At 35.5% G+C, this 144179-nt stretch overlaps 1 protein-coding gene across 2 annotated transcripts; it reads left to right on the top strand.

Moving 5' to 3' along the window:
* The first annotated feature begins 26309 nt into the window (after positions 1 to 26309).
* Positions 26310 to 129967, top strand: LOC145994943 (uncharacterized). 2 transcript variants are annotated; one of them, XM_083131457.1, is made up of 24 exons: positions 26310 to 27063; positions 44143 to 44244; positions 60577 to 60709; positions 64321 to 64484; positions 64964 to 65119; positions 66140 to 66268; positions 66901 to 67098; positions 67861 to 68157; positions 69033 to 69230; positions 69998 to 70144; positions 82287 to 82436; positions 82873 to 83013; positions 84674 to 84829; positions 86446 to 86544; positions 87707 to 87904; positions 90069 to 90252; positions 94770 to 94862; positions 103252 to 103383; positions 106066 to 106186; positions 106767 to 106811; positions 114438 to 114455; positions 118431 to 118655; positions 121039 to 121199; positions 124610 to 129967. In XM_083131457.1, the coding sequence occupies exons 1-24, from the start codon at positions 26893 to 26895 to the stop codon at positions 124918 to 124920; spliced, it is 3729 nt and encodes a 1242-aa protein (XP_082987583.1). In that variant the 5' UTR covers positions 26310 to 26892; the 3' UTR covers positions 124921 to 129967. The 2 variants fall into 2 exon arrangements, with proteins under 2 accessions (XP_082987583.1, XP_082987584.1); XM_083131458.1 differs by lacking the exon at positions 94770 to 94862 and having other exon boundaries at positions 26311 to 27063.
* The last annotated feature ends 14212 nt before the right edge of the window (positions 129968 to 144179 follow it).

Here is a 144179-nt window from a genome sequence, read left to right as displayed (position 1 = left end):
AATCATTAATTGCAATAAAAAATATATGACTTGCACAGAAGTATGCAAGTAGAAATGACGAATTGCAATAAAGCGTTATAGATCTAAATTTATAATGAAACGAAGCCTGGCTTCCTTGCCTTAGGCCCTTAGGAGATTCCTTGAAAATCTTTTCACTTAACATCCAGAGAAGAAACATAGTTGGAGAAAGAGGTAGGTACAGTTAGAATTAGACAAAGAAGTAACTGTTTCTTGTAACACTGATTCTCATTGTCGGATTTAGCTTAAAGAGGCAGAAAAGATACACGAAATATGAAAAATGTCAAAAATGTGAAATTTCTGTTCATGCCGAGTGTTTTTCATGCATAAACAACTCTGAAATGAACGCCTCTTATGCATAAGTATCTTCAGGCGAGCAGGGTGGAGTAAAGACGACGGGGATATGTTGCTGATCTCGCCACCTCTACTATGGCTATCAAGAACATGCAGAGCCCAATGCAACCCTTCATGGTACGATGCAATGTTCAATGGATATCGCTACTTCACTTTGTTACTCCTTGTGTCCGTACCCGATGATGAATCCACTCACGACCGTACTACGGAAGAATATAGTTCGAGTCCTGGCCTGGAAGCAGGTCCTTCCTAGGAGTTCCTTCGTCATTTTCGTCTTACGCGTATCCTCATAGTTGGAACCTGAGCAGCCAGACTTGGCTATTACCTAATTCTCATTGTAATACAAAAAGATAAGTAGGTTAGTTTTTGTACGATAAATTTACACTTTTTTATTTCATCTGGGCGTTGATTGAATAACATATTCAGATGTCGGACACATCTGGTACTGCCCTCTGGCCAGGCCCGTAGCCAGGCAGGAACTGCCGTCAGCCCCCCTTGGCACTGTCTTCAGCCCCCTTGACATTAGGCAAAACTATTTTGTGTAATTTGTTCGCAGTGAAGAGTGAAAATGTAGACAGCAGATATTATTTTGCTCACAACTTTGGTGAAGGATAAATTCACAGAACTTGAACAACACCTAACACATTACATCATCTTATTTGTAAGAAGAAGCATAAGTAGCGGCAAGAATTTAGAAGATTCACTTCTCTAGACTCTGGAAGGTTCTTTCACAGGGCAGCTTCTTTATCTTTCGCTGCCCCTGTTGCGACCTCCCACTTAAGACAGAAATCTGTGACTTTGATGACATCATGCAAATTCCCTCCGCATCTGTGTCAAAGGTCAACATCTCCCAAGTTTACGGAACGAAGATGAGTTTCATTGCTTCCGCCGGGGGTGGAATGTACTGTAGGCACTATGATTGAATATTGTGCATTTTTCTTCTGTGATATAAATATCTGTTTCATCAAAAGTAGTATTGAGTGTGCAGTAAGGGATGATTTCAGTAGCAATCAATATTTAAAAAAAACGATGTTTTAAAAGATATAGGAAAAATGTAGTATTTGTATGATATTTCTAAATTTCATATAACTTAATGACCTCCCCCCCCCTACATAATTCACCTTCATATAATACTGTTAAACTTTTGAAAATTGGACTTCGTTTACAAAACCCCCGTGAGGCCCCCCCCCCCGAGATCAATTCTAGCTACGGGCCTGCCTCTGACACGACCAATGTTGCCAGTACACCTCTTATTTTTTTTTAAAAAAGCATACTTTTTAATGAATATGTCATAATTGACCCCATAAATCGTCTGTAATGCATAAAATGCCCACATACCATCGATACACGTCGAAAATTATTACAAGCGACTTCATACCTGTCTTTTATTCATGTTTGGTTTTACTTCATACAAAAACTATTTTACACCTTTATAACTTTTTCCACATACTGAACGTTTATTTTTTTTTATTTTTTCAAAAATAACCACATAGACAAAGTTAATACCCAATGTAAGATTCATGTCTCTATCGCTTTTTGTACAAAAGCAACGTACGATCAAACTCTCCGTTGCGTTTCTTTTTGGACACCCTGTATCTTATTGTAAGACAGTGTCCTGAGGCCTGTAGCGGATAAAGTGGTCCGAACCTAACTAGGTTCGCTGTTTGCCAAGTCTTATGTCCTTGGGGAAGAACCGTTGCCCTAGTAATGCAAGCAACACGAGCGCTTTGGTAAATTAATCGCCGACCCAACCTGACAGCCAGGTAAACATAGATACAAGGATGGTCCAATTACGGGTGGGCGGCTGACCACGTCCACAAACGTCCGGAATCACGTATTTCTCGTTGACGGAAAAGCGCGTCAGTTTGACCTTCTCCCGTTCCAAATGAACACAGCTTGTTTCTTGCTGATATGGCCTGTATTTTTTTATACTTGTTCTCCTGAGTGACGTAAGGGCCGATGGTGATCGCTATTAGCGGACGAATTTAGAACCTCGGATATTTTCCAAACTTTTTAAAGTTTTGTAAGTAAATAATGAATTCTCTATTATGGCAAGAACTACATTGAGTGCTATTATTATTTTTTCTAAAATATCGACAGAAAGTATTATTTTTCCTTAAATATACCCGAGAGACGCGGTAGTCCAGTCAATAATGCGTCTGACTGTCACTCGGGAAACACGGGTTCGATTTCCAGTGTGCTGCTCCCATCACCTCGGCCGACATTGTGCCTTTACGGCATTGTGCAGTGTGTAGTGTGCCTTTGCCTTTTTTATATATCCAAGTGTAATGTTTGAAAAAAATTATCTAGTGAGGTGTGTGTGAGTGATTTCAGTAACTTTCCTTAAAGTAATATTATATCCTGGCCAAAAGTTAGCAACCAGAGAGGTGGATGCAAGTACCAGAAGGAAGAATTCTCCCCTCATCCCCCTTCAAACACCACCCTCGACATACCCACTATGCTTTTTTTACGTACCTTTTCTGCCTTTTTTGGCTAATTGCGACGATGATATTGGTGATAAAATGAAATAAATGAAGCACGAATCACACACATGAGCGCCGGCCTCCGTGGTGGAGTGGTTAGCACAGCGCGCTAGGATGTCAGGGGTCCTGGGTTGGAATCGCAGCTTAGGCATGGATGTTCTTTGTGAGCCTTCATCATATCATCACTCATCCTCATCTTCGCAATTAGTCAAAAGAGGCAGTAATGCGAAGTAAAATAAATCAATCAATCTATCAATATACACGCTCAAAAGACAGGGCACAATATTTACATAGGATTATACTCGTTATGGATAAAGACGCCGGAGTGCCCAATATCTGCAGACAGGTGGGTTTGTCTGCGGTCATATCCAGCGTGTAGCAAGTCGGGAAAATCTGTTACTAAACCATGCTGATAGAACCAAACATAACCCTCCCAACCAATTTGCATGCATTTGTTAGGTTAGGAGTCCAGATTTATGGGTCGTAGCAACCGATTTCGCGACGTGTTACGCGCTAGATGTGCCTGAAGACAACCACCAGACAGGGAAGCCTGCAGGGTGGGTATAATTGCACAGAGCGTGCCATTAAAATTGGGGGGGGGGGGGGGACGATTTTTCCATTTGTTTCAACATATATTTTTCCACAATATATATAAAGTAAAGTTTACACCCTGGCGCCATGCTTCAATACGAGCAATGAGATGGTGGGGGGAAGGGGGAATAGGAATATATTTCCTAAGTAATTCGTTACTTTAGCTGGTTCGAAGTCATTTTTGCTACTAAGTGACTTGCACGTGACTCTATTTCATGGGTGCACCATATTTAATCCGTTAGATGGAGAAAAGGAAGAATTTAGGGGTTGGGAGTGATCAAGTAAAGTGGTCAGTAATAGGGTAGTAATAGATACGCTGTCATAATTCCATACTTTATGGGGATAATGGCATGATCTGGGGGACGTCCAATTAGTCTTGGGGGGATGGGACTGCAGAAGTGTAGTTTCCACGGTGACGAACTTGCTTAGAAAATATGTTTTGGAAGAACTAAAAGATTCAATAGGCTATATCGTATAAGTGTTCCTCTCCCTTTTTTCCCTAAAGGATGTGTCGCAGGTTGACACCATAAAAAATTGCTCTCGCCCTACCTGGAGCCATCATGCAAGATGCTGCTCGGCGGTCGTGATACAACGTTAAATATTTCCAGTTGACAAACTTTGTGCAGATGGGCACGCAGATTCCCGCACATAGGACTCCAGCATTCTAAAACGAGTTTGTATGTTCCGGATTTATTTATAGTAAGTCCCTGAGAGTGAAGGGAAGAACGCCGAAACGGAATCTCGACCAATGAAGAGCCGCTTTGCATGCCTCTTCGGTCGAAACACCCACTCCCTCGTGCAACCCCGCCAACAGCGATCCTTCAGAGTTCGAAGTTGTATCAATAACCTTTGCGTGGATTCCGTTGGGTGCTCAGCAAGTTACTATGATCCTCGGTGATTCGGTTTGTCTATTGTGAAGTGCTGGAAGGAACAAAGGAACCTGCAGTAGTGAATTTTGTGATGGGGTGTGTGGAAAATAAGAATTTGTGTCGTACTCGTAGGATTAGGTGTAGAGTATTGTAGTGTCAGTTCTTGTGGTGGATATACTTGAGCGTTCGTTGCTTGATTCTTTGTTTTAATACGTATACGTGCAGTGCCCAAACATATTGCGTCGTGGTCCGTTCTTTACAAAGGAGCTTTAGCTGGTTATATGAGTGACTGTCGCTTGATAGAGCTGTTTTTCAACGAAAGGACCGAGATATGTTCAAGAAGAAGTTTCCTTCCTTGTCCAGCCTTGGAGTAAGTATACCAGTGTTTAGAAGTAACGAAATACTTTTAACAGGTACTTTTTCAAGTATCGAGTAACTGTCACTAGTTACATTTTGAAACGACAAACCGTAATCCAGTTGCTTTTTCAAGTAACGAGTAACTAAATTAATACTTACTTTTCCAGTTACTTTTGCACGTTTCAACAGCAGTAACTGGAGCCCAGTTACTTTCAAAATGCAGCTTTCCATAGATATTTGCCTGTTCATTGCAATTGTTTTCTTTTGGTAATGCTTTTAGTATGTGTCATTAACTGTGTTACAACTTTTCTAAGATTATTCCCACAACTTTCACGATTTTTACACAATTCCCAACTCGTCTGGTAAAGGTTTTGCATCAAACTCTACAAGCAAGAGAAATTTAGCGTGAGTGATAGGCAGTGGCGGCTCGTGGTCTGGCTCTATGGGTGTGCACTTTAGTCTCGCATCCAGAAGTGTTATACCACCCCTGTCAAATACTCGCACCCGTTTTTGCGTACATAATGATGCTTAATATATTGGCGACCCAAGTTTTGATCACCTTTCATGATTTTTTTAACACTAATTTTTTACAAATTTCAGATATTTCGGAAATTATCCAGCCAATCACGAGAAGAGCGATGTTGTTGTGCAACATGTAATTCAGCATCGATAATCTGACAAAATCACTCAAAACATAGAAATACCGATCTACAATGTCATTACTATTGTCTATTTGCAAGACATTTCATAAAACTTCCTCCTCTGCTCCGCTGATATTAATGAACAAGGAGAATAATAACATTGGCGTACACCAAAGAAGCCGATCCAACTACCACATGGAGGAAATCAATTGTAATCTATCTAAGTTAGCTGTTGTTTATTTCTAATGACAGACTGGTCGAACCAAGCAAATCAAGCGAAATCAAGAGAATAGTACATCTTAAAGAAAATTTCAGTACTTACTCAGTTCACACTGCCCTGCTTCGTACTTCAGAATTTTTCCTTCCCTTCCGCCGTATCCATATATTGCTGCAGTTGCTACAGGCTTTGTAGCTAACTTCCCTCCAAAAATTCAACAACGTTAAATATGAAGTCTCTGTTTTCGCTATGTAGAGTTTCCCTATTAATCATGAAATCAAACAGTTTGCACTGAAACAGGTACGAGCTTTTGACAGCGCTAAACAATTTTGCAACTCAGTAACAGCCACACACAATTCAAAACAGCTGGCTGATTGATGTACGCTCCCTCCGCGTTGATAATTCGGCTACTGCACCACAGAGACCGTTTATTTTGGCCAAAATGCACTAAGCAAAGGCAATATCAGGCATGTTTACAACACACGTCTCGTTTTCAGTTGCCCTCCTCACCTTCCCCCTATTCTTCCCCTGTCATGCTCGGGGCAGAATCGGAGGGACAATATACCATCACCGATCGCTGCGTTCACGGCATTTCCTAAATGATGCAACCTCCCCTCAAGCCAAAAGACCCAATCAACGTCCTCTACGCGACTGCTGCAACAGCGCCATAGGGAGCGAAACTAACATTGTGTTCAAGCCTCAAGCCCCAAGCCTAGCTCGGTCTACGCGGGTTGATATCAGTGATCGCAGGCTTCTTCTCCACCATCTCTCGTTGTGGAGCGGCGTGGGAACACTTGATGTTTCGAAGGAGATAGAGTTCAATAAATAAGTATATTAATGATTTGAATTACAGATTTATTTGGGTGTGCACTTTCGAATAAGCAGAAGCCGCTACTGGTGATAAGTTGTGAAATAAAAGCAGAAATTCGTACAATTTATACTTTTGGCTGATAACCATGCATGGTATAATTCATTTTTATTTTTATCCTGTATGGGGTATACATTATTAGAGGAAAGTTCCCAAAATCGACATGCATCAATTCCATGCCCACTGATTGATTCATTGATTTGCTTTATTTTACTTCGCTTTCATGTGCCATTTTTGGCTAATTTGCGAAGATGGGTATGAGTGATGATATAATGAAATTGATGAATGGGACCTTTGACCCCTGGCGTTGTAGCGCGATGTGCTAACCACTCTGCCACGGTGGCCTGCTCATGCCCACTGTGTAACAATGTCTATTACTTACAACATTTTGTTTCACAAAATTGTTTTTTTTTGTTGTTTTTTTTCAGGAAAGGTACAATTATGCCATGTGAGGACTTGTTTAAACATGGAATTGAATTACAAAGCAACACAAACAAGTATATGTATTAATATTTTAATGGCTTCTATTATAGAGTAAAGCAATTTCTAAATCATAATTGTTTTTTGGTTTTTATCCTTTGTCTGAGGAAGACCCTGATACAGGGTTGAAACGTTACTTGTTAAGTGTTTTTATTTCTTAATAAATCTGCCTTGGTCAGCAACTTAGTGTTTTTAAATCATGAAAAAAATGAAATTTCTTGGCACTGTTTAGCCCTCAATGTCAAGTCATTTACAGAAAACACTGACGTATAGATCAATGTGCACCAGCAAGGATTGCACATGGTACACATTATCCATTCTTCACCACAGGCATCTTCAGAATAAAGTCCTTCACAGAAATATATTCAGCATCTTGGGCATCTTCATCTGGCGAAACGGTTTAGGGAACGACGCCATCAATGACAATAACCTCAAAAATCTACAAACACCACATCTTCACAACTAAAAGTAATATATGTTCGGAATCGTTATTCTATCTACCGTCACCAACCCTCGTTTCGATGGTTGCACAGTAACTTGGGAATTTAAAGAATAATAAATAATTTTCTACATAATGTGATTAGCAAGATTCACAAAATCTATGTAAAAGATTACATAATAATGCTAAATTTCTCTTGATTGTACTCTCAATGTATACACCTTCAAGTCTTTTTTGCATCTCATATAAATACGGAGTATTGATCGCAGGTGTAATTTACAACTATCAGCTAAGTTAGGGCATGTTATCAAAAATACTATTTCCTCATCTTTTAAACGTGATTGTAGGGTAAAAATATATAATGTTAAATATCAGTTTGGATGAAATACTTCAAAACAATTGCTTGTATATTTAAAGCGAGTTTTACGTTTTAAGAAAATAGACGTTGTCTGTGTTGCAACGTGGTTATAGACAATCCTGAACACGCTACACGAACGCGCCACCTATTGAGACTGCACGTCACCTTGCCGTGATGTTTTTGTTTCAAGAAGCCACATTCAGAACCGTTACGTCTTCCTTAAATAACGCAAGACACGCCTTCCATAAAAGCTTTCACGTTGTTCCCTTCCGTCGCATTCCGACTTCACGCAGGTGTAGTAAGGAAAACATGCGTAAGGTCTTTTACCAAAATACACAAGTTGCGTTTCCAAATGAAGAAGATTCTTGTCTTCCAAAATAGAACCTTATAAATCTTTTTTCTTTCTGGTCTGTGTGCTTCTCCTGTTTTTTGTCGCGTACAAACCGTTACAGCAAGATGCACAGGTAAAGTTTTTATGTGTATACCCTGTTGTACAGTTAGATGCGTAAATATTCTCAAGCAAATTGATGCAGATGCCCAGAGACGTTACGCTTACCGCTCTCTCATATAGGGAGGATCTCACGTATTCCTTAACATACTCACGAATATTAAGCTTATATGACACACGTTGTGGCAGAAATACAGATCTTTAATTAGGAAAATCCCAAAATATTACTTTCTAGGTGAAATCACTACAAATATGTAGAGTCGACTCAGATATGTAAAATAAAAGTTAATATGAGAGTCCAATAGCTCAGTTTGCCAATATTACAGATTTTTATGTGGATAAATAAGTACACTGGGATTGCAAGTAATTACAAAAAATCCAGGATCTACCTAACGAGGCTCTGGTGCCTGGGCCCACAGCCACTGTGGCTCGTGTTGTGTCCTGTTCATTTATGTTTGTGATTGGCCATTCGCCAATTTTATCTTATCACCACCTTCCATCCTCATCTTCGCGATTAGCCAAAAGTGGCAGATGAACAAAGTAAAATGCAGAATATCAATCAGTCAATCAAGTATTATATCGCAGGTGTTCTAGGGGATTGAATCCCAATAAACTATTCTCTCGACGCTCCCTTGCTAAGAAATAACCATTTGAATTAAATTTCATAAGCAGAGTATTTGACACTAAGTCTTCAGTACGTTGATAGCCAACACAAGTGTATAGGGTACCACCACCACACAATGCAGACGGGGTTTGGAAGTCCTTTGTCGTGTATGCGTAACTACCGAGCTACCAAAGGACTAACAGAGCCATCTGTTGACATTACGATAATTGCTGCTATTCCCAGCAGGGAGGAAATTCAGCAGCAACTATCGCATTGTTTACAAAATGCCTTCCAATTTCACGTCGGCGTTCTTGCCAGAGGAGTGTAATTTTACGGAAATCCCCGTGAGGATTCTGACGTCATTGTATGCAATTGACAGGCCTGCGTTTTCCACCGGGCTTATTCTGCGGATGGAGCTGAACGGCCACGATCGTTGGGGCTCACAGGAATCGAAGCGGGGACGGACCTGCGCGAAGGAGCTTGTGCGCTTGTAGCCTGCGGAACCGGTCTTTTGTACCGCAGTGCATTCTGCAGATGACCTTTACAGCGCTAGGGAAACGCTATGCAATAAATTTGGAAGCGTTTATTCGTAATTATCACAAACAATGGAATATCAGCATGGTTAATATGCAAGATACTCCGCTGAAAATTGACATTGTTCATTTCATGAGAAAAGTAAAAACCGTATTACCTTATAATTTAGTACACACACGTAAAATAACAAGGGTCTCATTTATCGCACACCGTATCGAACACCGTCGTCTACTGACGCCAGCGCGGAATGCCTTCGTTTTTAGGGTAGGTCTGTTATGTTTAGTTCTCTTAGCATTAATACACTGCAGTTTTTCGGGCCTTCACCAAAAAGGTATTATTTATGCTGAACTCTAAATCTAACATTAATAACATAAGGAGAACATTTATCGTGACGTCAGTAGATGACGGAAATAACAGAAGCAAAAATTCAGACAAAAGCGGGGTTGGTATCTCAGTTGTCGACAACTCCAAGAGTCCCGGGTTCGAATCCTAACTAAGATGTGGATGTTCGTGTTTGTCTGTCCTGAATGAAAAATTGAGAATTAAGGTAAATTGATATGAAGAGGTATGTAAAAGAGAATGACAGGGGAAACTACCTCTTAGAGGTTTTGCTAAAAAAAAGTTAGTGGAGCAATGGCACTCTATGCCAGAGATCCAGGCTCAAGTTTTGGTCGAGCCCTTATTTTTTACTTAAATTTCTTGTAAAAATCTTAAGTTCTTGATAATAGATGAACGAAATTCCAGTTAATTAGTTGTCGAGCAGACTAACCGAAGTAAACATAGAAGAAGAAGAAAAAACAGCGTAAACAGCAGATGGCAGGCTAGAACTTGTTCTTTTCAAATTGCGCAATTCAATCACCCAAAATAAATGCTTTAGTGAGAGATTATATCTATGTTTTGCGAGTCCCTCGCCTTTTACTCGCATGCTAAATTTTAAGTTGTTATGCTAACATTAGTTTGTGGCGTCACTCAAGAGGAGCATTTGCCCCTTACACCGTAAATACGCCAATGTTTACGACACCCAGTTCGCAAAGACATGCGATCCTCCTCGAATGGCATATTGGTAACGCTGTCGCCATGTAATCAAGCGGTCCCGGGTTCGATCCCGGTGGAAGAACACAGCACAATGATTCGGACCCCTCTTTAAATTGTAGGTTCATTCGCGATTAGCCTATCTCAACATGAAGTGGATTTAAAACAAACTTAGTAGACTTTTTTGACTTTCGAAAAGTCAAGTGTGTACCACTTACAATAAAGTAGTGTTCTTAAAGATGTGAGGTGCTGTTCCCGACCGCAATGTATCTGGTAGGAATAAAATATCACACTTATCACTTGATTACTACGGTCTTTTCTTTTAATTTTGTAATGAACTGCACCAGACAGACACATGAACCCGAGTGCGTTCACGAGTTTCCAGAACGTCCAGTGATAAGCCCAGTGCTTGCTGGTTAATGTGTTCATAATCAGGCTTTCATTATACCTTGGATTCAATGAAACGAACATTAAATTATATGTAAACTGGACTCTGGCACAAAATATATTTTTTGTTGTTGTTGTTGTTTATTTCACGTTATCAGTTACAGTTTCCTATATTCAGAATAGAGTTGCATCGTCAGATAGTTTCTTTGGTCAAATATTTTGAGCTCTTCTTCGGTAAGCTTCAATCTGTAGAGCGTCAGACATCCACGCGTGTGACGCGGCATAATCTCGCATGCGACTTTTCCCAGCGATGTCTGCATAGAACAGTCTGGGATTTCCCCAGCCTCTTATCAATGTGCACCTTGTGGTATACCTGAGGGGTAAAGGCGATCGGAGCGTGGTGCAGATAACATCACCTCCAGAAATTACCCGATAATGTGAAGGGCCCTACCTTTACATCTCTCCTACGCCTTCATGAGACGGTGCAACGAACACGGGTTTTTGCCTCTACTACGGTAGTCATGGCAACTAAGATTCTCCTTCCTTCTTTATCTTTCTTTTTCCATCTCTTTCTTCTTTTGCCAGCCTCTGTGGCAGAGTGGTTAGCACAGCGTGCTACGACACCAGGGGTCCCGGACTTCATTCCCGGCCTGAGAATGGGTGTTCATCAATTTTATCATACCATCACTCATCCTCATCTTCGCGATTAGCCAAAAATGGCAGAAAAGCGAAGTAAAATAAACACAATCAATCAATCTTCTTCTGTTTCTCTATCTCCGTTTTCCTTCTTTTTCCCCCTTTTTTGTTTCCTTATTGCTCAGTTCGGTTCTTCGCGGTTTGCATTTCTCTCTCTCTCTCTTTCTCTCTCTCTCTCTCTCATTTTTTAACATTTTTTTTACTCGTCTCTTTCTCCGTTTCTTGTTTTGGAAGATTCTTGCTCTACCCTAAGTGAGCTTTCAGACCCAAGCGATAGGCGACACGGGTGAAGTGCATCACTAGCCCGTTCACTCTACAAGCAAGCATTCACCGCGCATGCGCTGCCAACACACCGAGAAGACACGGTGCCCTGTCCGAGCGACACTAAAGCGACACGTGTAGCTTTTAACTTTGGTCTGAAAGCTCCCTAAATGATTTTCAAAATACCCCCTCTAGGCTACTTGGGTAACGGTGGTCGAAGCTGCTTTAAGAATATCGTTTGGCTTACACTATGTCTGAGCATTCCGCTTAAAGCAATGTTAAATACAGGAAATGGTCAGTTTTCCGACCAAATGCAGAGATTGTGCTGGACACCCCCCCCCCCCTCCCCTCCGTGGACACAAATATCCTAACAAACAAATGTAAATTTTCATCCCTCCCTTAATTCAAAATATTCACATTAGATTCCGAAGTTTGAATTGCAAAGATATTAACCATGCAAGTAGCTTTTCTTGTCTTCAATATCATCAGCACAAACGTCTGGCTATTGTGAAATTGAAAATTTGTGCTCAGCTTATTGTCCGTAGTCGTCCTAGACTAAAAAGACACTAGTAAATTCAGTACAAGAAATTCATAGGATGGAAAGATATAGTGCTTTTAATACGTATCTGAGTTCAGCATTCAAATATGAGTGTTAAATAATGTTGATGAACATTTCCTAGATATTGTTTTAATAATACTCCAACAAATGTTCATTATATTTAAATGTTAATTCCGTAAATACATTGAAATCCACAGTAGAACGAGGAAATATAGAGAAATATGTAATAACAATGGACAAACATGGGAATTTAATTAAATAGGACAAACTCGAAAAGTCAATATCTAATATAATTCTGTAGTTTATGTAATATTTAAAAAAAACATTTGCCTATATATTATATTACGTATTTATGTATTTTTCCTGCCAAGAAACAAATGAAGTTCAATTTTGTCTTTATTAAGATTATAAAAAAGTTATATCTTGTCTGATTGTGTTCGTCTGGGGAAACAGACGACGTCGACATTTCCAGTTTATTGACACTAGGCTTCGTCGTCTGGTACTTTGGTCTCCAGAACAGAAACTTAATTTCAATTTTCCACTTTACAAATCGAACCACTTCGCATGTTCGCTTAAAACTCGAAAATAACTGTATTCCCCACTGCCGGACCAAGTTAAAAGCTGACGTCATAGCATCCCTGGAGCATGAAAAATCGGATACTTTATTATCGGAAACTTGAAACCTTTCCGTAAAGTTTTAAACCCCCGTTTGGAGCCTGGTCGTCGTCGGCGTCTGTGGAACGAAGGGGGTGTATTGATCCAGGGCCGACAGACCCATATCGCTCAATACAAGGGGCGACCCAACCCGGAAACATCCGAATCAACCCGAATACCTCCAAATCATTCCTGTATACTGCAGTACTGCATTGGGGTGCTGAAGACGTGGGCGCCTAAACACCATCGGGCCCTTTTTGAGGCGACATCCAAGTGAAAAAAAGTAGGGTCTGGGTTCTGGGGCCTTCGCTGCACCGCCGAAGGACACCAACTTTGGTCAGAGGTCACGGAAGGGTCGGATCAACGCGGGTGCAAAATGGTGACGGAAACCACCACTCCGGGTCAGGTAAGGGTGTGACCTTTTGTCAACTTCCTGTGTTCTTTTGACATTTTTGCAAATATCGTGTGGATGCATGCGATGCTGATTTGTGTAACAAAACTGTACAAACCTTATTTTATTTCTTTGATGGCTTTCGGTCTGTAGTAATACAGAAAACATAAAAACGAACAATGTGCAAATGACTTCTGTTAATGTATTATTGGTGCTGTGAGTGTTAATCGCTCAATGCTTTGCAACTCGTATATTTAGTCATCCATATCGTTTCTCTTGCAAGGTCAAGGCTTCGCAAGGAAACATGAAAAAGCATTTCGTAGCCATTAAAAGCTTAAATTGATTGATTCTCATTTGTATCCCTGAATTCCAATGTCAAAATCAGATAAAAATATTACAGAAATGAAAAGTTCATAGAAATGCGAATGTGTTTGCTGTTTCTGCACTAGTAAAGCCAACTTAACAGCCCCAGAAGCCTCACGCTAGCCCCTACACTTCAAATTTGAACCGTAAACTTCTGTAAAAATGGTTATGAATGTAGTTCCAGAACATAATACACAAATAATGATCTGCACGCTCCACAGAGAGCTACTTGAACATAGACGTAAATTTGCGTATTATTTTAATGCACGGACATCTATAATGTGAATATAACATTATTGCATACCTTAATGCCAGCATATCTTTTTATTTTTTATTTTTTTGAAGGAACGCATGGGCCTTGTATTTTATTGGCTAGGTGTGCATTCTTTCCCTTCAGCGGGAGGAAAATAGTTTCACGGTCGGAACCTTAAGTTCCCCCGAAATATACAGAATTCTCACATCGTGTTTGAGGACATGTGCAATTACAGGAGTTTGTATGTCCTTAAGTTAATATGTAGGATTGGAACAGTGGTGTCTGTATCATGCATGATCTTACCCGCTGGAGGTGGTTGGATCCCACTTTAAACTGTAGGCCCAGTCCCGAATAACCTATCTATGCATAAAGTGGACTTAAAAATGAACAACAACTCAACTCAACAATGTAATACTCAAGTCGATGCATAAGTATTGAAAATTATTACAGTAGAATATCGAAAATGAACCATTGGCTTCATTAACTGCCCTAAAAATGGATTCTGATCAATTATTCAGGCAATAACAATAAGACTATAAGAGCCATGTTTGTTTGTGCTTTCCCGATCAAAACGTAAATTATTTACGTCTCCGTGCTTCTAGATACAGTGCCGCCATCTTAGTCTTAAGAATTGCATAATCCATTAAACTCGTTTCAATAGGCATGCTACAGATTTAGCCAGAAATAAGATTTGTTGTGAATACTTTTGTTGCTCAACGTATTTTGATATGTTACTGCAGATTGAGATGTTTTATTGCAGTTGCTTGTGTTAATATAACCGGAAACGCCGCCATCTTGAATCCTTATATTTTATATAATGTAAGAGTTCCTCGTGCATATTCGAGAAGTAGAAATCAAAATGATTTGCAATTGAAATTGTGCGTCTGTATTCCTTCGAAAACTTCATAATATGAATATTCGATATCTGGAATTAGGTGGTGAATATGAGACACATGTTTCACATAACTGATGATAATTGAAAGATCATGAGATTAAAAGAATGAAAAAGGAAAATAGAAGACGAGAGAAAGTAGTTCCGGAATGTTTTCATTTCTTTGACGAGGACTGTTTTTCAGTTTGTTTCTCTGTAATTTTGTACGTCTTGTTAGACATTTCAGGTTCTTAGACATTGAAAAGGAACAAAAAAAAACCCAAAATAACACCCAAATGAAAATGGGAACCTTGGTAGAATAATTTATGAAGAAGCGTTTTCCCCTTTATATGCAAAAGAAATAAACACCTATGAAGGTCAGAATAAGGCAGTATTGCATCAAGTGTTGAATATAAATATAGCACTTTTCAACAAACAGTTTGTCTCCTCAATGGCGCAATGGTAGCGTCGTTGCCTTGCAATCAAGGGTTCCGGGTTCGATACTCGGTGGAGGCACATAGTGGTTCGGATCCCACATTAAACCGTAGGTCCAGTCCCGATTATCCTTACTGTGCATATAGTGGAATTAAAACAACAAATCAATTAATTCAACAAGCAGTTTCATGCTAATCACTACACCAAGGTTTTTAAAAAGTTATTAGCTATGCTTATTCAGAATATTTGATACCGGAAGAGTGTCATTGTGTTGAATTTCTTCTTTGGACAGAACCACGTGTCACGGATGGTCTCAACACAATATGTTCAGGGAAAACAATTTGATAACTGTTTGTCCCTCCTGCCTATATACTTTTTATTCTTCTGTCTGCCCTATACTATTTAGCTCCAGAAAAAACATCACGAGCTAGATCCTGACGCGTGAAACCTAATATCGTTCTGTGAAGCCATAAGCTTTGCGTCGGCGAAAGCGAAACTTAATTTTCTGTTTTACCGTTGAACCATAAAGTTTAGCGAAATGGTCCCTCACATTGTTAGGCGACAGGCGCTTGTAATACAGAGTGACGTCTGACGGAAGCGATTGGAAGGCTTTAGGGGAGACAACCACTTCCATCGACATTCGGCTATGCAGCTCACTTGCTGATCTATGGATTGGTATCGCCAGCCTGAGGGCGACCTGACGCTCGTATTGATTTTCCGAAACATGGAAGAATTGACCATTGTGATGTTGCGTGGAAAGCACGCACTGGCAAGAAGTGCGTGTGTAACAGGAATGGTAACTTTTCCGTGATTATTTGTTGCGTCGTTTCTATGGAATAGTGATGGACTTCTATCTTAGCATTTCTGCTATTCGAAATGGTTTGTTTTACTACTTCTGATATTTATTTAAATTAGGTATGGAAGAAGAAGCATAGAATCAACGAGTACCCGGTCAGAAATTGACAAAAAGGTAGATACAAAATAGGAAAATAATAAGACAATTTTCTTCGAGAAATGTTCAATTTTTGACTATCTTTATCGTACAAATCGTAGTGGAAAGCAAGACGGGGAGAGACAATACAACCCCTCTTAGGGAATTGCTCATCATGTATTTTTTACAGGATATATTTTTTGCTCTCTCTAACAGCGCCGTGTATATGACTTTCGCAAGGGCGGAATTTAATTTTTTTTAATTTGGTTTATTAATATTATTTAAAATATGCTGTTCATATGACCTCGAGATATTCCTTCTTTGTCATCATTTTTTCCATGTTCCACTCTATTTGCCGTTTTTATTTTTTAGGGGACTTGCGATCCCAACCACCACCCTTGGGCACGCCACTGTATTCTTAGGGGCTCTTGGGAAGATTACGTAAACCTTCTAGGAGGACGCTCGTTCCCTGGGAAGCCATTGCCATTGAGGAAGGCGAGGGATGAGAGAAACTTTCCTACCCCCTCCCCTCCACACCGGGGCGTTACTGTTTTCCTGAGAATAATTGGCTAAGATTTTATCGATCCATCACCTCATTTTCAAGTACAGCGTTCACCAATAATTTCCAAACAACGACATTTCAGACTAGGTAACCCAATTTACACAAGGCGTTGGTCTGTTGCATATAAAGTCAGGCGTAGAGTTGCTTAGGTTGTTCATACCCTTCTCGGACAGAGTGCATGGAGGAAAGGAAATGGCGGAAAAAATGGAACTATGTTCATCACGTATGAGAGAGTGTGAGTTTTTTTTAAAGTTTACTCTTCACAATTTTTTGCGTCTTGGCTCAACAGCAAGTAGCAAAATTGCGTTTATATATTACCTTCATACTTTTATATTTAAAACCATATGCGTTTACTATAATTGATTGAAAAATTATGTTAATTTCATGTGGTTTCAGTGGGAAAACATTCTCTTGTAATTCATGCAAGCAACATGTTATACGAGTTCTTCTCTAAAGTAGTCGGAAAAGCAATCTAGTTACTTAAAAAGGCAACGGCAAGTGCTAAGTTACAGTAACTGTAACTTAGTTATGTTCTGAAATGAGTAACGATAACTTAATTACTTTCTCAATACAGTAACTGTCTTAGTTACTTTGTCAAATGAGTAACTGTAACTTAGTTAATTTCTCAACTTGGTAACTGAGTTACTTTGTCCAATAAGTAACTGTAACGTAGTTACTTTTTGCAGCGAAGTAACGGTTTAACTCTATTATTTTTAAATATTAACTTTCGAAATGGTAACTGTTAGGCACTGGCGTATGCAAGATTATTTTTCGTACGGGGTTGAATTGTAAAGTTGGATATTGCATAGCTCCGTTTTAGAGGGGGGATACACTATAAAATATTTCAAATCCCCATTTTTAATCTTAAATTATGTTGAAAGACCAAAATAATGTAATCGGAGGTAATTTTAAGGGAGTGTTTCAGTAATCACTTTGGTTTTCCCCCGAGTTCTTTATTGCTTTCATTTTAAAATTTTGATTTTCTTAAAATTTCGGGCGGGGCTGTAGCCCCATCAGCCCCCCTCTTCTTACGCTAGTGCTGTTAGGCCATTTAGATTGTTAGTTTGTAGGAGTCGCTCAAACGCTACAGATAGGCCTAGCTGTTATTTTCTTTCACCTGCCACTGTGCGTGCACAGCGCATGAACTTTTCCTTTCATCGTAATCCATGAATAGAATCCACCACATCGCATAACGTGACTCGAAACTAGCGCTTGGAAATTCAGTGCATAGTTTCCCGTCTGCTTTTGCTCTTGCGTGAATTAGGTCCACCATCTGGGGAGGGATTCCTCACAGCGTTTTGTTTCCAGAGAAGAATACGAGGGGGAAAAAACAATGGGCAGTAGGGCGAGGGAAGAGACGTGAGGAAACAATGAATTCAATAAAATGGGGGAAATTCCCCCCCCCCCCCCGTCATTGACAGAAACGAATCAAGAATTGGATTAGAAAGTGTTCGTGATTGGGGAAGAGAACGGGCTTGATGGCGTAGCCTTTATTCCACCCCAGTGTTCGATGAACAAAGGGCGAGGCCGTTATCTACATTGCACAGTTTCATCCGAGGTCGTTATGGGAAGGCAATAAATATATCGCCTTAAAATTGCATTCGTTTCATGCATTTTGCATTTTAGTCCCGATAGGGACGTAACCGTGCAATAAAAGGACCGTGTGACTGAATTATTATTGTTGAAGCTGGCCAATTTAATAAATATTGTCTGCTTGAATGATCCGTCCTCGTGAACCTTTCATATATATTACTCGTTTATTGGGGAACATAAAATACTGCACAGAACAGGAGAATGGTGGAAGACAAGTTACCGTCATGACAATTGTGATATCCTCCTGTGTCTGTCCTCCTTGCTGCCAGAGGCAAAAGTTATAGGATTACAATCACACGTTGATTCATCAACGAGCATTGAAAAAACAGTAAAGTTTGTATCAAAATCTATTTTATGAAGCCCTTAGGAATTCCCGGATAATAGTGAGAGGTTAATAAAGTGAATATGGTTCTGCACTCTTAAAAGCAACTGTTTTCTGATAATAACTATAACAATAACACTGTCCATATAGTTAGCTTAATGCGAGCAACGTAGCATAAAGTGCCGGAAAATCGATGTAAAGTAACCAAAATACAATATAATTGCTTCTTCATTTAATTTTATTTACTTTACGCTCAGATAGGTTAACCGGGACTGCATCTACAGCTTAAAATGGAATTAGATTCATTCCACCGGTAATCAAAACCTGGCCCTACCGAATACAACAGCTTTAACCAGGGGTGGGGCGAGATGGATTTTTGCCCCCCCCCCGTACTTTCCACTCTACCATTCCTAACTTTCCACCGTGGTTTTACGGTTTTAAATGAGAAAAATTATAGCATTATTTTTAATAAGTTAAGTATTACTGTTAAAGAATACGTTTATTGTAGGTATGCATTTATTTCATACACATAATGATATCAAAATAACAGTTATCTCAGCTTAAATATTTACATGATTTTCCAATGTACGTATCATATTATGCTATAGTAAATTTTGAAATATTTTACTTGGAGGGATGGTAACTATGAGTTCAAGACCTATTCCTGTTTTACACTGTGCTTCTCATTTTTTTCCACTTTGTTGATTACTTCTTTATGCATACCCAACAATTGACTGTATGCTTTAACTTGTTGAATGATGGAAACCATTTGTTATTTTCCTTTCCATCTATTATATATTTTTTTATACATCGCCTTCGTCTTTTCTACATCTTCCTATCGTATTTTCAATTCCACTAAATCGATACTTATCTCTGAAAATTTATGTCTATTCATTCACCTTGTGCTGCCATCTATGTTTCCTTTCCGAAACTGATTTCTTTTCATCTCGTGTTATTGTTCCAGTACAACTTTTTTTGAAATAAATAGTCACGTTTATGTAATCAAAATTAATGTTTTGGCCCTACTCAAGGAGGACACCCCGGTTTGGCGCTCAGGTTAGTCACCGAGCTTTAAGCCGCCCCTGGCGTTAACTACTACGCTATCAGCAAGTGTCCGATTTAAACATGCGTCCTATCACCTCACTGATATACCATTGATATACCAAAAAAATATTTGCTTCATTCATATCCCCTAGCTCCTAAAATACACACAAATGTGCATAGTTTGGCATAAGCAGGGGTTGAAGAAGGGAGCCGTAGATTGTATACTCTTTGTGGGATGATGAATCGAACGCGCCTTACCTCAATAATCTCCGGTGGTGTTATTTTTAACATGCAGTATTTTAAGCTATATCATGTGCCGACATCCCTGCCTGTTCATCCAATAATTAAAAGCGGTCGATGCCACAAGTATTTAGGTCAACACTCAAACGCACCACTCGTGTATGTTGAAAACTGAAATCGAAGAGTGGAAGTCACTCATTGCGAACGAGTATAGGAGCGGAGCTGCGGGAAGGTTGTAACCGATTGTCTTTTGTTACGTAAAGAATGGGTATTTCTGCTAGCGGCCGACGTCCTCTGATGAGTAGTGTTGGGCAATATATCGTCTAGGCCATATATCGCGATATTGAAAAAATATCGTCCAGGCGATATCAACTACACGATATTTTGGCGATATATATCGTGTCAGCGATATATCGTCACAATATTTGGTGATATTTAACGACATATCGCCGATATCGTGTCGTATCGTCTGTGACGATATTTTCTTGACGATGTATCGCGATATCACATTTCGGATGTCGTCCATCCCTACTGATGAGAGAAGCAGAATCCAACTTACCAGCTGTGTACAGTGATTGTCAGTACATTATTTACGTCCATCGATTAACGTCATCCACCGATACTTACTGGAAGATACTTAGGCATCGGCCATGTTGGAAATATACTCCCTACTAAGGCCACTCAATGACCTTTCCATAAAATTACCCAACTCTTGCTAGTATATGCGAATTATTATCAAAAGTTAAATTTCAATTTTCGTTTCACTTTCCTTGTTCTCTGAAGTTGAAAATGGCATATATTACAAACCCATATTTGGCTTCTTCGGTTGCATTATGACGTAACTTATTAAAGCAAGGCGTTTCTTCGAGATCTTTCCAGCGTTCCACTATTTTGTCTTGCTTTTGTTCATGGACAAAAGGGTCATACACGCACACGCAAGAGGTGTGGTCTGCATTCAAATATGGGACGAATTTGTAAAAATGGGCGGTGACATACTTGTCAGCGTACCTCTTCCCGACACGTATCAGCATGTGCAATCAGAAGCAAAAGTGGATTTGTACATGCAATTGTGCACCTAGGCTGATCAGAACTAAACCTAAGTTTTGACAAATGATTCAAAACTTATTTTGAACCATATCATTATGAGAGATAAATAAGGCTGTAGAATAACTGAAAAATGTTCAACGATTGCCTTTGGAATATTTTTAATATTTGCAATGAACAATGTCAAGAGTTATAGAAACAATATGTTCTAAAATGAATAAATATTTATGTTTGTCAACACTGTACTTTATCGGACATTGATTAAGAAGTTTATATGAAATTTATTTACTTGTACTTATCAGAAATATATTTACTTCTATTGTTGCGGTTGTTGTTATCGAGAATGCCATATCATGCACTTTATTGTACGTGCCATTGTTGTCAGCAGAATTTACATACAAATCTTCTTCAGATGTTGTATGACTAATATACTGAAAATAGGTATTCGAGCCTGAAGTATTAATTTGTTTCGCCGCTATCGTAGCAATGTAGAACTTGATTTTGTTTTCACGAATAGTATTAATTTAATAAGCTTTCTACGTGGCATGCAGTCGAACTCTGCCAGAAGTTACGTAATTGTTATGGTGGTGTTAGGAAATGGTTTGCGTGTCTGTTGACTATGCTTCCGAATCAAGTATGCAATCATCCCCGCTTCTCGGCTCCATTTACCCCTCCCACATTTTACAAATGTGTATTTGAAACGCTGCTGTGCAAATCTCATGGAAACTTTACACAGCATTTTCATCTCTAGATTTATCTACTTTGGCAGCTTCTACCAGGCTGTCCCAGAAGTCCTGTACCATCAGCACACTGAGCTCCAAGAGGTGAAGTTTGCGAGGGTAGGTGGTGCCACCGGTGAAAGGCTGTTGGCAGGCATAGAGGACAGGTTCGTGGGATCAAGTGAAGGCACGCACATCATGTGTAGCTAGTGTTCCCGTGAAGTTAAAGTGGGCACGATGAGTGAGGACCAAATTGCACTTAGTGCAGTGCTACGTTTTTTACGCTAGAAACTACTAACAGCAAAAGCGGCAGCAGAGGAAATTTGTCGTGTGGAGAATGAAGATGTGGTGAATCGATCGACAGCTTCCCGTTGGTTTAAAAAATTAGTTTCAGGTGATCTACGCCTCATGGACAAGCCTCGCACGGAACGACCTCCTATAGACATTGACGAGTCTCTGCAGGATGCTGTGAATGCTACACTACAATCCAGCACACGTGTGTTAGCAAGAGTGGTTGGGGAACCCAAATCGACAGTAACCGTCGCTTGCATGACATGCATTACACCAATAAACAGCCCCGACAAAGTCCGCAAGAGCTGACAGAGGTGCAGGCCCAGCGCAGAGTTGCAATTTGCTAGACATGGTTCCAAAACCTGCATGATCCTCGTTTTTGGAGGAGGATTGTGACAGGAGACGAGAAGTAGGTGTTTCTGAAAACCCTGATACTCGTAAACAGTGAGTGAAAAGAAGACAGGAGGCCATCGCCCATGTGAAACAGGACAGATTTGGGAAAAAGCTCATGCTGAGTGTGTGGTGGAATATGGACGGGATTGTCCATTATGAGCTTGTTCCAGAAGGTCATGCTCTAACAGGTGAACTGTATTCTGAACAATTACGCCGAGTGTATGCCCTTGTGAACGAGAAATACCCGGCAATAACGAGGAGGAAGAGGTTACCGCTGCAAAGTGACAATGCTCCCAGTCACCGGTCTCGAAGAGTGACCAACACCCTGGCTGAGCTTGACGCATTTGAGTTGTTACCTCATCCCGCCTATAGTCCGGACGTTGCACCATCGGATTACGGTTTGTCTCGCTCTCTCTCACATTTTCTGTGTGGTCTGCACTTCAATTCATATGATGAGGTAAATTCTGCCTGTCGTGAGTTTTTCAATTCTAAACCTGCCACCTGGTATCCCCATCAGATTGAACTGTTGTCGCAGAGATGGGTGAAGGTAATTGAACATGGAGGCCTGTACTTTGCTCAATAAAGTCTGTCTTTGTTTCTGATATTTTCTGTTTCATTTTCGCCCATGTATGGTGCAGGACTTCTGGGACAGCCTGGTATGGTGGAGTGGTTAGCACAAACATGTCCGAACTCTGGGTGGTATTTGTCCAATTTCATCAATTCATCATACATCCTGATCATTGCGGTTAACTCAAGGGGTAGAAAGTGACGTAAAACAACAGAAATACAAAGAAAGATAAATTATCGAGACGATGAAGATTGATAATGGATTCCAAAATCGAACCAATGCAATGAACCATACCATACCCAGATACACAAACACTGCTTTGTGTCCCGTTGCTCTAGCCACTGACAGAGGCTGACTCTTGATAGCGGTATAAGTTTTTTCACTGAAAGAGTTATTCAATTGAATTCATGTAATCAGAAGTAATACATACTTTTTTTCTTCTTTACTCTAGCTGTGCAATTTTCTCCCATTACTTCACAAGTTGATGGGAGCAGATATTTGCAGACGTTCGTAGTGAAGGAGAAAACCCTTCGTGTTATTTATTCTACGTTGTGAAATCTTCCGAATGTCAAGGCTGAGTCTTGAATTGCATAATCATTTCCCACAGTGTTGTTTATATTTTCAGTTAGTAACTTCCTCTTTCGGGTGGAGTAATGAAAACTTCCTCGCGCGTGGTGTGAATGTTGCTGGGTCTTTTTATCCCTTGTTCGTGACTTTCAAGGAACTTTGTAATTGTTGAAACTCTCTTTGAGGGAAGTGATGGAGCTCTCGTTAGGACACTACTTTGTGAAAAAAATGTTCGTAACGTAACGGTGATGACACTAAAATCTACTGATGGTTCACCGTGTGTGCATTGTACAGTATTTTCACCGTAAATATGATAAAGTTGAAATCACTGAATCTGACTTATAAATTGCAAATGATGACGACAAATAATTTAAAGTGTACAGACTGTAGAAATGTTGTAAGACGCTTAATGTTATCACACGGGGTGAAAATTGATACTAAAATGTAAAACAATTGACCTAAAAGTACATAAAACGTTCAAATTGAAGTAACAACAAGTTTTCCAGCCACTCGAGAGAATCGCATGCAAACAAATTAGATCGGTATTGCTGCTACAACTATTTTCGTCGTCGTCTTCTTCTAAGAGAACCAAACCCAACAAGCCTAACCTAGCATTCCACATACTCCACAAAGCTACCAGCCAATGGCAATGCTTAAAACAGTTGTAGCAGCAATCACTACCTTTTTAAAGGCGAAAAACATTGAGGTTGAGGCTTTGTTTTCATGTGCTTATGGCGTCGTCGATTACTTTTCTTCTTTTACGGCGGAACTACTGTAATTTTAGTGTGACTGTGACTGCGGCACCTTCATCTAGATCAAGAGGTAAATGTTATCCCCATCGTGTTTCTTCGATTTTATCACAGCTCCCTGGTTCGATACCCGGTGGAGGCACATAGTGGTTCGGATCCCACTTTAAACTGTAGGTCCAGTACCGATTAGCCTTACTGTGCATAAAGTGGAGTTAAAACACCGACTCAATCAATCAATCATCACAGCTCGTTCAAACTTTCGACATCTTGCCACTGGTGTATAGACGTGACAATTCTATATTGACATCACAGTACCTTCAGTAATATTTGGAGTTTGAGACGATAACAAGAATGACACAGAATCTGAACTATTTAGACGAGACGAGTAAATGTATACTCGTATATCAATTTTATTAATTTAATGGAAATGAATTACGCAACCATACATTTATACGTTGAACTCGGGACTACTCAAGCAAAAGAAAGAACATTAGGCTACCAGGGGAATGATCTCAATATTTCGGCTTTCTTACTGTTTGCAGTTATTTTGTTTTCTCTTCCCAGGTGTAACCGTTTACAGCTCTTGTATCAGGTTATCTGATTTGTCGTACCGAAACACAATTAGAAATGAAGAAATATGTGTAAGAGACGATGACAGCGAAGAAGGAACGCGTTTGGCATAAATGCAAAACACCTTTTTCGCTTCTTACTTCTGGCGTTGACTTTCGTGTTGACGGTTACAAAGAACCTTGACATTTAGCATCCTGCAAAACTTTCTGTACGGGAGATCTGTTATGGAACTTTGCCTAATACATCTTACTAACTGCCAAACTTGTGTTTTATTCCTTTTGGATACATATCGAAGGGTATGAGAAGACACGGTTAGGCAAGCGTGGAATTTAAATGCAGTTGAGAATCAGTAGAAGAGCAAGGTTTCTAACTTGTGATTGAGAGGCTACTCTGGCCTAGAAAATGAAGAAGAGACTCTAATGGGAGTCGGTACGTCATGCAACGACAATCTGACTGGCAGACCTTGACCCTCAAAGATAGCTGCCGTATCAGAATATTGGCTTTTCAGCAGAGGAATTTCCACACTTCCTACCAGGTAAAGATCACTTTAATGAGGGCTTTACGAATATTACCACTTTTAGTATTGGCGTAGCCAACCATGGGCTCACCGGGCTAACGCCCCACCCGCAACTTTGCCAAATTACACTGCCTTACAATTCTTAAAGAGAAATAATAGAGAGACCGAGAGAGCACCCCATCTCTGGTCTTCAGTCGCACAAATTTCTTTTAGTTGGTGGTGGAGATAGAACCCACGACAGTCCTGTGATTTCACTACAGATCCGGTGCGCTAACCCACTATGACGCTCCCGGAATTCGTTAAAAGTTTTGCTCCATTTATGCTACTATTTCCAGCCGGAGCGTGTTGTTGACCACATCACTTCCACATATGTAGATGTGTGGGATCTCACCTTTATATCCCACCATATGTTGCGGTATGCAGGGGTAGCTTTACTTTCTTCTTACCTATGCTCAGGTGAGCTAATCGGGATCGGACCTACAGTTTGACGTGGAATCTAAAGTACAGTGTTCGAACTGAGAACTCTTGACTACCAAGTGATAAGATTAACCATTACCAGGTGGAAATGGAGTAAGTAATTCTCATAATAAAGTTCGCAACAACAGCTACGACTACTCGTTTTGGAGAAGTACAGTGTACTTCAATGTTTGCGGAATCTTTGTTTCCCACCCAAGGGAAAGTCAAACCAGTTCTCTTCCTCAGTACGTAATTAATACAGTCACTCATTTAACTCCTCAAATAGGAAGTTCCTACAATTAAGTCTGGGAATTGAAGAGATATACGTACGAGTGCGATCATGTGATAAGAAATGCTAAGGAATCCATGATCGTCGTAAGGATTCTATGCTGGCATTATGTAGAGCGAGGTGTTCACGAGAGAAGAACCCTGCAGTCATGTATGACAAAAGCAGTTTGGGAATCACAATTATTTTTCATTCCAGCGTTACGTAAGCACACGGTTATTAAGCACGTTTTATGGCCGCCTACCTTGACTGACTGACTTACAGCCCGAAGCAAGGATAGTGCCGCGTTGGAACCTTCACGTGGTTGCGGGAATGCGCTTCTGCAGCGTTTGCCGGTGGTGCTGGAGGGTTGCTGGTGGCAGAGTTGAAAGTTCGCTCCGGATGGAGTGATTCCCGGTTACGGTGGATGGCTGATCGTCGGAAGAACGAGCCGGGAGGGGAGGTAACCGTCAAAGAGACTCCCACGCGTTCTACTCGTCACCGTGACTTACACTTAACAGCAGATAGGATCGTAGTCACCTTTTGCAACCTCTAGCTATTACGAGCACTGCTTCGACAGCCACCATTGGAAGAATACCATTAACCCACGGTTCAAGCGACTTGCTTTTGTTTCCGTTCAGTGCGGATATTTTTTTTCAGTTGACCTTCGTGACATCCTATCAGCCGTTAACCAACTCTACCGAAGATAAGATTGGCTGAAAAGATCCTCTTCTGAAATTTTTTCATTGCCCGTGGAGCCAGGATGTTTTTTGAATAGCAAGTCATTCATGTTGGTTCAGTGTTTGTGCGTGCGTGAGTGCTTTTGTGCATCTGGGAAGACTCTACCTTAGTCTTCAGTTCCCCTCGATAATAGTGAGAGGATCAGTTGCAAGGGGCGATGCAGAAAATAACATCGGATTTCATGATGATGGGCCTAACCGCCGGTGTGTTGGTGGCCATAGCCCACGGTGTGATGTGGTACTTGATAAGCTTCATTTTGAAACGAGGTCGATTTAGACCTTTGCCCGTCAAAGGAAATGATGAACGGAAGGATCAAAATAGCATAAAGGTTAGTGTTATTCATACGAACATTTAAGCCGATTATAGTATAGGAGCCACATACTGAAAACTGCATCTATTTCATGTTAACGAGGTTCTGGCAGGTGACTCAGCTTGGCAACAGTTTGCCTTATTTTCATTTTTATTTGCAGTTTTAAAAATTAATCCTGATTAGGTCTCACGTATTTGTTTTTGTTTGTTTGGTTTTAATATAGGCTGGACATCTTGTATTTCATGTATTACAATTGCACCTTTTTATGTCAATGCTTTTTCAAGATCCTCCAACATCGTTTAGAATTTTCGTGGCAGTCCTCTAAAATTTATTGTAATTTTTTCTTTAATACTGAGACTTAAACTTAAGTCTAAGACTGAAAATCTCTGGTATTATGTTACCGAGTTTAATGTTTTAACTTTCTCTTATCTCGTTTGTCCCTTATTATCTTTTGACATACTGCTGGCCCCACTAATATGATTTTAAGCTGACAATTTAACCTCCCTTTGAGAGCTAAGTGCACCAGGAATGTTTTTGTTTAGTGACGCATATTCAACGTCCATCGTCGTCCATCCCTTTTTGTCCTGATTTCTGTCTACACCAGAGCTCACTATTTCAATCAGGTAACTAGGAAGAGATGGGATGTAGTCTTGCTATAATTTATATCCCTTTGGTCAGTCGTGTCTCCCCGATGGCACAACGTTAACTCCGTCGCATTGTAATCAAGGGTCCCTGGGTTCAATTCACGGTGGAAGCACATGGTGGTTCGGGTCCTACTTTAAAATGTAGGTCTAGTCCCGATTAGCCTTACTGTGCATAAACTTTATGCATAAAGTGGACTTAACACACCAACTCAATCAATAAATCTTTGGTCAGGAGTGATAGAATAATTTATTGACTGATGAAATGCGTAATAGAACATCTATAACCCGAGCATTACGTGGAATTAGTGTTGCCCACGAGACGAGATTTTGGCCTGTCTCGTCTCGTGGAGTCTCTTGGAAATGCTGTCTCGTCTCGAAAATATTCGTTTGTCTTATGACACATGGTCAATCTCGTCTCGTCTCGAATTTTTAAAAGCCTGTCCCGTCTCGTCTCATACGTGGAATTAAACCCAGCACCTAGATTCGCAATGAATTATGATAACTTCTACACCACGGAGGTCAGTTTCCTGATATAAGAAGTGCTAGACCATCATTAAAAATATGGATTCGGCAAAAAAAAAAAAAAAAAAAAAAAAAAAAAAAAAAAAATGCTTAAATGTTGGGTCTTTTGGTTAAGAGTGCAAGTGAAAGTCTTCCCGTGACTAAATTAATGCCATATACCTGTTAATTCTTCAAACGGCAAAGATAATGGGGCTATTTTTCGTACGACGAATTTGCATATGTCGACATAAATTGCAGCGTGTCTGTCTGGATCCTTCGGCTGGGATTTGTTTCAGTATTCTAGCTCCATTATCTTTTCCGATAGTAAACTTGGCAACTGTGCAAGTTGTTTGTTTAAAAGTGGCCGGTATTATTGCGTATTGTAACGAGATTGTTTGTCGTGTTTCAACATTGTTGCTGAAACCCACCACAGACACGACCGCAATAATGGTTTAAAAACCAAACTGCAAAGATATAATACCTCCAGCTTTTGTAAAAGCAAGTCATTAAGTTTTTCTTTTAATAGAATCTTGCACTTTGTTTTCCTTGCATCAAGGTCACACAGCACTGAGCTGCTGAAAGAAAATGAAAATTATATTCCTCGTGCTTGTTCACCCGGCAGTTACAACTTCACCAATAGTTGCCAACTCTTGTGGGAGTAGTAACCAACGGATAAACAAACGGGTCAGTTTTCAGAATTTTTTTATAACATAGTAATTCATTATAATAATGATATCTGATGGTACTACAGAAGTTGTACCCTATCTCTACGAAACAAGAGATCCTGGATTCAAATATCAGACGTTCAGTACAGACTGTAGTTAGGATTTTCTTTCTTCTACTTTTATCGATCAGAATTCATTCTCCAAAAATCTAGGAATGGAACCGAAACGAGAAACCCCTTAAAAATTTAGACGACAACGAGACAGATCTGTGTGAAATCGTGACGAAACCGAGAATCTTCCGTGACTGTCGTCTCGTTTTGAAAATTTTGTATAAACATTTTTTTTCTTGTACTGCTTATTCGGACATTCCTGCCCAAATGATTATTTACATACATGCCATATTTTCTTAATCGTAATTTTAAAGTTAATCCATTAGGGGCAGCTGTGAACCTGTACACCATGGTTGCATACATTCAGGATAAAATGCCGACAATAACTTAATTAACTCTACACGCCCAGAATGCTTGTACGTCTCCGGACGAGATTGAGACTGCCATGTCTAATCTCGATACAATCTCTTGTGAGGATGTACCAACACTGCGAGCGACATTTGATCCATTTGGTTTATTTTACTTCGCTTTTCTGCCACTTTTACCTAATTGCGAAGATGGGATGAGTGATTTCATCAAATTGATGAATGTACATTCGGAAACACAGATGGCCAGGCCGGGATTCGAACCTGGGATCCCCTGGCGTGTCAGCGCGATGTGCTAACCACTCCGCCATGGGGGTCGGCGAATTACATTTGAGAACGAGTCGAGAGAGATTACGTGAACTTTCCTCATTACCGCTGAGAATTTTAGCCATCATTTCATGACAGTATTAAAACTAACCATACGTGAGCCTAGGATATTCCTTGTGTTGGAGATCGACTTTCTATCTTGCGTCCAAAGTTTCCATGTTCGAGTCCCGCCCTGGGTGCCCCTTCATCAATTTCATCTAATCATCACTCTTTATCATCGTCGCGATTAGCCAAAAGTGACAGAAAAACGACGCTAAATAAAAATAGAAATGATACTCCTATCACAGCCTCTTTCAGCCAGAACAAAAGAAGCTTTCACAAAAGTTTTAGCAAACTTCACAGGGTATTGTTTATTTCCGTCTTTGGAAACGTTTCGTGCAGAAGGCCTGTTTAGAGCATTGTGTGAAACTGATTTCTCATGCCTGTTGTCCTTGACTTTAGTTACGCGAAGTTACATAAAGATAGAAGCCATGTCGTTAATAAGGAAGAGACGGTCAAACGAACATATCCGACTTACTAAAGGTAATGGGCTATTTTTAGACGATATTCATTTCTCCTTCACGCTTGTAGTGGATTTTTTCACATTTCAAGTGCAAAGCAATAAATGGAAATCCGCTGTTTCGAAATGGTTCCGCTAAGTAATATGTTTTTATGATATGTGCTCCATCAATGGCGTGCCCAAGGGAGGGGTTGATTTGTTGTTGGTCATACCCCCCCCCCCCTGCCCCAGCATTAAAATGGAAGAATGCCGCATACAGAAGAAAAATAGAAAATGCAGAACGGACTGCCATTAAAAGCAGGCACCTCTCTTGTTTACGGTTATATCAAATTCTAATGAAATTTCTGGGCAAACCACTGTTCTACATCACTCAATAATAATAATAATAATAATAATATATAATGAATGCATTAACTTCCAAATGTGTGAATATCATATAAAATCAGGGTCGGATCTTAGACCTTAAAATTATTAATAATTAGACCTACCGAAAATATTGTACACGTGTTTGTAAATTTACAAAGGAAAGCACAGTGGTTTTCGGCGATTTCAGTGACTTCTTGTGAAATTTCAGACATACCCTCTCACTCTCTCTGTGGGTTGGTGGGTGTTTATGTGCATACTTGAGCCACACCCAAAAATTCCCATACATGTACAAAACTGAGCACAACATTACCAGATGTGATGGACTTCCTTAGTTATTCAGTTATTTGTGCAAATGTATAATTTTTAAAGTGCCTTCATTGTTTTTTAAAGCAACTCGAATTAGGCGTTTCAGATATTAGGGGCGAACTCGCAAAATACAAGTTCAGGGAATCGGCAGTTTTCCAAACGTCTGGTCAATTGTAAAGTAAATTTCAGAGTATTAGAAGCGAGGCAGACTCCTGTCAGACGTTGAATGAGTTCATATAGTATTCAATGAATATGACACGATAATAATAATTAGATCACCAACAGCTCAAAGGCTGTATCTTACACTCCGTATCTTACATCCGCCTAAACAGTCACCTTTCTGTGATAAGTATCTGAGTAGCGGTAACTTGCTAGCCTTGTATTCAAGGGGTCCCAGGTTCGGTACTTGGTGGAGGCACATATCTAGTGGTTCGGATCTCTCTTCAAACTTTAGTTCCGCCAGCCAATCTGTGCATAAAGTGAACTTTAAACAAAACATTACTTGTCCCCCCCATCACTTTGCTTGTAACGCATGGCAAGAAACACCATCTTGGATTGATTGATTGATTTGGTGTTTTAAGTCCACTTTAATGCACAGTAAGTCTAATCGGGACTGGACCTACAGTTTTTTAAAGTGGAATCAGAACCACCACGTGTCTCCATCGGGTATCGAACCTGGGATCCCTTGATTACAATGCGACGACGCTACCACTGCGCCATCGGGGAAGCCCAACACGGTCTTTGAGTATTAGATATGATACCTTCTTGCTACAAGTGACAACGAAGGATGAGACTCGAGGTAGAAAAGTATGCATAAACAAAGCTGCAGGTGAAACCTCACTTGCCTTCAAGTTCTCATCATTTCTTGTTTGCCTCTTGCAAAGACACCTTTCTTTTACCTATCACCTATTGCAGATGTTACTCGCTCCTGAAGTCAAGGCTGTTCACCGTCACGTATAATGTGACGTAATGAAAGACGTGGGAGGAGCTTTAAGCGAACGGCGTCACTTTTGAGGGAAGATATCGCTTGCTTAAGCTCTGTGAGAGTTTACTTTCACCAAGGTCAATAACAACAACTGCATTGTGAAATCCGTTTTTTTTTTCCTTTCAAAATTCAACCGAGATTAACGTTATTTTGATATTGTATTGTAATATATCCATACATGACAGATATAATTTCCCGAAAGTCGTACTACCATGGATTCGTAGTACTTCTGTTAGTTCAACGTTACATTTACTTACTCGTTCAACTTTTCTTACAATCAGTTTAACAACATCTCAAACCAAGTAGATATAATCAGTTCATATTCGTCTTTTATCACCAACTTAGAAAAAAATGTACATAAGTAATGCGATTGCGAAACTGATTTCTGTTTATCTTGGTACTGTTGTTTTGTTTTGTCTATTTTTGTTTTTTCTTATTTTAGCGCTAGTTTACTGTTTTACTGTTGTTTCTTTCCGGTTTAAAATGGCTTCTGCTGTACTAGAATTTCAATAAACAAATAAAATAAATACGATGATACTAATAAGTCCAGTCCTTTTTTATTAATCAAATACGATTATCGATTTTTTAATAGAATATCACCAATACTAATAGTAGTGTAACCGAAGTAAGATTGAATCCTATGGGTAGGGTATTTTGTTAAATTTTGTAATTAAGCCTGTGTAAAACTTAAACATTTTTCCTGGAAAAGCACTGAAACAGTCAATAGTATTGCCGCTACTCCTTCCAACAGATGAACAGAAAAACATATCTAGGAACTAGGTTTACGGTTTTTAATTTCTGTGTCAGCCGCCACCTTCATCTCTTACCCGCCTCTGAACTTCACTAATGAAAGTGATTTCTTCACCGATCACCACTGACGTCGTTGTATTTACAAGAATTGGCAACATTGTTGTAGTCAACATGCTCAAATAGGCTAATCTAGTCTGTACCTACAGTTAAATGTGGGAACCTAAACACTGAACATGTGCTTGCAGTAGTTGGAATCGAACCTGGGATCCCTTGATTAAAAGGCAGTAGCGTTAGCCACTACGTTAAGGAGGAAACTCATGCTTGTGGTTCATTATAATAATATTGGCTTGGGAGGAACGATATATGTTTCCCTACTGTGGGATATTTTGCCTCTTTCGTCAAGACCAGTATTTACGCTAGTGAGGTTCCAGCCAGTGTCATGTACCGTGAACGTGGTATTCATTTCATATGCACAGCACGTGTTCTTTCTTATTCTAAAATAAGGACAGGGCATACAAAACACTAGAGAGCAACAGTCGGTAGTTCGTGGAAAACAGGTCTACTTGCAAAAGGGTAATAATTGCAAAAATGCATAGTTTATAGCATCGTTTCTTAACCGCCGTGTCGCAAGAGGTTCTGAAATTTGTCATTTTGATTTGCGCAAGAATTTTCAATAACATATAATCTGATTAATTGGACCGCGTGGCTGTCTGATGAAGTTTGAGATCCACTGTTTATAGTACGTATTGGAGTTTTTGTTTTAAGTCCACTGTATGCACAGGTATGCTATTCGGGACTGGACTACAAGTGGGATCCGAATCACAATAATGTCGATCCTGGGACGCCCTGATTACAAGGCAACAAAGTTACCTATTCCATCGGGGGAGGGGTGAGGGCTAGTACGTATGCTCATCGCAGACACGCCATCACTGTTAAGAGTTGCATTTGAATGTGACGAATCTAATAGAATGAAATTCAAGTAAAGCATGTGTGCTAAATTCTCATTTCTCTTTCCAAAGGATACCCCCCCCCCCCAAATCATTTGTCACCTACTAAGAGCTTTCCCACGTAGCACACAATAACTCACAGATATGCAGCAATTGCATGTGAGTAATGTCACTGGAACATGGAAACATTCCAGACGTATGAATGGCACAAATTGTGCTGCATATGTTATTTGGTCAGTGACCATCTTTAATTACACTTGGCATGATATAAAAATAAATTTCCAGCCTCATATGGTTCGTGTTGCTCTACGTACACGTATGAATTCGACTAAACAGCATATTGTGATAATGATACCTTGAAGTCTGCTGAATGCATTTCATGTCTCGTAGATATGCAATGCGTTTCAAAATTAAAATGTAATGTTTATGTGAGTATAATCACAAGTTTTAGAATCACCTCATACGTAGTTATGCCATTTGGTATAATATAAAGATTACTAAATCAGTGTGTAAGGTAATATTTGCTCCAAATTTATTGTAAACTGGTTATGAATTTATTATGCTGTAACGTATGGCACATTTACTCGTTTAACAGTGGTCATAAATGTGAGACAGAGTTGGAGCTAGATATCTGTAAGCAGTACCGTACTCTGATATTTTTTGGGGGGGAAGGGCCAAACCTTAATATATCCCACATGGGAAAGATTAACTTTTTCAGGTACATATTAATTTGGCTTCTTTCCTTCTCCCTCTCCCCCCCTCTCTCTCACACACACTAGATCTAGAATGTGATCCATGTTCTAGAAAGAAAGGTTTGAGCAATGGTGGTGCTCAATGCATAGATTTTTGAAAAATAAATAGAAAGTGTTACTAACTGTGTAGTTATTATTTTTTGGAACTTTCTCCAAGATATTCCTATGTGTAAGTTTCTAAAAACCTTCCAATTTTCTCAGTTTTCTTGCGCTTATGCATTTGGGGGGTTGCAGCCCATTAGCCCTTCCATTCAGTACCTTCTCACCTGTACGCAGGGTGGCGACAGACCTGGAAAACCTGGAAAACCGGGAAAAGTCAGGGAATTTGAGGTGTCAAAAAAAGTCAGGGAAATGTCAGGGAATTTCGTCTTCATTGACTTCGAACACTCTTTTGCCGAAAATTGTTATAACTCGGGCACTATGGGAGCAATCTACTTCGGGTAAGTTTTGTTTTGTAGCTAGAACATCAGCGCATGCAACGGTGTACAATTTACAACACCGGACCGAGGAAGAGGGCTTTGGGGGCACGTCCCCCGAATTTCAATGGAAAAAACAAAAATCTGGAGTTTGCCCCCTCTTCTCCTGCCTATTTTGGGGAGAAGGCGCAAACTTTAGTATTCGTTTCAAATAATGGGCATTTCTCAAGAGAATGAAACATGTTTTATGTTATTGGGTGCCATACAAGTTGAATAATAAGCCAAAATGTGATTTTTTAATTTTTTTTTATGAAAAATAAGTAATTTGCATTTTTGGAGGAAAATTGTTATAACTCGGGTATTATGGGAGCAATCTACTTCGGATAAGTTTTGGTTTGCAGCTAAACCAACATAGCATGCAACCATGTACAATTCAGAACACCGAACCGAAGAAGGGGGGTGGGGGGGGTTGGGGGCGCGACCACTGAATTTCAATGGAAAAAACCTTAAAAATCTGGAGTTTACCTCCTCTTCTCCCGCTATTTTGGGGAGAAGGCGCAAACCTTAGTATTCTCTTCAAAGAATGGACGTTTCCAAAGAGATTGAAACATGGTTCATGTTCTCGGGTGCCATACAAGTTGAATAATAAGCCTAAATGTGATTTTTTTTTTTACGAAAAATAGAAAAATAGGTAATTTGCATTTTTAAAGGAAATTTGTTATAACTAGAGCCCGGAAGTTCAGGCATTTAATTTCGTTAAAATAGGCAGGCAAAAAGGCATTTATAATGTGGAAAATAGGCACTAAAAATGGGAAAAAGGCAAAATAAACTGAAAAAGGCACATTTGAAAGTCACTTACTTTTATCTATAATTTCTGGCAAAATGTTAATGAATCATACATAAAACAAACAAATGTAGCTGGACTCATTTCGATAACAGCATTTTCACCTTTTAGAATATCACAAATTGTTTTCAATTGTTTCAAGTCATAATTTGCACTCACTACCCATTTGCACTTTTCCACAACAGCTGACCCCTTTTCTCCTGACACTTCCATCATCTGCTGCATAGATTCCTCGAAGATTTTCATGGATGCTACAAGAGTCTCACCTCTTTTTTCTAGCTTTGTAATTGTCTCTGGCAATGCACCATAATGTGCAAAAATAAACGACAGTTCATTCTTCAGTTCTGAATAGCACAGGAGTTTTTTCACTTCACGAATTGAAGCCGCTTCATTTTCTGGAAGAGCATCGATCACCTCACTGATTTTTTCAAGGTTGTTAGCATAATATATAGCTGCTGATATCCAGGTTCCCCATCTCGTCAAGACTGGTTGCGGAGGTAAACTAAGCTCAGGTGCAACTTCCTGAAATGTTCGGGTTCGAGAGGGAGATTTCAGAAATATCTTCTTTGTGTTCGAAATCAACCTGTCCACTTCTGGGTGCAACACTCTAACTTTTTCGGCGAATCTGTGCATTGCGTGGGCTACACATGTGATATGAAGCATGTTCGGGAAGAGAATTTTCAATCCTATGGCAGCCTTCTTTATATAGGGAGCTGCATCACTGATAAAAAGTAACATGTCATCATGATGTACACCATCTGGCCAGAGCAGAAGTAGGGAATTTGAGAATAACTGAGCTATTGACGAACCATTGGCTCTCTCTAGTTGTTCTGGCGTGAGAAGAAATGACGAGGATTCTCCGCATGTTGGTTCATAGTTCATATGATGACGTTGGCTATTCAGCGTCCCATAGCGTCAGTACTTTCATGTGTTTAAATCCAAACCTTCTTTCCACCAACTTCAGCACGAATTATTTGCAGAGCTTCTTCGTAGCAGATGCTTAAATATGTTTTCCGCAGCGTAGATTCCGACGGCACCGTTTCTTTAGTGTATTTCTCCAGGAATTTCCTCAGTGACTTGTTTTCCACTTTCCAGAAAGGTATCCCTGCTTCCATGAAAGCTTTGCACAGTTCAAGAGAAAACTGATATTGCCTGTTGGATGAAGTGCCCACTGTTGAAATTAGGGATATCTTCTTCTGTCCAACCTTTTTGGCAACTGCAGATTTATGTTTTGCTGTTGACACATGCTGAGATATAAAGTATTTTTTCTCATGGTTTGAATGTTTTTTCACATATCTTGCAGAGAAGAATAGTACCATCTGTCAAAAATGTGCTTTCACCAAATTCATGCACGTAACCATGTAACTTACCACTTAATAGCACACTCAATTTCGGCATGACGACAACTACACGATCCTTTCCTTCCAAAGTGCAGAACTAAACTAAAGATAGAGAACTTGATTTTGGAATCTATGCAAAGGCCCTTGGGCATTAGTGCTGTTTCTTGTCAATAACCTCCTGACACGGACGCTGGACGTGATGACGTAATTGTGCAGGTGTTCTGCAACAGGTTTTCAGCAGTCAATCATTCACAAGGACATGTTAACGGAAAGGCAATATCTTAACTCAGCATGAAATACTAATTTTTTTTAAACACACTTTTCTCCTTCAGCAATGTTGAAACATACGTGAGTTCAATATTACTTAAGTAAGGCGAAAATTATTCACATAATAAACGGAAGAAAAATAAATGCCAACAACGTTTTTTGGGAGAAAAATAATTTATTTACACATTTTTTTAAAAAAATGTTCAAATTTCATTGAAAAAGGCAAAAAAAGGCATTATAATTAAAAATAGGCAGTGGGGTCCCAAATAGGCAAAATAGGCAAAATGAAAAGGCTTCTAAAACATTCGAAACAACATAAAAAACGTATATCCGGAAAAAAATTATCAATATATGCAGTAGATAAGAAGAGGCATTTTGCCAAACTTCCGGGCTCTAGTTATAACTCTAGCACTAAGGGAGCAATCTTTTTGGATATGTTTTGTTTTGCAGATAAAACATCATAGCATGCGACCGTGTACAATTCAGAATGCCGAACCGAGGAAGGGGGGTTTGGGGTGGTGCGACCTCCGAATTTCAATGGAAAAAAATGTGGAGTTTGCTGCATTCTTTATAAAGAATGGACATTTCTCAAGAGAATGAAACATTTTTCATGTTTTTTACGAATAATAGGTAATTTGAATTTTTGGAGGAAAATTGTTATAACTTGGGCACTACGGGAACAATCTACTTCGGATAAGTTTTGTTTTGCAGCTAAAACATCAGAGCATACAACGGTGTACAATTCAGAACGCCGAACCGAGGAAAGGTGGTTTGGGGGGAGCGACTACCGAATTTCAATGTAAAAAAACATAAAAATCTGGAGTTTACCCTCTCTTCTCCCGCTATTTGGGAAGAAGGTGCGAACTTTAATATTCTTTTCAAAGAATGGACATTTCTCAAGAGAATGAAACATGTTTCATGTTCTTTGGTGTCATAAAAGTTGAATAATGAGCCAAAATGTGAAATAAAACTCTGTTCGGAAATGTGGCATGGATAGTTGCGGAAGGGGGTGGGGGGGAGGTTGGTCATCAATATGAATTTCCCAGGCTTGCTCCAGACCTGTGTCAGAGTTTCCACCCAAACATAAGAGTATGAAGGTCCAAAAAGCACATACATTTCGTAATCAGCACCATGATACCATATGGTATCATCGGGCCAGTACGACCTTACTCTGATGATACCATGTGGTATCATCGGGGGAGTAAAGGTTAAGCCTCTAAATATTACGTGGAAAATGCATTTAATTATCATTTTTTCTTGTCCGTATGGGAGTAGTAATGGTACTTGTCGACAGATGGAGGGGATAAGAGCGGGTGGCGCCGTCCGATAGTTGTCGGACGTCGTAGTAAGGCATTTTGTTGGGCAATCTGAAGGAACATGGAAACAAATATGTTCCATTGATACATACGATTTTTGTCGAATATCACCACCCGACAAAGTATCTCACTACAACATGCGACAGAAATTGCATGGACTGAAACATCCAACAAAAATCGCATGCATAAACAAGAAGAGCTTTAGACTGCAAATATGCTGCTGGAATTTTATTACTCTTCTGGCTCACTTCACCTTATTTAATGTAGCAGTGCTTACGAAGGTTTTCTTTCATCATCCTGACGTATTAGTAGTTTCGCACAAGTTAACATACGTTTACAATGACATTGCAATATTCTTAGATATCAAGAAGAATCCAACCAAACTGGATATATTGAATACTATCACGAAAAAGCGTAACATAAATCTGCATTGGTGAACGTTTTAAAAATTGTCAAGTGAATGCTCCCAACCTCCAATTTACTGCAACACTAGTATTGCAATGAAATTAACGCCACTCTCTGTCCTGTCTGTTTAATCTCGTGAGAGATGGTCTTAAATCTCTCACTGAGTGAAGTTAATGTCCAATATTATGAAATAAAATACTAATAATAAATACGTAAATATTTTTAATATCATATTTACTCGAATCATTCAATCATAACAGCAAATCACTTCCTTCAAGAATTGACTTTTCTCTGCCAGCCCTGTTAAATTTTCACTTTCCATCTACTGATTTATACGAGGGGTGACCAGAAAGTAATTTCCAATTAGTAGGTACATTGATTTTTCGCAAACGCCAAAACCGTGAAAAATGGTAATTGCTGCGAAATTATGTTTAGGAATGTGCAGTGATGTCTGGACACATTTTTCGCCCGTTCGAAATATCGAAATAATGCGAATTTGGCAAAAAATGCGAATTGTAGGCATTTTTAGCGATTTTTTTTAAAAAAATGTCCTAAAACAATGAAAAATTCCATGAAATCCAACATCCTTGTCTTTTCTAGGCCATATTTGTCTACATAGAACATGCAAGTTTTCCAACATTTTACTCAAGAGTAAACTATAGAGTTATACGTACATGGAATAATTCTGACAGCCACATTAAATCATGTATTTCCCACGATTTTTTCAACTTCTATCAAAACCATTTGCATCACAGAGCAAAGTGGCAGGGTTCTAACAGGAGATCGAGTGCGTATCTGCCGTCACACGGGAGCCACATCTTCGTATTTGTCGCACGAGATATGTTTTGAATTACCAAGCTAAGTGCGCACTATCGGCATTTGCCGAGTGAGTAATAATGGAGCTCAGTCGTTAGGGCATCTGACTCCTATGCGAGAGACCCGGGGTCGATATCCTGCGGGGGAGAACTGGGATGTTTTCCACCTATTCAAACTGCTCCTGCGGCCACCCAGCATCATATGAAGCTGGTACGTTGAGGAAACTTTGAGGGATAAAGGTAGCCAGGAGTGTGGTGCTGATCACATCACCCCCACCTTCAGCCGTGATCAAGAAAGTGTGGGGCCCTAACTCCACACCAAAATTCCATTATCTAAAATCTTTACCTTAAAATTAATAAAGGGGTATGGAAAATAACTTTCCCAAAATAACTTTCAAGATATCAAACTCTCGCGAAGAGGCATAAGCCTTGTGACTTACAATTTGAAACAGTAGTTTAAAAACACCATGAAGGTATAATTTCAGATATTTGTCAGAAAATGCGCTAAAATGAAAATGTGAATTTTGGGAAAAATTTTCGGCATAATCACCACCGTTGTTCTGGCATGTGTCGCAGCATGGCACTAAATTTTGTATGCCCATGGTATATGTGTCTGACAGCAAAGACTGGAACTCTCTCTACCGCAATGTAGCTGTCAAATCGTTGCCTTGCCAGAAACCTCTTCAGTTAAACAAAGAGATGAAAGTAGGTACATTCAAGGCCAGGGCTGTACAGGGAGTGGTCTAAGATCTCTCACCTGAAGTGATGCAAAGGGCCCGTGTGTACTCAGCTCTATGGGGTTGTGCACATTCGATTGGCCGTGAATTGTCTGCACCATCGTCTGACCATACTATCACTCACGACGTCCGGTCTGCACAACTCACACGATTGCTGGTGGCTCTGTGCCAAATTCTGAACGTGCAATGTAGGCTACATCGCAGTCGGTGGGAGACTTTATGAGAGCTGCAATCTTTAACCTAGAACTGTCCTAAACCGGCTACATTGCAACTGTACCAGATTACAGCTACATGCCACTTCTTTTTGCCTGTATGTGTGTGTGTCGCTCTCCGACCACTAGTGCTGCGTATAGGCACCATTGGAGCTTTTTCAGGATGCCCCTCGTATATGAACTTTTAGAAGCTTTTATTATTAGTGTGTTCCTGTTTTAATGTGTTGGTTAGCTAAATCAGGTACCTATACAATGCAATTCTATAAATTCCTTGCGTTAAATTTCTAATACTTACATACCCTTTTCGTCAGCATTAATGGTATAACTGCATGTTGTCAGTTTCACAGCACTTCACTTGGATATACTGTTCTGAAGCAGAAATCCCATCGATAATATAAGGAAATATGACACTTTCTTTTGTTTGATTCAGTTGTTTCACTTATATGCAAGAGTTAAGTGGTTTGCTTTACAGAGAAGAGAGAAGTAGCTTTATGCATTGATAAATGAGTCCGCACTCATAGTTTTTGCAAGCAGAGGATTCCAAACCTCAGTGGAAATATGTATACGGAGACTGATAAATTACAAATTGTATTTCTTAATCAATCACTCTTCACTCTTATCTCATTTAGTCGTAACTTTAAAAATAATCAAGTATTTTGTTTTAAACTTACTGCGTATGACAAAATTCCGTAATCAATCCTTCCCTAGCTTGTGAATTGTAATAATTTTCCAAATTCACTATTTTGCAGTTTGAATTCAAATCATAGAGAATAGAGAAATTAAGTCAATTTCATAGAAGATAATATTGGTACTTAACAAATCCATGCCTGAATCTGTATGAGTTTATTATTTCAATTTACAAAAACATCGATTTAGTTTAGTTTGTAATTGTCAGGGAAAAATGTAAATTTTGTCCTGGAAAACCTGGAAAAGTCAGGGAATTTCATTTCTGCTTGTTTGTAGCCACCCTGGTACGTAAATGTTTTGACTGGGCAGTATTTAACCAGATTTTCTGATGTAGCTAGTGGAGCCGCAATGCAGATCTCCTTTAGTACAGCGGCCATTAATTCCCGCGACAGTTATCGATCCTGTTGGACACGACTGAGCAACTTTACGTCTTCCCTCCCCATGATTCACTGTTGCAAAAGACTTTCCCCCTTGGCGTCTGGTAATGAATATAGGTGGCATTATATGGAATCAACATGTTGTTGAGGAGACCAAGGCTTGTTTTGTTCCGTTTTGTCAGTTTCTGAACCTTTCCTATGTGTTCATGACTTGTGTGTTGCTTCGTGCAATTTTTTCTGTTTCAAGTTTCTAGTTTTCGAAACGTTTCCCCACCATTTTCGTTTTTTGTGCAATTCAGACTCTAATTTAACGTATTAGTGTTGGTTTGTGTTTAACAGTGTATTGTTAAATTTCAGCTGTGATCATAAGAATTGGTTGATATGAATTAGTGTATTTCTCAATTTCGATGTTAATATATATTGGAATCCATTGATTTTTATGTTTTTAGAAAGTTATTACTTTTTAAAGTGACAGTTACTTTCCTAATAACATATAACTCGTACAATCACGGACACTTTTGTGTTGTAATGATCCTATTGAAAGTCAGTGGGGTTGTTAAAACCCAGAAGTGTCCGTGACTGTACATGTTTCATTCATGAACTGCACCTACCAACTATAATGAAAATTAAATTATAATTAACCTCATATGTTTAAATATTAAAATTTAGAGGTAACAAAATTCAATTTAAAAGCTCAAATTCTTAAAGAGAAAGTATTTGCTCGTAACGGACGGATATAAACTGAGATATGAAACTTTCTTTCAACTCGAAAACCTAAATAAAAGTAACCACAACGGCAAAAATAATTGTTACATGAAGCAAGTTACTTCCAAAGACTGATATTTATTTATCTCAGATTGTGGTGTTTGAATGCTGTGCTGTTTTATTTAATTGAGGACCAAATAACACAGGAAACCTTTAATTACCGTAAATATAAGATGGCCATGGCTCAAACAAAAATTAAGTGAACGTGAGATGACGGACCTTCCACAATCAGATAAAAAATGCAGCCACAAAATATCGTGTAGTATATCATTCCTTAACATTGCAATTCGCCGATATTTGTCGTTTTTGCTCGGATATATACAAAATGGTGAAAGTACAGCGCCTAGGTGAAAGTAAATGACATAAAAGCCTGGTCGAAGTTTAAAGGGAGTTCTCACGTCCTGCCATAGTGTGATGAACACGAGTTTTGGCATGTCTCAAGGCAAACTTTCATCAATGACCGCTGCAATAGTTCTCGTCCAGCTGCACGGAGACCGCTCTACAGAGACTTTTCAAGGTTTACAATGTTCGTAATAGAATCGGGCTTTAGTTGCTTCAACCTACGACGTGGGGGCTGGCTGGAGAAAACGCAGCGCAAAGCAAAGTTGCCAAGTCATGCGATGGAGCATACTGAGCGGAAAGTTCGTGGCGTGCTTCTCCCTACATTTATTGCACTTGCTCATCGCGTGCAGCGTTACCCCTTCCCCCACCTCGCTCCCCACAAGCGTCTGCGGACAGCAGCAATGCCACAGCATGTATCCCTCCTCCTTCCTCTTTTAACCAGGAAGTGAAAAAAAGCTATTGTCGCACGCTGGAAGAAGAATTACGAAATGAATATTTTTAACAGATTTTTACCACACTGTTGCAATATGCAACAGTTTAGTTGATGCTTAGACTTTTGCACTCTTACACTCAAGTCCAAACTTTATTGAATTTGAAATATGAACATTGCATCATATTGCAGTTTTGAAGCATTCCACAATCTGCGCGATTGTCTCTAGTGGCAGAAAAGTGACGTAAGATAATATAAATACAGATAAATTAAGCAATTCGTTTACAGACATTCGTGGACTGCCAGACGGGTCTATCTCTTGCTTTCTTCCTCCATCCTCTCACTCCCAGTTTCCTTAGATCTCCCTAAGCCTCCTTTAGCCTCCTTCCTGCCCTTCTTCTTCTCTCTGGTCTTTCATACATTCATTTTCGCACACCTCTCTTTCCCTCCATCCTTTCCACATGTCCTAATCATCTTAGTCGCATCCTCTTGATTTCATTCACAATATCTGGCTGCTGATATAGGTCCTCGAGTTCCTTGTTTGTTCTTATACTCCAGAGTCAACTTTCATACGCCATTTAACAGCAATTTTATGTTTAAGTTTTCTTCGTATGCAGTCTTTATTTTGACACAAAAAATTTAACATTCAAGTATAAGTACTTCTACTACTACTACTACTACTACTACTACTACTACTACTACTACTACTACTACTACTCCTGTAACCAACATTTCATCCTTATCATCGCGATTAGTTAAAGGTGTCAGAAAAAACAATGCAAAGTAAGAAATACAAATGATTTAATTATAATCAGTTAGTAATAATTATTAGCTGATGAACTATGCATTTTGTCCATTTAAATATAATTGTGCGCTTGTATTTGTAACTGATGTAAATGAGTAACTTTTTCTTTTCTTTCTTTCTAGTCGGATGGAAACACTGCTTTCCTCCGCGCTGCGAGGGCAGGCAATTTGGAGAAGGTTCTCGAATACCTTAAGTCAAATATCGACATCAACACTTCCAATGCGGTAAGTACATTTCTTTATTTTCCACCTCAAAAGCAGATACTATAGTTCTCTTCGTTTAGGAAGGCGCTTTCGCATTAACCTTGTGGTATTTGCTCTTATTGGTGCAGCCTCTGGGCAAAAATGTCGTCCCTCCCCCTTCCCCTCGCACACTACCAAGCATCGACATTTTATGTGCGTCCTTAGATGGTTTTTTTTTTCTTATGCCATGGTTCGTGATATTTACATTCTACGAATTTTGAAATGAAGAAACAAAGAAAAACTCATTAAGAAAATAATATAGGCTATATTTTATCATTCGTAGTTTACATTTCTGATTTTAAAAAGTTAGCATATTTAAGAATATTTCAATTATGTCTTAGTGCCTGAAGAACATCTTTAAACACGTACTATTACAATTACTTTGGGAAAATATCAGTGTGTTATCAGAACATAAAGCTACAAGTAAAAGAAGACAAAAAGTTAAGAATATTAATTAAAATAAATAATAGTGTGCAGTATGATATCAGTTGAAAAAAAATTGTAATTAAAAATCAATCAATTCTGCTTTAAAAAAATGACATTGTTATAAAGTATGTATTACACATTATTTTAAGTAAAATTTACAGAATATTTATAAAACCCGACTGACATCTCAGAAAGAATACAATTAGAATGTATCTTTTCTTGCTTTCAATTGAAGCAAAATCGTCAAGCGTCCCTTATCTCTGACAAGCGTAAATTCCTCCATTGCATATTCTGACTTTGTTGTTTTAAAACAAACCTTTTAATAGCGCCCTAGGCTTCAGCCACCCTAAGGTACCTCCCGCTACGGGCCTGAATTGGTGAATTTTTTGCCATTCGTTTTGGTACTATTACAAAAGTAATCGAGTGGAGGACTCATCAGATAACAGACAACCAGAAAATGGATAGTGATTTTCAGGTCGCACTCAATTTAGCAAGCGCCTTCCTACGTTACGATTAATACAGTACAAAGTTAAGTATCTTGGCGTGCGAGTCATCTTGAGGATCTACTTCCTCGAAACTGAACTTCTAGTTACGCTAACAAATGAATTTATCTCAATATTCTACTTTTGCACGTTGCGAATTGATAAGCAGCAGCAGCAGACACGACGGAAGGTTCTAACCCACTAAATTTAGGCCTCCCACGCAAAACATGGTATCTTGGTCCTCTTGCACCATCGGCTTCCTACATTTTGTCTTCCGCTTTCAACGTTGGGCGCCGTCCAAAGCCATGTGGTTAGGCAGAAAGCCATCATACTTTGGGCCGGATACTCTTTCTGTCTAAGTAGATCTGAACTTGACATGCTATCGTCGAAACCAGCTGCCATAATTTTCAGGGAAACCCTTCGTGTATTGTTCTCAGCGCAATCCATTTGAAATGTTTTCGTCATAGTGTGCTTTTAGATCTTATCACCTTCCATATATTGAACTTCCAAGTTTGTGCAGAAGGTCGTGGTTGCGAAATGTACACCAGTGGAAATCAAAGGTTGAGTGATGACAAACAAATGAAGAACTATCAGTTAAGAAACTACATGCACGTTGGCTGTCATTTTTCTTGTTGGTATCCTCGTGGGGTAACCTATTGGTTAATGTTCGATATCATGTGAGGCCCCGTTTTTCGATGATGACCCAGTTTTGTGAGAACAATGACAAATACTGGGATAAGAAGTTCCGTACTCCGAGCTGGGCAGTCCATGAAACCATGATGCAACCACTGAAAAGCCAGACGTTTGACCGACCTTAACCTTCCGAGGCAACTGTGTGGAACTTTTTTTTAATGTTAGTTTGTAGAATATACAGAAATTACAACATTCATGACGAAAAATATGCGTTGAGTCTGATAACGTACATTTTCTCCTTTGGTGGGGTTTATTGAACTATCTCCTCCAGTGGCGGAGCCAGATTTTCTGGTGTAGGGGCCGGTGGATGGTTATCAAAATATTTGGGTGGGCCACATCTGCAAATAAAATATATATTTTGAGCATCATCACATTTTCATTTTATTTTATCACGAACTTTGCTTATTACATTTTGACAGAGTGGGCCAACCTGACTCTGACACGCCCCTGCCTTCCCCACAAGAATAACGGATTATAATATCAATTTTAAATATATTTACATCCAGGCAGTTGTAAATTTAAATTTCATTTACGAACTTGCAAGTTCCAAATAAATCAGCATCAAATTAATGTTTCACAATGTCACATAGACTGTTGAAATATATGCTGTCCAATAGTATAGTTGGAGAGATATTGCCTCGTAATAAGGTGGTTTTATTAAGGATGGCACTGAAGATTATATCCTCACTTTTCCTCACGTATATACTTAGAATCAACTCTATCTCAAACAATTGTAATTTTCATAAACACGAATTACCATCTAGTTGGGTCATGTGAATGATGCATACGTATCAGTATTACGTTAATTGAACTATCTAACAAGCAATTATGCTTTCGTGACATTTTCTGGTTATATTGAATGTAATTAATACGAATCTCGGTTGATTTTTCCACAAATGCCCGGTATCAATAGATAGTGACAATTTCATTTACCGGTATTTTAGGATTACGTGCTAATTTGAAATTAAATAAATAATTTTTCGTTGTTAAAATTATATTATAATGAAAATAAGATATTGCTATTATCTCACTTTGCCGTCTCTGTAACAGTTATAATATTCTTATAGTTTGGATTGTACCTGTGTTCGAATTGAACCACTTATTAGGAGGGAAGGAAAACCTCTGAAATTTCTTTTCCAATATTTAGATATATATTTTTAAGTACTATGACCTACTTCATAGCCAATTCAAATTGTGTCAGTTTAACAACTATGTCAATAAAGTAGTACTATTTAAAGTTTATTTATTGAAAGCTGCCGACTATTTGTTTTATTTTAAAAATACAATTTTGTATAACTTACAATTCCGATATTTTAATTTTTCACAAAGATATGACATGTTAGTAGTACAGTAGTAATTGGAATTCGTTACACCCCACCCTTTCGATTCTAACAGGAGTTAGTATATTCACAAGTTAAGGAAATACTTCCTTATGTACAATTTTTTTTTGTAAGAATTGCAAACATAAAGTGTCCCAACAGGGTCAAGATTTAGACCTAGTCCCATGAATTTTGGGGCGGCAAAATTGCCCCATCGTAATATCATCCATGGACTTCCTTTCCCTGGCTTTATTTTCGTTTCAACTTTTTCCCTTTTAATTCACTCAGCAGCGATATGGTCTAAACCTACAATTGAAACCACCACTTTATTTTTTTGTACCATTCGTCTTGCCACTGCTGCAACTTATACCTTGGTATGAGAAATATCTCTGCGGCACCGAGGCAAAATCAGTATAAAATAACTTAAAAAGAAAGAAATGAACTTAATTGTAACGACATAATTTTTAAATGCATTTAAAGAGCATTTAGATATTATTGTAATTTATTTACTTTATTTATTGATTGACTTTATTTTACTTCGCTTTGTCCCACCTTTGGCTAATTTCAAAGATGGAAATGAGTGATGATATGATGAAATCCATGCCCAGGCCCGGGATTCGAATCCAGGACCCCTGGCGTCGTAGCGCGATGTGCTAACCACTCCGCCACGGGGACCGGCAGATATTATTGTAATTAGGCTATATGTGGAAGCGGTAGGGTGGGGAGAAGGGCTCACCCTCACTAATAATGTAGCAAAACACCTTCATAATTGTGAAAGGAAAGGTTGTCTAGGGTCATCGATATTTTAAATCCGACCCTGTGTCCCAATTGTTGAACTAGGTAATTTGAAGGGTCGGAACCTCTCAGTTTCAAAGGTGTCAGTTTAGTAGCAGCATTACGAATATTTAGCAACTGTTACGGATACTCATAGTCTATGAGTGTCTGTGTGAGTTGTCGTGCCCTTTTGAAAGTCTACAGACTTTCATAAGTGCACTCGCTTATGTTTCAAGAAAGCCCTCTCGGGTCCCGGGTTGGATACCCGGTGGAGGCACATAGTGGTTCGGATCCCACTTTAAACTGTAGGTCCAGTCCCGATTAGCCTTACTGTGCACAAAGTGGACTTAAAACACCAAATCAAACCAAACCAAACCAAGAAAGCTCTCTCCCATCGTGTGCAGGAAATAAGTGTGCGAAGCTCAGAATGTTCCAGTTCTTAACGAAGTGTGAAGGCCAGCCGGCTTAATAATTCACATAATAAGTCTCACACACATTTATTTTTCAGAATATAAATTATACGTTTACTTTAATTGAAAAACTTTGCCTGTTATCACATTATACTGTTTCGCGTGTATTCCGTTTGTCATGAATAATTGTTTGAAAATTAACACAAAGTACAAGTCTTACCCTTTTCACCAATTACTGTAACTTTGGTTACATACATGTTGCGCTAATTAAGAAAGGACAGCTTGCGGTCTATCAGTTTACTTCTCTATCGTAAATGTTGCATGGAAATGATGGACAAAGACTTCTAATTTGCCTCGAAGGATTTAGTTAGCACATCATAATCATCTTCTGCGGTGATTTTCTCGTTTTAATCCAAGTAAGTTAGCTTGCCAACAAGGGTTGCCAAATATGGTTCAAATCGCAGTTGTTGCTTCCTTGACGTAATAGACACGTAATGTTCACCCTACGTGGGGACCCAATTTCATATCGAAGAATGTGTATTTTTAGAAATAAAAAATGGGCCAAGAAACTAATAGTATATTGGCGGCCAAACTCTTTTGCGACGCACGAGATGCATCCTATCATGTTTGAGTATATAAATTTGAAAGAGATGGGATTAACCAATCAAAAGAATGGATACATTCACGATCCACCGCCCCTGATTAAGCCTTGACACAACATTGCATTAATCTGAAAGGATAACGGGAAAGGGGATAGTCGATATAATTTGTAATGCCAAGTCCCACATATTTCTGAGTTTATTGCGCGTCTCTTTGAAAACAGAACAGAATAGATTTGATCACATTGAGTGATAGACTCGCCTTATGTCCATCGCAGCTTCCAGGTTTAGTCCACTTCTGGGAATGGGTGTTCCCTTGTGAGTAGGAGCATCGCCAGAAAAATCTTTGAAAGTCAGGAGAAAATTTTAGTAATCAAGTTGATGTCGCATTAAAAGAAACAACTCATTTTTGAAATTTGAAAACAGATGCAACCATTTATTTCTTGGATTCATTTATTGAGCTAACTCATTTTTCTCTTAGGCTATTATACTGGAATACTTAATACTTAAGTGAACTTTATTTATAGTAACGGCTACAGTAATAAGCTTTATGCATTATTCTTTATTTGAAATGAACTAAGACAATTTCCAGGGGAACCGGTCCCACCCCCGCCAAGACGTCAATGTTTCTGAGTATCCCTTCAATACTTCATCTAATAATCGTGTAACCTCATCGCTCACGTCCATCTACGAAGCTATTTTATTTTCATTTGCATTCTGATAGTTTCAGAGAATCGAGTTTATGCAGAAACTGTACAGTGGGATCCATGAGTATTACCCTGCAAATTGTCCATCACCATGTTCACGCACTTTATTTGACCTAATAAGAGCTTCAAGAATTAAAAGAAAACTCAAAACAAGCTGTTGACAACTTCTGCAACATCATACATAAAAATCCATCGCTTAAAAACATATAGGATGTAAGAGAAATTTTAATGAAAATAGTCATGGACAATTTGCACGATAATACTCATGGATCCCACTGTACAGTAGACGTAGAACCTTCAAGACTGAGAACCCAAATAGACGGGATGCATATCGTTCGTAACTTTCTAGAGTAAACAGTACTGAGAAAGCTATTTGTGAATACGTCTTTACTTTTCTGAAGAGAACTCACATTTTACGCCAGCTGTGGGTTTTTGGCACTCTTGCGTGATGACGACACGAATCTTCATTGTTACATAATCTGCGCTGAGTTCTGAGTAGGCGAAAAGCTTCGAGGGCTTTTTAGAATCGCGTCGAGATTCAGGTTCAGATAAGAAAGTAAAAATACACATTGTCGAAAACGTACTCTTTTATTTGCAATAATTTCATTGCTTTCGAATCACTGCTGTTAACAGAGAAATTGTACTTTCTATGTGCACGGAACACTTTTTCAAAAACTGTTCACGTGTATCCAGTGCCAAAAACAGTGGGATAAATAAACTTCCATGTGAAATTAAGGAGAAAAGAAAGCCTAAACTATACAAAAATAATATTAAAAAACCTCTCTTAGAAACGTCACCCTACAGTACAAAAGAATTTCTACACCATATCTAAAACTGCTTTCTCTGTCTCACCCACCAATATATGTAATCAACTTGATATTTTATGTATATATATAGGATATACGTCTATACAGGGTGTCATTTTAATGGCGCCCACGGACCACGGAAACGTATAGAGGACATCAAAACAAACAACTTTTCTCAGTAACATTTTTCTCGTTGGTGCATCGTTTCGGCGCTACAGTCGTTCAAAAAAGCCCATTTTGCCGCCTGGATGATGGCAACCCAACACAACATTTCATCGTATCTGTGACGTCATTTCCTTCGGCTAAAAGGCGCACGGCAGGGTTGCAAGGAACACACAAATTTTGTGAAAAATTACAAACTACCAACGACATTATTAGCTGTAAAACGAAGCGAGAAGCGCGTCCAGTAGACCGAACATCATAGCCTACCAGTCAGAAGATCACCAGTCATCTCAGGGGAAGGGAGAAGTGAACCAAATGGTAAAAACGTATTCAAAATGAAGTGTCAATATCGGATTTTGTCTCAGCCTACATGTCAAATATCAACAACAATACATTTTATTGGACATACAGCTTACATGTGGCTGTTTACGCCCAGCTACATGTCAATTATATTTGCAAATCTCGTTGCAAGGTTGATATCTTCAGGTTTGTGTTACGCCTTGTGGTACTTTTGTGCTGATAACGGAAGTATCCGAGGTTCACGTTGTTACATTACGGCTAAAACACGTACAACCACAGTAACAATCTAATGATCAATCAATAGCGAATATACTGCCCTAACAGTTGCAAACTATTACATGTGTATCCGGTGCGTAGATAAACACAGTCGGCGGAGAGCTTGTATTACTACTACTTATATCCCTGTATTTTCAACCATTTTTGCCACTTGCCTAATAATGCCCTGAATATACATTATATTATGTGTTGCTTACCTTTGGAATTTTGAGTTCTTTCATTTCTATTTTGTCATCTGTTCAGTGTGTCACAGACAACTAGTATCAAAAGGATGAAGTGGATAGACTAAATTGTAGATGCGAACTTGGGAACTAGATTTGCAAATATTTGACATGTAAGCTGAGACAAAATTCGATATGACCACTTCCACTTGAATTCTATTTTCTTTCTACCATTTTTCGTATCGTTTTCCTGTTGGGTTACATAGCGTGTTTTCTCGTCTTGAGTTACGGTACATAATGTGGCTGATTGTAGCTATGACATTTTTCACAGAACATGTGTGTTCCTGGCAACCCTGTAACGCATCGCTTCACGACGGGATATGACGTCACAAATGCTATCAAAAGTTGTGTTGGGTTGCCATCATCCAGGCGGCAAAATGGGCTTTTTTGAACGACTGTAGCACCGAAACGACGCTCCAACGAGAAAAATGTTACTGAGAAAAGTTGTTTGTTTTGATGTCCTCTATACGTTTCCGTGGTCCGTGGGCGCCATTAAAATGACACCCTGTATATTGTACTTTAAGTATGCTGCATCCCATATATGTAATCAACTGAATATATATATATACACTGTAATTATACTGAAATATGTTACATGTAATAAGATGACGTGTTCTATACTACTGCAGATCAACAATGTAGTCCACAGAACGAGAATATACGAGTACAATTACAATTATGCACTTTATAGGATTTAATCCACTGTTCAAATTGATATCCACACCACTGGAATATGCTTCCACCCGGAATATATCCTAAACCCCTTGATTACAAGTTGAAATAGTCTTATGGAGCCGCGATGATTCAGTTGTAGATCGTCTGACTGCCACTCGAGTTCGATTCCCAGGAAGGGCGATATCAGATGGAAAGTTTTCCAGCAGTGTTTCCACCTGGAGCGCCTCTGATGTTCACCCAGCCTCAAGTAATGCCTGGAGGCAACCATGAGCACTCAAGCCGGTCGGAGTGTGGTCTGTATCACATCACCTCCCCAAATTGCAGAGATTTTGAATGCGTGGAGCCATACCACCAAATCCCCTTCATCTCTTATCCTACTTGTCACGATTAGCTAAAAGTGGTAGAAAGAAAAGCGACACTACATAACTCCAATACAAATTACAAATGCAACGTGCAGGGGCACCGGAAAAACAGAAGAAAGTAGAGGTCTTATAGTAAAGGGTCCACGGTTTTTATCCTGGTGAACTTGGTGGTTAATTTCACTCAGTGACTCGTACAACACAGAAGTTGAGTACCAATTGAGTCTTATAAAACACTAAAATGCTGACCAAGGCAAAAATTATTTGAAAATAAGACACTATAAACGTAACGTTTCCATCCTCTAACAGGTTTTGAGTTGGTATTTTAAGTCCACTTCATGCACAGTAAGGCTAATCGGGACTGGACCTACAGTTTAAAGTGGGATCCGAACCACTTGTGCCTTCACCGGGTATCGAACCCGGGACCCCTCGATTACAAGGTAATGACGCTACCACTGCGCTATGGGGGAGGCCCGCCTCTAACAGGTCTTCAGACAAGGATTCACAATAAATACAAGTCAATTTATTGTGAATTTTTGTCTGAACAGGACCCTGTTAGAGGATGGAAACGTTACGTTTATAGTGTCTTATTTTAAAATAAATTTTGCCTTGGTCAGCATTTTAGTGTTTTATTAAACATGGAAAGAAAGCTTAATAATGTTACCAATTTAACTATTGTAATTCTCTGAATCTCCAACTCCTCATTACAGTTACTGATTGTATATAAGGAATAAGAGAGAGTATTGCTGATGTAAATGCCATAGCTGATAAAGAATGGCAATATTTTATCTCTGATATATTTATCGGTGAAAATATCTGATACATATGTAACTGACATTGTAGTTCAGATTTCGGATCACGCAGTTATATTAATAAAAGTAAAAGTGTGCAAATATGATGTTTGAATATGCAACATAAAGCCAGTGTTGTGTAGTACTATCTTTCGTGATGGTCGTTTCTATGTTGTAGAAAAGAGAAAAGTTTCTTCTCAAACTGACATAAGAATTATGTTTACGTGACAGCAGTGAACCTTTTACACTTTATATTTTATCTCTAATTTATAGAATGCTTCCAGTCAACGTCAAGAATGTAGATCCATATGCTGATTGAATCTTGTGTTCAATAATCGTGAACAATAGAAGCGTCCAGTATTTCGCAGGAACGCCAGAGTGTGCACGCAGGGGGTTGCTAGAAAGCGCGTGTGAAGTTTCACAAAAGAGTCTTGATAACATTCGCTGTAACTGTCATCTTGATGGTTTGTTTGCTTACATATATCTCGCAGCGGATGAATATGAATTTCATGAGTGTTTTCATAACACATGTTCTGCACTCTCGGTACGATGACTCCTCACTCATTGGATGTATTCATACACAATTGTAAGCCCTGTTATTCCAACATAGAGTTATTCTTTTGGTTTTTGCCAAGATATCAAACAAAATTCACGTCATTAAAAGCGAGAACACTTGTTTGGAGGATTTTAAGTTTGCAATGGTGATATAACTCAGTGCTGAATGTGTATAAAAATGTACGTTGATTCAGAATCCTCCCTTCCTTACCAAAAACAACAATACTATTTATTTATGTTACAGTATCGAGTAGGCTCATGCACAGGTAAACATGGATTGTTAAAAAAGAAAATAACGGAATTAAACAGACATATTATCTTATAACAAAGGCGTAATTGATATTAAAGTCATTCATGAACGTCCGGAAGGGAGGAGGAGGAAAGGGGGGGTCTCCCTGGAAAATGAGTGTCAACCTAAAAGTATATATTTCAAACATATAAGTTCCTTTCAGTCACAATAAATTGTGTGCAGGAACGTGATAATTTCAAACTGAAGGAGTGTTTTTTGATGGTACAACACTGTTAATGGCAGGGTGGGGTGGGGGAGATATATATCAGATTTGCCCCTCTGGAAAATATACTAGAGCAAATCAAAAAGTAAGTTGCACTCCCCCTTTATAAAACAAATAAAAATTAGAAAGAAAATAATTATTGGACAAAAATGTATGAACATTTAACTTTTTTCGACATAGTTACCAAAGTAGCTATTCCAAGCACTTTTTCGAATCGTGTGACCAGTTTTTCCATTTCTTGTGTGTAAAAATTTCGTCCAGTTTCAATTGAGTTGACTTTTGTGCTCATCGGTTACCAATCGCGGCACCCAGTTTACGATACACCCAACTGGTCATGAATCAGCATAGACCACTATCGTAGTAGGATATGTTCAGTTCACTTGCAATCTCTCTTAATTTTCACGTGGCCTTTGGCAAGGATTGCATTCACACGCTCCGTTTTGTCGATAATGTTCACAGTTGCAGGCCGCCCGACACACTGTTCGCCGTTCACGTTCGTTCTTTCCTGATTATGGGGTGTGACATTGCATTCTCACCATACACCTCGACAATTTGGCGATGGATTTCACTCCGATTATGCCTTCATGCCCACAAAAATCAGACGACGGAGCGCACCTCAATGTTGCACTCCACCTCAATACGGCGTCCTACTCACACGGTGACTACTGGCATACTCAACGAATATACAGTTCGTGTACTAAACCAGCTGTAGCGTCGGGTGTGGGGAGAATACATTCCGGACAGTGTTGCCACCAAGCGTGATTATTTTATCTCAGTACAGGAACACGGCTCGGGTGTAACCTACTTTTTGATTCGCCCATACTTTCCTTGCCCCTTCATGGAAAAGAAATCCTGCGGACGTCCAAGAAATCATTCGTTCAAATTGTTATTACAGTTATCTTTTCATATACCATAAACCTATAGGCACACCTTCACGGGATAAAATTGAAGCGCTCTTTTGTTAGGAATGGCTCAAAATAGTTACTCATATGGTTACTACTTAATAATCTCTTTGTAAAATCTAAATATAATTATATATTCCTTCAATTTCGCTAAACTTAGATGTGATAGTATTCATTTGTATGTTTCAAATAATTTTGAAGTGGTATCCTATTACCTATCATTGTGTTTGTATGTCAAAGACATGTGTTGTCCTTGTAGTGAATGTGATTGTCAGTGATTTTTTGATCTTCTGTCTGAGATTTATTTTAAAATTCTCCTTCCTGAACCACTGTATATTTGAGGACAAAGGTAAAATGTTGGATAAATCCTCACTAAATTTCGCACATGTTAACGAAATTAAACGATTTGCTTATTTTGGTGGAGCAGTGTGTTAAAGAATGCTGAATCATTTGTTAGCAGAAAACGAATAGTTACATGGTTATATACATTAAGAAAGTCTTCTCCCTTTTTTTTTTACAAGAAATAAATTATTATTATTAAAGCTATTGAACAATATAATTTATAAGTCTCAGTCGGTAACACATCTGACTACCATGCTAAAGGTCCCGGGTTCGATCCACGGCCGGTTCAAATCCGGGAACTTTTCTAACGGAAGCGGCCCCGGCGCCGGCCCAGCGTCGAATGACATGGGTACCTGGGGGAAACCCTGGGGGATAAAGGCGGTCAGGGACGTGATGCCTCCACTCACGACCGGATCAAGAAAGTGTGGGGCGTTACCCCCGCACATCCTATACGCCTTCATGGCGTGGTGCTAAGCACAGGGGAGCACTTTACCTTTTTTTAAACAAAAAATATAAACCCAACTAATATTGCGACAGCTCTAACAGCAAATATTTAGAGCTAGTGAAGTGAAATTGAGAAATTTATGTAGTTAGAAACCGTGGAGTCTGTTTGATATCGCGTTACCTTCCCGATGGCGCAGTGGTAGCATCGCCGCCTTGTAATCAAGGGGTTCCGGGTTCGATTCCCGGTTTCTGTTCCCACTTTAAACTGTAGGTCCAGTCCCTATTATCCTTACTTTGCATAAAGTGGACTTAAAACACAAACTCAATGTTTGATATCGCATTTGAACGTGCATTTCAAGATGACGAACGAGTAACCACAGCTATTTTGACGTTATAGTATATGAGGTGATGAGGGAAGGAAAATAAGACGGTAAGAACCACACACACATTATTCATTATGTAACCAAACAGTGGGCTGTCACTTGGTGCAGTTAAGTGTGGATATTTTAACGCTGTTCTACCCAATGTATGGTTCCCAATTACGTTTAGAAATAAATAACTCTTGGCGCAACAGCCCTTGAGGGCCAAGGCCGACTGTCGGCCTCACTTCCACATGCTTCAGCAGAAGTGGGAGATCATCCAACCAGTTACGGGGTGCCGTGTGGTAGGCACAACGAACCACACGGCCACTGTGCGGGACCAATTACGTTTATAAATAACCAAATGGACGTTCGCCTCAACACCAATAAGTTATTTTTTGAATGTTGGCAATCAAAAACCACATGCATTTTAGGTACATTACTTCAATATTAATAGTTAGTCTTAGAATATCTTGACCTGCCCCCATTTGACTTGGACACTCATAAAAGATATACCGGGTGTTTCATAAATAATTAAGGGGTTACAAAAATTTATTGCAAGTAAACTATTGAACTTACGTTAATGAACCCAGTCCAGAACGATAGAGGAATGCGCAAATAGTTTGTGCGTGTATGTTTTGATAAGCTGAGAGCTTGACGACACTCAAATCACCCACATCACTTACAGTGTTTTGTGCAATATTTCGGTCCCCAAGATCACCGAAACTTACACCGTGTGACTTCTTTTTGTGGGGTTTCACCACAGGCAGGTTATTGGTCCCACTGATGCCGCGTGATATCGCAGCCCTAAGGGAGCGTATCTTTGCAGCGATAGACACTTTCGACAGGTCCATGTTGATGCAAGTGTGGCAAGAAGTAGACAATGTGTCAATGTGTGCCGTGTCAATCGTGGTGCATTGAATATTTGTAGTTGTAAAAAAAACAAAAAAAAAAAACGTTTGAGTTCCTCGTTCGTTCTCGACTGGTTTCATTAACGAAAGTCCAATAGTTTATTTGCAATAAATTTTTGTAACCCCTCAATTATTCTGAAATACCCGGTATATTTATTTGCATATTAGTGTACAATACGTTTATAATTGTACCCTAACTCGTGGGAAGGGAGACAGCCGTAGTCCCAAATTCCAATTGGATTCCAATGTTTAAGTTATGTTTAGCATTTCACATTCTCTTCCAGTTCACATTGTTTAGTCAAACAGTATTACTAATATACAGACTGCGCGGTGGAGTGGTTAGCACAGTCCACTCTGAAACCGGCGTCCTAGGTTGAATCCTGCGAAGGTCTTGAGGTTTACTTTTGTCCTATTATCCATTGCATTCTCCTAGTCGGAAGTATCAAAGAGAAAGAAAAGCCTGCTGAAAATAAGTAAATTCACACATTACGTAACATGAATCAACTAAACTTGCAACTTGGTAACGCAACTATATTTGGAACCGGTGACATGGAAGAGATAATCGAAGTGTGTTCCTCGTTTATTACTTCTTCACACGCACGCTAATCCAGACTGCTTGAGATTATTAATGCACTAAGCAAGATTGAGTGGGAGGGAGGGAGGTGGTATAATGACAAGCAGAAAAGAGAGAGAGAAAGATTAATTTATTTATTTTACTTCGCGTTTCTGCCACTTTTGGCTAATCGCGAAGATAACTATGAATGGTGATAAGATGAAAGGGATGAGAGGACAATCACAAATATTTATTCACGACACCCACAAAGGATTATCATAGCCGTGGATTCAGCCGCCAGAGCCTCGTTGGCCTGCAAGAAGCAGTTGCCAGGGTGTGCTCCGGGGAAGTCTGGTTGACTTTTGGGTGCCTTACCAGAAGGTCACCCCTACACCCCCTTGATTTTATTTTGTTTTTATTTAGCTTCGCTTTTCTTCCACTTTTGGCTAAACACCCATGACCAGACCGCGATACGAGCCCGGGACTCGGGGAGAGCAGAGAGAGAGAGAGAGATAAAGAGAGAGGAAGAAGACAGAACGAGGGAGAGAGGGAGGAAGATATCTCTAATCCATAAAAGAAAGGGGAGACAGATAAGACGAGAAAATGGGAGAAGCCAAAGATGAGAAGAGATAGAGAGATGAAATAAAGAAAAGAAGAAGGAGAGACAGAAAGAGAGAGAGAGAGAGAGAGAGAGAGAGAGAGAGAGAGAGAGAGATAAAGAGATAATAGGAAGATAGAACGAGATGCAGAAGGCGAGAAAGAGACGAGGAACATGTATGTGTATCAGTAATGCTTGGCACAGAGAAGACTGAGGCTGGATGTGCCAGACTGAAACTAAAATAGCCATCGCGTCATTGGTCGAGGTGGAACACTTCCAAGGTTTCTCTTACTTAATTTCCTCCCCATGCCACTTCGGGTTTTCTTCCTATACTTCCCCCCTTTCGTTCCTATTGTTGACTGCTGAAGATTTAAAGGCTGCAATTGGAGCGGGCGGGAGTGTAGAGCTTTTGATATTACTGTAATTACAATCTAAAAGTAAAAGCATTAGAGAATAATAATGAGTTTCTGTTCATATAGAACATATAAGTAGAAATATTTTCCCCTCTTATCACTGTTGCACGGGGAATTGTAGTGGACTGACAAGAATTCTTCATGAATTTATAGAAGAGTAAAAAACGGGGCACATCTATTATTAAAGTTTTAGATAAGACAATTAAGTATTGATATAATGTCTTAGAGATTTTTTTTCATGGTTTCAAATTACATTGTAGAGAAATTAAATTCTTGCGATTTCATTACCTAGTGCTTTTAATTGCCTTGCATTACCATCAACACAGAAATACCTATTAATATGAAGAAGTAATGTAGTATTTTATAAATTTGCAACCAGCTATAATAGTGTATTTATTCCTTTCATTATAAGTGACACTGGACAGCAACACAATCCCATTTATTTTGGATAAGGTGATGTGGGGATCGATCACCTGTTTCCCAAGTAGAATGCCAATGATGATTTTCGCAAAGGCATGAATAATGTTAGTTTCGGTTAGCACCCATCCTTCCCAAGTGAACGGACAAAACTCCGCCTTTGCTCCACTAATCGCTAAGATGAGGATGAGTGATCAGATCATATGATGGATTATATTGATGCACACGAATATTCACGTGAATGTTCTGGAAGGAATTCTCCCTTCGAAAGGAGGGGCTATTTCTGAAATGGCTTAATAGTTGTATAGGCCCCAAGATCCGATTGATTTCATCATGGCGAACATGCATTTTTCATGGTTCAATTTCTATTTATGTCTTATAACATACACTTCCGAGTTTTAGCAATTACTTCCTACGTGTTTACATTCGTTTTCTGTCGCCATGGTTACAGACTGCTGCTGCCATGTAGTTCACATTTGTGCAGTGCGAAGGGGTTTCGTAGTCAGGTTTAGAGCTCTTATTATTCAAATAACATCTCTAAATACTTTCGTGATTAGGTTAGGCGGGACAGGTTTATGGCTCTTAGCATTACAGTAATTGCCCTAAATGCTTTCAACATCTCATCGTGCTGGTGCTGGTCTGAAAAAATCCCTTCGAGCCTCATGTCTGCAGTAGTTTGTGAAATCTGAAATGCCTTGTCGATGGGAAACTGGGATATTTGCATAAGGCACCTTTCACATCGTTCTTTTCGCCGATAAATAGACTTTTCGGAAATGCAAACAGTGCTAAGTACTTTCAGAAAGCTTCAAATTTGCTTTCACAATCCTTTCCACTATTGTGCTATATTTTTTTCTTCTATGAACTAAAAATGTCTTGTCGATAGGAACCGCATAAGGTACTTTTTACATATTTTTGTCGCCAATAAATTTGCAATTTTCCAAACTTAAAACAATGATAATTCAAATTTACTCAATCATTTCTACAATTCTGCAATACTTCATCCTTCTCCAGTGAAATCATTAAACATTCGGTCTGCAATAGTTCATCCTTCTGCAGTGAAATCATTAAACATTCGGAACTGTTACTGTTGAATGCCGTGTTATCATCTTCATACTGCAATTTTTTTCGGTTTTACACCCTGCACCCACATCACCACATGCTATGAAACATAGACTATAATTGTAGTACCAAGTGTGGTACAGCATGTCAGTCACAAGCATTATATTACGTATTATTATGTATAGATGTAATAGGTTCAAAACTGTAATTTTCATGCTTGTTCATGTACTTTTATTTTTGTAATTTCAGAATGGGCTTAATGCACTCCACTTAGCGTCCAAAGATGGCCATGTGAATGTTGTAACCGAGCTCCTCAAACGAGGAGCTACAGTGGACGCTGCTACAAAAAAAGGAAACACAGCCCTGCACATTGCCTCCCTTGGTAAGTGTTCATACAGTGTAAAAACAGGTTGTAATTAGTAATAAATGTTAGTTAACTATTAATTTTCTTTATACAGAAAACTGCACAAGTCTCCTCTTAGTTTTCTTACCTTTTTTGTCCTTTTTAACACTACAGAGTGTACACAAAAGAGCAATGTGATTTTAGAAGTGCATATTTACGTCAGCTAATGAGGTATCAGAATTCAGTTTGTTTTGAGTGTCTGAACTCTGAGACAAGTTAATTTCATAGATTATTTGCAGATTCCATTTGTTTTTTGTACACCCCTTATATGAATCATGGTGAATTGGAAATGCTTATGGGTGTCGCAAGCTTCGAATTATGAAGGTGCTACATACTTTTCTAGTCCGCTAAGATAACATTGGCCCCACTACACTACACTTTTTGACTCTCTTTGCACTTACTTGTCTAGTTGGTTACCAAGTGCAACACCAAGTCATCTATTTCTTTGATTTGGTGTCTACACCATTTGCACTATATTCTGGAGTGGTGTACAGTGTAGTGTATGGTCACGTGGTACATGTTGACCAATCAAATGATCATTTAAAGCAGCAGAAGGCATTTGTTGAATCTTCTTGCATACAGCACTTACTTGGTTGAACACAATTTCCTTGCACCAGTCTGGCACATGGGATGTACAAGGTGGTGCAAAAGTCATCACCTGATTTTCTTAGCCTATAGCTTGGGTTTTATATTAAACAAAGTAGTTTTTTGTGTTAAACTTTTATTGATACTTGTAAGTTTTATGTCCTCAATTTTTAAAGATAACATCCAATAAATGACCACCATTCGAATTGATGCAAATTTGGGCTCTTTTTATTGCATTTTCCATGGTGTTGGAAAGAATCTACGGGGAAATGTTTTCAATTTCATGCTGAATATTGTCCTTTAGTTGCTGTAACGTCTCTGGCTTATTCACATAAACCAATGACTTCAAATATCCCCAAAGGAAAAAATCTGGAGTGGTCAAATCGGGTGACCTGACTGGTGTAGGCGCTGGACGATTGGGAAAATGTTGTCTAAATTCTCGTTGTGTCAAGATTTCCGTAAAAATATTGTCACAATTTTTCCACATTCTTGTGGGTATACTTATTCATTTTCGCACACAATAAATTTTGATAGTATTTTCTATTTAACTGACAAAACACTACTGATGTAAACAACAAGATGTCAAAATAAAGGTCAGTTCAAATAGGATGATGACTTTTGCACCACCTGTTACCTGCACTACACCTGGTATCAAGTTTTATTGGGAGGGCGTATTTTGTAGCACTAAGGAAGATTTCACACCAGCGTGACAAGTGACTAGAGTGCTGCATGGGATCACTTTCACTTGCTCATACACGTTTGAGTCTCCCACCCTCGAGTGTACCTCACTCTGGTAGTAGAATGATTAGCAACATCCTGTATTTCAGAGCCTAATAAGCAGCACTGTCAACCTAAAACCCATGCAAGAAAGGAAACCATTCCATGCAATTACAATTCTAAATAAAAATTCCGTATATTATTATGTATACATAATACAATGTGTATATATTTAGGTCTAGGAATTAATTCGTGCGTTTGTTATGCACACATTGAAGCTGTAGTTCAAACACAAAATACATAAATACCTCAGCTAGCGCATGGTCACCATACACTTCCACCAAAATATGATGACTTTCGGTAGCACTTTTCTGCATGTTAAAGTAATGAAGCAGAACACCCTGCAAAAACACTTTATCTGGCACGAACTGCGCCATGTTCAGTTGACTACAAAATGCTGTTGTTGACGCGTCAATCAACTGCCCTATACACGCTGACAGGAGTTTTCAATGCATGTGTGGCTACATGGAACTGTGGGACGATACGCTCGTTACGCCATCTCTTGTCCAGGCGCACGAATTAATTCCTAGACCAAATATAAGTATGCAATATCCACAGACCAAAACGTAAAATGTATACACATATTGACAGACCTGCCTAAGCAATAAAAAAAATACCATATCACAGTACAACAAGTACGTGTACATCATTGTTCATTTACCGAAAAGGATAATCATATTCTGCGAAATAATTAAATGCAGTTATAACATTCAATCGAACATCATTTTATTGTGATGGTCTGCATAGAAACATAAAATGCCAGCCTAGGTAGTTTCAGCCCATAATCATCTGTTTAATTTTCACATATCAGTGTTGAGTTGAGTTGGTGTTTTAAGTCCACTTTATGCACAGTAAGGCTAATCGGGACTGGACCTACAGTTTAAAGTGGGATCCGAACCACTCGTGCCTCCACTGGGTATCGAACCCGGGACCCCTTGATTACAAGGCGACGACGCTACCACTCCACATCGGGGAGGCCCTCACATATCAGTGTGTATTGGTAAGATATTCAAAGCTGCATTTTCATTTTAACATGGAGATGATGACCATGTTCACTTAATTTCCAATGTCACTGCATCTTTTACTTCGCGATCCGTATTTAATGGCCCACTACCACGGACAAATGATGGAAATACGTGTACTAATTGGCTTCGAGTGTATTTTGCTCATTCAAGCATTTTTTGCTCGAGCGGAAGACTTATCAATTCTGTATGCCATCTAGTGTTGCCCATGTGAACTATCGAGCACTCAAGCGAAAAGCCCTCATTTCAGTACTCTACAAGTGACAGATGGCATGCTGCTGAAGAAACAAATTCAACCATTCACACCAGAGTTTTTTTTAATCAACATTTTATTTTGATTTCATTTATTTTCACCCATGAAATCACACTAGTGCATTTCATCTGTAACACCAGATATGTCATTGAATGTTACAATATAAAAATAATACATTTTATACAATATATAACATATACTTTAGGAGATTGAATTAAATATTATTAAGATAATGAAAAGCAAGACCGACAACATCTTAAAATAATACCTCAGACTAAGTGACATGCCTAAGGGGAGGTAGGATTAGTTGTGGCCATAACCTTTGGCCCAGTATTGATTAAAACAAAAAAGGAACATCAAAGGCAGGAAGAGATTTTAAAATGAGGGCTGACTTCAAAAAAATGTATAGGTAAACCTCACTGTTTCGAAATTCATGGGCATGCCACTACTCAGACTACCAGAATTCTCTCAGCGGATATAACGTGGCCTAAAAGTTAAGACTGAAATTGTCTGGTAGCCCCAAGCCTCCCCATGTATATAAATGGGTGACTGGTTGTTATTATGTCTTTTTGAAATAAATACCTCTCGAAGACCTCAAGATTCAATTATGACTGTTTGCTTGCCTAGTTTGCTATTTGCAGATATTTTTTTCATATATCCCAAATTTCTCTTGTATTGATTTCCTATGCATTGAAACATTCTTCTGAATGTGTGCATAGGAAATAATTTCGTCCTGCTTGCACTTAAAATATTGTTATGAAGGGTAAGTTTCGTTTATTTTCAGTCTCACCTGTTATTTTGTACCTTGAAAAATTCCAGTTTTTGTATTAATAAATATTTATTAATCAGTATCCAGAACAAAATGGGGAGTAAAAATTTGAAAAAGTGCTTTTGATGATGTCACTAATATATTGCCCTGTATTTTTCTAATTGCATTTTTCTTTTATATGCAGCTGGCCAAGAAGAAGTTGTAAAAATATTAGTGTCACATGGGGCATCAGTCAATGTCCAATCCCAAAATGGATTTACACCACTTTATATGGCAGCTCAAGAGAATCATGATAATGTAGTTCGATTTCTGTTGGCAAATGGAGCAAATCAAAGTTTGGCTACTGAGGTAATTTTAATTTTTAATTATATACACATTCATTGTATTCATCATCAAGGAACAGTCTGTTAAGGTACAGAAAAAGTATAAATTCTTATTAAGCTAATCTGAAGTTGTCATCCCCACTTGTTAACTTTTAATCCTCTATGTTCAAAGTTTTCATCATCTCAGGGTGAAAATATAATGAATATTAGATTAATTATTAGAGACAACTTTTACTGTTGTTACTTGTAATTTCATTTCATGTTTGTAAAAAGCAAGGGAATGGTACTTTGTTTTGCTTGGAACCAAATTATTTTTTTTTCACAGTTAGGTGTTTGTAAATAGTTTGACTAGAGTAATTTCCAACAATGATATGTAACATATTTGAACACCTTTTCTGTATTAAATATAAATAATAATATAGCATCATTGCATGCAAAAAAGCATTAAAATTCAATTTCACAGCTTGGTTTTCTGTCTAAAATCAGACATTTCTTTTCTTGTAGGATGGGTTTACCCCTCTTGCAGTGGCTATGCAACAGGGTCATGATAAAGTTGTTGCAGTGCTCCTAGAAAATGACACTCGAGGGAAGGTTCGCCTTCCAGCACTGCACATCGCTGCTAAGAAGGATGACTGCAAAGCTGCTGCTCTCCTCCTCCAGGTAAGAACATGTATTTATTATTTTGTTTTCAAACCATTTTACTATCTGTAAAATTCATTTTCAGTAGTTGTCCTTTAGAGTATATATTTATTCCTTAAATGAAACCATTCTAATTAGTCAGGCAAGTACTCTTTTGTAAATTGTTTTATGTAGTTTGTTGATTTTTATAAATTAGTTTGGAACAAAAGTATGTTTATGAAAATAAAACAAGTAAATAGTTATAACCTTTAAAATAAAATAAAAGATAGCTTGTTTTTGCTTTAATTGAGGATTGGTTGACCTTTCAATCACTACTCCAACTTCCTTTAGGCTATTTCAAATTTGAAAAGAAAACAAATTATCTTCATAACTTCATGTGTGTGTATACTTTATGCAGGGGTGTGCCTTCTTAAATAGTTTGAATACCTGGTTGATAATATTTTTTTAACATAGAATAGCTTGGGTTAAAAATGTCATCATTTCTTCAGAAACATGTATAAATAAATAGTTTTGAGTACAAGCCACTACAATGTTGCTTCTGAATTCAAGATGTAAACATTTTTCAAAATATTGACTAAATTCAGCTTGACAGGGAAAATACCTAACTTGAAGAAAAAGTGAAAAAATGAGGTTTAAATATAAACAGGAACTCTTAAACTGTATTTTGGCTACATTAATGATTGATTATATTTTCTAAAATGGTTGTAATTTTGGTCAAGTAGAGCCATCTGCTGTCTTATTTAAATGGGATTGTCCCATAATCCAAACTCTATATTCATAATTCCTTAAAATGCTTAGGGCGCTTACAAATCTGGACCAATGGAGTAACATAACTATCACATCCCTCCTTCGCACATACCATTGTACATGAGTACAACAGTATGCAAAAATACAATTCATAAAGATCACCCTAACATAATACATTTAATACCTTATCTTACCGTACAAAAACTGTTAATGTATGTTTTTCTGATCTCTTTGTATGATAAAAAATGTATGAGTTTTTTTTTGTACCTGCAAATATTTGTTTTGTACTTCCAGAATGATCACAATCCAGATGTTACATCCAAAAGTGGATTTACTCCACTCCACATAGCTGCACACTACGGAAATGATAACATTGCCAATTTACTATTACAAAGAGGAGCTGATGTCAACTACTCAGCTAAGGTATGTGAATTTTCACTTGAAATTAGCAATTGCCAGTCTTAATTGTATTTAAATATGGAGAAATATAGACATGGTCGTTGCTTGGTACCTAACTTTGGGAGGGTATAATTGATCTTGGGGCTTAACGGGAGGGCGGCAGAATAGAAGTTGGGTACTTAACTTGGGGGGGGGGGGGGGAGCAGAATTGAAAGTTTTCCACCCCCATAAAAATAGTATCCATGATTTTTGCTAAATAACTGTTACATTTGCAAAATCACAAACGTCACTTTATTAGTTTCCTCCTCAGGTCCCCAGAGTTAAACAAAAGCACTGTTGTAAATTTTAATAAACCTGAATTTTTTTGGAAGGATGAGCAAGTGCCCACCTGCCCCTGCCAAGTTACGCCTATGAATATATAGATATGTATATTTTGTGTTGCATTGTTTCAATGGTTCAAAGTTTTATCTGTATTATAAAAAAACAGCGTTATAATCTGTAAATCAACAATTAAACTACATATAGTTTAATTCTTTCAATTCTTTATAAATTCACTGCTATGTGGAATTAATTTTCTTAAAATTATTTTGTTTTATAGAAGTGTTAAATGATTTTTTATGAATAAAAAATAATTTCTTGCTTCTTTCTCACTTCAGCACAACATAACTCCATTGCATGTTGCTGCAAAATGGGGCAAAACCAACATGGTTTCATTACTTATTGAAAAAGGGGCCAATATTGAAGCAAAAACCAGAGATGGACTAACACCATTGCATTGTGCTGCAAGATCAGGTCATGAACAAGTAGTGGATATGCTGTTAGAAAGAGGTGCTCCAATCAGCTCAAAAACTAAGGTAAGCAAAAATTTAAAGTGATTCATACTTATTAAAAATGTATACTTGGTTTCCTTGAACTCACAGTTAACCAATATGATCAACAGAATGTTGAAGTGGGCATTGTTTTCCTTGAAAAAACAATATTCCAGATTGTTTGAAATATTATTATAGCAAATGTAGGTGTGATGACACTCTAACTTTGATTATATTTTTTGAGTCTTTATTTATAAAATCTACAGCCTGATTGAGAGTGCATATGTTTTTTGTTACAAAAATGTGCGAGATTTACTCATACTTACAACCCTTTCTTGAAGACATGACCAGAAATATTTTATGTTAGTGCTGAGAAATATTTTTCCTACATTGTGCAAATAACTGTCTAAAAGGAAGACATACTAAATGAACTTGATGTTACTCTTATATTTTGTGGTTGTATGTAAAGATAATTAACATTTATTATTATTATTATTATTATTATTTTGATACTACTATCAGTTTACATAAATACTTTTAGTCCAAATTATCTAGAATATTGTTTATTATCGAAAGTGTTTCTTTATTTACAGTTCACTTTTATTATATGAAATTTCCAAATTTAGATAATTAATTAACCCAGTTTGGATTTCCATAAGACATCATTAACTGAAGAATATTTTGTTTGTAAATTACAAAAATACAAACGCTTTAGAGGAGTGCATGCACACACCATTCCACTTCCGTATAATTTGGGATGCTTGAAAGTAATATATTACAATTATGTTTCCTGATTTCTTTTCCCAGAATGGACTTGCTCCTCTGCATATGGCATCTCAGGGTGATCATGTTGATGCTGCAAGAATCCTCCTCTACCACAAAGCTCCTGTAGATGAAGTCACAGTTGATTACCTGACAGCTTTGCACGTAGCTGCACATTGCGGCCATGTTCGCGTGGCCAAGTTGTTACTGGACAGAAAGGCAGACCCCAACGCCCGTGCACTGAATGGGTTCACCCCATTGCACATTGCTTGCAAGAAGAACAGGATAAAGGTTGTGGAGCTCCTCCTGAAACATGGTGCCTCTATTGAAGCTACGACTGAGGTAAGAAACTTTCTTCACTCTCATTTGTGCAGACTAACTGATCAGATAGTACTTTGAACAAATACAGTGAAATCTCAATTTTATGTTCCCACTTTTACATTATCCTGCATTTAAGTTTGCTTCTTTTTTTAAGAACATAAAATCGAGGTTTCACTGTACAATATCAATACCAATTCCTGATATTTGATCATATATAATTTAAGAATTGTTCAGTGTACATATAAATCAAAGTTTGTCAAAATTTATTTTTTAACGCAACTCTGTGCTCAGATAGGCTAAGCAGACTGGATCTAAAGTTTAAAGTGCGATCTTAAACAATCTTAACTAATGTGCCTCCATTGAGGATTAAACCCAGAACCTGTTGAATAAAAAGTGACAGAATTACCATTGTATCATAGATATAAATATTAGAATAAGTATCATATCGATCAATCAATCATATCAGTGTTTAAATATTCATAGATTCAGAAATGAGGTAATCAAAATATTAAAATTAAAATGTTATAATTTAATCTCATGCAATTAATTTTCACTACAGTATTAATAAATCTCTATGCTTTAGAACTTTTAAAATTGCTCAATGTTTTCACACATGTGTATTTTTTGAAGAGCAAGTAAGTAATATTGTACAATATCTGTTGACAGTCTGCAAACTCAACTATATTTCAAATTAGATTCTGCACATATTTTTTAAAGTACTTCAAAGAGAAGTTCATATCTAAAATAACTTGTGTTTGAGGCATGTGCAACTTACTCACGTTATGAGTATTAAAAGTATAGTGTATATATTTTTATATTATATTTTTAAGAACTTGTGGTTGCTATTTTCAATAATTTCTGTGATAATTCAGTCATTTTCACATTTTTAATTTCAGTCTGGACTTACACCTCTGCATGTAGCCAGCTTCATGGGTTGCATGAATATAGTCATTTACCTGATCCAACATGGAGCTAATCCTGATGTACCAACCGTGAGAGGTGAAACACCTCTTCATTTGGCAGCCAGAGCTAACCAAACAGATATTATCAGAATTTTGCTGCGCAATGGTGCACAAGTTGATGCTAGAGCTAGGGTAAGTAATTTACTTGATAACATATTACCCTTTTGCTTTTATTTGAAGTCTCAAATGAGGATAAGAAAAAATATTAATGGGTCATAAATTTTGGAACCAAGTATGAATTTGTTTTATAAAGAATGGATGTTATGCATCACTTTTTCCAAATAATAATTCACTAAATGGGAGAGTACTAAAACTTTATGGCTAATTATGGCCAAGTTTAAGTACATGTTATGGAGAGAATATTTGTTGGGACTGAACTTGTACATTTGTTTTATTACTGACAATTTCACACTTGGAATGAATGGTGGCGATTTGGGAGGGGGTCAGTTCTACTTACTTCAATTTTTTGCCCCTGCACTATGGCCTCTTAATGCTAAGCCCTGTCTACGAAGAGAAAGTCAACTGTCTTAAAGTCAATTTTGGCACCCAATTGCTGCTACTGCTTAGAATTGAACTTTATTTACAAAGTAATAAGCACTAAATTGTTGAAGAGACCATGTTGCTGATTATAGAAATCAGTCATCACTGATTTTAATGTCGAATATGAAAATTCAGGAAATGAAAGAAATTGTACATATTTTATTCAATTTTAATGATATTTGTGATTTTCATACCATCCATTTCTAAATTGATAATGTCACAGTGCATGTGCTAGGAGATATATTTCCTTATTTGCTATTATGAGGGCTGTTATTAACCTAAAAGCAGTGAAAGAATTTACATAAAATTGCTTTAAGATGTGTGAGAATTTTATTCGTGAACTATATTTATAATTTCAGGAGCAACAAACACCATTGCATATTGCTTCCAGGCTTGGAAATGTTGACATTGTGATGCTGTTGTTGCAGCATGGTGCTGCCGTGGATGAAACAACCAAAGACATGTACACAGCCTTGCACATCGCAGCAAAAGAAGGACAAGAAGAGGTAAAGTATTTGGTTGGTCGTAGGATCATGGACCATGTCGATGTTGTATACCTCATGGAAAAATTTAGATCTAAGCACCAAGAATATTTTATGTAGTTTTATAACAGTATTTTTTCATGAACCACTGTACAACTGTCTTCTACATAGTGTGCTTTATCAACAACTCACGTTAGTGGTGTTGATTAGGCCTACCGTTGAACGAAATCATGGTTATGAATCGAGTTTGAACCTTATTGAAGTTATTTGTTGAAATGCTGCTTTTTTGGAAGTATTTTTTTGTTTATTTTGTTGATTGTGTTCATTTTGTATTTTACACTTTGTGACATCTAGTCAGTTCCCTCACAGTTGCTGCCTCAGTTGTGTTTTTATTACTATTATTATTATTACTTTTTGTAATAAGCAATAGTATTATAATTTATTTCAAGTTACTCACTTGAAGAAATTGTGCTGTTAAAGTTTTGTTATTTTAAAGTCTTCTTCTGTGAGCTGTCTTTGTTGGATTCTGTTAAATTTGTGATTAGTTGTCGGACTGTTTTATGTTCAACAATAAACTTCTCTTTTAATTCTTATCTCTGTTTTATTTGCATGATATTTTTTTCTACCATAGTAGTAGTTTGTTGGATCATGGATTCAAGCTTTAAGTATAACTTTTGTTTCTCACTTTTTTCTGTTGTAGTAGTCAGTAGATAGATTCAGCAACTTCTAGCACTCTTTTTTTCCTCACAAAATTTACACTGTTTATTGCTTATTGGCTTACTTTCAATTCGTTGTTATTGTGTTTCTTTTCAAAAATACTAAGTGGCGTGGATTTGTTTTGAGAAAAATTGCAAATTGACTTGGGCTTTAATGTAATGAGAATATGCACCAAAAATTATAGTGCATATCTGTCTGTTCATCAAGTCACATGTTAGTTAAATTTTGACCCACCAGAGAGCAGCAGCTGCGAGGAACTAGACTAAATATGGAATTATTTTCAGTACCATGAAATGGCTCTGGTGATGCTTTACTGTTTTCATATAACAGATATGTTTGAGTGCATCATGAATTTTTGTACTTGTGAATTTTTAAAAATATGAACAGGATTTTTTAAATGAGCAGAGAGCTTCTATGATCCAACAACATGTGTATGTTAATTATGACTCATTCATCTTCCCCTGCATCATTCCAATTGAAGGAAAGAGTTAGGTAAAATTCTTACTAAGGTTATTTATAAATTTGTTTCAGTTTCCTGTTGCAAATGATAACAGGGCTGAATAGTAAATAGTAACAAGGAGACCTAAGTCTGCATTTACAGTTCTAAATAATTTAGGTAAAGAAAATCTTGTCTCCTCATTATCATCATCTTGCAAAAGTGCTCTGTTCAGTATGCCTGCTTGTAAATGTACACCTGAAAAGACATCTATCTTGTTTTTGAAATACTTGTATTTTTCGTTATATTGGCATTTAATAAGTGTAGAAACTACCCCTGGTAAAATTATGTGCAGTGAAAGTGTATCTCAATGCAACAGATAAGCTGGCAAATGTTTAAAAATGATTCTTAAGTAATATTATTCTCAAAATTGGTATTTTTTAATTTTTTTCCTAATTTCCTTTAAGTTAGGAAAGTATGTAATAACAATTGAATATATATCGGAAATGAATTTCATGGAAAGGCCACCTCATTCATAAATTATCATAGGTGCTCTACAGTGAAATGTGACATGTGCTTAGTTAAATTCATATTTCGAGAAACATTTATGCAACTGTGAAAGAGAAAATACCAACTTATTGTATTTGTAATATTCACTCATACCACGAAAGATGCTAATGATATAAAAGATCAGAGAATATTCAACTGTTAAGTATCTATAAGATTTTTTATATTATAACGAATAATAAAATGATTATTCGTTAGCTTGTATTTTGTCAGAGTGTCTTTCAAGAAAGATTAAATCTATATTTGCATTAATGAATAGTAAGATATTAAATAATGGTTTCAAGTCAGTTTGAAGACGAAAAAAGTATGAAACATACATTTTACTTTTATAAGCTCTGTCTGCAAATCAAGTTTCAATTTAGTCGAGGAAAAATTTTAACATGTGCCAGCTGCCATCTCAGTTCATAATGTAATGGAATTTTGCCGAGCATGGAAGAGTGGTTATCACAACATGCTATGATGCCAGGGGTCCTGGGTTCGAATCCTGGCTTGGGCATAGGTGTTCTTTTTATGAGTGTCGTTTCATCAATTTAATCATTTCATCAATCACCCTCATATTCATGATATGCTAAAAGTGGCAGAGAAACAAAGTAAAAAAAAAACATATAATTTATTCAGTAATGGAATTGTTCATGTATTATATAATGTACACAATATGATGTACGAAAGGAAGAGGATAGGTGTATATCACTTTTTATATATTAAAATGAAAAATATCAGTTATTCAATGTTGTATAAAAAATAATTCTTAAAGATTAATATGTTAAACATAATAGAAGGAGAACTGAATATTAATGTACCACATGAAAATATTTTTTACATTTAAAACATTCTCAAAATTTACACTGTGTTCATAAACAATTCATCTCATCTTTAAAGAACATGAGAAGCACTAAGTAGTCCTAGATGTAAATCCTGTGTGTCTTACCATCAATTATGATAACCTAGAGAGGAAGAAATAGGATGCAAAATAGAAATTGAAATGTTTTGAAATTCTCAGTGACTTCAAAAAGAAATAATGCAAACTACTTTTGCATCAGGTGTTTAAATGTACTTTTGGATCAAGGAGTTACTGTAGTAGGCCAATAAGAGTCTTTCAACAACAATTTAACTCATGGGGCATGCAGAGATGCTAGTATGAGTGGGCTTTTTCAACAAACTTGGTTATCACTTTGAAATTCAAGTATTTTAAGTTTGATTTCCACTTGAAACTATAGAGATGTGTTTGAGGAAAGTCCAACCATCACAAACCAAACGATTTTGTTTATGATCACCACAAATTTTAACCATATTTCAGTTGTAGAGATTCAACGTTAATTGTCTTGTGAAAGAATAATGGCCTTACCAAGTCCACCAAGATTTTCCTGTCATTGTACAGTATGCATTGTAGAAACTGCAAGTCTATCAGCTTTGAGTACACACCTTGGGTTTGATTTCTATTCCTCACAGATAATATAGAGGTGTCTTGCGTAATTTGTTGTAGTCTGTTCACCAGCACCTAAGGGTATCTTTCCACCTTAACTTAATTTTGCAGTCTCATACAGGTTTGGAACAAATCAGAAAAAGCACTCTTCTCATATACAGTGTTATATGAAACTAATAATTTCGTCAATTGGGGCTATGATGTTTTGGTAATTACTACTTTATTAGTTTTGAATGGTACCTCATGAAGATTTTTGTCTCATGACTCTTTTCATGTGTATAATAGCTGCTGTGAGTATTTGAGATGCATTTTATAAGAATTCACACATTCTAGTAGAAACTAGTGGCTCATATTGCTAAACACAGATTATTGAGCCCATTTCACTTATTCAATTTTGTATATTTAATTCTCATACATTTTTGAGTTCTATACCAATATTTTAGGAATATGATACATTCTCAGCATGTCACTCGAAGATCTGCCTATTAGATGAGCCCAGGTCTTACTTCCCCTACAATATGCATTGCTTGTGTAAAAGTTCTTTTTAATTTCATGAAATCCAAGAAAACTGTAGGACACAGATGTTTTTAATTACTGAATTTTTCATATTTTACTTTATGTATCAATGCACATAAGGTTAGAAGGTTAAGTTTTTGTTAACCACATAGAAAAAAAGAAATAATGAAAAAAATCCTTTGTGAAAATTTGTCCTGTTGGTATTGGAATTTTGCTGTCATTCAAATTAATAGGTTAATAGATGACGATTTGTTTCCTTGTTCAAGTGGATAAAACTGAGGTAATGTATATCACAGACTAGAACAGAAGCTGCCTGCATGACATATAATGTACAAACATTTGGCAAATCATCAGTTTGAAAAATTGTGAGATAGTATTGATGGCAACTCTTGAAAACATGGAGTTGCTCCATTTACCTGATAACCAGAACTTCTGCATGGTTCTTTTCACAAGTAGAGACCACCAATATGATACATTTGAGTTCTAGAATATAGTAATATATTAATAAACCATGGTGCAACAACCTGCGAGGGCCAGGGCCTACCTACCGACTGCTGGCCTTACTGCGGAGGTGGTAGATCATCTAACCAGTTACAGGATGCCGTGTGGTCAGCACAACAAACCCCCAGTCATTGTTGTAGCTTTCCATGACCGGGCTACGCAACTCATTCATAGCTCCCCAATTTCCTTACGATGGTGGGTGGCCACTGGTCCCATACAAAGGACAAAATCTCAGGAGAAAAGTTTTTATGCTCTCTCCCAGGTGACTTGAACCTGCGTACGTCCTGTAGCTTGACACCTTAGATCGCATAGCCATGGTGCAGGACACTAGTATATATTGCATTAGTGAATAGCGAATTATGTATTCATTTATCTACATGTTAGGTGAATTATAAAATATAACATCACCGCATTGAATGAGGAGAAGAAATGATGAGGTTAAATAATACAAATTAATGAGTAGGAACAGGATCATGCTTCAGTTCTGTTTGCAATGATGTGTTTCAAAACTAGGTGCATTAAATTTACTTTAAGATGCAGAATTAATGCAGGAGGCTAATTTTATGAAACTACAATGCTCTGCTATCAATAAACATAGAATGCTTCTATGCCAGTAAAAATATAAAAATGCTTGTTACTACATGAAAGAGAGGCACAGTGACAATTCAGTTGAATGATGTCCTTCCTTGCATGTGCCATCTACATTCAAGTTTGAAATTAGATTAAGTAGATGCATTTAGTAAAGTGCAGTTCTCAAATTTGTTCTAAAATGAAAGAATTGGAGAATATTTATTAGTACGTTTTTCAAAGGACATAAGTAGAATAACAAAGAAAGGAGGAATAAAAAAAAATAGGTGAGTTAAAGAAATTAAGTGATGGAACTGCATTTACTGGGTGTGTCCTAGAACTCGAGCCACAGCCAAATGCCGAGGCACAGTAGGAAACTTTTAGTGAGGTGAAATCAAGAAGCTGTGGTTTTAATGTTCGTAGATAGTAAGACTAGTCAAAGGTATGTATCAGACATTAAAGAAAGCAACATCAATATCAAAAGGGTTTTAAAGTAAGCTACATGTATAATTAATGACCTAATTTTACTTCAGGCGAATTGGAATTGTCAGGCTTTCTCCCTCTCTCAGCATCAGTTTATTGTATTATTATTGCTTGCCAAACACATTTTGCAAGACTAGAAATAATAGTAAAGTTCTGCGGTAGAAGTAATATTATTTATATTATATATTGGAACCACTTGTGTGATGTGACATGATCCTTCTACCTTTGCTAAGCCTGGATTCGAACAGTCGAGAAAGGGTTGTTATTCGGAAACAGTGAGTTCAATTCAAATTGCCTTTCAGAGTGCAGGGACCCACTGTCACGTGGCTCCGGGTATGGCTTCAGCCTTAGAGGCATTCAGGCTTCAGTCGTTGGAACCGTACCAGAGGTCCAAACCTGGGGTTCCTCTCATACTAAATAGGATATTATTGAATGTTTATTCAATAACAGTTGCTGTTTCCCCTGAAGAAAGTTTGCATGATGAATATTTTCATCAATTTTCATGTCTTACAAAGTGAAAAAGTGTGTGTCACACTGTTACACTTTGTATAATGTAGATGGTAACCCTGCTGAGTCATTTGTGAGGGCTTGCATGAAGCTCTAAGTGGAATATTTCAACTGCCAAGCTATATTAGCAGCCTCAAAGGCAGGGTTAGAAAGATGGGATAGAGTATATTATGATGAAATACCACCAGAAAATAAGTAAATACTGTTATCTAATGGGACTGAATTTGAAAATAGGATGAAAAAAGAAAAGATGGAAAGTGATAAGAACAACCATAAGACACAGCCCAAAGGAATTATCATTTTTGTCAACATGTGTAAATACTATGGTATTTATTGTGCGATTAGTTGAAATATGCTCGATCTAAATTCAAATTCTGAATGAGGGATTGGTATTTCTTTGTTTATCTTTCCTCATTTGATTAATTAATTATTCATTCTTGCTATCATAATTAAAAATTAAACAACTTGCATTTCTTCACTTTTATGGATGGACCAATTCTCTCTTGCAGTAACAAGTACTAAAACAATGCAATGAAGGCAGTTTAATTTAAATATGTGCAAAAATAAAGTGAAAAACTGTACGGAAACTATGTAAAAACTATGAACTACAGAATTTTTTTTATTAGTTTCAGTGCATGAGAGGGGTACTACCAACAACACTACCACAACATTTGTTCAGAAATAATAGAGGAACTTCTTACATCTTTTATTCATTTATCTTCATATTGGCAAAATAGGGCCTCCCCAGATGGTATAGTGATAACATTGTTGCCTTGTAATCCAAGGATCCTGGGTTTGATACCCTGTGGGGGTAAATGCCACAGTGGCTTTGATCCTACTTTAAACTGTAGGCTGAGTTCCGATTAGCCTATCTATGCATAAAGTGAACTTAAAATGCAAATTCAAACAACTTTCAGCAGTAGCAACATTTTAGAAGTTTTTTTCTTTTTCCATTAGATATCCAGAAATTCCACAAAAGTATACCTTTATAAAAATATATACTGAAAATATAGTTATCGGCCTTAAAAAAGTTATTACTTATGACAGTTATTCATTTTGACACATAACGTTCTTGAAAATTCCGAAATAAATTTTGATTCCCTGCCATTGACATGTTTTCTAAACATGAGCACGTGCAATTTTCCTCATTCTGGAAATGATGTTTATGACTATTTTATGTTACTAACTTCAGTTGTATGTTGTTATATTGCCAGAGTACAGGTTATCTCAGCCTCTACAAGGTTTACTTAATATATGTTAGTTTACTGCAGCATCCATAGAAAAAATAACTATTTGTAATCTGAAGCTTCTTGTAAATATTTACCAAGATATTCCAGTCTCACATGTTATTTGAAATGTGATATTTATTAAATTTTTTCCTATTCAGTGACTTGGAGAGTAAAAAGTTCTGACAGCACTGAAGTTGGCAACCTGCCCTTTAGCAATTACAAAAGTTGGCACTCTTTCAGTTTTTCACCTTTTTTTCTTTGTTTTTCACCTAAAGTAAATGATCCCTTGCTGCCTCTGACTTGTTAATTCCTCATTTCACCTGCTTGCGTGACTTCCTTTCAACAATGCAACACAACACACATATGCTTCACACATTCAGGTGGTAGAGCAGCCCAAGGCTGAATCTCGCTCTGTAGTAAATAAAAAGACTTTTCAATTCAATTCAATTCAATTCTCAATCTTGGCCATGGTGGAAGTGATGCACTTTGCTTCAGCAATCATACCCCCCCCCCTCCCCCAGAGCAATCCTAGAGCTAGTTATGCAAGGTCAAGAATGGGAATCAAACCAAGGACTCCTGCAGCAGCAAGATGCTCTACCCACTGAATCACCATGACTCATTTAGTCGATATTAGTAATTATATAAAATACTGTAAAGATTTTGTTGATGCCATTCATTTGCCGGCCTCTGTGGCAGAGTAGTTAGAACATCATGATATGATGCCAGAGGTCTCGAGTTCGAATCCCGGCCTGGACCTGGGTGTTCTTTGTGAGTGTCCCTTCATCAATTTCATCATATCATCACTCATTCCCATCTTTGAGATTAGCCAAAAGTGGCAGAAAAAGCAAAGGAAAATAAACCAAATCAATCAATCAATCAATCAATCATGTCCATTTGCATTTAGAAATTATTAACAAGGTATTACATTACAGAACAGGAAGTAACTTTAAAAATAAAATCTGTGACCAAACCTATCAACTTTTTAATCACGATGTTGGGAGAAATTTTAAAAAAATTATTAATTGAAAAAATAAACCCATTTCTTACAAAGTTTATTTAGTGGGCAGGCATTGCAAGAGAAACAAGAAAAGAAATATAAAATTAAATGGAAAATAAAATGAAAGAAATCTTGTTACATTATAAGACAATATTGTGCTTCTCTTTATACATAATCAGGGATTTATGAGGATTTTTTAGTTCAGGAAAGAGGTGTTAAGAATATTTACATGGTAAGGTTTGAAGATAAATGTAGCACGAAAATTTCCTTAAATTAGGTCTTCATGGAAAATTTTTAAGGAAGTAAAGGAAAAGAAAATGCGTTGTTTATGTACTGTGCATTTAAATCACTGTGAATAATTACATATAAAGTGCATTTCTATGTAATGAATAGTTAGTGAGTTCAATCATTGAGTAGAGGCACATCGTGCTATGACACCAGGTGTCCTGGGTTCAAATCCCAGCCTGGGCCTGGATGTTTGTGAGTGTCCATTCATCAATTTAATCATATGATCACTCATCCCCATCTTCGCAAATTAGCCAGAAGTGGCACAAGAAGCGAAGTAAAATAAAGCAAATCATTCAATCATTGAGTAGAGTTCATGCATGATAATTGAGATCGCCTTAAAATAAATTACAATTAAGTGCCACATTTTATGATAAAATATTGATTTTTTTCTGCAAAAGTTACTGTTTAATTACATATAAAGTCTTAAGGTCCAAACTCTTGGAACAGTTTAATTTTCTGATTTCCTTTTGCATTACATATATGCCCTATGTACAGATAATGTACAGACAAGAAATTTTACATTTGACATTATCAAAATATTGTAGAAATTTGCTTTCAACGTAGATCTGCTTATAAATTCTCTGTCTCTTTCTTTCATGCTTGATACACATTTTGATTTGTTAATCTCAAGTCATTTGCTAACCGCATTTCCATTGTTGAGGCCAAATGAAATGCAAGTTTCTAAACTTTCTCTCAAATCATATCTTGGTGACAGTGACAGACAAATTGAGTAGTAAGATGTCCATTAACCCTTAACTTGTGAGGTGCTTATACTGGGACATACTTTGTGAGGTACGTCTGTCAGACCACTCTGAATATTTTCACCCCTGCCTCAACATAAATTACCAATGTAACTTTCTGATATTGAAGAATAATACATTATGGGTATTAGTGACTGATTTGACAGCAATTAGTGCCAGAACGTAAGTTATATAGTAGCTACTATATTCATTAGTTTATTCATCTACAAAAATTATTACAAATGTGAACATATTCATTGCACTTGTAATGTCAAAAATATACACAAAAAATAACCTTTTACGATATATTTAGCAACTAGTAAGTGCAATTTATCTACAGAAAGCAAAAAGTGTTCAAAAATATTTTTAGTTTTTCATTTTCTAATAGAAGACTGCGTGTCACTCGCCATAATGCTCCTTGTGAGGTACGTCAGGCAGTCCGCACTTGGCAATAAACAAAGCTTCACTCCTTACACGTGATAAGCTGGTGAGAAACTGATGCTGTGAGAAGGGCAAAGGTCATTATTGCATAAGGTAGATGGAAGGTGGCGACACTAGCTTGAAGGAAAGGTGGTAATCTGAAACTTCCAGAACCTCAAGCAGTCTGTGAGACCGCACCTCACAAGTTAAGGGTTAAAAATAGAAAACATGTTAGCCAGACTAACCAGTTTCTTGAATGCTGACATGGTGTGTCGGGGCTCTAAGTTAGAATCCTGGTGTCACGAATTTTTCCACTAAAATATTCTGTGATCGATCACTGCTTATTAATTTATGTACTTTGCTATTTTATGATTTAGAAACGTAGAGTCAGTATATGTTTTGCCAAAATTCAATTCAAAATGCAAAATCATCACGTTTTAGTTGACATAAAGATAAACAGTTTTTTTCAAAAATGTTTTTTTTAAAATACAGGAATAAATATAAATTCCTAGTAGTGGTTTATCCTAATTCATCTTAAGTTTTCATCTCAGTAATGTATAATTCACATGGTACGAGTGCATAGAAATCCCCTGCTGATATTAATAATTGCACTAAATCAATGTATTGAATGTTTGTAAAATGGATTGTAATTAAAGTGTCTGTGTACAGCAGCACCACAACAGATTATTCAGTTATATGCAACAATTTTGAAAACTAAGAAAAATTATGAAGAATATATTTAGTTTTATCACCTAGGAATTTGTCAATTTTGATATACTTTAGTCCCTGAGATTAGAGCAACTTTCACATTTCAAGACTTGTAACGGGAAAATATTCACCAAAAGTTCTGTGTGATAACACAATGATTAGAGTTTATTCAGTATATGGAAATCATACTTTATTTAGGAGAATATATTTACTTCTTTTGCTATTATTCTTATGAATGATCTGTTTCATTCCATATATTTCACCATGCAGAACTGATACAAAAGTACTCATATTAATATATGATTATAAACAGCAAACCTAATCTCAAATTTACCTTAGATTTGAATAACATACAACTCACATGAGTTTAGCTTGGAGACAGAATTACATATTTTTAAAGTTTAATTGTGTTTCAATTTTTTTAAAAATATATATATATAGTGTATTTTCAAAATAAATTGAAATGTATGTAGAATTCTTACTTCTTAAAGCAAGATAAAAGTTGAAGAATATCCTGTAGTGTAATGCAACAGTAAATATACATTTTTAAATTTGTTTTTTGAACTTCATGAATGAATTACTACTGAAAGATTGACAAGTAGAATTCTAATATACAGACTATATCTTCCTGCCATTTCCATGAATGTATTAACAATGAAATTCTATTGGTCCATTTTGGTAACTTTTAGACAAAAGGAAAAGAGGAAGTGGATTTCACTTACATTTACTTTGCAAACTTTATTAAAGTAAGTGCATGTGATGCAGCAGTAGCATGCCCAGGTATTTTAAAATATGAAAGCTGTGTCTATTTATCTTCCCTGGGCATGTAGTATTTTTGGTTATTTTAAGCACCTTTTCTGCCAGTTTTGGCTAAGTTGATGAAATGAGACTCACAAAGAACACTTCAGGCCCAGGCTAGGACTCTAACCTGGGAACTTTGGTGACAAGATTGAAAGTTGAGGCTACTTAACTTGACAGTTGGCAGCATGCAATGTAATGCAGACTGGAATAATGCAGGCTTCTCTAATTCAATGCCTACCATTATCAGACATGAAAAGTAAAAATAAAAATTAAACTGTAAAAGAGTAAAAACAAAAAAATATAATGAATTATTAATAAGGGACCTAGTCATAACATTAGTTAAGGCAGTAAAATATAAAAGAGTAAATACCTAAAAAGTATCAAAAATCACAACTTACGTGAGTGAGTATAAATTTATCCAAACTACGTTTCGGATGTCAATACGCACTTCATCATTATGTTTTTCAAGGCTGTAAGTAGTCAAAATATATTATTTCTGTTGGTTATTCAAATTGAAAGATTTGAAGGGCTCGGGTGTAAAACATGGTAAGTGACATTTTGTTCATTTCTGAGTTCATTTAGAAAAAAGTTATTAGAAGCTGTACTGTAGATAAATTGTTTTCGTGTTATGTTTTCACTGAGTCCAATACAAATTGCATGACATGGTAATTTCACTCCAAAATTGAAGGGTGGCACATTTGACTTTGTAACTCAAAAATAACCAAAATGCCACTTACCATGTTTTACACCCGAGCCCTTCATTTGATAAAATAAGATGTTACATGTTTTGACTACTGTTTCAGTTAATGGTGTTATGTTGTTGATACATTATGTGAAATGTCAACTTTTTAATGAGAACTTATGGTGGTAGTTTGAAAAATGCATCTTGTATTTTTCTTAAAAAATGATCACATCAATATTTTTTGATAAGAAACAGTATTTTCTGTACTTATATATCATAGGTTTGTTACATGCACATAGTCTACAGTAGATAAGTAAATAGTAAGTTTCACCATTTCTTCTCCATAAGTGTGAATCGTAAGTTCATGAAATGCAGAAACATTGGCAAAGCATCACCATAGGTTTGAGCAGTAACATTATTAGAGCATTATAATTAGGTTGAAAAGAAGTTAGGGAAGAAACAATTTTCAATGAATATGAACTTATGTCAATATTCAATTATATTTAAGAAATATGTATCTCTTTTAAATCAAGCTCAGTATAATATATTGATCCACACTTGAACAGTATTCTTTTTCTTTGCAGGTTGCATCTGTACTTCTGGAACATGGAGCATCCTTAAATGCAACCACCAAAAAAGGATTCACACCACTCCATCTTGCTGCAAAATATGGCAACATGAAAGTAGCCCGGCTATTGCTTCAGCGTGATGCTCCTGTGGACACTCAGGGCAAAGTAAGTGAAGTGTACCAATATGAAAATTGCTTCAGATTTTTTTTATCTCATTAACAGTTGTGAGAAATATTTATGACAGTAAAAATGCTTGTACTTTCCTTTATTCTTAACGAAAATACTCCCTGCTAGAAAGGATAGCTGGACAAAAATATTAAAATTATCTAATTAGAATTTCTTCATTTGGTATTGACTGAAAAAAGAATTTGAAAAAAGCTAACCATTTCTTGAAGAGTTTTGATAATATATATGTGTGTGTGTACATACTGTACTAATGTGGACAGTACTTTTTAATAAAGCAGTTGAAGTTATGATAGATATGGCAACTCAATTACAGAAATAAGATTCATGATGATCTTTCAGTAATAAACATTTTCTCACGTTAAAGATTGTGAAATATGTTCCATATGATATTAATACTAATATATTTTCATAACAGAATGGTGTCACACCTCTTCATGTGGCTAGCCACTATGATCATCAGAATGTGGCATTGTTACTTCTTGACAAAGGAGCATCTCCTCATGCCACTGCCAAGAATGGGCACACTCCACTTCATATTGCTGCAAGAAAGAACCAGGTATGTATTCAATTTCTCATGGTTATAATGTTTCGTCTGATTTTTAAATTAGATTTGGAATCCAATTTAATCATTATGTATGCTTTTGTGTGTAATTACTAGACCTCGGATTTTAGGTTTCTAACCTATTTTTTCCTTTACAGGTATGCAAGAAATAATAAGTTATGTCAGGATTTCGTTAAAAAAAGCAACAACTGATGTAGTTTTATAGTGCCACATTTTCATTGCCGGTGACTACCTAATCAGCAGTATTCAAAAAGTTTGAACTATTTGAAGTTTTTTTGAACCTACTTCAGGATTTTTCAAGCCTTACTTAAGATTTTTTGAACCTATTTTATGTTTTTTTGAACCTATTTTAGGACTTTTAGAGGCTATTTTAGGAACCTGAAAGCACACTTTTTAGAACCTAAAGATCCGAGGTCTACTAATTACATACATCATAAGTAATATTGTTTCCAGTAGCTTGCCCAAGGGTGTATTACACAACAATAAGGCTGGAATATGACTCCTTACTTTTTACCCATTCCATACCATATTTGCCACTTGTTCAATGTATTCCATATCATTTTTATATTTTTATTGTAGGTAAGATGGGGCATAGTCCCATCATCCTTTACACACTTGCATGCCATAATTTATTTCGAGAGCTTAAAAATCTTCAGATGTTACTGATACAGTTAACTATAAGGGCTGTGCTGTTATAAACACTGGTGTATATTAATTTCACTTGAAACATCTTAATTTTTCCTTTTTCTCTTGTTCGTCCAATTTACTAATATCATCAACATAGCATTCTACCATTATTAATAATTTTGTTTTAGTCATTAAATTATTTGATGGATAGAACATGTTTTTAGTGGTTACAAGTGATTCCTTTAGTTTCTGGTCATCTGCAACAGAAAGAACAAAGTTTAAAGTTTGAAATATAAATTAAAACTAATCTCCATGGCACAACACCTTTTGAAAGCCAAGGCTTGCTCTTGATTGGCTGGTGTGTCATTTCTGGCTCTCAAGACTGGAATTTGCTACTGTTCTTTTCAAGAAATTTTCGAGTTGTCCTCAACATCGACATTTTGGAGCTTCTATTGTAGATCAAACCTGAGAATATATATTAACCACGGTGCTATGTGGGAACTCAGTTCGAATCCTATAGTTTTTAAATGTAGGAACTTGGGTGAAAAATTTAAAAAACATCAGTATTTTGGCTCTTTGCAATAAAAGATTAATGTGATAAAATATCAATACTTCACCTGATTTCTGGGGTAGGGGGAGACATACTTATCAGATCTTAACTTGTGAATGAAGTGTAGCAAATGCAAGAATTTTCAGATGTCAAAATGTGACATTTTCTGTGAGGTTCGTGTGGAAACAGTGCCGTTGTTCTGTTATAAGGGCATTAAGAAGAATCTTATTTCATTCCATCTTGTAACACCTCATTGGCTTATTACAGTTTTTTTTCATAGTTTGATTTCTTATAGTTCAGAGGAATTAATTCTTTCCACAAGTAACTGTGGTATTGATTTTCCCATTTTTATTTTCATTCAAATTGTTGTAATTTTATCAATAATATATAAAATATATTCTATATTGTTAAATTGTAGTATTGGGAATTTATTATTTTCAACATATATAATGACCAGTGAAAATTTTAAATTTCCAGATGGATATTGCAACAACATTATTGGAGTATGGAGCTAAAGCTAACGCTGAATCAAAGGCTGGGTTTACACCCCTACATCTTAGTGCGCAAGAAGGCCACACAGATATGTCAACTCTTCTCATTGAACACCAGGCTGATCCAAATCACAAAGCTAAGGTATGTATAAACTATAATAATAAAGGGTGGATGGATGTATAATGCCAAGTAATCAAAAAAATAGAATGAAATTAATTCAGTTTTACAGGTAGTCTTTAAAATATTGAAACAAGAAGTTTTTAGTAACATTGTTAATGAAATTATTTTCTGAAGAACTGTCATGGTACTTGTTTGAAAGAATCACTTTATCATCAGATATTTTTCTCAATATATTAGCATATTATGCATCATGTGTAACGATACTGGTCGCCACAATTGAAGTTGCCCTACTCCAAACCCTCTGGAGCCTGTTCGAAGCAACAGATTGCATTGAAACTTGGTATAGAGGCTATGGAAACCATGGGGAAGCGAATGCTGATGAAAAAGATAATTCAGATTTGCACCTTCAGATTTTCACCAACAGGTGTAAATGTGGCACTGAAGTAACAACCACCAGTAATTTGAGTTTATGTCGGTACAGCAGTGTTCAATATTGCCCCTGGATGTTGTTCACTGTGCACCAGATTTATGTGCCACATTTCATCCTGGTGGTGAAAATTGGAACTATTTTTTCCATCAGCATTTGCTTTTCCATGGTCTCCATAGCCTCTATACCAAGTTTCACAGCAATCAAGCTCCAAATGTCTCTGAGCAGGCAACTTTAATGGTGCCCACCTGGTATGGCCATATGCTTTAGCAGAATGACTAAAACAGTTAAAGATACCTAAAAGTAGTGTATATCTATTTATGAACTTTATCAACTTCACTATTCTGAAAATCACAAAGTTTTAGTTACAATACATTGTTTAACATTAAGCAGATGGGAGCACTTTCACCTGTAAGCCTCTCAGAATGGAAGGTTTTCAAGCAGGAGTTTTCCAAGCTCGCTCTTTCAAATGTACAGTGCTGGATAAAATACTTATGAAAAGCATCCCCACTTCCCTACCCTACCGTAGGTGACTACTGCATACATATTGCCTTATACATAAAATTATTACATCTGGCAAGCTGTCGTACCTGGCAGACATGTTGATCCCTCGCACCAGTATTCACAGCCACCATACAAGAAATAATTTCAAATTTAACCTTCCACTCTGCAACACACAGGCATTAGTCGTCATTTTCATATTTTGCTGCAAAAATATGGAGTGCCCTACCTAAGATCATGTCGAGCATATCTAAAATAGAATCTTTCTGAAATGAAGTAAAGAATTTTCTTTTGGTAGAGCAGAGATTGTGTTCAGATACTATGATGTAACTTTTTTTTAAAAAAATATTTTTTATTCATTTTATTTTATTTTTATGTTGTTGTCTTTTCACAATTTTTGTATCATTTTATTCATACATTTATTTCAATTACTTTATCAATAGATTTTGTAACTAAATCATACAGTTTATTGTACACTGTATTAATACTGTAATAACATATGTATAAGAAATGTAAATTTAAATGTAATCGATGACACGGGTTAGGTGGCAGAACACCCTCAGGCTGAACCTTGCCCATGCAAATAAAGAATTTGAATTCGAATTCTTTATTTCAAGTCAGATTCAAGTATTGACATACACTTTTGATAAAATCAAGACAAATTGAAATGACAAGTATTCATAGCTTTGTCTTGCTTTCTTCTTTCCAGAATGGCCTAACTCCACTTCATCTTTGTGCACAAGAAGATAGGGTCAATGTGGCAGCCATTTTAGTGAAGAATGGAGCTGAAGTCGATGCCAAAACAAAGGTAAGTGATCACAAGTCAGTATGATTATCACCATTGTTTTCTTGGAAAAATTTCAAGATGAAATATGTCATTCTGAATTTGAAATTTCTGTTTGATGATAGTTTGAGATCCTCACAAATTAATTAAGCCTAATAAAGGCTTTCCAATGATAATTAAATATTAACTCTTGTGTGGGAAATTAATTACAAACACCGTATTTACATGTGTACATTTTGCACCCTAGTTTTTATGGGGAAATGCGACAAACAAATCAGGTTGAAGAAATGGCTTTCTTATTTGTAGGTCATAAAGCTGTTGCTATGTGGACCAAGAGGAGAATATCAACTTGTGTATTCAATGAGTCACCAACCCACACCAACTCCCCCCTCTCCCAAAGCTATCTATTCTGTAGTAGATGAAAGCAGGATCAAAATTACATTATGAATTTGCGGAGCTCAGGAAGTTACTTTCTATTATTTCTCGCCCAACAAATACCACTGATACACATCCCATGTGATGGGAGGTGAATGCTCGAATTCTGCCACTTTTCTCGTCGCAAAAGTTTTGTTACAAAGTGAAAAATCATGGGATAAAGCCATTTCACTTATAGTGTTTTATCACTATGATTCATTATGGGCCACTAATTATTATGTAATGATTGATCAGCAACATCCTTAATATAAATATATAACCTTTGAAAAATTAAATATATATCTGTGCATTTCTTTTACAATTACTTCAAATGCAAACAGAAATTATTTTTATATTTGTTTCATGCTGGAAGATTTCCATATTCATTTGTCAATTATACTTACAAAATAAAATTTGCATATTTTATCAAATGAACTTTACGTAAGAGCTTTTCTGAGCTGGTCAGGATTGATGATAATTGAAAATTGAAGGGTTGAAAAGGCCTAACAAACATCCATCCTTCAAGTTGTTCAAAAAAATTGTTTTGCAATGTTATCCCTTTAAGTAACAGCTACAATATTTGATGAAATAAAATATGTCATGTTGTGTTTTTAAGTCTGTGCTATTAATTTGATTTAATTGTAATACTTTTGCAAGTAAATGTTTAGTTATAAAACATTAAAACAAATTAAACTGCTAATGTGCATTCTAAATATGCAAGGCACATAAAAATTTCATTGGAATAATTTGCTACTATGTTCTTTCCTTTCAGGCTGGCTATACTCCTCTTCACGTAGCTTGTCACTTTGGTCAGATCAATATGGTCAGATTCTTGCTTCAGCATGGAGTGGATGTCAACAGCAGCACCAGTGTTGGATACACACCTCTTCATCAGGCTGCACAACAAGGACATGTTCTTATCATTAATCTACTGCTTGAGCATAAGGCTTCACCTAATGCTGTTACAAGCGTAAGTATGACAAAACTTTCATAGAACTTTTATATTTTGGCAGATTAGTATTCACTGAAGCACTTCTTACTGATTTTTATGTGTCAACCTATAAAGTAGCAAATGTCTCAATCTACAATAGGAGCAACAGCTACTAGTAATGTTTACATAATTAATATAACATTTTCCCTGGAACACTCATAACATTAAAGCACAAAAGAGAAACAATATACCATTTTATGTTAAAAAAACACATGTATATAAAAGAAAAATGATATATGAAAATTTGAGATTTAAATTTTTATTTATATTTCTGTGTCATAATTATAGAATTATATGACCCTATATTCTCAATATAATCAAAGTGTCCATCAGCTATTCATTGATTTAAAAAGAAGTGTATGATTCAGTCAAAAGAGATAAATTAGATAATATATTAGTTGAGTTTGGAATACCTAAGAAGCTTGTTAATATGATAAAAGTATGCACCAGTGAAACAGAAAGTAAAATTCGTGTGGGTATTAATATGTCTGACAAATTTACAATTCATGATGGGTTAAAACAAGGAGATGCATTATCTCCATTGCTCTTTAATTTTGCCGTAGAATATGCTGTTAGGAAGGTAAAAGAAACTAACGAAAGACTAAAATTAAATGGTGTGACTCAGTTGTTAGCATATGCAGATGATGTAGACTTATTAGGGGATGATATAAATACAATTAAGAATAATGCTGAAATATTTTTCAAAGCAGCTAAAGAGATAGGTTTGGAAGTTAGCAAAGAGAAAACTAAATATATGCTTACAGGCCAAAACCAATAGTTAGGAAATAATCAAAATCTAATTATTGATAACAACTCGTTTGAACCAGTTTCCAAATTCAAGTACTTAGGAGTAATACTAACAAATGAAAATGATATTAAAGAGGAAATAAAAAACAGGCTTAATTCAGGAAATGCATGTTACTTTTCTCTTCATAAACTTTTGTCTTCTCGTTTAATATCTAAGAAACTAAAAGTTAAAATATACAAAACAGTAATTTTGCCTGTATTATTATATGGGTGCAAAACTTGGTCCCTTACATTGAAAGAGGAACATAAATTGAGAGTATTTGAAAATAAGATCCTTAGGAAAATCTTTGGACCTAAAAGGGATGAGGAGACAGGTGAGTGGAGAAGGTTACATAATTTAGAAGTACATAATTTGTATTCATGTCCAGATGTTATTAGAATGATTAAATGAAGAAGACTTAGGTGGGCAGGCCATGTGGCATGAATGGGAGAGGAAAGAAGAGTTTACAGGATTCTTGTTGGGAAACCTGATAGTAAGAGACCTGTAGGATGGCCAAGACGAAGATGGAGGGATAACGTTGAGATGGACCTAAAGGAAATCGGTAGGGATGTTAAAGAGTATATAGATCTTGCTTAGGATAGGGACAGATGGAAGGCCTGTGTTGCTGCAGCCATGAACCTTTGGGTTTAAGAAGGCTAGAGAATTAGTTAGTTATATTCTCTCATCACTTGTTAGCCTTTGCTTGATAATGACTACAGGTTGTAGAATCTTATAGCTTTTCATTCCCTTATTTTATTACAGATTAATGATTTTTTTTAAAATTGATTTTGCATTTTGCAGAAAGTATGTGCAACATGGCAATTAACAGCTACTGCAAAAATATTAGAGGGAAATTTTACCAATTATATTAATACGTAAAGTGTCTTCATGAACGTTACCAGTATTTGGTATATAGGCAAACAGTTAATGCATATCTAGAAAAGTGTGTTCCCAGAAGTGAACATTTAATAGTTTTATTTTTAATAAATAAAGCTATATGTTTAAAAATCGTTTTTAGGATGGATTTGAGAATATTTTTACATTCTTACATTGTGAATAAAGACCTGATCATTCAAAGCAAAAATTAGTTACTTATACAGTAATTTGTACTAACTGTTAACTTCATTGCTTCTCTTTTGAGCTTGAACACTTTTTGAGCATTCCTATATTTTTAATTTTTGTATTCTGCTATAAATGTAATTGAGGATTTGATTACTGATATTTCATCCTAAAAAAGTAGTCAACATTGCTTTTATAATTAATTTTATGTGTTCATGTGAACTAATCTGATTTGAGGTGAAAGTTTACAAGTATTACTAGATCTTCAAATTTAATCATTTTATATTTTCTTTACAGCAAGGACAAACAGCTCTTTCAATTGCTCAGAAGTTGGGATACATCAGCGTTGTCGAAACATTAAAGGTTGTAACAGAAACTGTTATTACCACCACCACAACAACAATCACAGAAGAAAAATACAAAGTTGTTGCACCAGAATCCATGCAAGAGACATTCATGTCTGACTCAGAAGATGAAGGTGGTAAGTGCTACATTTTAATTATAGTTATGATGTAAGGGAAATAACCAAGACCACACTCAACTCAATTCATTGGAAAACAATGTTTACTATTTGTTTCCTGGTAAATCCGAAACTTATTTTATTTATTAATTTTTTTTTTTTTTTATGGAATGGCAAGTGAGAAGTTTTTCCAGGTTTTTCATGTATATTCAGGAGCAAAGATTACAGAAGTAATATTAATAGAATCAGTCATTTATTATTCTATGCATTTATAGGCACAAATGTGTATTCTATGCCTTTTTTTCAGTGCAAACTGATTGTAGTGTTCAGTTGCAATTTTTAATTATTAAGAAAGAATGTCTTCATAATAAATGCCTACAATTTATGGATTAGACATCAGTCATGCACAGTCACTGGTAGCACAAGTGATCGACACAACTAAAGATGCAGTAGTTTCAAGTGCAAGTATTATAATTGGTAGGTGTGATGCAGGTGTCCCTGTGGTCCCTATTATACCACACACATGCTTCACTGATTTTTATTCTCTAACACCAGCAACTAATCTTTAAGATACAATAAACTTTGACATGGTTGGTCATCTCGTGTGAGAAAAGCTTTAGACAGCACATCATGTGGCCACTTCAAGAAATCTTTTGCTCCAGAATGCACACAAAAATGAAAAAAAAAACCTCAGGATTTGAATAAATAAATATTAGTGCATGCCGTTATAATAATTTTAGCAAGAATGTGACATCTGTTACAAAGTTATAATCTCCTCTTCCTTTTTCCTTTCCTTTATGTTTTTTATATGTAGGAAGAGCATGATTTTGCAGCTGTTGTGTTTCTTTAAAATTTTAAATCAAGTTTTATGTTAATGCAGAGAGTGTTAGGAGAGCAAACAATACATATTATGTTAATGTTGCAAATATTTCTGTGTTCATAATTTTTGCATGAAATAATTTTTAGCGCTATTGATTGGAATTATAGTGTTTAGGAAATAATATCTAAATTGGCTCATTTGTGTGCAAAGAGGTAGCATGAGTACGGATGTTAGTAGTAGTCAGATGTGTGTTTGCTGGTCAGTGGCAGTATTTGGCCCCTACTTATGCAGTACTTGGCAAACCATATGTCCACATATGAAAAAATAATTCCTATTACTCCATCTACAAATGTACTTATATATATATTATGTGTTGGACAACTAATATCAAGGAAGCATTTTTAAATATTTGCTCATTGCTAGTGTGGTTGTTAGTTAACTCTATGTGGTAGTGAAGATCATATGGTGGTTGGATTAGACTAGCTTTAATAAGTAAATCTTACTGATTTATTTCTTAGTAGACTCTTTTTAATTTAGATGGTAATAGCTAACATTTCTTCTATTTTTTTGGTTGTTAACATCTTCCTTTATGATCTAAAATTAACAATCTGCATACTTTATTTTTTTTTTAAATCCTGTACTCATTAAAAAGTGAAAAGGAGCATGTAAATATGTCAATTTTTGTCTAGGTTTATCAATAATTGATGCATAAATTTCAGTACTAAGAATAATTATCAATTTCTATGTGGGAAACCTTTGAAGCCATGCCTGAAACTTTGATATAGTATGTGCATAATAATTTAGGAGATTGTGTATTGAAATATACAGTTGTGTTTTACTGACAACAAGGATGAAAAAATAGGTAGACATATCCTTACTCGCCATCAACCAATAGTTGAATTTGCAATATTTTGGAGTGAAGTAGGCATTGTAAGTTTGCATAATACCTGTAGGGAGGGTCATAGGTGCTGACTCCATGGGGCTTGGGGGGGCTCGAGCCCCCCCAATGTTATCGATGTGGGGTCAGAGCCCCCCAAATAATTTTGCTTAAGAGGATCTAATGTATTATTTTGCTTCTCTTGTAAAGTTTACTCTGAATTGTGCCACATGAACTTAACTTTAAATACACATTTGAAATGTTCTAGACCATCAACTTTGGGGGGGGGGGGGGGCTATGACCAGAGACAGCAAAACACATGACTTATTACTATATACTAAGTATGTAATTATGAGTATTGTTAAAATTTTTACTAAAAAGAGTTTCAAAAGACGATGTGCATGAACTAGGGTAGTTCGGGCTACAAATGGCTCTCACATGACATTCAGAACAAGATCATTGATATAGTATTAGGGAGATCTGTTTTTCGCTCCGTGGTAGCAGATATTAAAAGTCGGGAATATTTTGCTATTATGGTTGACGAAACTTGTGACATATCCATCCGTGGACAATAAATATTCTGCATTCGAACTGTGAATAAAAATTTTGATATTTTTTAGGAATTCATGGGCTTTTATTAGATTCCGAACACTGAAGCCAAAACTTAAAAAAATTTCAGTGATCAGAGCCCCCCCAATAATTTTGGCAAGTCGGCGCCCATGGGGAGGGTGTACTTATGGGAAATACTATCATTTTTACATTCACTATAGAATAATTAGGAGGAGATTATCTTTATAGTACTGCCTTCCGCAGATTGTTCATTATGTTTATGTTGAAGCTAATTAAGACAGAAACAGCTTTACAGGAGATTCAAATTAGTCATGCAGTATTTATCTTAGTTAACCCTGCATTGGTCGCACATAGTCTCTAGTTCCAGGTGTGTGGTTTTAACATCGCCAGTTACCAATGATTGTTTTGTCAACACCCTCCCTCTGACCAGCTGAGTTTCTAACCTTTCTCTTTTACACCACGATTTGGTTTTCAGTGTTAGTCAGCTCTTCAAGCCACTAGGGGCAGGGGGGTTCGTTGAAGCCCCTTGCTGCTTAGGGCAGAATCTTTGCACGACTATAGGTGTGCCTAGTTTTTACTGAAAATCTGGTCTGCTATTCCGTGCCCAACTAACGAAGAGCCTTTTTATAGTTTTATAGATTTTCAATTTTTATAGTTTTATAGAATCTCAATTGTTGCAAGATAAGATCTAATCACAATAATTGAGTGTTTCACATTTTAGACCTTTAATTGAACATATTTTAAGAACCCAGTCTCTGGCACTGTTTGCGACCATCGACATAATTTTTCTCATGCGACCGACGAAGGCTTAAACTCAAAAAGGTTTGAATCAATATGTGTTAAGGTTGCATTCTCTCTTCTATATTTTTCTTCTTCTCTCTCTCTCTCTCTCTCTCTCTCTCTCTCTCTCTCTCCCTATTTCTTTCTTCTGCCCGCTTCTCTCCTTTCTAATGTCTGGCATTATAATATTTGTGGATGCTCCACATTCATCTCCAGGTCCTCCATACTTCCATTTCTCCTTCCACAGTCTTAACCATCATCATTCTCAAATTTCATCATTATCATCCATCAGATTTCAATGTTTAGTCTTCTCTTTTCCTTCTTCTTTTCTACAACATATATATCGTAATATTTTTTGGGCATTCAAATCTCAACATTCAATTCTCTCTCCATATGATCTAGTCATTGTGTTTGTTCTGATATGGAACTAATAATTTGCTTTAGCTTTCATATTATTGCATTCACTAACTGGTCCATGTTGCTCTTTTATTTATTTTGCAATAAAACATTTCTGCTATCAAATATATGTCTTCTTTGCAAATTTTAAGCATTTTGAATAGCATTTTTGTGATTTATTCATACTGCACATACTGCATCAGTTTCACAAAACCTGTTCTTACTGGAAAATTACCACTAATCTCTTGTACTAAGATTCAGAATATTACCACTCCAGCATTATAAATTATACTACCCTCTTAAGGGTATTCTAAAATTAACTTGAAATTCTAAGAGATGTGCTATTTCTGCAAAAGGTCCCTGTCTCACAATATCAGTAGGTCTACTTTAATTGGAGCACTCTACATCATTCTTACTATAAAGAATGGTTACTTATTGTTACAAAATATTGAAATAGAGATAGGTTTTCATGTTCAAAGTTTCAGGCATGTTATTAAATATTGGTTCACAAACATATAAATAGATAATATTTACTTATTGAATATTGCAGTTTTTTCTAATGTGTACTGTTGCAGATTTAAGAAATACAGTTTTAAATGTAGCTTTATATTAAAAATAACAATAAAAATTAAAATGTGTTGTTAAGTTTGTTTGTGTATGTTAAAAAAGAACTAAGCTGATGTAATAATTTAGTAATTGAAGATTTGCAAATGACAAAAGTATTCAGTTGCTGGACATTTCCAACCATCAATAAATGCATCATGTTGGCTTTAAATGGGATTAAGTGGCTCACCCTATGTTTAGAAGCACTTTAATACACAGGAAACAAAAAATCTTCTTGTTCATGTATAACCTGTTCTTACAGAAAATGGCTCTAACTCAGATGCATCTTATAACCTTCCTGTGGGATTTAATTATTAATTTTTACGTGTCATGAAAAACCAACTCTTAATTGCTTCATAACTGTTGTTTCCCTGCTAGAAAAGATATATCTGTATATTTGCCAGTGAAGTATTGTTTTCTTAAAAGAAAGGAATTTCAAAATGATATTGTTGCATTGATTAGCAACTTATGAGGGCTCATCTGAATGTACAGGTGATGATCTCTTGGACTCTGCTGTATACGGCAAACCCACCCATGCTCAACATGTCTACTTGCCTTATTATGAGGGTCAAATGCTGCTAACGCGTAAGTCTCTTAGCCTTTCAACCTTTGTCCTCTTGTTCCTTGATTGCTAATGTGGTGATGTCTTTCTCGTAAAGCTGAGCTATACAGCATTTAACACTGGTTATGGAATTGTGATTTTTTTTTCTGTGTGGTGTAGGAGCTATGCCTAGCTTTCGTTCTGTTTGCTGTAAATGTGGCTAAGGTTTCTTTTTAGGGTTGGATTTGAGTGGATGTGGATTGCTAACATTTTACTCATGCTTGCACGGTGACCTTGTGTTCTCTCCAATTCCCCCTTACCATTAAGTGTGCCTATAAAAATTTGTGAAGCATTTGCACGTAGAAATATGTGAAGATAGTAAATATATACATACATACTGATGGTTTCAGTTAAGCATGTGATATATAAGGATGAATGTAAGACTTTACTAATATTGTAATATAGTGTTACAGTAGTATATTTTGTAGATTTTATTTATTATCTGGTATACACATATCCTGTACATAAGGGATTTTGAAAGATGTATTCTAGCTAAAAACTGTAAGAAAGATTTTGTTCCTAACTAGTAAGTAAAAATTCACTAGTATAGAATTTATTGTAATGAACATTTCTTTGAGGAGCCCAAGAGAAATTGACCTTACTAAACTGATGCATTGATGCCTATGGTCTTCCAATGAGCTCTTCATTAGGTGAAACACTATCAACACTTTAATCCCATCATCATTTTGGAGTGGGGAGGGGATGGGGAGGATAAATCGACTGGAATCTACTGCTGCTTTTGGAGAAATGCCTCAACTGCATTCAAAATGCAGGAAAATGATTAAAATATATATTTCCACTCAGAATCTGAACCAGTACTGCTGGAAATAAAATTCCCTTAAACTGTATTTAAATTTGTCCCTCACCGTGGCCATGTGGTCTAAGGTACAAGCTTTGGGTTCTGGCTACGGGATGCATGCATGTTCAAGTCTCCTGTGGGATGAGTAACAACTTTTATCTAGAGATTTCAGCCAGTGTATGGGACCAGTGGCCACCCAAGTATGCATGTTGACAGGAATCACTAGAATATATGCATTGGTGTCAGTTAAGCTGCAGAAATAAGATATTTTGATATATTTTCTCATTAAGAGGACAGAATTTTTCCTTCTGTCACCATACTTGAAGAGAATTGCCCAGAAGTTACCTCCAGTGTTATATGAACTTTTTGTAGCCCTGTATCCAACATTTATTTTATATACAGTTTTTCTTCATAGAACACTTTACTGTCAGACACCATGAAGTCAGAGAATCTTAAGGATTTTACTTCCTTGAATTCACATATAGGTGAAGGTTAGGAATGTGCTAGTAAAAAAAATGTATGCAATATGTTTAACTTTTAAACCAAATTTAGGATTTCATTCACCATTTTCACAATGAAATGTTATTTTATACACCTCTTTTCATCTCGAAATAGGCTCAGTTTATGTACCAACATTTTATATTCTATTCACCATAGTCCCTAATGATAACAAGTTTTCTATCCTTCCAATATAAATTTGTAATGTTCCTTCAAGAACATAAATTGTTCATTACCATCTTAATTGTGAATGAAAGAATGTTCACACATTTATTTTACAAATCTGAGACATATGAGTGTATGTTATGCCCAAATTACAAGCTAGTAATACATGTGAGATCAGTAAAATTATCAATAATTTTACTAAGCACATACACAAATATACCAATACAAATACTTCGAGACAAAGTTACATATTTAAAAATTAGAACTCTGATGTAATGAACACAACTTATTTTAAACCTAAGACATGGAAATATATAAGAAATATATTTTTTTTATAATTAGTTCAACAAGGGGGGGGGGGGAGGGTGTTTTGTGATGTTTGCTAGAAGCGAAATATTAAATCTCTTATATTATTAGATATCTAATGGCTTATCAGAGATGGATTAAACATAGGATTAACATTAAATAAGAACAATTTACAGTATATGTATCCCTACCACTGAAATAATAGGGGTAATTTTTTTTATTTTAAAAAAAAGTATATATTTTTCTGCCCTCATACTAATTGGAACATATCTGCATTTATCAACTATACGCTGAATCAACAATATCTCCATTGCCTCAGGTATTAAATTGTTTATTTCAAGTTTATGTTCACATTATTTTATTTGTGGACACTTTATGAAGATTTCATATAGCTTAAATTTAAGATGTAGTAAATTCAGATGATAAATGATCATGCTTATGTGCTTGTGCAGAGTGTAGGATTGCATAGATGGTCTGTAATTTTATCCATGGCGTAAACTGATATAAGCTGAAATGTGCAACATCAGTGATCGAGGAACTTTAGAAGTGGGCCAAAATTATTTGTATTATGACCTTTCCTACACAATCTGCCAATGATATGGCTTTCATCTTGTGCTAATTCATAATAAGTAGATCACATTACACATAGAATAAAAAGTTTGCATGTCAAGTTGGTGAACAACTTGGTTATGTAGATGTCCTTGTCCTGGTGGCAATTGTATTAATTTAGGGCAGGCACACACCCACATGAGCTAGAGCATGGAAGTGGTTTAAATGTGTACTTTTTTGTGAGGCACTAAGAAAGGTGATGGGCACTTTATGTATTTACTTTTTTTGTGGGTATAGGTGAGTATTAAGAAAGTAGTAATGAAATATTTATATTTATCACGTCATATACAAAACTATCATATTTTTAAAGTGACAAAAATCTAAGAACATACATCAAGAACATGTGATATGCTGTGAACAGTCCATTGATGTTCATTCTGTGGTATGACTCTTTATTATTTCAATGCTTTGACGTAAATCTTCATCTTTACCATGAGCTACATATGTCTTGACAATTCCACAAAGAACCTAGTGATATATCTTTCATGTCATTATGTTAAAATATTACATGATCAGAATCATTGTTAGTAATGCTATAATGGAAATTTTTCCTGCTAAGAAAGCATAGGAATACATTCCTGCCTTCCTCATAATCAATCTCTTTCAAGTTTCCCAAGACATTAAGAAGTCAAACTTTTAAGCAAAGTTGAACATATACAAAGATGAAAGTAACAGAGATTATTAATCTAAATTTTTTGAAAATCTCTTGAAAATGCATCATGATTCCTGACATTAATTAATTTCAATTAATTGAAAATGAAATAAAGAATTTTTAAAAAATGACCATAAATAATATGAAATAGTTTTTACCTAGAGACTGGTACAGATACATTGTTTTAAAAAAAAATGACCAGTAAATTTGCTTCTTGCTGCAAAATGATGTAGAACAATGTTGTTATCCTTTCTGCGGTACCAATTTACTGTTTTCTAGAAATTTTGTACAGAATCTCATAACAATTTGCCCATTCAGTCAAATATTTAAAAATTTGTTTTTTATGTTACCAACTGCCTTCAAACCAAACCTGTTATCATATACTTTTGCAGACAGACAAAATTATTTAACTCCTCTCTTAAAATATCTTTCATAATGAAATCAAAATTTTATAATAATTTAAGATATATACATGATTTAATGAAAATCAATCCGTTAAATTAATCAGTTACGTGATTTCATCATATTGTGCATTATAATTTCAATATTTTATTTTCATTGGAATAAGTACAATAAGCTGATTGTTGTGAATTAACTCTGAATAAATTTTAAAAATATATTATTTTCAGAAATTTGTTATTTTGTTAATATAGTTGGTAATAAGTAAATGCATGACTATTCGAGATGCTTAATTTTTTCATACATATGTAGTTAATACTAACTCAAAAATAATACAAAATTATGTTCTAAATGAAATGAATACTTACTTCTTGTTGTAGCATAGGACAAGACAATTACATGCATGGTACATATATAGCAAACTGTATGTGTGTTGTTATTTTCAGTAAACCAGCCATAAGTTACATTAGCTTCAGTGAAATCTTATCTTCCTCCCCGTGAATGCATTTGGCTGTGATTGAATAACTTTTCTACAGCATGTATTTTAATAAGTAAAAAATATTTTGCATTTTTATATGCATGAATTCCTCGAGGAAATTTGTGCCTTTGGTTTTTTGTATGTTATAATCATATTATGACATTTATCTGTGTATAATTTCACATTTTTTATTACATTTTAAGCTTATTTCCTGTTTTTACTATTTTGACATAAACATTGAAACACTTGTATATATGAGCATTCTTACAGCCTCAAAATCAAGCATACCACTAAAGTAATTGATAATTTAAAAATTATTGCATAAGGTTTTTACCTAAGTTGTAGTCTCTTACAATCAATTCTGTTCTCAGAAATAAATAACATCTGTGAATATCAATGCTTGGGCAAATTGGTTAAAAGAGAAAAAGTACGAACTTGTGAAAAATATGTAAAATATTAAAGTACCCGATTTCAGTCTACACTTGACTTAATACAATTTATTTTGCTCCTTATTTCCAATAAGGGTAATACCTGCATACATTTACCTTCTGAGACTGAAACATACACTATGCCAGAAAAGTTATAATAACATGATGGATTAATAATCATAATAAAGCTTATTTTCCTGTAGTTTACGGTTATTACAAGCATAAGAAAACAGTTTTTCTTTGTGACGTTTCAGGAGAACACACGCTCCTTTCATCAGACATTTATTTTCATTTTGACTAAAGATACAGTTATAACAATGGCTAGTAATTTTTTAAACAAAAAGAATCTTATATAATGGATGTTGTCAATGTTACATTGTTGTAATATAGCAACTTAACTGTGAAAAAAACAGTCTGGTTTTTTTTTTTTTTTTTTTTTAATTATGAATCCCAAATATCATCAGGTAATTCAAATTCATCATTGTTTTCACAAAGTCTCTTGATGTTTTCTGTTACATTAAATTTTAAAGATGGTGGCTTACTCCATTTGTGAAAAAGAAAACTCCATACTGGATCTATGTTACCATTTTCATTATTTAATTTATTCCAGTGTTCTTCAGCAATGAACGAAGCTTCCCAGACATTCAACTCTGTGTTTCCCGTTAATCTTTTTAAAACCCTTCTCTTTTTAATCAAATGCTTCTCTTCGATGATATGAGTTGACAAACCTGTTCTTGGGTTTAGATTTATAATGTCCAAATCGTGTTCGTGCCATCTTATTGCCATTTTCCTTGCTGTTTGTCCCACATAATCTTTTGAACATGAACAACTTATATTATATATTCCTGTGGTTTCCACATCTGGTAGAGAGTTTCTCATTTTGAATTCATTAAATGTACATTCCAAACTTCTTGGTGATTTAAAAACAATTTTGAAATTAAAACGTCTAAAAAATTTTGCAATTTTCTGTGAGAATCCCTTGTGGAATGGAATGCACACAAATTTCTTTTCAACAGATTTTTCATCTTTGTCTGTATTTCTACTTTCCTTTAGTTTTCTTACAACTTGTTTTTTGATTTGGTTTATTCTGTTAGTGTGAAAGCCATTTTCTTTTGCTACATTAAAGAGCCTTTCTTCTTCATTTTTGATATCCTCATTATTAGAACATAGTCTTTGTGCTCTCAGGAAAAAATTTAAAAATATGTTATCCATTGTTATACGCGAATGTTCTGATTTGGCATGGATGTATTTTTCCCCCGCTAATTTTTTCCTATGGACTGATGTTTGAATTGTTGAGTCAGTTGTCTTAATTTGCAGATCAAGGAAAGAAATTACACTGTTATTCATGGGTTCGCAAGTGAATTTTATGCGACGATGCGATTCATTTAACAATTTAAATACGTCCATGATGGTGTTCTCATCTTTAGCAATAATTAGCACATCATCTACATATCTGATGTAGAGTTTGATATCCGCACCTATCGCATTAACAATTGGAGATTCTATGTAATGAAGGAAAATGCTGGAGATGATTCCGGATACTGGGTTTCCCATTGATAGACCATTACTTTGCTGATAGATTTTGCCATCAAATATAAAGTAATTGTAATTTGCACATACAGTAAACCATCGAACCATTTCCCATGATTCTACTGGGTTAACCTTCATCTCAATAAGCCATCTGTGTAATGCATCTGTGGCACCTTCTATTGGGACACTGGGATATAAATTTTCAACATCAAAACTTGCAATACGATACTCATTATTCCAAACAATATTTTGTAGTTTCTGTTTCACTTCATATGCATTTTTAACACTGAATGGTGTTTGTTGTTTAATTATAGCAAGTCTTTGAACTAAATATTTGGATAGTTTGTATGCAGGATGTGTGAAAGTTGCAATGATGGGTCGTATTGGAGTTCCCGGTTTGTGAGTTTTTGGTAGTCCAAAGGCAATCGGCAGGGTTGAATTTTTGACAATGAGTTTTTTCTTTATCTCTCTTGGTATCGTGATACTGCTTTCAATTACTTTCTTTACCTCATTTATTATTTTAGTTATAGGGTTTCGAGAGGTTTCTGTGAAATTGTTTACTTTGAAACATTCTTCCATTTTTTCTTTATAGTCCTTAATTTGGATAAGGACAGGTTTATTTTCCTTGTCCGATTTTATTAAGAAAATGTTGTTTTCTTTCAACCAGATCTTGAAACCATGAACTTTTTTCCCCAACCTTATATGCTCTTTCTCCCGTTCTGTGTATTTTGGACCTCTGTTATTTCTTCTGTTGTATTCAAAACTTAACCGTTCATCAAGAGCATCATGTGTGAGACTTCGTAATTTTCTCTTTTCCTCCTCATCATCTAAGAAATTCAGTGCTTTCTCTATTGAAATCACAAAATCTTCCTTGTGTATATAAGCACTACCAACTGAAAATTTCATTCCGAATTGAAAAATTTCTATATACTCATCAGGTACCTCAGTATCCGTAAGATTTATAAATAATCTGTTGTCAATGTTCTTAGTTTCTATTTTACCAGTGACATTAACTGCTTCCCTTCTTTCATTGTTGTTGATAACTTGTTCTTCTTGAATTAGCTGGTAGAATTTCCTTGCTACAGCAAGCTTTCAGAAAGGAGACTTGATAGACAGACTGTTTTTTTCACAGTTAAGTTGCTATATTACAACAATGTAACATTGACAACATCCATTATATAACAGATTCTTTTTGTTTAAAAAATTACTAGCCATTGTTATAACTGTATCTTTAGTCAAAATGAAAATAAATGTCTGATGAAAGGAGCGTGTGTTCTCCTGAAACGTCACAAAGAAAAACTGTTTTCTTATGCTTGTAATAACCGTAAACTACAGGAAAATAATTCTATAATGCAAGCAATGCGTACATACAATAAAAACTATAATAAAGCTTATAACAATGTTGTTTGATTACACATCTTTTATACTCATGAATGTATATGAGTGACAACAAATATCTTGTTCGTAAGGTATTAATTTAATCAAGATTTATTTATGAATAAAAGTTTTAAATGAAAGTCACAAATAAGTAAAGAAAGAAAATGATTTTATGTGCAGTAGTGTGGTAAATTATTATAATAAATATATTTGAATTTTCCAAACCATTTTGTAATGGCAGCAGTATTCTGCATACAACACATGTCAAACAAAATTTATGAGGGCCGAGCCTCTTTTACAGACCATTGGTTCCCACGTGTCAGATGTTCTCATTATGTGCTTGACTCACCATCAATTTCTAGACTGGATTTGTGTACTCAAATCTGTTTGTTCTTTCATGTAATCATAATTCATCCTCATCTTTTTGATTCATCTAAAAATATACTAAATTTGCATTAAGTTACCAAATACAAATAAATAAAAATATGCAGATTGATTTGCGTTACATTAGCGATTTTCCATCGTTTGTAATTTGCTTATTTCAGGTTTATCTTAATATCCTAATTTGCATTTCTACTACCCATTCATTGTGTTTCTTATGCTTTGTAAAATAATACCCAACAGTGTGGAAGATGGACTTCATGAATGGTTAGGTATTCTTCCTAAATTGAAGCTACATTGTAGTTTATACTTTGCCAGAATGAACATTACGATCATTCTTTAGGGTTCTTTTAACTTAAGCTCTGTCAATTATGAAATTGTTCATTGTTTCATGTAGTTTACATTTTTCAGATTCAAAATGTAAATCCAACATATCATTTGATACATTTAAAAGTTTCAAAAGAGAATTTGATAGATTTTTATTCTACTGTTGTAACATGTTGCTGAGAAACTGAGTGAATGCCTTTTAATGATGACTAGGTTTAAAAAAAATATCCTAAAATCTTCATAAAGTATATGTATGTTTTCTCTTTATTCATCATCATACACTCACATAATCACTGTCGATTAAACATATAAAATAAATAGATTTACAGTAATATGTTGAAAATTATGTATTTTTTCTTGTTGCATTTGCAATTTAGTTTTTAATATATGTGTTTAAGTGTTGATGAATCTCTTGCTTTTTTAGGTGAAGACACGATGTTGAGTGATCAACCGTACCGCTACCTCACTGTGGATGAGATGAAGTCTCTTGGTGATGATTCTCTGCCAATTGATGTTACACGAGATGAGAGAGGAGATTCCAACAGAGATTCTATGGGTATGTGTCGTAGTTGGGTGTGTGCATGCATATGCACATGTTGGTCTATATTTATTGTAATTTATTGTTGCTGATACCAATAAAGTGAAACCACAAAAATTTGCCAATACCAACAACTGATATTCTACCAATTCAATATACATTTTGAAATGTTATTTTAAGGCGAAGAGTGATAGTTTTGCACCAGGTATCATTTATTTCAATGTCGTCCAAATGGGCACTGGTACTGAAAAAAAGCAAAACATAGAACAATAGAGTATGAATTTCTCTCCATGTTGAAAGTAAAAGCATTTTTTTAAGTTGATGATTAAGCTAGATAAGATCTGTAAAAAAATATGAATAATTATTTATAGACTTCCATGTATTTCTTATGGACAAACAAATTCAACTTGAAGTTATGGCTAATCAAATGGAAGTTTTGACTTTTCCTAACACATGCATGATCTTCAACCTATCCTGTTCCTGCTGATGTGTTTTTCTACACCATTGGAAGTTTGATATTCCCAAGAGAACAAGTAAAGCAATACTACCATAAGTGTAATGCTAAGTTTTCTCCTCCTCCTACAACCATCCAGGACACAGACCTCTCTTTCCCTAGCTTGCCGTGGGCGAAAGGAGCAGTTTCAGGTTCTTGTGATGGGCTGGACATGGAGACTATCTTTTGTGCCCTTACGTATATGAAGGATTAACTTCATATATATAAAAATATTAACTTCCTTGTTAATATATGTAACCAGGTTAAAACTAAAGCATGTGAACTAATGTTTATATCCATACAAATAATAACAAAATAGTAGATATTTGCTCTAAAGTCCAGTCTAGATATAATATTTTTATACATACTGTACCAATCTGGCATTAAACAGCAAACATTTTACTTTCAACTTCAGTGTTATATTCACGTCCTCAATAAGTATACAAAATGACCAGACATTTCTGTTGGGAGAAAAACTATGAATTTTTAGAGCAATATATATCATTTACATTTAGATTTGGAGGTAAAATGCAATAAAATGATAGACATGTGAAACTAAGTCACAGTAAAAATATGAGACGATCAATGCTAAATTTATATGTATAATGGTGTGCCAGTTGCCCATGGCATTATATAAGGCTATATTTATTTTCTGCTATGTTAGAACTCATGGTTAACTTCTACTTACTTGCAACTATATAAATTCTGACAGTAAAGTACTTCAAGTGCCACCAATATACTTGTTAGGAACACAAACAGCATGATAAAGAACAAAGCTTTCGATTCAATTTTGGAAGCATCATCAGGGCTGGTCGAGAGATACAGCAAAGGGGACGTGGTGGGAGAGAAGTTAACGGTACCTTAAATTTCCTCGACATTACTATATTCAGAGAAAATAATAGATTTGCAACCAAAATTTACTGCAAACTTACTTCAGGATCCCGATTTATACATAAATATTCCAACTACCCACTAGGACAAAAAGATAACATCCGTAACAACTTCGTCAGAAGAGCCTTGCACTTATGTTCCAACAACAAAGCATTACAAGAAGAACTGGCTATTTTAAGGCAAGAGGCCATCCTTGGTGGTTTACAGTCCCAACATCATAGACGAGAACCTACAAAAAGTGAAACACAAGGAAAAAAACAAGCAACCATCCCACAAATGAAGAAGACTCCCGACTATGGATAGGCATCCCATATCTACCAGATCTTTTCACCAAACACCAACACATCCTAGAAAAACGGAAGTATAAAGTAGCATACAAAGCCAGAAAATCCATAGACCAAAGCTTACCAGGCTTCAAAACTTATTGCAACGAACTCTGGCATCTTCACTATTAAATGCAAATGCAACAGGAAATATACAGGCCCATGCAAAAGACCTATCAATGACAGATTTGCAGACCCCTTAGGATACATACTGAGGAAAGAAAGTTCTTCTGGATTCACGTAAAAGAAACAAACCACTAAATACCACAGGATTGCGCTTCCTTTTTGGCACAGGCTAAATGAGAAATAGAACGGGGAGTTAAGGAAGGTACGTGATCAAAATACAAATAATCTCAACAGCAATTTGTGTGGAAATCTTTATCATGGTATAACACAATGAAACTTAAAACCCATCTCCCTCAGCCATCAATCTCAACAAACAAGATCTTACCAACACTGCAAGACCACAACAACATCTTCTGGCAGACACAGCGGATAGCCAGCGGAACCTCAAGCTCATCCCCTTCGCCAACTCGAGTAGCCCTGATGATGATTCCAAGTTGGAATCGAAAGCTCTGTTTTTATCATGCTGTTTGTGTGTTTTGTGTTGTTTTTAACTAGTATATCAATTTTGTACAATTTGAATTTGAATTATGAATGGTTAATAGAGCAATAGTAAATGAGAACTGTGATATAAGTCGAAGCAACACATTGAATGCAAGGAACTCTGCTGTTAAATTATTCCACCATCGGAATTATAACTCTCTGTAAGTTTCATGTAACCTAACTTTCAATAGAAGATCAGCAAATTAATTTTCATTTAATATTTTTCCGATTTTTTCAACTTTTAAATATATTTTAATGTTCTGTTTTGTGAACATTTTCATACATTAATACAAAGATTATAAGAATTTGCTGGGAAAATGAAACTTTGTATGTTTTTATTGTGAGGATCTTATATATTGCATTTCTTTCTTTTTATTGATCATACAGCACCACCAACAGCTGTGGAGGACACCATCAGCCCTCAACATACAAAAGACAATTACAACCAGTTTACAAACAACTATGCGCCAGACAATGTGGACATTGCCAGACATCCAGTGCATGTTGGGTATGTTAAAAGGAAATTTTGATATTCAAGTGTATTGCTTTTTATGTCCAGCAAATAATAATATATTGTTATTTATGTAGTGTAACATTATTGTAGATGGTTTGAAATTTATTATTTTGCTTGTGTGCATTTTTGCAACATGTTTGTTTAAAATGTTGATATGTAGACAAATGTTTACCAAGTTTCAGTCAAGTTTATGCATTCAGTCTCATTTTGAGACAAAATAATATTTTTCTTTAAAACAGTAAATTCACAACTTTAATTTTTCAAGTAATTTAAATTTCAGATTGATTAATGACATTTACTAAAATGTGTTTATTTATACAAATAAGCACTATATAATTGTAGTTTAAAACATTCATTCTTTTTAAGTTGTGTAATAAATGTGAAACTGATTGTCTTTGGCCTGGTTTTTCGCTACTGTCAGTAGTGGGGTTGCATTTTGGAATATTCTAAGAGATCGTACTTAATTAACATCTTTCTTGTGTGTTTGGCGACTGTGCAGTTTCTCTTTTATTGCCCAATCAATCCTGTTTTTGATTTCTTTCTTGCCTCATTTGAATCAATTTCATTTGCATAGGTTTAAGAATGGGCGAGATAAAACACAGAAAAGCCAGGTCATAAAGTAAGTTATTAACACTGAAGGAAATACTAATTCATAAAAAAAAGAAGCACAGATATAGCATGTGTAGCTAATATTTTTGCACTTAATAAGCAATGCACTTCAAACTTCTACCAATTAACATTTTGAAAATGAGAAAAGGTTTTCATAACTTGAAAACTAGTCTTTTGCCTGAAACTAAGTGTACGAGACCTGACTTATTTTATTTATCTGTTCCAAAGCATCCAAACCTTACCGAGACTTCATGCATGTAGTATTACAATTACAGTTATATTAGATTATATTGTTCTTATCTGAAAACACTAGGCAATAGAGCACGGATAATTTGTATATAATTTAGATACAGCTTTGCACACTCCTTAAAACATTGCTAAAACACCAACTATAACCCAATGGTGTAAATAATATTTCTCAATAATAATTTTTGTGATTCATTACAATATTTCTGGTACTGAAAAATGAAAGAAACAATTCTTGAGTGACCAACATTAATTATTTGTATTATTATAGTGAGCACTACAACATATATATTCATAGTGAAGGTTTTTTGTACTATGTTGTTATATTTTAAATTTCAAGTCTCTAACTTCCGTTGTATGTATATAATTTTTTCTAAACAGACTATTAAAAGGTTACTCCTTGGTTGGTAATATACAACAAGAGCACAGAAAAGCGTGCAACTTTCAACATCAACTTGTATTTATATTTGTTTAGGCATATTAAAATGAAGTAACTTGAAACTAAGATCACGTCATCAGTATATTTCCCTATTTCCTTGAACACTAAAGTTTTATTCTGGAATAGTGTTGTAGAGAGCGATGGGGTAGGAGGGTATATTGAGAATGATAAGAAGTGATACAAAGTATATAAACTAGAAACATGTGGATCTACTTCTGACCCAATACCCACACATTACAGAAACAGTCTCTTTGGGGTCATGGGTTCAAATCTCACTGCTGACACCATGCCGTGTTTTCAGGATAGAAAATGATAAGCTATTTTTCCGGCTGTGGCCCACAGGCACTGGCAGTGTGCAGCTTTGATTGCCTAGGTGGCAGCACCTTACACGATACTATCAAGCTACCATTGGTTAAATTTTTTACATTATTTTACATGCAACAAAGAATGTAATATTTCAGATCCAGTCTTGCAGTTGCAAAGCAAAATCGTAGAAATGAATTGAGCCATTTTGTATTACATGTCTGGTATGTTTATATGTTTGGTAGTGTGAGATTTGATTGCTCTTCATCATTACAATTACTTTCTTCTAGAGTTGAATAAATAAAAATACCTATGAATGAATATTGAGTATTGTCATTATAAACTATTGGTATTTTTTTGGAGTCTTGGTATGCTGTAGGATATCCAAAATGCAGATCACACTTTTGTGAAGTCTAAATGTCTGCAAAATGATACAAAATGTGATAATTTTCATTAAATTGTATATTGTGTGCCAAAAGTGAATCTCCTTATCAAGAGACATCTATTTTAATATTTGCTAAATTTTCATTCAGTGTTGGGTCATAGTTTTCTTTAACACTGTTTCTTAAATCTGCCAAAAATAGTTTAATCAAAGAAAAAGCATAGCGTTCTTAATCACAAACTAGGATTCTGGCATCATATGACAGTGCTTAATCAAATTATTGTTACGATGCTTTTAACAAGACAATGTAATTTCCAACTATTGTATATCTGGTCAAGTATAACAGTTATTTTTTATTTAAGATTAACAGTAATGATTTTGTAGGAATAATTTGAATTGAATTTTTTTAAAACACAAAATTAGCACTTGAATTTGATCTAATTCTCTTCAAGTAGCTTAGTAGAATTTAGATGATTTTATGCAACTGAATTAATATATGAATTTCAATTTCAATGGGAAGTTACCATTAATTTTGGGGGGTTTATAGTATAATTTAATATTTATTTCTGTATATACATATTTCTTTTCTTTTTTATGTCATCTATTTGCACATTTACATGATGCTTGCAAATTGATCTTAAAAACAAAAATCAATTTGATGTACATAGAATTACATAATTGTAAATGTGCAAGACATAAGTAATATACTGCATTTTTCAGTATCACTGTTATGTTATATATTGCATATTCAGGAATTATTGCAAGCTACACTTTGGCCTTATACAATGTAAACCTCTTTTTCATATATGACTAATGTTATGAACTTAACAAAACTGTAAGCTAATACATACTGCTAATATGCACCTTTTTTTACAATTCATGCTGATTTATAACAGCATTTCAGCAAGGTAGTGCACAATCAACAGGCATGATATAATGCATGCAGTCAATAAATAGCATAGTTAGTAATTTATACATGTATTCATGTAATTAGGGTCAGTGGAATAAAACTTTATTTCACTACATTTAGCATGCATCAGTAACTTCATGTAAGCAAAGTTGATACTTCCTTGCTTACATACTGACAATATGCATGTAAGGAGAAATATTGCCTTCAAGGAGGTAAATATTGTATATTCTCTGTACGTTTGTGGTTAGCATGGTAACCATAATTAATAATCAATCACATCATACTTCCCCCAAAACAAACTTTTGATTATTTTTGTCCCAATGTGATTAGATTTATTTGCATCACAAATTCTATGAAATGAGAAATATTTTTATTTGTGAATATTTGAATTGAATGTTATGAAGAATACTTGTTGCACACATGCTGGAATTTTGTAGTTATGTGCAAAATTAAAACATAAACAAGATCACATGTTTCTCTCACATTTCTTTTGCCACAGTCCACTCTTTTTTCTTAGTATATCTAGTATATTTTATGATTATTAATCCTGAGCAAATTCAAACATGCTAACTTTCCATTCCTCATGGGACAAAGCTCTAAATTTCTCATAATCAAACTCTTAAATCCTTCAAACACATTTTTTCTATTGCATCTTGTCATTTATCATGAGTGCAACAGTTACCTGTTATTCCATGATTCTCTTTGCTGAATTATTCATGTCTCATATTTTTCATAATATTTCTTATTGTATTTCATCATTTGACTTCTTCAGTGTATAGTTCAAGCTTTACTGCACAAAATTTTCAAAAATTGCTAATTTTCACTTCAACAAGTTTCAAAGTTTTTGAGAAAAAATTACAAAATTGTTATAATTTTTCTTGATATATATTTGCGATGCAAATAAATTACTTTTTGAAAAAAGAGAAACAAGATATTTTGCTTTTTGATTGTCTCTTTCATTTTTTTGGGCAGCTTTTCCATTTTGTTCTGACCAGTGCAATTTTTTGAACAGCTTCAGTTTAAACTGCTTAGACCAGTCTCTAGCCTCTCTTGGTGCAGTATCTATTTCACCAGGCATGTGGAGGGAAAGGTTTGAGCAAGTTTACAATATTTTTTAAACATTTTTTAGTAATTTTAATTTTTTTTAAAGGTGCTTTGATATGATATTTCATTTTATAGCCACTTTTTGTGTTTAGGGATATAGATGGTTATTAAAATGAAAAATATATGAAAACAGAGGTGCATTTGTATAAGGCTTATGCATTATTATGCAATGTTTCGATACAATTTTAGCAAATTTTTGCAGGGGTGGTGGAAGTCAGAGAAGCCAGATCTTTGCCAAACATTCAAATACAAGTTTTTTTGCACACTAATGGATTCATCCATTATTAACAAAATATTAATTTCTTATGGTCATACAGATATCTTAAAATGCCATGCTATCATTTTGCAGCTGTTTCAATGTTTGAACCCTGGAGGGGCATATTCAGCCCATTTGAAATTGAATATTAAAATAATCTGAACTTGAAACACCCCCAATAGTGCTGTGTTGTCATATTGTAATCAAAGGGTCCTGGGTTCGATACCTGATGGAGGCACATAGTGATTTGGATCCCACTTTAAACTGTAGGTCTAGTCCCGATTAGCCTTACTGTGCATAAAGTGGACTTAAAACACCAACTCAATCAATTTATCAATCAAATATTTTTCCCAATTTTTCTACCAAGGTCGATGTTTTTAACCTCCTAGTTCCTGAGGTGGTCTTTGTGTAGTATCTTTGTTGTTAAACCTGATGTCTGGATTGGAATTTCAGAATTTCTGCTAAGATTCCAACAAGAATATTTACCAATATTTGTTACAGTTGTCCAAAAATAAACCTTCGTGAAATATTATTTTAAAACTTCAAAAGTTTATATGTAGTATTTATAGCATACAATTTGAAAAAAAAGAAAAAAATACAAGAATAATAATAATAAAAAATTAGTGAATGTAACTAAGTACTAACTTTAAAAAGGCACAAATATTTCCTTCCATCACCCTTGATTGTGTATGCCACTATACATGTAGATGCCTTATATTAAGTAATTCAATGTAAGAAATAATGAAGAAAAAAAAATAGTATATGTGCATATATATTTGAATGTAACACATTCCAATGGAAATTTGATACATAGAAACTTGAAAAATGTTTATTTTTCACTTTATTATATTAATTTATGCATTATTAAAACAGAAAAGGTCATAGGGAAACTTAACAGAAACTGAAAAAATTATTTCATTCTGCTGCAATTTTGAATTTTTAGTGGAAACTGAATTGGCACGAAATTTAAGAATTTTTCAATTTCTGTTGAATATTCCCAAGAAACTTACAATATCTTACATAGATGGTAGTAGATAATTTGCTTCATAGGTAGGTTACTTTTTCTGTGTACTTTAAGTTATAAGATTGCAACTAAAACACTCAGTTACATGAATTATGCCCATATGTTTTACAATGGTAGAAGCTCTTCAACATGTAGTTGTAACATCTGTGAGTTTCCAAGAAATAGTATTCATTTTATTGTAATTCACTTAAGTTCAAGTACATATGTAGCCTTCTTAACATATTTTTTCACATTTAACATTCCACGTTACTGATAATGACAAGAACCATTGTTTGACTGCAGAATTTCACTTCTCTTGCATATATTCATTTTTTTATTTGTGGCTTTTCAAAAATTACTTGGTTTGAAATGACAAAACATGAATTTTTGAATTTCAATTAAATTTAACAATAATCTAGTAATTCTTTTTACAAGGATGTAAGGGAATAATTGCATTGTGATAAGCACTATTGGTGAAGTTTTTCTTGAATATATCATTTGTGTAATTGATCATATTTGTTTTTCGATGGAATCTTTTGAAAGTTGATTAATAATTTCATTATAGTATCAAGCATATTGCAGATTGCTAACAATAGTAACTTCACTGCATGCTCATCTCTTATAACAAAGAATTACAGTGCTCTTTGTCTCTGTCTATTATAATAACGTTCTTTCCCCACATACTTTTCATATTTTTACTTTTGCTTTCAACTATATGTTGATTTTGATCCAAGTTTTTTGGGAGTGGCAAATTCATATAATTTAACATGGCTTGCATGCATAGTACATTAGAATCGAATGCTTCAAGGGCATTGATCATTTGTACATGTTTATTAAGTGAGTTTTGAGTGCAGCCATCCAGATGTAGGTACATTATACCTTGTAACCTAAGACATTTCTTTTAGGTGGTTTAGATACATATTTTTATATGCCTCATTCTACAATACACTGTAAAATTTTATCTCTTAATGATTGAGAGTATTTGCTCAATCAATGGCATTTTATTACATTTTACAGTATGTATATGTAGAAAGAATACAAGGAAATTATTTTTTTTGTTCAAAAAAGTATAAAGCACTTAATTTTTGGTTCCACTGGCCATAATTAACCAATGTCCTATTTCTGAACTCATTTAATTCAATACACAAATTTTTGTGTTCATAATAATAATAATAATAATAATCCTGTGCGTAACAGCCCATGAAGGGCTTTGGCTTACCTACCACCTGCTGGTCTCCCTCCCACACTTTCCTTCGTCACCTCTAAGCATGGAGATCTTCAACCAGGATTGGAATAGTCGGGGGTCAGCCCGACGTATCCCCAGCCGTTGTAGTAAGCGACCAGATTACACTTACTCATTCGAACCTTCCCAATTTCCTCATGATGGTGGGTTGCCACCAGCCCTATACACAGGCTGAAAATTCCCAGAGACTGAACCTGGAATCGAACCCATGCCGTCCCGCAGCCGCCATCCAAAGCAAGGTGTCTTAGACCGCACGGCCACGGAGGAGGACTTTTTGTGTTCATAGATTGAGTAATCTCCCCACTTATGCCTAGGCAAGTTACAGTTATACATAACTAGAACAGTCATATACTACTAGGGACGTTCAATATATAAGTTTCCCTGTGCTATAAAATATTGTATAAAGCAATGCCATTATAAAGAAGCACATGTTTCACAATCGCCATTCTTCGTCTACAAGGAACAACAATCGATTCGTTATCAGATGTGAAGGTGCTTGCGCTCAAGGGCGAAAAGTAAATGCTTGTTCGGAAAATGCGGGCTCGCGTCATAAGGAGTTCAGAAGCATGGATTGTAAGGGCGTTCTGCTTATGGACTTTTTGGAACGAGGAAGAACAATTAACGCTGACCGTTATTGTCAAACATTGCATAAACTGAAACACGCAATTCGACATAAGTGACCAGGTCTCCTGTCAGCTGGTGTCATTCTTCTTGACGATAACGCTCGCCCCCACTCAGCAGTGCAAACACAACACAAAATTGAAGAATTTGTGTGGGAACAGCTGCCCCACCCTCCATACAGCCCCGATTTAGCGCATAGTGATTTCCATCTTTTTCCGGTGTTAAACGGTGGAACAAATGCCTGAATCTCTATGGGGATTATGTGGAGAAGTGAGGAAGGATCCTCCTACACATATGTATAGTTTTCTAAGGTATCTTAAAAATATTTTTTTTTACAGCATACGGAAACTTATATATTGAATGACTCACGTACTTTGAATTGTTTATTACTTAATGTTGTTTTCCTGTCACTTTTAGCTAATTAGAACAATGAGGATGAATGATTAGATGACACTGGAAGAACACATAGAACTCCCATGCCCAGGCTAGGACTCAAACTTTTTATGTTTCATGATAAGATCAAAAGTCAGCCACTTAAGGCAGTCTTCCTACTCTCTGTCCATAAATATATTATTCATCTAAAATGACATGCAACGAAATAGGCTGTAGAATCTTTTAGTAAATTGTTCTGAAAGTCCATTTATAACAATATGTTACTTTCATGTGTGTGTGTCTTTGTGTGTGTGCATATGAGCAAATACTTCTATGCTAATATAGATGTAGGAATTTGGTATATATCCACACTACCCAAGATTTTTACTATTAACCATCTTTTACATCAACAGAAATATTCTACTCTTGCATTGTTGAAACCTAGACTTGGGGAAATACTTAACTCTGCAATTATCTTGTGCATTACTTTCTTAAGTGCCTGTAACCCAGAATTATATAGTTTATCATTAACTTGTGGTGTTTTTATATCATGTGGTAGAATTTATAACATTGTAATTATAATGTTTTTGAAATTGGGCAAAGAAAAATTGTAGTTTTATTAACAAGATCTAGTATAGCATAATCATACTAACTCCTATCCCTGCTTTCTGTGTCTTGTTTCTATTTTGCTCCACTAACTGCGTTTTTACTTTCTCTAACCTCTTGTTGGTGACATTGTTGGATCGAAAATGTGCAGGAAGCTACAGTGGAAGAAGTAAGTGTATTTAGGGTAATAGTAAATGATGTACATGTGTGTTGAGGTCCATGTTAGTTGTTTGTGTATGATATTTATTATGTTTCATAGTAGTGGAAGTAGAGTAGAGATGTTTTGTGTTCCCAAGTGGCTTTCGTGGTGCTTTTTCTGTGTCTTCCGCATGTATTTGCATGCAACTACTTACCACTTTTTTGGTTTAAGTAAAATTAATTATGCAAGCACATTGACATGCAATAGGGAGTTATCCAAATATATGCAGTAGGTGTTAGTGCCACACGGTAATGTGTTTGATGTGCTTAAAAATATACATGTAAAATAGTAATTTAATTTTTATCATGGGTAAAAATTTTTACTTTAGTTTGAAGAAGTAGTTTTGTGTTACTCTAAACTTTCATGTACCCTTATGGTTGAAACCACTTTTAATTGCAGAGTTTACTTTATATGAAGCAAATGCATGTTTGTGTAGCATCATTAATGATGTCTACTTTTATTTCTTGATGAGCCGCAGTGGTCTAGTTTGTAGATTGTCTGATTGCCATGTGGGAGCCCCGGGTTCAATTCCTGGTGTGGGTGAGTTTTTCCAGCCTTGTCCCCTGCATAAAGCTGCTCTGGGGTTCACCCAGCCTCAAATAAATGGGAACCGGGGGAAGGGGTTAAAGGAGACTGGAGAGTGTGCTGATTACATCATCTCCAAAATGGCCGAGATCGATAATGTGTGGGAACCTTCCCCTACATCCCCTAAATGTGCCTTCATGGTGTGGTGCTATATGCATGGGGAACTTTACTTTTACCTTTACTTTTATTTCTTGAGATGAAGTAGGGACGTATCAATATGAAATTCTTGCTAATAGCAATAAAATATCAAATAAAAATTTGTCAGTACCAATAACCAGTATTCTACTAATTTCATATAAAATTGCAAATGATTTGCAAGAAACCTGGGCATGTTATGCCTTCTCTTAATTAATGTCTATAACAAGATGACTTTGTTCATTTTATCTTAGAAAAATATACTACATGTTTAGACATTTAATTTACAAACCCAAGGTATGTTCATAGGAAGAATAACGAAGGGACAGAATTTTGCTCTAAATGTTAGACTATACAGAAATATTGGATTTTGAAATTAATTTTGCCAATGAACTGATATATCAGTATCACAGTTGCTGATGTGCATATTTCTGTCTTAAGCATTGATGTACTTCCTAAGGTGTTGCTAATATATATAAAATAAACAATATGTTTAAATATATTATTGATTCTTACATGAACATTATTGAAAAAAGCAATTAAAATTTCGTAATATGAAAATAGCTTCAATAAAGGGGAAGCGGAACTTGTAATCAGCATGGTAAAGGTGAAAGAGAATTTCAGTTTCCACAAACTTTTCCTTAATGTTGCTAATGTGTGAAGGCCATTCAGTTACTTAATAACATTTAATGGCTTTAATTGAACAGGACATAATTGTATTCAGATATCCAGAAATTTCTCTCTAAAAATATTTTTCAACCTATCTACACTGGTATATATTAAATCATTATTCTTGTAAATTCTGAACTGGGGCAGAGATTGTAGAAAGATTTCAGTAACTGATAGTATACATTTGATGTGTTATGCTAAGAAAGTAAATGTGCAAAATGAGACTTTTTTGCTTCCTTTAACTCATAATTTATGAGAATTGATATTGGGAGAATCAAAATTATTTTTTTATTTATTTATTTATTTGTTGTAAATAAATCCAAGCCACCCTGGTTATTGAAGTCAAATGACTTGAGGTTTCCATCAGTAAATATATCTTAGGTTCCTCTTGAAGCTTTAAAATTGTTTCTAAAATTGAAATCTTGCTTGATACTGTCAATGTTGCATGCACTAAAATAAAAAGAAATGGTTTCAATTGTTAAGTAGTTACATTAAATTGAGATGAAGTGGGTATCATCAAACTATGAGGATGTGTTAGGTGTAGCAAATAATAATTTTGGTCACAGTATATTTAGTATAGGAAGTCTGTCATTTTATTTTTATGGCACATCTTATCATTTTTTTATCTTTTTTTCAATGGTCATACATTTAATCCTTTCCCACAAAATATAATAATTTTAAAGGCATGAATTTGGATGTTAGATTGAACAGTTCTGGGCTTCATCTAATTTTGAGATGCACTATAATCTGATGTGCTGGAAAGAACATTTTATTGTGTATAATCTTATGATATGTGCAGCATTATGTGGATATTCTTGAGATTTGAAACATGATGGCTGTATTGTAGCCTACCCTCAACTGGAAGATTGGAGTAGTAAAGCCACGTTTACCAGCATTTTCCTTTCGAATTTGTCCATGGCAAGCAGAACTTACAGCGCATCTGGATATTACAGTACGACTTGAGGACTTTCTCAGTGCATCAAACAACTATTCCATTTCTCCCTCTGAGCAAAAAAGAGGGCAACCTCCTGTGTTTATTCTTTAAATATAACGACCTTGAACCACTGGAAACATTACCCCAAATGTTTCTGACATTTTGTAACGAAGGATTTACACAGAAGATGATTGACATTCACAAGTGAGAACCAAGCAGGCAAGAATCAACCGTACAACATTATGATCTAATGATGACCTGAAATAAATAAATAAATTGCCAAGTCATTAACCTAAGAAAATTTTATTTTAAGATGAAACGTTACTTTTGAATTTTTGGTATTCTTTATACAGTGAGCATTCATGAATAATCAAGAATTCCAGCATAATTCTCAATAATGTTATTAACATGAACAAGAAGTTTTCTATCAAAGCAGGACATTACAATGTTTTGGTGTTGTATATTAGAAGATGATCTACTAAATGTTCTTTCCAGTATATGGCATTAGAATCAGTGGCGGATATTAGAATGGGCGAGGGAGGCAGTTGCAGACCCCCAATTTTGCCACTTTTGCCCCTGCACTATGCTACACCCTACCTGCAAAGGGAAATATACTGTCTTTGCCCCCCTCCCCCACAGTTTTGGCACCTTGCCCCCCTCACCGGTTTTGGAACCCAATCACCGCCACTGATTAGAATGCATCTTAATATATACTTAACCAAAATGGAAACATTTAAGAACTTACGTACATATTCAATTTTAGAAAAAAAAAATATTGTTATATAGCTTTAAGTACCCAGTATATTTGATGATAAGTTAAAATATTAAGTTGGAAATGCAAATACTTCCTTATATGCTATTATATTGTTTTGCCATTGTTGTGCAAATAAATTTACAAGCTCTTTAACTAAAAACAATGAACTCGAACAGTAAAAGCTTTAGCAAATTTGAAGTCAATACTAGATGAAACTTTTTATTTTGTTTTGCATGCAATTTGTAACCTATTTTTCTTATATTTATGTGGTTGCAAGGAAATGAAATATTTTTAACGATTCCCTGTATTATACAGACCATAAAGAGAGAAGATTTTCTTCAGAGAATTCTTTTATATGGTTAAGCATGTAATTTAAAAAAAAATGTATTGCGAAAATTAGATAAACTTTTAGATGTCAGAATTCTAATGAAATTTTTGCACACAAGAAGAAAGAGTATTAAGAGCCAAGAGTTGTTACTTTATTATTCAGCTTTTGGCTAATTAACGGTATGGATATATTGTTATTATCACAACTTGCAGAAGTAACTTTGTGTTTATATGTATTGAAACATGTTTTTAGTATAAATATGAGTGTTGTTACATCAGTTAATGAATTTAGGTAGAGTTGTCTGTGTATGAATAATTGTGCTATATTTCAGTATTAATTAGGAAACATGCAAATTATCTGTAATTTTAATTATTTCTTTAGTTTCAGCGTTTGCCATTTTAGTATATTACATCCAATTACATGATATGGAACATTAGGACAGTTATATAGAGAAAGTGAACCTTAGTTTTTAATATTGTCACAGTAAATTTGCAGAGTGAGGGGAAAGTCTTTAAAATATTCTATTTCTTTCTATTGAAGTTTCCTGGTTAGCTTCATGGTGGATGCCCGTGGAGGTGCAATGAGAGGTTGTCGTCACTCTGGAGTAAGGGTAATCATACCTCCTCGAAAAGCTTCTATGCCAATGAGGGTAACATGCCGTTATTTGAAGAAGGATAAACTCACTCACCCACCACCTCTTATGGAAGGAGAAGCTTTGGCAAGCAGAATTCTGGAATTGGGACCAGTTGGAGCCAAATTTCTTGGGTAAGAATGAATTAATCCGACAATGTAATTGTGTGTTTGCTTTGAAATTTTACAGGATGCAGATCGATATATCATTAAACAGTGAATATAATAACATATCGTTGTGTTTGTAGAGTTGTCAATAATTTTTACTGATTATACTGATAGTTCTCTATTTTTTCTATAAAAAAGTAGGGGAGGGTGGGGACAATTGTAACATTTTTTACAAAAGTGATCATAGGAGATGAGCATTACATCCCTGGATCTTACCACAGCACGACAATGTTCTTTGAACCTTCCTCTAACGGTTGGCAAAGATACGAGGTCACTGCTTCTCTATAAATATTTAAAATATGTGTTTGAAAAGGACAATGCAAACATTACATTTTGCCCTATGGGTGGGGTATGTTGTAACAGACAATGGGGTAAAATGTAACAAAGACATAGAGTATGATCCATTGTTTACTTATAACAAGATACACAAAAGTTAAACATATACAAACATAAATACGCTATAGAGTTTGATATGAAGGCAAGTATAAGATAAATGTGTCTTTATGTTTTCGTTATGTGATATAAACCTCAGTTTAGCAAACAGTTATCATCTAAATAAGAACAGTAAACGTAATGAAAACCTAAAATTAAACTTTCATCAGTGATCAGGAACAATGATAACATAAAAATGATTATAACTGTTCACAAACAAATTAGTTTCACCTTTAACTCACTGCTTAGTTCTAAATATTATAATGAACTGTATATAGTAATGTGGAAATTCAAAAATGAAAAATGTAGCCTGATATATATTATATATATGAAAAGGAGAATAGATCAAGTTAGTTTCACCTTTAACTCACTGCTTAGTTTAATTTTCTATCATGCAACAACTTGCATCGATAAATGGGGTAAGTTGTAACACTGTTACATTTAACCCCACCCATTATGTTACAACTAGCCCCACACTCTCCATATTGACTAATATCAAACTTTCAGGAACAATGCTGCACTTCTCGAGTGCCACATTTATATGTTTTATACCCGATACACCCACGCTTTGTTACATATCTTTTGTTTCTTGCTTCCCTTACGCATTTCGATCTAAAAATAAAATAACGAAGATTTCAAAATATTAATCACCATGCAGAAAAATCTTTTTTTATTTCCACACCTTTCCAGCTGCATCCACTGGCTGTTCTAACTGTCGCACAAAAACATGCCTGCAACGGCGCATGCGCTGTGAGAAACGTGTTCCTGCAGCTGACAGCATAAACGTGGGGGAGGCACTGTTACAATTAACTCGCTGTTACAATTGTCCCCACCCTCCCCTACTACTATAAATTTTATCCCTAAAGTTCTCAACTTCCTTTAGCCCCTACATTTTGAGTCTTAGTAAGAAATGAATTTGTGAAAACAAAAGGTAAGTGTTGGCTCACAATTGTTATCAGAGTAAACATATTTTAATAAAATATGTTTATTGTGCCTATATTTTAAACTTAGTACATTTAAGTAAGTAGGGATGGAACAATATTACATTTTGGCTGATACTGATAAATTACTGATATAACTGATAAAGTACTGATATAAAATTTACTGATACCGATATACATTATTCTACTGATCTATATAAAATTCCAAATGGTCCTTGAAGAACTTGAATGGTTCATTGACCTCCTTAATAAATGTATGTTACAATACAAAAGAAGCTGAATATTTAGACAGTTACTTTAAAGAAAGTAGGGAATGGAGTTTATATCTCTAAAAATTACAACAAAATGGCAGAATATTTCACTACATTATGTTGGTAGATATACCAGATCGGTAATATTACCGATAATAAACCGATATGCCTATATTGGCTGATACTGATAGAGTACCGATTTATCAGGCCCTTCCCTAATAAAAAGTGTTTTTCCACTTCATCGCTACATGAATTTTGTGAAGATCATAGACGAGAAGTTAAAACCTGTTGGTGAAATTTAAGCTCACAATAACATCTTGCTGTTTTTATATAACACAGTCATATGTCAATTCTATATTAATGTCATACTGTTTGGCAATATCATATTATAATTCAGTATTTCATTAAATTTTTTGGTGTACTTTTCATTTATGACATTTCATTACATGTTCATTCTGTTTTGAAGTATTTAAGTTTTTGCCCTTGGCGATAAACCTCCTTCATCTTCTTTGTTTGAAGCATTGCATTTATCTTTTATTACTTTTATCAAAAGATGCTAGAAATGAAAATATTTAGACCCAATAACTTTGGGGTATGTTTTTAAAATAAACAAAAATGAAAATATAAAATAAAAAATGTTTATAGCTATTTCTTTTGTCAAAATTTTCCTCAAATTTAGAGTAGAATATTGAGGATTTGTTCTGAGTTGCATTTTTGCCTCACCAGACCTGTGATCATTGAAGTACCACATTTTGGCTCACTTCGAGGAAAGGAACGTGAAATTGTGATCCTTCGTTCAGACAATGGGGAGACATGGCGAGAGCACACATTAGAAGCCAGCGAAGAAGCCATCCAAGAAGTGCTTAATGAGAGCTTTGATGGAGAAGGTTTGTTTTATTATTTTCCTCTTTGTAGAAATGAGATAATTATACATCATGTAAATTTGTAGAGAATGTAGTCATTTTAGAAATTACTGTACCAAACGTTACTGTATTCTACAAATATACATTACATTTTGTACACACAGGAAGGATCCAAGTGTAGGAATTAAGTTATTAAAGAAATTTCTGTAACCATGACTTACACTACAAATGATGTAAGAAATACAAATAAGGGAGTGATATCCTATTTTATTTCCTTGAAGAGAAAATTATAATTAGAAACTGGATTTTAAAGGGAAAAATTTTCCTCTAAAACGGAAAAAAAGGGAAAATTATTGACAAAAAAAGGGAGAAAAGGGACTATATAGTTTTTTTGCACTCCACTAAATGTGTCTCTTTTTATATATGAATGGTATATATTGCACTTTTATTTAAAATAATATTTTTAGTGGAGTGCAAAAATAAACTATAGTCCTTTTTCATTTCCTTTTTTTGAAGGTGAAGTACAGCGAAAAATCTTACTATCCATTTCAATGAAATCTTCCTTCCAACAGCTTACCACATTCCATAGCCACATTCACTGACACTCAATACTGTCATCACTGTCATATAGTTAAGTTAAAACTATTCTCAAAAACTTCACAATAAAAGTCTAAATCTAGCAGATATGTACACAATAAAAGTCTAAATCTAGCAGATATGTACACTTTCAAAGTATTTGATATCTTGTCAATAAAGGGACCAAGGAAAATGTTTTTTTTAAAGGGGGGGAAAAAGGAATGTAAGCTGAAAAAGTGGTCAATAAAGGGACCAGAAAGGAAAATGTTTTAAAAAAGGGAATGTGGGCTGAAGAAGGAAAAAAAAGGGAATGTTGGCTGAAAAGGGGAAAAAGGGGAAGTCAAAACCATGTAATTTGGTTGGTGGAAGATAATTAATTATAAACACTATTGTTATTTATTCCATGATCTGTGTTAAAAAAATAAAAAAAGGGACTTCCCTTTAAAATCCCTCTAATCATAATCACTAAAACAATATCTCACTTACGGAACTCTGTACAGCATTCAAGAATTCTAAAAATTCTCGTACCAATAATAATAATTATACCCAGCTGGAAATTTTTCCAATTGGTTCCAATAGCTAATATGAGTTTTTAGACACTCTATCGGAACCGATTGGTCAATTGTAATGAATGGGTTTGTATTGGAAAGTATTTTATTGTCAATATATTGCTTATGAAAAAATCTTATCTATAGAACTGTAAATGCAATGGAGAAATCATATAAGACAACTAAAATAAATCTCTGGTAAAGCATGTGGAATTTATAACTTAGAAAAAAGCTTTCACGTACAAGACTTTTTCAAATGTATGAACGTTTTTAACGCTGTAGCTTCATTGTGTTTAACACACGTATAGAAAATCAAAAAAACATGCTGCTTCAGTCATAAATTAACATGTTGTTCTTCCTTTATACATGCAAAAACAGCAAAAAAGGTTAAACAAAGAATCTGACCCACAACAGTTGAAAAGGTGAAGAACAAACAAAACATTGTCGAAATCGACTTAGTTGATCGAAAGATTGCTAATTTTTCCAATTGCATTACATACACACAAGATTAACCATGGAAATTCCATATTGAAATAAACAAGAACTAATGTTCTTAAGAAATAGTTCTTCTTAGGTGTTTATTAAGATAAATCTGACTCCTATAGTATGCATTAGAATTCAGAAAAAATTCAGATCAAGTGTGTTGTTTTTCCAAAGAACTTATAAATTACAGGAAATGTGGTGACCTATGCTTTGAGTCAATAAATGAATTGATAACATATTGATTCTACAATATATACAAACTTACAATTGGATACAATTCACGAATTGGAAATTGTCTTGATTTTCCAATTTGTTTCAGTTGAGATTCCGTCTTGATTTTCCAATTTGTTTCAGTTGAGATTCCGATTGAAACCAATACATTCTGATAGCTGTAGTAGGCATCCAATAGAATTAGATTCATTCCAATTGAAACCAATTCAATCCAATTGAAATTTCAATTGGAACCAATAGAAAATTCCAGCTGGTTAAGGAATGTAAATGCATTAATTGGTTTTTATAGTGCAAACTAAAAAATATTATGCGTTCACTTATAAAAGTTTTTAGTGTTTTCCATATTTCATAACATTCCTTGAACTTGTATATAGATTTTTAAAAATTTTTTTTTGGTAGTAATATTTTTCTGATGATGTCCTTAGCTATATAATAATAGGCACATGTAGAAATGAAAATGATTATGATCATTATATGGTAAGTCAGAGTTGGCTCAAACATTACACCAGTGACATTCTGGAGTTTCAGATTCGAATCTAGTTTGAGTCACATTTCATACTCAATTATTAGGTTGGGCCTTTCTCAGCAAATTCTTTTTGAAATTGTTTTTTACTTGGAAGGTTCATGCTGATATTCTATATTTAAAAAAAAAATCACCTGCTTAGATAATCTGCTAGAAGATTCTGAAGACTTCAGTAAATACAATCCACATGAGCTTTCAGCTGAATATTTTAGGAAGAATTGTGTATTTATTAAAAATGTTCAATTTTAATGTGATTATTGCATTAAAAAGAAATACTGTTGAATTAACTCAAGGTCAAACAGAAAGGTAAAGTGTACCTAATGTTATAAATTTGATTCTTTACATTAAAGAGAAGAGAATGACAGAGCACCAAAAATGCACTACTTTGTCTTTTTGGTAAAAATAGAAGTATATTGAATATATTAATTAAGGATAGATTAAATACACTAAAATAATAATTATAAACAATATTAGTACATGTATTATGGATAGGCTGGTATGAAACATTTGTCAGTATCTTTATAGTACTTATGTAAAATTTACCAAAACTGATAGACAGTATTCTACTAATCAGCTAAGGCCTCCCAGATGGCGCAATGGTAGCATCGTCGCCTTGTAATCAAGGGGTGTCGGGTTCAATACCCGGTGGAGGCACATAGTGGTTCAGATCCCACTATAAACTGTAGGGCCAGTCTCGATTAGCCTTACTGTGCATAAAGTGGACTTAAAACAACAAATCAATAAATCAACAACTAATCAGATACATATATAATTACATTTGTATAATTACAAACGATGCATGGAGAACCTTAATAGTTCACCAGATCACTGCAATAGATTTTCCTTAGATGAAGAAACTATGTATTTATACATTTACTTTAGAAAACCAAAGTATATGATATATTCATAAAAATAATAACTAAGTGGCCAAGTTTTCACGAAGTTGTGATGCTATATCAACACAGAAAATTAGAGTAACAATTGACAGCTAGAACTTCAGGAAAGCAGATTATATTTATGGAATTAATTTTCAGAAAGAAATATTAACGGTTGGTTTGATATTATATTTTCAGATCTCAATCAACTAGAAGACTTGAACACAAACAGGATCACAAGAATACTCACTAACGACTTCCCTCAGTACTTTGCGATTGTGTCACGCATCCGCCAGGAAGTGCACGCAATCGGTCCTGAAGGTGGTATGGTGTCTTCCACCGTTGTTCCTCAAGTCCAGGCTGTGTTCCCGCAAGGAGCTCTGACAAAGAAGATTAAAGTCGGTCTCCAGGTAAATCTCTTTAAACCCCGAAAGGGTCACAATGGCCCTTTGAAAAAGATAACGGTAAATCATATTCCAAAAAAGAAACGCTTCTCATTAATTTGGTGATTTTGCAATGTTATATCCATGTCTCAAAGAGCCTGATTTGCAAATAATCGGGAGAACAGAGTACAAATACATTCAAACAGCCTCTGTTGCACTGTCATCCAGGTGTCTTACATATTGTCCAGATTTTATATTTTCTGGATATATGTGTATGTAACAAAAGCATTATTTTATGTAGTAAAATTTTTAGAACATTTTTGGCATAGTACAAGTGATCAAGGCTAGTGGCTTTGTTAAAAATTACTCACGGCATATATTAGATATATACATTGTTGATATCTGTAGTACGCTGAGATGTAACAGATATTAATGTGCTTTATTATTATCATTATAGAAGGAAGACAAAAAGAGAAAGAAGTAAGAACAGTGATTACTTTGGCTGAGTTACGCTATCAAAACTCAAGGTTTTGCTGATACATCGTAACAGAATTAATGCAATGATCTTTCGTGGGATCAAGTTTACTTTACGTGACTTCGGATCTGTAAAAATATTTCATGCAGACACGAAAGATTAGAACTGGCGCTGAAAGTGTACCTAACGACAGATGTGCATGTTTCAATTTTAGTGCCTTTCCCAGTTTATAAAATATTTTCTATTAACACCACTTGTCTTCTAATACTTACAATGTGGTTAATACACAGTAATTGTACAAAGTTTAAAATTTTAAACAAAACCTAACAAACATAAAATTCATGTGTAATTTAAAATTTTACTTTTAAGTAGTTAGATAAATGTTTATTGGGAAATCGGTACAATATAATATAGATGATTTTGGTAGTTAGAATTCTTTAAATTAGGGAGTGTCAGATTCAATGAGTGCGTGAGGTTGTGTGTGTGTGTGTGTGTGTGTGTGTAAATTAGAAATATACCAAAATAACACTTTTGCCAACACAAATATAAAATTTTCTGATATTAAAGATACTTCACTGATCCATAGTATATCATTCTACCTAGTTTTCACACATATCTAAACTAGTTAAACCAGTTTTATTAAAAATTAGATAAAATCACAGAATGTACCTGATTTTGTCTTCCAATTTTTTGGACTGACTTCCATCATTCTTCAGAGATGAAAAAATAATGTGGAAAGGTTAAAACATTGTTGAAATAGTTAAGAATGATTAAATTATAAAAATGTGTTGTCCTGTTCATGCTGCTGAAGCTGAACAACACATTTTTATGCATTTTATCACCTTTAATTATTTTAACCATGTTTTATTTAACCTTTTCACAACATGTTCTTTTTCCATCCCTGTGGAAGAATTGAAATCAGTCCAAAAATTTGGAAGCCAAAATAAGATACTTGTAATTTTATCTCATTTTTTGATAAGTTGACAACACATTGTGTGAAATACAATTTTGTATTTATCTTTATGAGTTTTATTATATGATAAATTTATAGGATGCTGTTTCATGACTTTGTCGGCATGGGGAGGCTTAATATTTACTTCAATAATTCAGGTCAATTATAAATTTAACATTTCAAAATATCTTGTTTCTTCTTTAATCCTTATAAAAGCTTCATAAATAAAACTGAGGAGTTTCAATTAAAATAATATTTGTTTGCTTCACTTGCAATTAAATTGAATTATGATGAAATTATCAAGCAATTTGCATCACCAAGAAAAAAAATATTTAGAATTTTACTTAAATAATATACATTACTTTTGCTCTTTCATTCATAATGATAATGAAAAGTTGCAGTATTTTGGAAGGAATTCAGTCTAGTTGTACAAATATCAGATCAGTAGATTTATATCGATATGTTATTATAGGTTGAAACAGATAAGAAAACTGATTAATTGGCCCTGTCCCACGTGTGTTTGTGTTTGTGCGTGTGTGTGCATTTCTGATAGTTGGCTTTTTTCTTAACAATATGTTAGCAGTTATTTTATATCTGACATTTCATTGTAATTTTGAGAGGAGAAAACTCATTATTTCAACAAGGCATATCTAGTTGTGCATTTGTGAATTTTGTAATTATGCTTCACATGAGTAAGCACAATTGCAAATAAATGCACCATTGTTGTTGTGTCTGTGTACACGGTTTTTGTTACAAGAACATGCACATGTGTGAACACTTTGCACTGCCAGCACTGCTTTCGATGTATCAGTGGCGAAAAGAAACATTTTGGTGTAGTCCATTTTTGATATTGACTCACCTAAAGTAATTACAGTCAATTTGTACATGTACAGGGTACCATACCATTTAGATATCTGGTGGAAAAAATTAAGCTGCAAGAAAAGAAAAAGCTTTTTATCTTTCTTTATAATCTTGAAATTAATTTGATTCACTTTGCAAGCTGGACATATTTCCTTCTCTGGAAATACAGATTACCCACGTTTGCAATGCTAAAGTACAAAGTAGTGTAGAGAAAATGTAGTTGCTCATGAGGTAGATTCATCAGCAGATATAAATATATATATATATATGCATACATAGTGCTGTGTAAAATATTTTTCTTTCATTGACTTTAAATTTATTTTTGAGATATTTATTTTTTGAAAGTGTCTTTTGTTAAAATAATACGTGTTAGAAGTACTGCCAGACGTAAAAAAAAGCTGTAGAAACTGCTCTAAGCAAGGAATAGTACATTGCCATATTTCCTACTATATTTGAGAGTTCGTGATAAATAATTTAGCATTTGCCATTTTATTACTGTGAATGACATTTAATTTTGGATAAACCGACATGAAAATATCTTCAAAGAAGTTTTGTAATATAAAATCGAATTAGTTTTTAGAAGCTTTTCAAGAGTATAGGGCAAGACATTGATTAAAAAAAGGCCAGTAGATCATTTTTTTAAAATATAAAATGGTAATATATATAAAACTTGGAAGCATGTATAATTTTTGTTCGTAGCATTCTTTTAAAACTACGTTGTATGGATCTCATCTTGGGCTGTGGTCATATTATAATTTGAAATATGATTCCTCATTCCTGATCTGATTCACATCATGAGTTACACTTGACTCGTGCACTCCTTATGTTGAAATTATTACATTTTGGTAAAATATAAAGAAGTAGGAATACATTTGTTGTCCATTTGGAAGTGAGCATATTACCTTTGCTAAAGAAAACATATTAAAAATTATCATTGATATCGAATGTGCCTACAATATAAAATTTTAAATAATGTCATGTTCATTGTAGAAGCAAAGTTTAACCTAAGTTATCACATTAAGCGAAGTATAGTATTTGTACTTTTCTTTTGTTCTCTTATCCCTCTCTCAAATTAACATAGTCATGTGTTTGCATTGATCTTCTGCATGTCTTTTTGTGGCTATGGTATTTAAAGTTGATGTGTAGTGCAATGAGTTTCATAGCTGAAATTTTGTCTTGTGTGTATGATTGAGTGAAAGAAAAGCTGATGTGTGTCTGCATGTATATCTTGGTTCTTGTATCAAACAATGTAGTTTGGATTTGGGCAAAATATTAAGTTGAGATCACAATATATGAGTACCATATTTCTAAAATTAATGTAGTTTCAAGCAGAGAAATTAAACCTGAGCATGTGCTAAACAACATGCACTTTTTACTATTACCTATGTCAGGTAAATTCAAGTCTTAAAGAAATCTTCTAACTTCCACTAAGTGAAAGGAGCAGGAAGGGGCAATGAAAAAATTATGAAAGGAGATAGGAAAGAGTCTTGCATCATTGTCATGTGGTCTAACGTATCAGGATTGGGCTATGTGATGCACACTGGTTCGAGTCTCCTGAGGGGAGGCAGGGGGGGGGGGGAGAGTGTAACAACTTTTCTCCCAAGTTTTCAGCCAGTGTATCGAACTGGTGGCCACCTACCATTGAGATAAATTGGAGAGGTACGAATGAGTAGTGTAACCTGGTCATGGAAACCTACAACAATGACTGGGGGTTCTTCGTGCCGACCACATGTTACGCTGTAACTGGATGGATGAACTCCCACCTAATGAGGCATGTGGGAGTGATGCTGGCAATTGGTCAATAGGCACAGGCCCTCACGGCCTGTTGTACTATGTGTTTTATTATTAAATAAGAACACACAATAAGCATCTTCACACATAATATTACCTTTCAGCCTAATTTTTTAAATACTTAGCTTGTTTACAGTATAGTATAATTACGCCTATATAATCTTTGCTTTCTTAGTACTGTGGAGTGATATAATCTCCCTTGAGGAATATCACTGGCTGTCTATGTTGTCCATAATACGGCTGTTAGAAGGCAATTTTGTTCAATGGGAATTCTTTATTTTATTCTAAGGCAAATTTTCGATTCAATTGTTATCACCTCTTCTGTACCTTAAGAGTAGGTATATTCATGAATTGTCCATAGATATTTTTCCAAGAGAAAAGTAATTAAAAAACTAAATGTGGATTTAGAAGCTTCCTTAACCATTGGCAAATTTACATAATGATTCACAAATGCCATTACATAAAGAACCAAGGTAATGCATTAGCATGCAGGTAAGATATTTAATGTAGTCCTTTCTTGTGGATGTGGTGCTAGTGCCTATAGTAAACATTTATTGTACATGATAGTCTAATATTTTGCTACATACTGTGCTATGAAGTTTCTGCAAAGATAATTATGTATGTAGATGATTTGATAGGGTCAGGAATTAGGCTGGGCATCCCTGCTAATGTCAGATATGGTGTTTGTTTTGCATGTAGCCAACCTTAGCAGAAATTAGAACACCCTACCTTATATAGTCTTGCATGGAGAGTTGTAGTGAAGTAACCATATAGGATTATATTTTTGTATCTAACCTCTGACAAATCAGCTTTCGAGAAATATCAAATTGAAAATAGTGTAATGATGTACAGTGTTAAATTAAGATGCAAATTTATGTAACTTTTCCAAAGATATTCTGTAGCAAAAACTTTCTTAATTTTTTTCCTATGTCATTATAATCTGGCAAAGAATTTTGCATGTAAACTTACTGGTGGAGGAGATTTATATACTAACTTTTCTCCTGTTAACAGCTTATAACAGTGTTTTCTGCCATGCATACCACTGTTTTTGCAGTTGCACCAATTTTATTACTAACAATTGTAAGAAAAACGAGTGCCCAATAAAATTAGTTAAACTTGAATTCTTGAGTTCAGTCATTAATAGCTTTACTAAACTTTGTCCCTTATCCATATAATTAAAGCAAGGTTCGAAATAAGGCACTCAAATTACTAATTTCAATCGTTTTCGTAACTTTTCGTTTTCTCTCTGGTTTAACTAACTTTATTGGGCTTAAAGGATTGCTCAAATTATAATTTTTTCCTAGCTTTTGGCTTTGGCTTTGCAGTTTATTGCTATTTCGAGCCCTGCTTTTGTGCTGTTTACATTGAATGCCTTCCACTCTTCATCTCCTGCTTCCCTTCCTCTTCATACCTTATGCATTCTTTAGTTTTCTTAGTAGTTGCAGAGTAGCAATCTGAAAACGAGCTGAATGAAAGCAGAATTTGTAAGACCACTTCTTGTCCTAATGCAATGAAACTGCTCTACTGTTTCTCAACATTTTACGATTGAAAGCTATAGCAATAGAAAAAGAAATCAATTTAAGGTACATTATTATCATGGTAATATTGTTGTCTTGGTGGCGTAAGCATACGATCTCATCCAGGTTAAAATCTTGACACTTCAACTTCATCAAATCACCATTCATCCTCATCATGTGGCAGAAATGCAAAAATGTTTGAGGAGGGTGAAAATGACATATTTTTTCTTAAACATGAAAGGATGAAATTAATATGAACTAATATACTTATTAATCGCCTCTACTTCCAGAAAGAAAAATGAAACTCCTTTCCATTCTAATGTATTACTTAAGAGATTTAAGTATTCACATAGTGCTATTTATTTGCATTTTATTCTTTTAAGGTTCTTGTACATTTGATATATAATTGTAAACACAATGGTATCTCACTCAGTACCATCATTATCTCATTTGTAAGCATTTTAAAAAAATGGGTATTATTCTACATTTCAGTGTCGACAGAAACGCACACGCATGCACACACACACTCTCTCTCTCTCTCTCTCTCTCTCTCTCTCTCTCTCTCACACACACACACACATAAACAAAATGACTAATCACATATGTAAATAGGTGAGGTACCATTAATTGGCTCTGCATTTATTAATATAGATATCAGTGCTTATGTTTTCTGAGGTGGCAGATAGTATCCATATCCACCACTATCAATGCAATATTAATGCAAGTAAGCAAGCGTGCATTGTTCTTATGGTGAACTAACATGCCCTTACTCACACTATGTGAGATAAATAATTAAACCAGTTTTGAGGAGTTTACACATTCCTACAACACAGAACATTTGTAGAAGAATTTGATTTAGAGTTAAGTATTGTTTCAATTTTTCATCGCTTAGACTAGTGTCTGAAATACTGAACATAGACATTGATCTGAAGTAGAGAACATAATTATTAATCAGGACCTCCCTGATAGCATAATGGTAATGTCTTTGCCTTGTAATCAAGGACTATCTGGTTCAATACGCAGTGGTGGAACATCCCAATTTAAATTGAAGGTCCAGTTCAGATTAGCCTTTCTGTGCATAAAATGGACTTAAAAACAAATTCAAACATTATTTATGAAAACATGTACTTTTGTTTACTTTCTTTCATGTGCATCACTGATTCACAGTTTCTATTATTAAAAAATTAAAATTTTCACATAGAATCAAATCTAGATGATTGATTGATTTGGTGATTTAAGTCCACTTTATGCACAGTAAGGCTAATTGGGACTGGACCTACAGTTTAAAGTGGGATCCGAACCACTTGTGCCTCCACAGGGTATCGAACCCGGGACCCCTTGATTACAAGGCAACAACGCTACCACTGCGCCATCGGGGAGGCACATCAAATCTAGATGATTATGAACAATTGTGATGTGTTCTTCGTGATGTCTTTTATTTCTTCATGGACAGTTCATCACCACTCATACGTATATTCTTCAGCTTTGCAGAACTCTATATTGCTTCTATCTCTTGTATTTGATAGTTAATATAATCAAAATATACCATTACAAATTATATCCCTATCTGATGTCAAAACATACCATATCACCATATGAGAACCAGAGGAACGCAACTTCAAAAATGCGGTTTTCAGTTTTGTTTAAATAATCTCCTCGGAAGAGCTCTATTTGGAGTTGATTGGCATATCTTCACTTCTAATCCTTAGCAATAAGGTGGAGTCACGTATCTCCAATTTACTGACATATACTTAAGAATACATGATTTCCTCTCTCCTGTAGATTTGATAAATTGGAATTACTTTCCTTTGGTTCTCACATGATAATATAGAAGTTAATATCATGAATATACTTATGGATATACTTTTGAAACTATATTTTAATAATTTCGATTTCTTTAGGATCATTAAAAAAATATCACGGTAAAAGAATTTTATGAGGAACTTACTACAATCTGTTATTTCATTGTAAATGCTACATGCCATTACCAAGCACATCAGCACTCATGGAACATAAATATAGTTGTGTTAAGAAACATATTGTAGGTTCAGTGGAATACCAATTTTATATTCGCAGATTTACATTTCCCCCTACACCCTCATTATACATTCAATCGTCTCAGTTCCAACACAGCAAAATGTTCTGATTTTATGTTACCACATTTTTTTTTTTACCTTGGTCCCCTGAAAAACATTCAAATCAAGGTTCCACTTTACTATTTTGCACACACAGATGTACAGGGTGATCCAGCGTTTATCTACCACTTTGAAACCTATACTGTCTTCAATCATTGATCAGATTTATTGACACCAGTGATACCTGAAACACACATGTATGCCATTTGTCACTACACAAGAAACATTGTTATGTTTTGAAAATAACACCATGTAGATGCCGTCCAACTGGTTAATGCACTCGCAATAATGTGGCTGCTGGTATGGCATTAATTTTCTTCACAATTCTCTGCTTGAGAGTGTTTAGATCTGGCGGACATGTAAGGTATTCTCCCATGTCTTCCAATATTGAAGTGCCATCTGAACAGTCACTGCGTCATGACAACAGATTCATTATTCTTGAAAAATGTCTCATCATCAAATGCATGTATCTCGTTGAATACTTATGCGCACATCACGTCATCCCTACTGTGGGCCCACATGAGTACTAGTCAAATCAAAATGGTAGATGAACACTGGGTCACCCTGTACTACATATAAATTTCAGTGAAAAATGCTGGCCAAACCAGGACTTGACCCCAGCATGATATGACAGAGATATGGATTCATGTCCTAGTCTAGCCTGCATTTTTTGCTGAAATTTCTTCGAGGTTCCACTGTATAAACATGGAGATGTCATCATTATAAGTAAAAATATATAAACAGTACTTTTTATGAAGCTAATACAATTATTTACTTTCTACTTCTTTGAGTCAGTATCAGTTTTTAAACACCGTTTAAAGTACTATTGAAATTTAATATGTGGAATCTAATTATTTGTGCTCTTCGTTGCATCTATTTATAGTGTTCTGTTAAAATTAAAGTAATTTTATTCATGGCATTCTTACATGAATCATATCCTAAACTCTAGTAGGAGCCTGTCACTTTTTATCTTGCTCTACTTAATACTTTTCATTGCATGATAATAAAGAATTATTTTGTCCAAGGTTAAATCTATCAATCATATGTGAAATAAAAGGTTGGAAACATCAAAAAACAAAAAATGATCAAATCTCTTGATTGCTTAGAAATACTTGTATTGTCTCTGATAGTTAATTTATATATTAATTATCTATAGTCAAAAATATACCATTATAAATTATATGTTTCATTGCATTAGTAATAACATAATGAAGAAGTGGTTTTCCATATATTTGTTATTGCAAGAATTGGTGTATAGTAAATTGCACATTTAAGTGAGATATGAGCAAACTGCACAGATAAATTTATAATAATTGAATACATTTTTGCACATTAATATTAGTTATTCTAGTGCACAAAATGTAATGAGCATGTTTGAAAGAAAGGTTACAAACACTACATAGCTACAAGAATCATCTATCTTAGATGTAAATTCATTAATTCTCTGACATCATATCTTCAACCTAAATGACCTAGAATTGAGCAGTTTTAGAAGATGAAAGATGCATATTATGTTGTTTTTTTAAAATATATTCTACAAAGTAAAATAGGAATACATATTGATACATGGAGTCCTGAACTAAATGAAACATATATCACCATCACAATTTATTGACTTTTGATACACCCCCAAGGCCCCCTGATGGCATAGTAATTGTTGTATTGTAATCAAGGGAACCTGGGTATGATACCTAGTGGAGGTACACAGTGCTTTGGATCTCACTTTAAACAGTAGGTCTAGTAGTCTCGATTAACCTTGCTGTGCCTAAAGTGGACTTAAAAAACAAACTCAGACTGATACCCCCCAGGCAACATCGCAATTTGATTTCATGGTAAAGTCATATCTTAAGCCAGGATAATGGTTTTATCTGAAGGCCTCATATTCAAAAATGGTCAAATGTCTGGTGAGATATCTTATTTCCTTCATTTGATTTATACTATAGTCCTTCTGGGCTCTCTTTCCTCCTCTAATAATAGCATAATGATGAGAATTTTTGACTAATTTCGTATAGTTTAAATTTCATGTTGTGACAACTTCTTGTCAATGGAAAATATGTGTATGATATGGTAAAAAGAAAGCTGTTATTCTTTACTTTTGTACCAAGGGGAAGAGCCGGCCCCCGTGGCAGAGTAGTTAGCACATTGCGCTATGCGTTCGAATCCTGGCCTGGGCATGGATGTTTGTAGTGTCCATTCATCAATTTCATCACTCATCCCCATCTTCACAAATTAGCCAAACGTGGCACAAAAAGCAAAGTAAAATAAAGTAAGTCTATCAATCAATCAATAAACCAAGGGGAAGAAACTAGCTTACCCTAACATTCAGTGGCGGCTGCTTAATACGTGCCACTGTGCTATAGCACGTTACTCAATTTACTAAAATGAAAAGAAAGGAAGGGACACATTTCATAGATTGAAGAAGTTTAATAAAACACTGAAGTGAAGTGAAACTTCTCACGTTAAGAGGCTCAAAAGTTTGCAGCGCGCTTAGTATTTTCGGCATGCTATGTTGAGCTTTAATGAATACCAGGCTATTGACTTCATAGCATGTTTTTGCCACCTCGCGGCATGCTGAATCTGGCCGAATGTGCCTTGGTTCTACGGGGGGAGGTAGGGTCTGAGCCAATCAGCTCAGGAAATCTGTCTGCTAGCGTGCTACACAGATTCACAGCACGGTAAGTTTTGTCATCTCAGTATATGAAGAAAGTTTGCGGATATCTTTACAGAGTCAGAATTTTTTTTTCGTGCGGTTCATGGTCATGCACATGGCTTATGGGGCAGTCATTGTAAAGGATCGGCTGTGCTCTGTTGTTTCAAGCAGTGGCATACGCAAGGTTGGTGCTAGGAAATTGATGGGGGCTACATCCCATCTCCAAATTTTGAATTTCGGATGAAAGCAGCAAAGAACTCGGAAACAAAAAAACAATCTTAAATGCAAATACCCCTTAAACTGATCTCCGATTACCATTTTTGTCTTTGAATAACTTTTAAAATGAAGGTTTAAATCGCTGATAGCAAAATATTTTCTAGTTTATTCCGGCCGTACGTAGAAAGCAGCTATGTGATACAGACCTTTACAATTCCAGACCCCTCAGGAGAAAACCCTGCATATGCTAGCGGTTCCAAGTGAGTGTATGGGTGTGTGTGTGGGTGTAAAGGAGGGGGGTAATTGTAAATGCAAGAAACAACTTCTACCTGTAGCAAGCATCTGTGAAAAGTCTCGAGCCGCCGCTGCTAACATTGTAGCGATTCTTTGGTATCTATTACTTACAAATTGTGGCAGACTTCGTATTTGGCAAGTTGACTGATACGTCATTTACAGATTCTAGCGTAGTGCTCAAACTTGCATTCCAACTGTTTCACAACTTGCATGAATGATTACAAAATAAAAGGAAATCACCTTTTTTCAAGTATATACTATTTTTTTAAATATAATATGAACATAATATTTGTTCTTACTATTTAACCACAATTAGGAATAATATATTTATTATAATTATTAATGCTAGCTAGGTGTGGCCGACAACATCAAGTGGTTGACTTTTGATCTCGTCACCATCTTCCCAGGTTGAATTCCAGCCTGGGATGGGTGTTCTTTATGAGTGTCATTTCATAGATTGTATCTAATCATCACTCATCCTCATTGTCACCATTACCTAATAATGGCAGAAAAGCAATGTATATATAAAAAATACAATGGTAAGACGATTAGGCCTGGTTTCCATGACAGAAAAAAACACTACATATACTGACCAAGACACTTTATAATTCAGTGGAAGAAACACTTAACAATGTGACATTTCAACCCTCTATCAGGATCTTCCTCAGACTTGATATCAAACTAAAATGACTTTAGAACATTTTAGTTTTGTTTTAAGTCTGAGGAAGACCCTGATAAAGGGTGGAAACATCACATTGTTAAGTGTTTTTTTCATTGAAATATAAACTGCCTTGGTCAGCATATGTAGTGCTTTTTCCAAAAATACAAGTATATTATTGTTATTAATACATATATCAATTCAATAATTTGAAATTACATGTAAAATATAGTTTTGTAAAGTTTATACTTATAAGAATATTATTAATATTCATGCTGCCATCAAGTTCTTTAAAAAGTGGAAAGTGGCTTGTCCAATGGTCTGTCATTTTGATCACAGTTTGATATGTTTTCATTCATATTGTTATTGGATGAGGGATGATGCTGCCATGTGGTCATAATGTTGCTGACTTTCTATTACAGTGGCAAAGGGGTTGGTTGCATTTGGGTCTTGGTAGCCATGTAATTGTTTACACTGTTGTGTGATATTGCGTCAGTTTCCTAAAAGGTAGTTGCATTTACCTGTGTGGGTATGTCACTGCAGTCTATATAGTAGGTTTACATCAACCTAGAGATGCAGCAATAACACTAAGCTACATCCTTTTCCTTATTACTAAAGTTGCTTCTACGTTTAATCAATTTGAAATTTCCACAAGTTTTGCAACCAATGGTAGAAATCTTAATCAGACATACAATTATGATGATGATAATAAACATAATGGCAAGAGAAATAAGAATTTTGTATGTAATAATGAAAATGATGAGTCAAATATAGCCAAATAGTTATCACTCTTGCCCCTCCCCTCTCCAAGTAGTCCCAGGTTTGAGAACCTGGCAGTTTGGTGTTGATTTAACTTCATAAGGACAATTAGTGTGTTTTTTTTTTTTTTTTAAAAAAAGAGAACATTGGGCTGTGGTTTAGAGTGAAGATAATAACATCAATGGCAGTCAATGCACTGACTTGGTACTATCTAAGCCTTGGTGGTAGAAAAGCAAATGGCAAGCCTTGGCCCTCGTTGGCCTGTTAAACATTGGAGTTTATACATTTAATGGAATACTTTTTAGTTAATTATCCTCATTCTTATTATTTTGAATTTCTATTTGTGAGAGAGGTCCATATTTAAGAAAAGTAAGTAGATTATACCAAAAATACAACAAAATATTCACATGGATATACAGAATTTGAACACCAATGCTACAACATAAAAAAAGTAACAACAATATCTGGGTAAAGGTCTAAATAATGGTGTTAAGATGAAGTCATTTGAATCATACTGTCTCATGCTTTCTTGCTGATCTTTGAAAAAATAGAGGTTATTACATTAAAAATTATGTAGAGTCGGGACATAAAAAACAGTATTGAATTCCAAATACATTTCTTTTAAGAATAGGATAAAAGGAAAATCTTGAATTTATATTATATTTTAAAATCTCTATCCTTTTTCATAATGACATATATCTATTATAAAATGGATAGAATTTTTATATTTCTTTTTTTTTAAATTTATGTGCATAGTGAGAATATGTATTTGCTAATATGTGATGGGTGACATTATGTGCAAGGATACTGTATTATGATGTTGCAAATAACATCAACTTTCAAGTCATAACCATAACGTAACTTCACAGAACAATTATTATTCAAGAGCTCATTGAAAGCTAAATGAGTGCTTTTTACGAACTTTTAGTCTGAAAGTTACATATCGAATTCTTCCATTTGCTGGTAAGAATTTCAGTTATGGCAATGAATGATTCTTGATTATACTGATGGACACCTCAAATATTTCCAAAACTGTAATGTAACCACTGTAATTTTATTGTTTTAATTTACAAAAAAAGGGGGGGAAGACAAAGGCTAAAAGCATACTTTAAACAGAGAAAACAGTAACATAAAAAAAAGAAGTGGAATGGAAAATCGTAGAGATGGCAACAGTGAAAATGTTGATTGAATTAGGTTATTTTACATTATTTTTCTACCACTTTTTGCTAATTTCAATGATGAGAAAGAGTGATGATATGATGAAATTGGTGAAGGGATACTCACAAAGAACACCCATGCCCAGGCCAGGATTCGAAACCAGGAGCCCTCAGAATTGTAGCAAGCTGTACTAACCACTCTGTCACGAAGACTACCAGAGAGAATATTGTATGATATGAAGGAAAGTTTGTTGACATAATTCATAGACTAACACCAATATTAAACTGCCACCTTGGTGACTGAGAACATTGAGTGTTCTTACTAATTGTCTGTCTGCATAGTCATAGTCATTACATACGAAAAGAAATGCTACGTACTTGCTGTGTGTTCTCGTTTTGTCATGACAGTATTTCAGCTCGTTAAGCAGAAGTCTTTGTCCTTGCTTCACAAGCTCATGTCAAAATTAATAAAATATACTAAAATGTGCATTAAGTGGTTGATTTTCATATTGTCATCAAAGGTCCCAGGCCTATATATGAATGCCCATTGTGAGTGTCCATTCAACAGTTACATATAATCATCACTCATCAACACAATTATCAAAAATGGCAGAAAAGTTATGTAAAATAATAATACAATGGAACCTTGATTTTACGGGAAAATGTAAAATGGGGGGAGGGGGAATTTTATAACATTGTGCTATATTTAAAATTATATATATTATATATACGTATATATAAGCACTTACCTGAGTGAGTATCGTTATTTTTAATTTTTTTTATTACATAACTGTTAAAAACTATAGATGATTTGGTAATGCCAAAAGTGGAGCTGAATTCCCATACCACCCAAACGGCTGAATGACCGCAAATGCAGACATGTGTCACGTTCCTTCCAATGCGAACTCTTCCACCTTCTAGGCAGCGTGAGCCACTTCTGGTGTAATGAGGAATTTCACAGACTCATCCTTGTTTTTTCCCCATCTTTTGAACATTTTGATCCAAGTTTCATCCAAATTGCCATCATCTCTATTCAATGTGTTCCCCCTATCTAGTCAAATGTGAGCTGCCCCATGAACATTCCTATCGGGTTGTTTGTGAACTCTCTTTACAACTTCCCTATTTCTAATTTTATGTTTCAGTTCTATAACATGCTCAGATAACCCCATTTTTGGTTCAAGTTCTTTTACGTCCTTATCATGTTCGTCCCAGCATATTCCCATATTCCTATCTGTTTGTCCTATGTATGCTTTATTACATGTACATGTTATCCTATATATGCCCTTCTCTTCCCGATCCCCTTTACGTCCTTTTCCATACTTTTTGTATTCTGTGAAATACTTCTTGATATTTCGGGGTGCTCTCATTCCTCCTTTTAATCTGAAGTCTTTTAGGATTTTATCAACCTTTTCCAATACACCTTTTACATATGGAATCCCCACATATTTATATTCTACATCTCTTTTCTCTTTACAACTGCTTGTCTTTTCCCCCCTTCCATCTTTATCCAAAACTTTCTGGCCCCCTTCTTTATTCTTCTCATTTCCTCTGTTTTGAAACCATATTTCACCCCCACTTTCATTATCCAGTGTTCTTCTTTTTTCCTTTCTTCCCCACTGTTGCAAAGTCCACCAGCACGTATGCAAAAATTCATAAAGACGTTATTCTTTATTCTATTGGCATGTTCAGAATCTTTATGTATATAACTGTCCCCTGCTAATTCCTTGTGGTAAACCCCTGTATTAAGACCACAGTCACTTCGTTGAATCTTCAAATCCAAAAAGTTAATTATACCTTCTTTCTCTTTCTCACTTGTGAATTTTATTCTGCTATCCTGTTATCCAAATATTTTGAATGTGCGATCTAAAGTTTCTTTATTCCCGATTATCAAAATGTCATCCACGTACCTACAAAAGTATTTTACATCGTTATTGACCTGTTCTAGTGCATCTTTCTCAATGAAATGTAGGAATATACTTGAAACTATTCCAGACACAGGGTTACCCATAGCTAGTCCTTCTTTCTGTCTATATATCATCCCATTAAAACAGAAATAGTTATGCCCCGATACTAGTTTGAACCAGCTTACATACTCCCAGGCCGTAACAACATCGATCCCCTTACCCATGACCCAGCATTGAAGACAGTCCGTGGCTTTATCTCTGGGGATACTAGGGTATAAATTAATGATGTCAAAGCTATGAATTTCGTCCTCCTCGTTTATATTTATTTAATCTAATCTTTTCTTCACTTCCCAAGGGTTCTCTACACTATATTCAGTTTTCCCTCCTATCTCTCTTAATCTCATTACTAAAGTTTTTGCCAGTTTGTATCCTGGGTGAGTATACATGGGTATCATGGGTCTCATTGGGATCCCTTCCTTATGCATTTTCGGAATGCCAAAAACGATAGGAATTTCACCGTTTTTACATTCTTCTACAAGTTTCTTTTTATCAGCTCTCGAGAGGGTCAAGCTTGTTTCAATCCCTTTTTTGACTTCATTTCTCATTTTACGTAAGTGGTTTATTTCGACTACTTGGAAGTCACTGTTGTGACATCTAACTTCTCCCTATAAGTTCTTTCCTCCATTAAAACTAATTTATTTTCCTTATCTGATCTTATAAGGAATAAATTGTTTTTATGGACCCATTCCCTTACCCTTCGAAGTTTTTCTCCTAAGTTTCTGTGTTTTCCGTACAACTGTCCCCTTCCCCCTACCTCTATTCCTTCTAAACTCCTTCCTAATCCTTTCTTCAATAAGATTGTGTATCTTATGTCTTAATTCATTTTTCTCATCCCTATCGGACAATGAACTTATTGCACGTTCAGTAGCTGTAATAAATTCCTCTTTTTCAATTTTATTTTTGCCTATTGCAAATTTATGTCCCTTAACAATTATTTCAAGGAGTTCACAGGGCAGCTCAAGTTCAAAATATTGGGAACCTTGTTCTCTTTCTTCCCTTCCTTCGCGCTCCTTATTTCTAACCCCCCCCCCCCCCATTATTTCCATTCTATTCACGTTTCAAAACTAACCTTTCAGTCTTATTCATAACTGTTTCATGGCTTTGGATCTTTGCTGCTTTTATGTATTTACTGTGCCTTCCTCAATCCTAATCCAGGTTACACCATCCATTCCTCAATCCTAATCCAGGTTACACCATCCATTTCCCCGCTGATTTGAAGGTGCAGTACGAGACATTCCCTATTTAACCTGTCGATTTCACTATATGGCTCTTGAATGCATTTCCCCAACATTTTAATCTGAAGGTCATGTTTTTGTTCAATTCCCCTTTAACTTAACGGACTATACCCCCATTTTAAAAAACATGGTACTATATCAAAATTCTTACATCTTTTAAGGAACCACACCCTGTTTATAACATGTACTAATTTGATCCTACATTTCTGAAATTGCCTCACATTTCTCCCCGTATCGGAAGCAGTACACATATTGGGATTATGCATTTACTTGCTATTTATATTTAAAATAATATATATATATATATATATATATATATATATACACACACACACACACACACACGAGTGAGTATCATTAACATAATCGTAAACGCACAATCCCAATATGTGCATTGTGCTATGTTTGGACCATCAAGGTTGAATGTATAATGCAGGAAAATGTAAAAATCTGGGAATGTAAAATTGGGGTTCTACTAAATACAAACACGAATATTCAACTAAACTGAACTCTTTGGCTCCACAGCCCTTTTGGGTGCCAAGGCCTTCCAAGCAACTTTTGTTCGAGCCCATGCATTTAGTCTTACCAACAATTTTGTGAGGGTTTCTTGTCTGGATTCTACTAATTATTTTGAAGAGCCTTCCCAATTGTCCTCATGATGTGGGTTCAACATTAAAGACACTGTTTTCACTGGTGATGAAATGTTTGACTGATCATGCACAGGAATCTAATTTAAAATTATTGGGTATGGAGATATGATATGCAACTGTACTAATAAGATAGCATAGCATAAAAGAATTACGTCAAAATTTGGTTGACTGATAGACCTCCCAAATAATAGCTAATAAATTATCACAATTGGACTATCTCTCTCTGGTGGTAATGGACAACAATTGATTGCACATGGCATATCAATATATTAAAAATTGTTAAAACTACTGTGATAAAATTAACCAATTCTAATATATATATATTTGTATGAATGCTTTTCTACGTAGATACTAGGAAAATTTGTTAAGTGATTAAATTCTTCCTAGTATCTAGGAAAGCATTCATACATATTAATTTCTTAGAAACTTCTACTAACCTGACATAATGTACATAAAGTTACCTCATTCTGAATGTATGTCTAACCTTCTATATCTCAGAAGCAACCAAATTTACAAATGTGTAATTTTGTATATATATATTTGCATATCTGTTTACAATAGAAAATCAAACGAAGCATCAATATAAAATGAAACTCTGTAAGTGCTATTCCCATGTGGCACTTGAATGCTGCTTTGCAATTCTTCCTCTAGGATCGCTAGTATGGCATAGTGGTGAATGACCATCAGAATGCATAATAAGTGTTGAAGTTAGTGAAGACTGATTTGATTACAATGGTGGAAAGACATTTCTGCATTTATTTTGATAGTAAACCACCGTCTTGAAAGAACATATGGTTTTCTGAGGCAGCTGCAGCTCATGACTAGATCCTATTTTGCTTGTTAGAACCTATTTTAGGTTTATGTGCCTAAATGAAGCTTTTTCTAAAGGTTTTTATATATTTTTAAAAGTTTTACAGGATTTTTTCTCACAAAGAGGCATTTGCTTTGTTTTGTCATGAAAAAATACAATGACGAACGTGTTTTAAACATATACTCTCTGTCGATTTCCCTTCCTCAAAGTGCATGGTGATTTTTCAAAGCTCTAAACAAAGCAAAATGTCGGGTGCCACTGTTACCTGTACAGTCCAAAGTGGTCTGATCTGTGTGGTCTTGCTCACTTTCACGTTGTGGCATTCACGCCTTGCAAACTAACATTTCAGCATTGAAGTTTGCAGCACTGACTATGTTTTTGTTGAAAGATTATTTTAAGCATATAAGATGATCCTCACAGACAAAATTGCAGAGTTTGACTGTGGATAACATGAAAAATGATTGTGGCCTAACTATATGGCGAAGAGTGGATTTTAATAGCAAATTGCCAATGGTAAGTTCTGCCATCACCGTAGGGTTAGGCAACACACATAATGTTATGCAAGATAGTGCGTGTTTCAGGATATACTTGTCCCATTTTCATTGCTGGTGATTATACCTAATCGGCATTTTTCAGGAATTTTGAACTATTTTATTTTTTGCTTGATGAGTGGATTTTTGACCTTCTTGCTAACACTTCCCTAATTCTGTTCCCACTTATTGTTTAAACATGGTCACCCAGTGCTCTGTCCTTTACACATAGACCTAGTCTCCTCAAATTGTTTATGGTAGATGTTCTTACGAGATGGTGGTTTACTATCAAAATGCATTGTGATCGAATCAGTCTTCACTAACTCCACCACACCTTATGCCTTCTGCTGGTCACTTTCCATTTTGTCACACTAGCGATCCTAGAGGAGCAGTAACAAAGCAGCATAAGAGCATCAAGTGGGAATAAAATGTATAGAGTTTTTCGTTATATTGATGCCTTCTTTTATTTTCTATCATAGCCATAATAACTGTGTAAAGTTGTTTAATTCTTTTTGGCTTACCCTGTATATATATATAATATGAACTTCACCTGAAATTTGTTCTCAATTGGCCAACCTATTTGTCTGTTTGAATCAACAATAGAACCTGTTGAGTGTTGAAAAATAATCACAGATAAAAAGATTTGAAAAAGAAAAATATGAACTGAAGGAAGTAAGTACCAAGCATTACTTTCATCTGTCTATCTGTCTGCTGAAGTGAGTCAAACATT

The sequence above is a fragment of the Lepisma saccharinum genome, chromosome 11 (genome assembly GCF_977018435.1).
Source record: "Lepisma saccharinum chromosome 11, izLepSacc3.1, whole genome shotgun sequence".
NCBI classification, from domain to species: Eukaryota; Metazoa; Arthropoda; class Insecta; order Zygentoma; family Lepismatidae; genus Lepisma; species Lepisma saccharinum.
The sequence above is the reverse complement of the archived record's forward strand: the minus strand, read 5'-3'. Positions and strand labels throughout refer to the sequence as shown.

What these genes read in the sequence shown, in the direction of transcription:
- LOC145994943 (XM_083131457.1), top strand. Translation starts at nt 26,893, where the DNA reads ATGCAGAAAATAACATCGGATTTCATGATGATGGGCCTAACCGCCGGT. An exon ending in ACATCAACACTTCCAATGCG is followed by an intron (nt 44,245 to 60,576) that starts GTAAGTACATTT and finishes TTGTAATTTCAG; the next exon opens with AATGGGCTTAATGCACTCCA. An exon ending in TGACTCAGAAGATGAAGGTG is followed by an intron (nt 90,253 to 94,769) that starts GTAAGTGCTACA and finishes CTGAATGTACAG; the next exon opens with GTGATGATCTCTTGGACTCT.